At 48.6% G+C, this 144179-nt stretch overlaps 3 protein-coding genes and 1 long non-coding RNA gene across 4 annotated transcripts; 2 read left to right on the top strand and 2 right to left on the bottom strand.

The window, feature by feature from the left end:
• Positions 1-26130: 26130 nt before the first annotated feature.
• LOC142930566 (uncharacterized) lies at positions 26131-34140 on the bottom strand. Its single transcript, XR_012946530.1, has 2 exons — positions 31518-34140; positions 26131-30555 (listed from the first exon to the last, which is right to left on the bottom strand). It is a non-coding gene; the product is annotated as an uncharacterized LOC142930566 (long non-coding RNA).
• A 1246-nt stretch (positions 34141-35386) lies between these two features.
• Positions 35387-74434, top strand: LOC116937780 (uncharacterized). The gene is made up of 6 exons (XM_032944877.2): positions 35387-35527; positions 43237-43336; positions 66947-67047; positions 68090-68174; positions 71866-72034; positions 74072-74434. The coding sequence occupies exons 1-6, from the start codon at positions 35387-35389 to the stop codon at positions 74322-74324; spliced, it is 849 nt and encodes a 282-aa protein (XP_032800768.1). The 3' UTR covers positions 74325-74434.
• Positions 74435-76516: 2082 nt separating this feature from the next.
• On the top strand, positions 76517-113993 carry CPED1 (cadherin like and PC-esterase domain containing 1). The gene is made up of 16 exons (XM_032944876.2): positions 76517-76929; positions 77699-77771; positions 78515-78751; positions 79746-79850; positions 81288-81460; positions 82608-82777; positions 90299-90328; positions 94687-94876; positions 95500-95662; positions 102291-102399; positions 103286-103422; positions 106304-106524; positions 108530-108631; positions 108784-108871; positions 110827-110973; positions 111742-113993. The coding sequence occupies exons 1-16, from the start codon at positions 76760-76762 to the stop codon at positions 111865-111867; spliced, it is 2241 nt and encodes a 746-aa protein (XP_032800767.1). The 5' UTR covers positions 76517-76759; the 3' UTR covers positions 111868-113993.
• Positions 113994-114791: 798 nt separating this feature from the next.
• Positions 114792-139211, bottom strand: LOC116937778 (uncharacterized). The gene is made up of 5 exons (XM_032944875.2): positions 139137-139211; positions 137039-137445; positions 127924-128250; positions 123451-123609; positions 114792-121846 (listed from the first exon to the last, which is right to left on the bottom strand). Exons 2-5 carry the CDS (start codon positions 137412-137414, stop codon positions 121461-121463), a joined length of 1248 nt encoding a protein of 415 aa, XP_032800766.1. The 5' UTR covers positions 137415-137445; positions 139137-139211; the 3' UTR covers positions 114792-121460.
• Positions 139212-144179: the final 4968 nt, after the last annotated feature.

The following is a 144179-nucleotide window of genomic DNA, read 5'->3' as shown; positions in this document are numbered from 1 at the left end:
CACCTGCAGATCCCAACACATTCATCACACCTGCAGATCGCAACTCACTCACCACACCTGCAGATCGCAACTCACTCACCACACCTGCAGATCGCAACTCACTCACCACACCTGCAGATCGCAACTCACTCACCACACCTGCAGATCGCAACTCAATCACCACACCTGCAGATCGCAACTCACTCACCACACCTGCAGATCGCAATTCACTAACCACACCTGCAGATCCCAACTCACTCACCACACCTGCAGATCCCAACTCATTCATCACATCTGCAGATCGCACCTAACTCACCACACCTGCAGATTGCAACTCACTCACCACACCTGCAGATCCCAACTCACTCACCACACCTGCAGATCGCAACTCACTAACCACACCTGCAGATCCCAACACATTCATCACACCTGCAGATCGCAACTCACTCACCACACCTGCAGATCGCAACTCACTCACCACACCTGCAGATCGCAACTCACTCACCACACCTCCAGATCGCAACTCACTCACCACACCTGCAGATCGCAACTCACTAACTACACCTGCAGATCCCAACTCACTCACCACACCTGCAGATCCCAACTCATTCATCACACCTGCCGATTGCACCTAACTCACCACACCTGCAAATCGCAACTCACTAACCACACCTGCAGATCCCAACACATTCATCACACCTGCAGATCGCAACTCACTAACCACACCTGCAGATCGCAACTCACTCACCACATCTGCAAATGCCACCTCACTCACCACACCTGCAGATCCCAACTCACTAAACACACCTGCAGATACCAACTCATTCACCACACCTGCAGATACCAACTCACTCACCACACCTGCAGATACCAACTCACTCACCACACCTGCAGATACCAACTCACTCACCACACCTGCAGATCCCAACTCACTAACCAAACCTGCAGATCCCAACTCATTAACCACACCTGCAGATCGCAACTCACTCACCACACCTGCAGATCCCAACTCACTCACCTCATCTGCAGATCGCAACTCACTTACCACACCTGCAGATCGCAACTCACTAACCACACCTGCAGATCCCAACTCACTCACCACACCTGCAGATCCCAACTCATTCATCACACCTGCAGATCGCATCTAACTCACCACACCTGCAGATCGCAATTCACTCACCACACCTGCAGATCCCAACTCATTCATCACACCTGCAGATCGCAACTCACTAACCACACCTGCAGATCCCAACACATTCATCACACCTGCAGATCGCAACTCACTCACCACACCTGCAGATCGCAACTCACTCACCACACCTGCAGATCGCAACTCACTCACCACACCTGCAGATCGCAACTCACTCACCACACCTGCAGATCGCAACTCACTAACCACACCTGCAGATCCCAACTCACTCACCACACCTGCAGATCCCAACTCATTCATCACACCTGCAGATCGCACCTAACTCACCACACCTGCAGATCGCAACTCACTCAGCACACCTGCAGATCCCAACTCACTCACCACACCTGCAGATCGCAACTCACTAACCACACCTGCAGATCCCAACACATTCATCACACCTGCAGATCGCAACTCACTCACCACACCTGCAGATCGCAACTCACTCACCACACCTGCAGATCGCAACTCACTCACCACACCTGCAGATCGCAACTCACTCACCACACCTGCAGATCGCAACTCACTAACTACACCTGCAGATCCCAACTCACTCACCACACCTGCAGATCCCAACTCATTCATCACACCTGCAGATTGCACCTAACTCACCACACCTGCAGATCGCAACTCACTAACCACACCTGCAGATCCCAACACATTCATCACACCTGCAGATCGCAACTCACTAACCACACCTGCAGATCGCAACTCACTCACCACATCTGCAGATGCCACCTCACTCACCACACCTGCAGATCCCAACTCACTAAAAACACCTGCAGATACCAACTCATTCACCACACCTACAGATACCAACTCACTCACCACACCTGCAGATACCAACTCACTCACCACACCTGCAGATACCAACTCACTCACCACACCTGCAGATCCCAACTCACTAACCAAACCTGCAGATCCCAACTCATTAACCACACCTGCAGATCGCAACTCACTCACCACACCTGCAGATCGCAAATCACTCACCACACCTGCAGATCCCAACTCACTCACCTCATCTGCAGATCGCAACTCACTCACCACACCTGCAGATCGCAACTCACTAACCACACCTGCAGATCCCAACTCACTCACCACACCTGCAGATCCCAACTCATTCATCACACCTGCAGATCGCACCTAACTCACCACACCTGCAGATCGCAATTCACTCACCACACCTGCAGATCCCAACTCATTCATCACACCTGCAGATTGCAACTCACTAACCACACCTGCAGATCCCAACACATTCATCACACCTGCAGATCGCAACTCACTCACCACACCTGCAGATCGCAACTCACTCACCACACCTGCAGATCGCAACTCACTCACCACACCTGCAGATCGCAACTCACTCACCACACCTGCAGATCGCAACTCACTAACCACACCTGCAGATCCCAACTCACTCACCACACCTGCAGATCCCAACTCACTCACCACACCTGCAGATCCCAACTCACTCACCACACCTGCAGATCGCAACTCACTAACCACACCTGCAGATCCCAACACATTCATCACACCTGCAGATCGCAACTCACTCACCACACCTGCAGATCGCAACTCACTCACCACACCTGCAGATCGCAACTCACTCACCACACCTGCAGATCGCAACTCACTAACTACACCTGCAGATCCCAACTCACTCACCACACCTGCAGATCCCAACTCATTCATCACACCTGCAGATTGCACCTAACTCACCACACCTGCAGATCGCAACTCACTAACCACACCTGCAGATCCCAACACATTCATCACACCTGCAGATCGCAACTCACTCACCACACCTGCAGATCGCAACTCACTAACCACACCTGCAGATCCCAACACATTCATCACACCTGCAGATCGCAACTCACTCACCACACCTGCAGATCGCAACTCACTCACCACACCTGCAGATCGCAACTCACTCACCACACCTGCAGATCGCAACTCACTCACCACACCTGCAGATCGCAACTCACTAACCACACCTGCAGATCCCAACTCACTCACCACACCTGCAGATCCCAACTCATTCATCACACCTGCAGATCGCACCTAACTCACCACACCTGCAGATCGCAACTCACTCACCACACCTGCAGATCCCAACTCACTCACCACACCTGCAGATCGCAACTCACTAACCACACCTGCAGATCCCAACACATTCATCACACCTGCAGATCGCAACTCACTCACCACACCTGCAGATCGCAACTCACTCACCACACCTGCAGATCGCAACTCACTCACCACACCTGCAGATCGCAACTCACTAACTACACCTGCAGATCCCAACTCACTCACCACACCTGCAGATCCCAACTCATTCATCACACCTGCAGATTGCACCTAACTCACCACACCTGCAGATCGCAACTCACTAACCACACCTGCAGATCCCAACACATTCATCACACCTGCAGATCGCAACTCACTCACCACACCTGCAGATCGCAACTCACTCACCACACCTGCAGATTGCAACTCACTCACCACACCTGCAGATCGCAACTCACTCACCACACCTGCAGATCGCAACTCACTAACCACACCTGCAGATCCCAACTCACTCACCACACCTGCAGATCCCAACTCATTCATCACACCTGCAGATTGCACCTAACTCACCACACCTGCAGATCGCAACTCACTAAAAACACCTGCAGATCCCAACACATTCATCACACCTGCAGATCGCAACTCACTCACCACACCTGCAGATCGCAACTCACTCACCACACCTGCAGATCGCAACTCACTCACCACACCTGCAGATCGCAACTCACTCACCACACCTGCAGATCGCAACTCACTAACCACACCTGCAGATCCCAACTCACTCACCACACCTGCAGATCCCAACTCATTCATCACACCTGCAGATCGCACCTAACTCACCACACCTGCAGATCGCAACTCACTCAGCACACCTGCAGATCCCAACTCACTCACCACACCTGCAGATCGCAACTCACTAACCACACCTGCAGATCCCAACACATTCATCACACCTGCAGATCGCAACTCACTCACCACACCTGCAGATCGCAACTCACTCACCACACCTGCAGATCGCAACTCACTCACCACACCTGCAGATCGCAACTCACTCACCACACCTGCAGATCGCAACTCACTAACTACACCTGCAGATCCCAACTCACTCACCACACCTGCAGATCCCAACTCATTCATCACACCTGCAGATTGCACCTAACTCACCACACCTGCAGATCGCAACTCACTAACCACACCTGCAGATCCCAACACATTCATCACACCTGCAGATCGCAACTCACTAACCACACCTGCAGATCGCAACTCAGTCACCACATCTGCAGATGCCACCTCACTCACCACACCTGCAGATCCCAACTCACTAAAGACACCTGCAGATACCAACTCATTCACCACACCTGCAGATACCAACTCACTCACCACACCTGCAGATACCAACTCACTCACCACACCTGCAGATCCCAACTCACTAACCAAACCTGCAGATCCCAACTCATTAACCACACCTGCAGATCGCAACTCACTCACCACACCTGCAGAACGCAAATCACTCACCACACCTGCAGATCCCAACTCACTCACCTCATCTGCAGATCGCAACTCACTCACCACACCTGCAGATCGCAATTCACTAACCACACCTGCAGATCCCAACTCACTCACCACACCTGCAGATCCCAACTCATTCATCACACCTGCAGATCGCACCTAACTCACCACACCTGCAGATCGCAATTCACTCACCACACCTGCAGATCCCAACTCATTCATCACACCTGCAGATCGCAACTCACTAACCACACCTGCAGACCCCAACACATTCATCACACCTGCAGATCGCAACTCACTCACCACACCTGCAGATCGCAACTCACTCACCACACCTGCAGATCGCAACTCACTCACCACACCTGCAGATCGCAACTCACTCACCACACCTGCAGATCGCAACTCACTAACCACACCTGCAGATCCCAACTCACTCACCACACCTGCAGATCCCAACTCATTCATCACACCTGCAGATCGCACCTAACTCACCACACCTGCAGATCGCAACTCACTCACCACACCTGCAGATCCCAACTCACTCACCACACCTGCAGATCGCAACTCACTAACCACACCTGCAGATCCCAACACATTCATCACACCTGCAGATCGCAACTCACTCACCACACCTGCAGATCGCAACTCACTCACCACACCTGCAGATCGCAACTCACTCACCACACCTGCAGATCGCAACTCACTAACTACACCTGCAGATCCCAACTCACTCACCACACCTGCAGATCCCAACTCATTCATCACACCTGCAGATTGCACCTAACTCACCACACCTGCAGATCGCAACTCACTAACCACACCTGCAGATCCCAACACATTCATCACACCTGCAGATCGCAACTCACTCACCACACCTGCAGATCGCAACTCACTCACCACACCTGCAGATCGCAACTCACTCACCACACCTGCAGATCGCAACTCACTCACCACACCTGCAGATCGCAACTCACTAACCACACCTGCAGATCCCAACTCACTCACCACACCTGCAGATCCCAACTCATTCGTCACACCTGCAGATCGCACCTAACTCACCACACCTGCAGATCGCAACTCACTCACCACACCTGCAGATCCCAACTCACTCACCACACCTGCAGATCGCAACTCACTAACCACACCTGCAGATCCCAACACATTCATCACACCTGCAGATCGCAACTCACTCACCACACCTGCAGATCGCAACTCACTCACCACACCTGCAGATCGCAACTCACTCACCACACCTGCAGATCGCAACTCACTCACCACACCTGCAGATCGCAACTCACTAACTACACCTGCAGATCCCAACTCACTCACCACACCTGCAGATCCCAACTCATTCATCACACCTGCAGATTGCACCTAACTCACCACACCTGCAGATCGCAACTCACTAACCACACCTGCAGATCCCAACACATTCATCACACCTGCAGATCGCAACTCACTAACCACACCTGCAGATCGCAACTCACTCACCACATCTGCAGATGCCACCTCACTCACCACACCTGCATATCCCCACTCACTAAACACACCTGCAGATACCAACTCATTCACCACACCTGCAGATACCAACTCCCTCACCACACCTGCAGATACCAACTCACTCACCACACCTGCAGATCCCAACTCACTAACCAAACCTGCAGATCCCAACTCATTAACCACACCTGCAGATCGCAACTCACTCACCACACCTGCAGATCGCAAATCACTCACCACACCTGCAGATCCCAACTCACTCACCTCATCTGCAGATCGCAACTCACTCACCACACCTGCAGATCGCAACTCACTAACCACACCTGCAGATCCCAACTCACTCACCACACCTGCAGATCCCAACTCATTCATCACACCTGCAGATCGCACCTAACTCACCACACCTGCAGATCGCAATTCACTCACCACACCTGCAGATCCCAACTCATTCATCACACCTGCAGATCGCAACTCACTAACCACACCTGCAGATCCCAACACATTCATCACACCTGCAGATCGCAACTCACTCACCACACCTGCAGATCGCAACTCACTCACCACACCTGCAGATCGCAACTCACTCACCACACCTGCAGATCGCAACTCACTCACCACACCTGCAGATCGCAACTCACTCACCACACCTGCAGATCCCAACTCACTCACCACACCTGCAGATCCCAACTCATTCATCACACCTGCAGATCGCACCTAACTCACCACACCTGCAGATCGCAACTCACTCACCACACCTGCAGATCCCAACTCACTCACCACACCTGCAGATCGCAACTCACTAACCACACCTGCAGATCCCAACACATTCATCACACCTGCAGATCGCAACTCACTCACCACACCTGCAGATCGCAACTCACTCACCACACCTGTAGATTGCAACTCACTCACCACACCTGCAGATCGCAACTCACTCACCACACCTGCAGATCGCAACTCACTAACTACACCTGCAGATCCCAACTCACTCACCACACCTGCAGATCCCAACTCATTCATCACACCTGCAGATTGCACCTAACTCACCACACCTGCAGATCGCAACTCACTAACCACACCTGCAGATCCCAACACATTCATCACACCTGCAGATCGCAACTCACTCACCACACCTGCAGATCGCAACTCACTCACCACACCTGCAGATCGCAACTCACTCACCACACCTGCAGATCGCAACTCACTCACCACACCTGCAGATCGCAACTCACTAACCACACCTGCAGATCCCAACTCACTCACCACACCTGCAGATCCCAACTCATTCATCACACCTGCAGATCGCACCTAACTCACTACACCTGTAGATCGCAACTCACTCACCACACCTGCAGATCCCAACTCACTCACCACACCTGCAGATCGCAACTCACTAACCACACCTGCAGATCCCAACACATTCATCACACCTGCAGATCGCAACTCACTCACCACACCTGCAGATCGCAACTCACTCACCACACCTGTAGATCGCAACTCACTCACCACACCTGCAGATCGCAACTCACTCACCACACCTGCAGATCGCAACTCACTAACCACACCTGCAGATCACAACACATTCATCACACCTGCAGATCGCAACTCACTCACCACACCTGCAGATCGCAACTCACTCACCACACCTGTAGATCGCAACTCACTCACCACACCTGCAGATCGCAACTCACTCACCACACCTGCAGATCGCAACTCACTAACTACACCTGCAGATCCCAACTCACTCACCACACCTGCAGATCCCAACTCATTCATCACACCTGCAGATTGCACCTAACTCACCACACCTGCAGATCGCAACTCACTAACCACACCTGCAGATCCCAACACATTCATCACACCTGCAGATCGCAACTCACTCACCACACCTGCAGATCGCAACTCACTAACCACACCTGCAGATCGCAACTCACTCACCACACCTGCAGATCGCAACTCACTCACCACACCTGCAGATCGCAACTCACTAACCACACCTGCAGATCCCAACTCACTCACCACACCTGCAGATCCCAACTCATTCATCACACCTGCAGATCGCACCTAACTCACCACACCTGCAGATCGCAACTCACTCACCACACCTGCAGATCCCAACTCACTCACCACACATGCAGATCGCAACTCACTCACCACACCTGCAGATCACAACTCCCTCATCACACCTGCAGATGCCAACTCACTCACCACACCTACAGATACCAAATCATTCATCACACCTGCAGATCACAACTCACTAACTACACCTGCAAATCGCAACTCACTAACCACACCTGCAGATACCAACTCACAAAAAACACCTGCAGATCCCAACTCACTCAAAACTCCTGCAGATCGCAACTCACAAAAAACACCTGCAGATCGCAACTCACCACACCTGCAGTTCCCAACTTACTCAGCACACCTGCAGATCGCAACTCACTCGCCACACCTGCAGATCGCAACTCTCTGACCACACCTGGCAGATCCCAACTTACTCACCAGACCTGCAGATCGCAACTCACGGCATTTTCAGATCCCAAGTCACTCACCACACCTGCAAATTCCAACTCACCACACCTGCAGATACCAACTCACTCACCACACCTGCAGATGCCAACTCACTCACAATACCTACAGATCTCAACTCACTCACCACGCCTGCAGATCGCAACTCACTCAAAACACGTTCAGATCGCAACTCACTCACCACACCTGCAGATACCAACTCACTCACCACACCTGCAGATCCCAACTCACTCACCACACCTCCAGATCCCAACTCATTAACCACACCTGCAGATCGCAACTCACTCACCACACCTGCAGATCGCAAATCACTCACCACACCTGCAGATCCCAACTCACTCACCTCATCTGCAGATCGCAACTCACTCACCACACCTGCAGATCGCAACTCACTAACCACACCTGCAGATCCCAACTCACTCACCACACCTGCAGATCCCAACTCATTCATCACACCTGCAGATCGCACCTAACTCACCACACCTGCAGATCGCAATTCACTCACCACACCTGCAGATCCCAACTCATTCATCACACCTGCAGATCGCAACTCACTAACCACACCTGCAGATCCCAACACATTCATCACACCTGCAGATCGCAACTCACTCACCACACCTGTAGATCGCAACTCACTCACCACACCTGCAGATCGCAAATCACTCACCACACCTGCAGATCGCAACTCACTCACCACACCTGCAGATCGCAACTCACTAACCACACCTGCAGATCCCAACTCACTCACCACACCTGCAGATCCCAACTCATTCATCACACCTGCAGATCGCACCTAACTCACCACACCTGCAGATCGCAACTCACTCACCACACCTGCAGATCCCAACTCACTCACCACACCTGCAGATCGCAACTCACTAACCACACCTGCAGATCCCAACACATTCATCACACCTGCAGATTCCAACTCACTCAACACACCTGCAGATCGCAACTCACTCACCACACCTGCAGATCGCAACTCACTAACCACACCTGCAGATCCCAACACATTCATCACATCTGCAGATCGCAACTCACTAACCACACCTGCAGATCGCAACTCACTCACCACATCTGCAGATGCCACCTCACTCACCACACCTGCAGATCCCAACTCAGTAAACACACCTGCAGATACCAACTCATTCACCACACCTGCAGATACCAACTCACTCACCACACCTGCAGATACCAACTCACTCACCACACCTGCAGATACCAACTCACTCACCACACCTGCAGATCGCAACTCACTCACCACACCTGCAGATCCCAACTCATTCATCACACCTGCAGATCGCACCTAACTCACCACACCTGCAGATCGCAATTCACTCACCACACCTGCAGATCCCAACTCATTCATCACACCTGCAGATCGCAACTCACTAACCACACCTGCAGATCCCAACACATTCATTACACCTGCAGATCGCAACTCACTCACCACACCTGCAGATCGCAACTCACTCACCACACCTGCAGATCGCAACTCGCTCACCACACCTGCAGATCGCAACTCACTCACCACACCTGCAGATCGCAACTCACTAACCACACCTGCAGATCCCAACTCACTCACCACACCTGCAGATCCCAACTCATTCAGCACACCTGCAGATCGCACCTAACTCACCACACCTGCAGATCGCAACTCACTCACCACACCTGCAGATCCCAACTCACTCACACACCTGCAGATCGCAACTCACTAACCACACCTGCAGATCCCAACACATTCATCACACCTGCAGATCGCAACTCACTCACCACACCTGCAGATCGCAACTCACTCACCACACCTGCAGATCGCAACTCACTCACCACACCTGCAGATCGCAACTCACTCACCACACCTGCAGATCGCAACTCACTAACTACACCTGCAGATCCCAACTCACTCACCACACCTGCAGATCCCAACTCATTCATCACACCTGCAGATTGCACCTAACTCACCATACCTGCAGATCGCAACTCACTAACCACACCTGCAGATCCCAACACATTCATCACACCTGCAGATCGCAACTCACTCACCACACCTGCAGATCGCAACTCACTCACCACACCTGCAGATCGCAACTCACTCACCACACCTGCAGATCGCAACTCACTCACCACACCTGCAGATCGCAACTCACTAACCACACCTGCAGATCCCAACTCACTCACCACACCTGCAGATCCCAACTCATTCATCACACCTGCAGATCGCACCTAACTAACCACACCTGCAGATCGCAACTCACTCACCACACCTGCAGATCCCAACTCACTAACCACACATACAGATCGCAACTCACTCACCACACCTGCAGATACCAACTCACTCACCACACCTGCAGATCACAACTCCCTCACCACACCTGCAGATGCCAACTCACTCACCACACCTACAGATACCAAATCATTCATCACACCTGCAGATCACAACTCACTAACTACGCCTGCAAATCGCAACTCACTAACCACACCTGCAGATACCAACTCACAAAAAACACCTGCAGATCCCAACTCACTCAAAACTCCTGCAGATCGCAACTCACAAAAAACACCTGCAGATCGCAACTCACCACACCTGCAGTTCCCAACTTACTCAGCACACCTGCAGATCGCAACTCACTCGCCACACCTGCAGATCGCAACTCTCTGACCACACCTGGCAGATCCCAACTTACTCACCAGACCTGCAGATCGCAACTCACGGCATCTTCAGATCCCAAGTCACGCACCACACCTGCAAATTCCAACTCACCACACCTGCAGATACCAACTCACTCACCACACCTGCAGATACCAACTCACTCACCACACCTGCAGATCCCAACTCACTCACCACACCTGCAGATCCCAACTCATTCATCACACCTGCAGATCGCACCTAACTCACCACACCTGCAGATCGCAATTCACTCACCACACCTGCAGATCCCAACTCATTCATCACACCTGCAGATCGCAACTCACTAACCACACCTGCAGATCCCAACACATTCATTACACCTGCAGATCGCAACTCACTCACCACACCTGCAGATCGCAACTCACTCACCACACCTGCAGATCGCAACTCGCTCACCACACCTGCAGATCGCAACTCACTCACCACACCTGCAGATCGCAACTCACTAACCACACCTGCAGATCCCAACTCACTCACCACACCTGCAGATCCCAACTCATTCAGCACACCTGCAGATCGCACCTAACTCACCACACCTGCAGATCGCAACTCACTCACCACACCTGCAGATCCCAACTCACTCACACACCTGCAGATCGCAACTCACTAACCACACCTGCAGATCCCAACACATTCATCACACCTGCAGATCGCAACTCACTCACCACACCTGCAGATCGCAACTCACTCACCACACCTGCAGATCGCAACTCACTCACCACACCTGCAGATCGCAACTCACTCACCACACCTGCAGATCGCAACTCACTAACTACACCTGCAGATCCCAACTCACTCACCACACCTGCAGATCCCAACTCATTCATCACACCTGCAGATTGCACCTAACTCACCATACCTGCAGATCGCAACTCACTAACCACACCTGCAGATCCCAACACATTCATCACACCTGCAGATCGCAACTCACTCACCACACCTGCAGATCGCAACTCACTCACCACACCTGCAGATCGCAACTCACTCACCACACCTGCAGATCGCAACTCACTCACCACACCTGCAGATCGCAACTCACTAACCACACCTGCAGATCCCAACTCACTCACCACACCTGCAGATCCCAACTCATTCATCACACCTGCAGATCGCACCTAACTAACCACACCTGCAGATCGCAACTCACTCACCACACCTGCAGATCCCAACTCACTAACCACACATACAGATCGCAACTCACTCACCACACCTGCAGATACCAACTCACTCACCACACCTGCAGATCACAACTCCCTCACCACACCTGCAGATGCCAACTCACTCACCACACCTACAGATACCAAATCATTCATCACACCTGCAGATCACAACTCACTAACTACGCCTGCAAATCGCAACTCACTAACCACACCTGCAGATACCAACTCACAAAAAACACCTGCAGATCCCAACTCACTCAAAACTCCTGCAGATCGCAACTCACAAAAAACACCTGCAGATCGCAACTCACCACACCTGCAGTTCCCAACTTACTCAGCACACCTGCAGATCGCAACTCACTCGCCACACCTGCAGATCGCAACTCTCTGACCACACCTGGCAGATCCCAACTTACTCACCAGACCTGCAGATCGCAACTCACGGCATCTTCAGATCCCAAGTCACTCACCACACCTGCAAATTCCAACTCACCACACCTGCAGATCGCAACTCACTCACCACACCTGCAGATCGCAACTCACTAACCACACCTGCAGATCCCAACTCACTCACCACACCTGCAGATCCCAACTCATTCATCACACCTGCAGATCGCACCTAACTCACCACACCTGCAGATCGCAACTCACTCACCACACCTGCAGATCCCAACTCACTCACCACACCTGCAGATCGCAACTCACTAACCACACCTGCAGATCCCAACACATTCATCACACCTGCAGATCGCAACTCACTCACCACACCTGCAGATCGCAACTCACTTACCACACCTGTAGATTGCAACTCACTCACCACACCTGCAGATCGCAACTCACTCACCACACCTGCAGATCGCAACTCACTAACTACACCTGCAGATCCCAACTCACTCACCACACCTGCAGATCCCAACTCATTCATCACACCTGCAGATTGCACCTAACTCACCACACCTGCAGATCGCAACTCACTAACCACACCTGCAGATCCCAACACATTCATCACACCTGCAGATCGCAACTCACTCACCACACCTGCAGATCCCAACTCACTCACACACCTGCAGATCGCAACTCACTAACCACACCTGCAGATCCCAACACATTCATCACACCTGCAGATCGCAACTCACTCACCACACCTGCAGATCGCAACTCACTCACCACACCTGCAGATCGCAACTCACTCACCACACCTGCAGATCGCAACTCACTCACTACACCTGTAGATCGCAACTCACTCACCACACCTGCAGATCCCAACTCACTCACCACACCTGCAGATCGCAACTCACTAACCACACCTGCAGATCCCAACACATTCATCACACCTGCAGATCGCAACTCACTCACCACACCTGCAGATCGCAACTCACTCACCACACCTGTAGATCGCAACTCACTCACCACACCTGCAGATCGCAACTCACTCACCACACCTGCAGATCGCAACTCACTAACTACACCTGCAGATCCCAACTCACTCACCACACCTGCAGATCCCAACTCATTCATCACACCTGCAGATTGCACCTAACTCACCACACCTGCAGATCGCAACTCACTAACCACACCTGCAGATCCCAACACATTCATCACACCTGCAGATCGCAACTCACTCACCACACCTGCAGATCGCAACTCACTCACCACACCTGCAGATCGCAACTCACTCACCACACCTGCAGATCGCAACTCACTCACCACACCTGCAGATCGCAACTCACTAACCACACCTGCAGATCCCAACTCACTCACCACACCTGCAGATCCCAACTCATTCATCACACCTGCAGATACCAACTCACTCACCACACCTGCAGATCGCAACTCACTCACCACACCTGCAGATCCCAACTCATTCATTACACCTGCAGATCGCACCTAACTCACCACACCTGCAGATCGCAATTCACTCACCACACCTGCAGATCCCAACTCACTCACCACACCTGCAGATCGCAACTCACTCACCACACCTGTAGATCGCAACTCACTCACCACACCTGCAGATCGCAACTCACTCACCACACCTGCAGATCGCAACTCACTAACTACACCTGCAGATCCCAACTCACTCACCACACCTGCAGATCCCAACTCATTCATCACACCTGCAGATCGCAACTCACTAACCACACCTGCAGATCCCAACTCACTCACCACACCTGCAGATCCCAACTCACTAAACACACCTGCAGATACCAACTCATTCACCACACCTGCAGATACCAACTCACTCACCACACCTGCAGATACCAACTCACTCACCACACCTGCAGATACCAACTCACTCACCACACCTGCAGATCGCAACTCACTCACCACACCTGCAGATCCCAACTCATTCATCACACCTGCAGATCGCACCTAACTCACCACACCTGCAGATCGCAATTCACTCACCACACCTGCAGATCCCAACTCATTCATCACACCTGCAGATCGCAACTCACTAACCACACCTGCAGATCCCAACACATTCATTACACCTGCAGATCGCAACTCACTCACCACACCTGCAGATCGCAACTCACTCACCACACCTGCAGATCGCAACTCGCTCACCACACCTGCAGATCGCAACTCACTCACCACACCTGCAGATCGCAACTCACTAACCACACCTGCAGATCCCAACTCACTCACCACACCTGCAGATCCCAACTCATTCAGCACACCTGCAGATCGCACCTAACTCACCACACCTGCAGATCTCAACTCACTCACCACACCTGCAGATCCCAACTCACTCACACACCTGCAGATCGCAACTCACTAACCACACCTGCAGATCCCAACACATTCATCACACCTGCAGATCGCAACTCACTCACCACACCTGCAGATCGCAACTCACTCACCACACCTGCAGATCGCAACTCACTCACCACACCTGCAGATCGCAACTCACTCACCACACCTGCAGATCGCAACTCACTAACTACACCTGCAGATCCCAACTCACTCACCACACCTGCAGATCCCAACTCATTCATCACACCTGCAGATTGCACCTAACTCACCATACCTGCAGATCGCAACTCACTAACCACACCTGCAGATCCCAACACATTCATCACACCTGCAGATCGCAACTCACTCACCACACCTGCAGATCGCAACTCACTCACCACACCTGCAGATCGCAACTCACTCACCACACCTGCAGATCGCAACTCACTCACCACACCTGCAGATCGCAACTCACTAACCACACCTGCAGATCCCAACTCACTCACCACACCTGCAGATCCCAACTCATTCATCACACCTGCAGATCGCACCTAACTAACCACACCTGCAGATCGCAACTCACTCACCACACCTGCAGATCCCAACTCACTCACCACACATACAGATCGCAACTCACTCACCACACCTGCAGATACCAACTCACTCACCACACCTGCAGATCACAACTCCCTCACCACACCTGCAGATGCCAACTCACTCACCACACCTACAGATACCAAATCATTCATCACACCTGCAGATCACAACTCACTAACTACGCCTGCAAATCGCAACTCACTAACCACACCTGCAGATACCAACTCACAAAAAACACCTGCAGATCCCAACTCACTCAAAACTCCTGCAGATCGCAACTCACAAAAAACACCTGCATATGCAACTCACCACACCTGCAGTTCCCAACTTACTCAGAACACCTGCAGATCGCAACTCACTCGCCACACCTGCAGATCGCAACTCTCTGACCACACCTGGCAGATCCCAACTTACTCACCAGACCTGCAGATCGCAACTCACGGCATCTTCAGATCCCAAGTCACTCACCACACCTGCAAATTCCAACTCACCACACCTGCAGATACCAACTCACTCACCACACCTGCAGATGCCAACTCACTCACAATACCTACAGATCTCAACTCACTCACCACGCCTGCAGATCGCAACTCACTCAAAACACGTTCAGATCGCAACTCACTCACCACACCTGCAGATACCAACTCACTCACCACACCTGCAGATCCCAACTCACTCACCACAGCTGCAGATCCCAACTCATTCAATACACCTGCAGATCCCAACTCACTCACCACACCTGCAGATCCCAAATCACTCACCACACCTGCAGATCCCAACTCATTAACCACACCTGCAGATCGTAACTCCCTCACCACACCTGCAGATCGCAAATCACTCACCACACCTGCAGATCCCAACTCACTCACCTCATCTGCAGATCGCAACTCACTCACCACACCTGCAGATCGCAACTCACTAACCACACCTGCAGATCCCAACTCACTCACCACACCTGCAGATCCCAACTCATTCATCACACCTGCAGATCGCACCTAACTCACCACACCTGCAGATCGCAATTCACTCACCACACCTGCAGATCCCAACTCATTCATCACACCTGCAGATCGCAACTCACTAACCACACCTGCAGATCCCAACACATTCATCACACCTGCAGATCGCAACTCACTCACCACACCTGTAGATCGCAACTCACTCACCACACCTGCAGATCGCAACTCACTCACCACACCTGCAGATCGCAACTCACTCACCACACCTGCAGATCGCAACTCACTAACCACACCTGCAGATCCCAACTCACTCACCACACCTGCAGATCCCAACTCATTCATCACACCTGCAGATCGCACCTAACTCACCACACCTGCAGATCGCAATTCACTCACCACACCTGCAGATCCCAACTCACTCATCACACCTGCAGATCGCAACTCACTAACCACACCTGCAGATCCCAACACATTCATCACACCTGCAGATCGCAACTCACTCACCACACCTGTAGATCGCAACTCACTCACCACACCTGCAGATCGCAACTCACTCACCACACCTGCAGATCGCAACTCACTCACCACACCTGCAGATCGCAACTCACTAACCACACCTGCAGATCCCAACTCACTCACCACACCTGCAGATCCCAACTCATTCATCACACCTGCAGATCGCACCTAACTCACCACACCTGCAGATCGCAACTCACTAACCACACCTGCAGATCCCAACACATTCATCACACCTGCAGATTCCAACTCACTCAACACACCTGCAGATCGCAACTCACTCACCACACCTGCAGATCGCAACTCACTAACCACACCTGCAGATCCCAACACATTCATCACACCTGCAGATCGCAACTCACTAACCACACCTGCAGATCGCAACTCACTCACCACATCTGCAGATGCCACCTCACTCACCACACCTGCAGATCCCAACTCACTAAACACACCTGCAGATACCAACTCATTCACCACACCTGCAGATACCAACTCACTCACCACACCTGCAGATACCAACTCACTCACCACACCTGCAGATACCAACTCACTCACCACACCTGCAGATCGCAACTCACTCACCACACCTGCAGATCCCAACTCATTCATCACACCTGCAGATCGCACCTAACTCACCACACCTGCAGATCGCAATTCACTCACCACACCTGCAGATCCCAACTCATTCATCACACCTGCAGATCGCAACTCACTAACCACACCTGCAGATCCCAACAAATTCATCACACCTGCAGATCGCAACTCACTCACCACACCTGTAGATCGCAACTCACTCACCACACCTGCAGATCGCAACTCACTCACCACACCTGCAGATCGCAACTCACTCACCACACCTGCAGATCGCAACTCACTAACCACACCTGCAGATCCCAACTCACTCACCACACCTGCAGATCCCAACTCATTCATCACACCTGCAGATCGCACCTAACTCACCACACCTGCAGATCGCAATTCACTCACCACACCTGCAGATCCCAACTCACTCATCACACCTGCAGATCGCAACTCACTAACCACACCTGCAGATCCCAACACATTCATCACACCTGCAGATCGCAACTCACTCACCACACCTGTAGATCGCAACTCACTCACCACACCTGCAGATCGCAACTCACTCACCACACCTGCAGATCGCAACTCACTCACCACACCTGCAGATCGCAACTCACTAACCACACCTGCAGATCCCAACTCACTCACCACACCTGCAGATCCCAACTCATTCATCACACCTGCAGATCGCACCTAACTCACCACACCTGCAGATCGCAACTCACTAACCACACCTGCAGATCCCAACACATTCATCACACCTGCAGATTCCAACTCACTCAACACACCTGCAGATCGCAACTCACTCACCACACCTGCAGATCGCAACTCACTAACCACACCTGCAGATCCCAACACATTCATCACACCTGCAGATCGCAACTCACTAACCACACCTGCAGATCGCAACTCACTCACCACATCTGCAGATGCCACCTCACTCACCACACCTGCAGATCCCAACTCACTAAACACACCTGCAGATACCAACTCATTCACCACACCTGCAGATACCAACTCACTCACCACACCTGCAGATACCAACTCACTCACCACACCTGCAGATACCAACTCACTCACCACACCTGCAGATCGCAACTCACTCACCACACCTGCAGATCCCAACTCATTCATCACACCTGCAGATCGCACCTAACTCACCACACCTGCAGATCGCAATTCACTCACCACACCTGCAGATCCCAACTCATTCATCACACCTGTAGATCGCAACTCACTAACCACACCTGCAGATCCCAACACATTCATTACACCTGCAGATCGCAACTCACTCACCACACCTGCAGATCGCAACTCACTCACCACACCTGCAGATCGCAACTCGCTCACCACACCTGCAGATCGCAACTCACTCACCACACCTGCAGATCCCAACTCACTCACCACACCTGCAGATCCCAACTCATTCAGCACACCTGCAGATCGCACCTAACTCACCACACCTGCAGATCGCAACTCACTCACCACACCTGCAGATCCCAACTCACTCACACACCTGTAGATCGCAACTCACTAACCACACCTGCAGATCCCAACACATTCATCACACCTGCAGATCGCAACTCACTCACCACACCTGCAGATCGCAACTCACTCACCACACCTGCAGATCGCAACTCACTCACCACACCTGCAGATCGCAACTCACTCACCACACCTGCAGATCGCAACTCACTAACTACACCTGCAGATCCCAACTCACTCACCACACCTGCAGATCCCAACTCATTCATCACACCTGCAGATTGCACCTAACTCACCATACCTGCAGATCGCAACTCACTAACCACACCTGCAGATCCCAACACATTCATCACACCTGCAGATCGCAACTCACTCACCACACCTGCAGATCGCAACTCACTCACCACACCTGCAGATCGCAACTCACTCACCACACCTGCAGATCGCAACTCACTCACCACACCTGCAGATCGCAACTCACTAACCACACCTGCAGATCCCAACTCACTCACCACACCTGCAGATCCCAACTCATTCATCACACCTGCAGATCGCACCTAACTAACCACACCTGCAGATCGCAACTCACTCACCACACCTGCAGATCCCAACTCACTCACCACACATACAGATCGCAACTCACTCACCACACCTGCAGATACCAACTCACTCACCACACCTGCAGATCACAACTCGCTCACCACACCTGCAGATGCCAACTCACTCACCACACCTACAGATACCAAATCATTCATCACACCTGCAGATCACAACTCACTAACTACGCCTGCAAATCGCAACTCACTAACCACACCTGCAGATACCAACTCACAAAAAACACCTGCAGATCCCAACTCACTCAAAACTCCTGCAGATCGCAACTCACAAAAAACACCTGCAGATCGCAACTCACCACACCTGCAGTTCCCAACTTACTCAGCACACCTGCAGATCGCAACTCACTCGCCACACCTGCAGATCGCAACTCTCTGACCACACCTGGCAGATCCCAACTTACTCACCAGACTAGCAGATCGCAACTCACGGCATCTTCAGATCCCAAGTCACTCACCACACCTGCAAATTCCAACTCACCACACCTGCAGATACCAACTCACTCACCACACCTGCAGATGCCAACTCACTCACAATACCTACAGATCTCAACTCACTCACCACGCCTGCAGATCGCAACTCACTCAAAACACGTTCAGATCGCAACTCACTCACCACACCTGCAGATACCAACTCACTCACCACACCTGCAGATCCCAACTCACTCACCACAGCTGCAGATCCCAACTCATTCAATACACCTGCAGATCCCAACTCACTCACCACACCTGCAGATCCCAAATCACTCACCACACCTGCAGATCCCAACTCATTAACCACACCTGCAGATCGTAACTCCCTCACCACACCTGCAGATCGCAAATCACTCACCACACCTGCAGATCCCAACTCACTCACCTCATCTGCAGATCGCAACTCACTCACCACACCTGCAGATAGCAACTCACTAACCACACCTGCAGATCCCAACTCACTCACCACACCTGCAGATCCCAACTCATTCATCACACCTGCAGATCGCACCTAACTCACCACACCTGCAGATCGCAATTCACTCACCACACGTGCAGATCCCAACTCACTAACCACACCTGCAGATCGCAACTCACTCACCACATCTGCAGATGCCACCTCACTCACCACACCTGCAGATCCCAACTCACTAAACACACCTGCAGATACCAACTCATTCACCACACCTGCAGATACCAACTCACTCACCACACCTGTAGATACCAACTCACTCACCACACCTGCAGATACCAACTCACTCACCACACCTGCAGATCGCAACTCACTCACCACACCTGCAGATCCCAACTCACTCACCACACCTGCAGATCCCAACTCATTCAGCACACCTGCAGATCGCACCTAACTCACCACACCTGCAGATCGCAACTCACTCACCACACCTGCAGATCCCAACTCACTCACACACCTGCAGATCGCAACTCACTAACCACACCTGCAGATCCCAACACATTCATCACACCTGCAGATCGCAACTCACTCACCACACCTGCAGATCGCAACTCACTCACCACACCTGCAGATCGCAACTCACTCACCACACCTGCAGATCGCAACTCACTCACCACACCTGCAGATCGCAACTCACTAACTACACCTGCAGATCCCAACTCACTCACCACACCTGCAGATCCCAACTCATTCATCACACCTGCAGATTGCACCTAACTCACCATACCTGCAGATCGCAACTCACTAACCACACCTGCAGATCCCAACACATTCATCACACCTGCAGATCGCAACTCACTCACCACACCTGCAGATCGCAACTCACTCACCACACCTGCAGATCGCAACTCACTCACCACACCTGCAGATCGCAACTCACTCACCACACCTGCAGATCGCAACTCACTAACCACACCTGCAGATCCCAACTCACTCACCACACCTGCAGATCCCAACTCATTCATCACACCTGCAGATCGCACCTAACTAACCACACCTGCAGATCGCAACTCACTCACCACACCTGCAGATCCCAACTCACTCACCACACATACAGATCGCAACTCACTCACCACACCTGCAGATACCAACTCACTCACCACACCTGCAGATCACAACTCCCTCACCACACCTGCAGATGCCAACTCACTCACCACACCTACAGATACCAAATCATTCATCACACCTGCAGATCACAACTCACTAACTACGCCTGCAAATCGCAACTCACTAACCACACCTGCAGATACCAACTCACAAAAAACACCTGCAGATCCCAACTCACTCAAAACTCCTGCAGATCGCAACTCACAAAAAACACCTGCAGATCGCAACTCACCACACCTGCAGTTCCCAACTTACTCAGCACACCTGCAGATCGCAACTCACTCTCCACACCTGCAGATCGCAACTCTCTGACCACACCTGGCAGATCCCAACTTACTCACCAGACTAGCAGATCGCAACTCACGGCATCTTCAGATCCCAAGTCACTCACCACACCTGCAAATTCCAACTCACCACACCTGCAGATACCAACTCACTCACCACACCTGCAGATGCCAACTCACTCACAATACCTACAGATCTCAACTCACTCACCACGCCTGCAGATCGCAACTCACTCAAAACACGTTCAGATCGCAACTCACTCACCACACCTGCAGATACCAACTCACTCACCACACCTGCAGATCCCAACTCACTCACCACAGCTGCAGATCCCAACTCATTCAATACACCTGCAGATCCCAACTCACTCACCACACCTGCAGATCCCAAATCACTCACCACACCTGCAGATCCCAACTCATTAACCACACCTGCAGATCGTAACTCCCTCACCACACCTGCAGATCCCAACTCACTCACCTCATCTGCAGATCGCAACTCACTCACCACACCTGCAGATAGCAACTCACTAACCACACCTGCAGATCCCAACTCACTCACCACACCTGCAGATCCCAACTCATTCATCACACCTGCAGATCGCACCTAACTCACCACACCTGCAGATCGCAATTCACTCACCACACCTGCAGATCCCAACTCACTAACCACACCTGCAGATCGCAACTCACTCACCACATCTGCAGATGCCACCTCACTCACCACACCTGCAGATCCCAACTCACTAAACACACCTGCAGATACCAACTCATTCACCACACCTGCAGATACCAACTCACTCACCACACCTGTAGATACCAACTCACTCACCACACCTGCAGATACCAACTCACTCACCACACCTGCAGATCGCAACTCACTCACCACACCTGCAGATCCCAACTCACTCACCACACCTGCAGATCGCAACTCACTAACCACACCTGCAGATCCCAACACATTCATCACACCTGCAGATCGCAACTCACTCACCACACCTGCAGATCGCAACTCACTCACCACACCTGCAGATCGCAACTCACTCACCACACCTGCAGATCGCAACTCACTCACCACACCTGCAGATCGCAACTCACTAACTACACCTGCAGATCGCAACTCACTAACCACACCTGCAGATCCCAACACATTCATCACACCTGCAGATCGCAACTCACTAACCACACCTGCAGATCGCAACTCACTCACCACATCTGCAGATGCCACCTCACTCACCACACCTGCAGATCCCAACTCACTAAACACAACTGCAGATACCAACTCATTCACCACACCTGCAGATACCAACTCACTCACCACACCTGCAGATACCAACTCACTCACCACACCTGCAGATACCAACTCACTCACCACACCTGCAGATCCCAACTCACTAACCGAACCTGCAGATCCCAACTCATTAACCACACCTGCAGATCGCAACTCACTCACCACACCTGCAGATCCCAACTCACTCACCACACCTGCAGATCGCAACTCACTAACCACACCTGCAGATCCCAACACATTCATCACACCTGCAGATCGCAACTCACTCACCACACCTACAGATCGCAACTCACTCACCACACCTGCAGATCGCAACTCACTCACCACACCTGCAGATCGCAACTCACTAACTACACCTGCAGATCCCAACTCACTCACCACACCTGCAGATCCCAACTCATTCATCACACCTGCAGATTGCACCTAACTCACCACACCTGCAGATCGCAACTCACTAACCATACCTGCAGATCCCAACACATTCATCACACCTGCAGATCGCAACTCACTAACCACACCTGCAGATCGCAACTCACTCACCACATCTGCAGATGCCACCTCACTCACCACACCTGCAGATCCCAACTCACTAAACACACCTGCAGATACCAACTCATTCACCACACCTGCAGATACCAACTCACTCACCACACCTGCAGATACCAACTCACTCACCACACCTGCAGATACCAACTCACTCACCACACCTGCAGATCCCAACTCACTAACCAAACCTGCAGATCCCAACTCATTAACCACACCTGCAGATCGCAACTCACTCACCACACCTGCAGATCGCAAATCACTCATCACACCTGCAGATCGCAACTCACTCACCACACCTGCAGATCGCAACTCACTCACCACACCTGCAGATCGCAACTCACTCACCACACCTGCAGATCGCAACTCACTCACCACACCTGCAGATCGCAACTCACTAACTACACCTGCAGATCGCAACTCACTAACCACACCTGCAGATCCCAACACATTCATCACACCTGCAGATCGCAACTCACTAACCACACCTGCAGATCGCAACTCACTCACCACATCTGCAGATGCCACCTCACTCACCACACCTGCAGATCCCAACTCACTAAACACAACTGCAGATACCAACTCATTCACCACACCTGCAGATACCAACTCACTCACCACACCTGCAGATACCAACTCACTCACCACACCTGCAGATACCAACTCACTCACCACACCTGCAGATCCCAACTCACTAACCAAACCTGCAGATCCCAACTCATTAACCACACCTGCAGATCGCAACTCACTCACCACACCTGCAGATCGCAACTCACTCACCACACCTGCAGATCCCAACTCACTCACCACACCTGCAGATCGCAACTCACTCACCACACCTGCAGATCCCAACTCACTCACCACACCTGCAGATCGCAACTCACTAACCACACCTGCAGATCCCAACACATTCATCACACCTGCAGATCGCAACTCACTCACCACACCTACAGATCGCAACTCACTCACCACACCTGCAGATCGCAACTCACTCACCACACCTGCAGATCGCAACTCACTAACTACACCTGCAGATCCCAACTCACTCACCACACCTGCAGATCCCAACTCATTCATCACACCTGCAGATTGCACCTAACTCACCACACCTGCAGATCGCAACTCACTAACCACACCTGCAGATCCCAACACATTCATCACACCTGCAGATCGCAACTCACTAACCACACCTGCAGATCGCAACTCACTCACCACATCTGCAGATGCCACCTCACTCACCACACCTGCAGATCCCAACTCACTAAACACACCTGCAGATACCAACTCATTCACCACACCTGCAGATACCAACTCACTCACCACACCTGCAGATACCAACTCACTCACCACACCTGCAGATACCAACTCACTCACCACACCTGCAGATCCCAACTCACTAACCAAACCTGCAGATCCCAACTCATTAACCACACCTGCAGATCGCAACTCACTCACCACACCTGCAGATCGCAAATCACTCACCACACCTGCAGATCCCAACTCACTCACCACACCTGCAGATCCCAACTCACTCACCACACCTGCAGATCCCAACTCACTAACCACACCTGCAGATCCCAACTCACTCACCACAACCTGCAGATCGCAACTGTTATCTTAACCGGTCATGTGTCCTCCCGGGTTAACCAGAGTACCATGGCCTCACATGGCCTTCCCCTTAGGTCAGCACCCACACACCGGCCCCTCTAGGGCCGGTACTGCACCCACAACATGTTGACATTCAGTGATGTCATTACACATAGACGAACACTACCCATAAACTAACACTACCCATAGACTAACACTACCCATAGACTAACACTGCTCATAGACCAAGGGTCGACAACCTTTGAAAGGAGAAGATACTTTATTTCTTGTCTTTGTCCAAAAGTAGCAAAGCCACTTGTACACAAACACAGAAACAGGTATTCCGCAGACGACAACCACATTCTGACTTAAACAATATAGGTGATGGAATAAACTGTGTTAATTTCGTTTACCCCCCTTAGTTATCCTTTAACAATCCAGCACGACTGCACTTTTTGTCATTACCAAGGCATTCCGTAGTGACTCCATCCCCTGCCATCTTTAATCAATTATCTATACGTCAAATTAGGTTTAAGATTTTTAAAAAATGTAAACGGCTTCCCGCAAAGGGAGCAGCCAAACAGCCCCAAAGGGGTGAAGACAATGAGCCACCGCACGCGGTTCCGGAACGACGAACCCCCTGGTCTAGTAGAAGGAAGATATTGAGCCGGAGTATAAGGTTGCACGAGACGGCTGCAGCGGCGATGGCTTCCTGCAACGGCAACGGCGAAGGGCCACGGTGGCGTTTTGAAGCTGACGAATGATTGTTGCCAGGGTAGGGTGAAAAAGTTTTGCCTGACTGTGAACAGAGACAAGCGCCTTTTTCACGATTACGCATTTATTTGCAATTCAAGAGAATGCGCATCTCAAGCTACACGAATGACCCCCGGTCGATGTTTACGCACTGATCATTGCGATCTCGTCACCAAAAGCCATGAGATCAAAAGGGAGTCATTGGAGGAGGACGCACGCGGCGCGGGCTTTCCAGCGTTGTCTGGCATTGGTTGCCAAAAAAGGCTGAAAGAGAACGAGCGCAGGCTTTGTGACCGACAACGACTGAATGCTGTGCCAACGATGCCACGCGTCCGCTCCAGCCTCTTATTGCGCGCGCTAAAGGCAAAGATCGCCCATATAGCCTTAACAGACTGTTGGGGCAAGTTCTGTTAGCGAGCACCTATGAAGGCCGGCACGACACACGAGGTGGGTGGCCAACACCACGCCCGGCCGCCTTTGTCTCCCTAGTAGTGATGCTCAAACATCACACCAGGTACTCATTTGAGGCTGAGTCGACCTAGGGGGAGGCCCTGACCGGTTCAGATAATCTTCACCGGTTATGCCTGTGAGCGGGAAATCGAACCCGGTCGCCTGGTTCTTAGCGCAGCGCGCTAACCACTACACTGCCGCACTAAACACACACGCGCACAGACAACTGCTGACGTTCACCTGCTGCCGCGTTGCGACTCCCCCCACCCCCACACATAGCAGGAGCCTGCAGCCTCCGCGGCGGTCTGGAAGTGGCACTGTCGGCTCGAAGGTCCGCCCGGCCGTGACCACCACGGCGGCGGCTTGTTAGTTTTTTTGACAGCAGACCCAAAAATATTTGTTCTCCTTCCACTCCTCACGTTCAGTTTGAATTCGCCTCGGCGACCCCATCCGCACTGCCTTGCGAAGCCTTCGCCGTTGCCGTCGAATCGGGCACGTTGCAGATATTGTATTTGCTCGATTGGAAACTAGGACTGAACGATTAATCGAAACGTCGTGATTTTTGTTGTTTTATTTTTTACCTACGTGACTTTACCGAATAGAACCAAAGAGTATGGATCCTTGCAGTCACGAAAGCTTCAAATCTAGAATTGAAACAATGCGTTTAGCAAATCGCAAAGGCTGTTTTATTTTTTATTCTTATAACTTTATTTATTTAACTTATCAATTTTTCTATATTTGATTGTTATATTTCAATTTTTTTTAATAAATATATGTTGTAAGCAATTCATATATTTTAAGTTCTCATCGTTACATTAGAATATATAGAGCAGTTAATATTTTGATATAATGTGGTAATGCTCCATCACATGTTTTAAATCTATTACACAGTGAATATTGAATTGAAGCTTGACTTAAAAAAATTTAATCGCAAATCAAATCGCAATGTCAGAAAAATCGCAATTAGATATTTTTCCCAAATCGTTCAGCCAAGGTAAGTCACACCGATATAGGCGGAGTTTGACTTCTAGATTTGGGGGGGGGGGCAATGGTTCGCTTTGTCCCTCACAGGAATCGCGGGTGCATATAATTAATTACTTATAAATCTTAGGTGCCCCGCAAACTCCACCTACGCTTTTACGGTAGGGGAAGGCAGGGGAGGGCTCTGTCCTCAACGGCATGCTGCGTCAGAAGCACCCCACAAAAACATCGAGACGAGTCACATCGCTGGGACGATTCCGCCTGCAGACCCCCCCCCCCCCCGGCACACACGACGGCGTCTACAGTGTCCCCTGCACGGTCGTAGTAACTCAGGCGCTCGACTGTTGATGCCTGCAGAGCGGGCGAGCGAGTGGCCGAGCGCCAAGTATGGAGCTGCTCACAAACAGCAAGCCAGCAGCGCCTGTTATGGACACGGCGGAGGGGAGCGAATAAGCCACGCGCGCGGCGAAGCCACTCGGCGTGGCGAGGAGAGTCGCTTCCGAGACGGATATAAACACACGCGTGCAGTTTCGTACCCCGCAATTTTGCGGAAACACCAACGAGGCGCTTGACATATGAACCTTATGGCGGGACCCCGGGGTCCCATAAGCCCCCCGGCTCTCGCATGAACTGCGTTGCGATGTCATTTTATGTCTGTTGAAGGCGAACGACACGACAATATATTCCTCTCGACGAGCTCTACACGATGCGCAAATCAAAGTTTTGTTTCTTCTGCGCATTCGTCCTCGCTGCGCTTGGACGACACGACAACAGAATGATCCGCGCCAGGTGGGTCGCGGCGTTTATGTGCGCGGTGGGACCGAGTCGCCAAAAATAATTAATTAAGATTTTGACTTCCGTTTATTCGGGACCTCGGAGTCCCGCCATAAGGTTCATATATGGAGACCATCCCTCCTGGAGTCTGGCGTTGCCCTGACTCTCACCCCCGTTGGCCCATGTGGTGTGCTTGCTCCAGCAGCAGCAAGTCACGTTAGTCACAAAACTTTCCCATTTTTTCCATTAGCCCCCTCCTTCCTGCCCCCTCTGATCATTAATGAAGAACGCCGAGCTACTCCAGAGCATGTGGTGGCGCTGCTGGCAGCGGGGCACAAACAGAAACCGTGGCCAGTGATGTTGAGAAACTGGGATCACAACAGGAGCCCACCGCACAGTGTCACCTGCAGACCTGCTACCTGCAATGACATCAACGATTAGACGAAGTGGTGTGTTTGCGCAGACCAGGAGAGAATCCCCACAAAAGACAAAGATCGCCCGTGTAGCCTTAAAGGAGTCTAGACTAAAGGGGTTTTTTTGGGTTAGAACGCGAAAATGTATCGTTAAAACTTAAGACTGTTGGGACAAGTGTTGCAAGCGAGAACCTTTGAAAGTCTGCACGGCACACCAGGGGGTTGGTGGGTATGTATAAACACCGTACTAGGCACTCATTTAAGGCCAAGTCGACCTAGGGGAGGCCCAGAACTGCTTCGGATAATCGTCACTGGTGTTGGTGGCCGTGAACGGGAATGGAACTTGGATCACGAGGAATCGTAGTGTATCGCTCTAACCGCTACGCTCCTCTCCCTGCAAGGTCGCGAGCGCACACAACGCATTCACCGTCTGGGGAAGGCGGGAGTCGACATTTCAGCCGCCAGAACGGCGGGTGTTAGGAAAGCGGTAGCTTTTTACTTTGTCTAAGACTGACCACTGCTTTATTTTGTGAAAACGAATCATTGTACTTGGCACGATTGTGCGCCTGCGTCGCAGTGTGGTGCAGCGGTAATGCCGCAATGTTATCTTGGCAGCTCCCACTAGCCTGAGACAAATTCAGCCACGACTTATACTAATGTGCAGTAGTTATTTATCCAGACGAGCCACACACTGAGTCTTAGGACAACGTAGCATGAGGGCCCTGCTACATTGGGTTTTATTTTAAGATGTTTTCAGCCAATGTATGATGCGTTGTGTTTATTTTACAAGTAGGGAGAAAACCGGAGCACCCAGAGAAAATCCACGCCTTGCGTGAAGGGGCAACGCTCTATCCCCGTGCAAATGAAACAAACAGTGGCGAATAGTCAACTTGCTGTACTGCATTCTCCTGGCGAGTCAGGGCATGGGGGAAGGACGTTTCGCAACATCTGCGTGTGTGGTGATCCACCAGCCCTCGCTGATTTGAGGGTTGGTGGGCTGACTGAGAAATCGTCCCGAGTTTGTTCTGCGGCAAAGGTGGCGCGCGACCCCTACGACAACTTTTTTTTATTCCTCAAATGTTCTTCAACCAACAACAAAAATCACTCGACATGAGGTTTGACCCCCCCCCTCTACGCTACGCCGACTTAACATCAAAGTAAAAGTTGACGCAGGGCGGCACCGGACGGCCTCGTCCCCAGCCCTGCGGTACCCCCCACCCCCCCCCCCCCGGGGAGAGATGAAAGCGGAGCCATGCGCCATCGCTGACGGGGCCGCAGCCTCCTCCGTGCGTGCCGGATCATTCGCGGTCTCAGCCTTGGGTGGGGGGGGGGGGGAGATTCAGCAGAGTAGGAGGAGGGGAGAGCTCGTGCCACCCGCGGAATACGTTGAGCGGACATTGACAATATTGCAAAACATTTTTTTTATTTTTTAATCAAGGAGATCCACACCGAGTCGTATGACTCTGCAGGGTCTTGCATTGGGATTTTTATTTTAAGATGTGCTTGACCTAATTTATGAGTGTTTATACAAGTGGGAGGAAACCGGAGCACTCGGACAAAACCCACGTGCGCAAGGGGGCAACGCTGTATCCCTCTACAGATGGAAACAGATGGCGATTAGTCCGCACTTTGCTGTACTGCCTTTTCCTGGCGAGCCATAGAATATATGTACCATATCTATGTCGAACTTCGTTCGCACCATACGTAGCCAAGCGTACTAATCGGAGTGTGCGGGGAAAGGAAGAGGGTGGGGTGCCACCCGCTCCCACCAAGCAGGGCCCAGATAAAAGGGACATTAACGTGCGTGCTTAACTCTGTGGGCATTGCATGCTTAATGTCAAACTCCAGTTGATCATCGATTGTCCACCACCGCGCGATTATCCGGCAGCTTCCGACATTAACTCCAGCGGTCCCGGACCGATTCGGCGAAACCGGCAAAACCGTTCCGAAGGCTGTAACCAGTCCAGCGATCGTCAAACACACATCGTGGTTGTGTTGAAACAAGAGCAGAGTACGTACGGTACATCACCCCATGCAGAGTCTTCGAGATTGGAGTGGTAAGTACGCTACAGTAAATACGGTAACTCTTTGCAGCAGGATATTTATTTTTGTCTATTTGTATGTTGACGTTTGCCAATTTCGTAGAGTAAACCGAATTTAATACACTCAAATTGTTCCTTGTACTGTTGCTTATTCAGCTTGTACAGTCGTGATGGCCACGGGAAGGGAGTTTCACAACACGTTGTGATTCTTTTCCTTTGATCCACCAACCCTCACCCGTTGGATGTTGTTGCACGTGGCTCGAACATGAATGTTGGCCTTCCTCTCACGTGTGAGAGGGTGGATGACAAGGGCTGGTCCATGGATCTGTGGGGGCCGACGTCCTCTTCCCCGCTCCCTGTGAGCCTTCGGGGCGCGACGTCCACCCCCTCCGCTCCCCCGTCCTCCTCTTCGGCCGCCTCTCGCCGGACCCCCGCCGATCGTGTGATCCCGCCCCCCGCCAGCGCCCTCTCTGAGGGACATCGTTACTCGGCTGGCTCACTACCCCCACGCACACGTACCCCAACACACAAAAACGAACACGGAGGCGTGCACGCGCGCGCCCCTGCAGGCGCGTGCACCTCCGGGGGTTAAACCCTAATCCGCTTGCACACAAAGGATAATGCTAAAGGACTGTATGAATATGCATGCCCCACCCCCCCAGTGGTTAAACCCTAATCCGCCGTGTAAACAAAGGCTAATGCTAAAGGACAGTATGAATATGCATGCCCCACCCCTCTCAGTGGTTAAACCTTAATCCGCCGTGTAAACAAAGGATAATGCTAAAGGCCTGTATGAATATGCATGCCCCACCCCCCCAGTGGTTAAACCCTAATCCGCCGTGTAAACAAAGGATAAATGCTAAAGGAAAAGGAGCGGCGGCGGGTGAACGCCTCACCGTGAATGCTATTTTTATTTTACACGCTTTTATTTAACTCAATCTGTCTGTTGTCGTATCCTCAAATCTTGTAACTCAATTTTAACCCACTTCCCAATGTGGTATCGACTGCAAACTTGGTATACTTATGTCATACTGATGACAATACTATAATCTGTCATAACATATTTTTTTAAACATTATTTTTTATGTTATATTTCGGCTTGGGTTTAATTGTCCACGGTCAACTGACGTTGGCTGTAATTGTCCACGGTCCCTTACGTTGTGGCAAGCTTAGGGGCCACTTCCTGGAGTCGTGGAGTTCTTCCATTACTAATACGGTACAATGAAAGCGTGTTTTAAAAAAAGTTTTTTTTATATTACTTATTACTGTGTAAACATGCTGTGTAAACGCGCAGTGTAAACACGCGCGGGTGTATCGCACCTCGCCTCCGCCCCACTCACGCGGCACTGCAGGCTCGCGTTTTCCACACACACGCGCATAACACGCGCAACCAACGGCGGCCGTATATCACACTACACCAATATTCTGAACTAAAGTTAATTAATGGCGCCAATACGCACAGCCTGGAGGAGGAATATTTCGCGAGGAGAGCCTAGCGTAACTCACCCTATGAACAAAGTCACTCAAGCGTTCTACCAAGTACCTTGTAGCTGTACTCCCGGCGTCGCACGGACAGTGAGAGTCGGAGGGAGAGGGATGAGCGAAAACCTCACCTATCACTGCCTCGTAGCAGCACTCGCTGGCATCACACGGATGCTGCACGATAGCAGGGAGTCGGTCTGGACGGCCCGGAGGTTGTAGACAACTGACCCAATCTTCCCGGGGCTCCGACCTCGATACTCTAAACTTCGAAGGCCCGGGGGGTGGGGGGGCGTCACGTCACGCAGCCAATCACGCGCCTACCTTTCGATTTACAACTGATGCCCTGCCCTCACCTGGAGCGTCCGTTACGCCTACACCCATCGTTTTCTTAGTTCGTGCCTTCGGTTTTTTTGCTCTTTTCGCTCCTTACCCATTGTTCTCCTGTGCCCAGTAGTTTCAGCCTTCGGTTTTGCTCTTCACACCTAATATTCCACCCTCCGTCCTCCCCCCAATGTTGTGAGTGACTCATTGCGGTTGGCCCAGGGAACCTTTTCTTTTTGCGCCCATACAATTTTAAGCAAATTTAGGGGCACCGCAATGGAACCTGTCCTGTGGGGGTCGGCCAATCTCCTGGCACCGGGAAACCGTGGGACTCTCCCCCTAGGGGCCCTTCGGATTAAAACCCGATGTGCCAGGCAACCCCCCACCAGGACACTACGTGGGTGTGCTGTGTGCGGGTGTGTGTTTAGTGCGGGGGGCGGGAGGGAGTCGCGGCGCTTACGGAGTTGCTCTGCGGTCGTGGCACCACAGATCACATGAAACACTCCAAGATCGGCCGAACCTCGTGGCTAATACGGTGAATAATAGGATGGATAATACGTGGATAACACGTGGATAACACGTGGATAACACGTGGATAACACGATGGATAAACACGATGGATAAACACAATGGATAACACGTGGATAAAACGATGGATAACACGATGGATAATACGATGGGTAAAACGATGGATAACACGTGGAAAATACGATGGATAACATGATGGATAAGACGTGGATAACACAATGGATAACACGTGGATAAAACGATGGATAACACGTGGATAACACGATGGATAACACGATGGATAACACGTGGATAAAACGATGGATAACACATGGATAACACGATGGATAACACGTGGATAATACGTGGATAAACACGAGTTGCGAGTAAAAGGAGGCATTTCCACCGTTTACGACGAGTACAGCCTGCGCATAGCTGCAATTCTGTACTATATTTTAAAAAAACAGTTGCCCTTTTTATATGTTCACTCCTCTGCGCATCCAGAGTCAGTCATCAGAGCATTGAGCCCCGTGCCGTAGAGGTCTAGTTGTTTTACTCGAGCTGTAATCCTGTATAGCCGTTAATGGATTGATTGAGAGCCATGGTGCACATGTTAAAATCAACATTCGCACCGCTCCAAAAGCCTCGGGATCCAAATTCCTCCCCCATCCCAACTCTGCCCAACTCTCCCCACTTCCCCCTTCGGGGCCCCTACCCCCCACCCACTCCTCATCCTGCTCTGACCAGACGCTCCACTTACAGCCTCTCCGCCCCGCAGCTTCACATAAGAAAGGGGTGCATGCTCACGTACAGCGGTGACAGCTCACTCCACCATCACACATACACAGCGCACGGGCACAGCAGCAGCAGCATCACCATCACACACAGAGCGTACGGGTACAGCAGCAGCATCACCATCACACACACACAGAGCGCACGGGTACAGCAGCAGCATCACCATCACACACATACAGAGCGCACGGGTACAGCAGCAGCATCACCATCACACACACACAGAGCGCACGAGCACAGCAGCAGCATCACCATCACACACACAGAGTGCACGGGTACAGCAGCAGCATCACCATCACACACACAGAGTGCACGGGTACAGCAGCAGCATCACCATCACACACACACAGAGCGCACGGGTACAGCAGCAGCATCACCATCACACACACACAGAGTGCACGAGCACAGCAGCAGCAGCATCACCATCACACACAGAACGCACGGGCACAGCTGCAGCATCACCATCGCACGCACATAAAGCGCACCGCATCGCCATCCACGCACGCAGTGCACATTAAATTACATAAACACTCACAAAACACAACTCTACAGCACTCTACGGATAACACGACACGAACCAAAGACACACACACGCCGCGCCTAAAGCGCAGTGGAACCTCGAAGGTGAATTCGTGACCCCTGGAGCTGCATTCCCGACCCCTCCTCGCCTGTGCGTCTACCGCGGAGCGGGGCAGGATGTGCGCCGCTCCCATGGTCGGGACCACACTAGCGCTGCCGACCGCCGGGCCGAGCGTGTGCCTCTGACCCCTTGGACCTGCGCCCCCTGAGCCCTCTTTACCCATGAAGCGCCATGGCTAGGGGGGGGGGTTCTCTCCCGAGGCTCGTCTTGTTCGAGTGGCTAGAGATTGAATCGCCATAACCTGTCTTCGGGTGGCAGCAGGAATTGATGTGCATCCGAAATCTGGCACCGGCATTGCACCGTTGAACTGTATAGCGGGTTAACTGCCCGGTTTGGATAGAGCTGGTCCGGACGTGAGAAGCATGTCCCAGATTGGCCGGTGGACCCGGCCGCTTTATCCACCAACCAAGCCCGCGTTTGCGCTCTGCTGCCTCCTCCTCCTGCTGCTGCTCCTCGCCGCGAACCGCACGCCGCTCGACCTGTCAACGCCGATCCACGCACAGGTGAGGCACAGAAGAGGGTAGGGGAGGGAGCGGGGGTGCAGGGCCCAGCTAAAAGGGACATGAACGTATTCACTTAACTCTGTGGGCATTACATGTTCACTTAATGTCATTATATTAGAACAAAACAAGTTTTGCTGGCTGGAGAGTGTGTGGTGATACAGACAGATGGTCACGTCCAGAGGACGTGCGAGCTCCTAGTTTGGTCCAAATATATCTTTACTATATTTTCACTTGTGTTACAAACTCGCAAAAGACCAATATGCAAGCATCATCAGCACCTATGCACCAACACTGGACTCTGAAGAAGACACCAATGAGACCTACTACAGCCAACTCAACCAAATCCTTCAGAGTATACCAAAAACTGACAAGCTGATTCTCCTCGGCGACTTCAATGCTAGAGTTGGAAGAGACCATCAAATGTGGAACGGTGTAATTGGTAAAGAGGGAGTTGGAAAGTCCAACTTCAATGGTCACCTTCTTCTTACAACCTGTTCTGAGTACGACCTGACAATCACCAACACCTTATTCAGGCAGAATAATAGCCTTAAGACCTCCTGGTGCCACCCTCGATCACATCAATGGCATTTACTGGACTACGTGATTGTCAGGAAACTTGACAGCACAAAACGTCTGCATCACTCGTGCCATGACCAATGCAGACGATTGCTGGAATGACCACAGACTAATTCGATCACTGATGACTATCCAAATAAACCACAAACACATCAACCGACCAAAACTACAGAGGAAAAAACTCAATGTAACCAGACTAAAAGACCCAGCAGTACAGGCCCGACTGAAAGAACAACTAGCTCAAAGACTCAGCACCAACGAGGCTTCAGGAAATGTTCATGAGTACTGGACACAACTGAAGATGGCAGTTATAACCAGCTGTGAAAACACCATTGGCTACATAAGAAGGAAACTGTGACTGGTTTGATGACAACGACCAGGAAATCACATGCCTCATTGACAAGAAGCGGAAAGCATTCATCGTCTGGCAACAAAACAAACAGTCTAAACAGAAAAAAAATAAAAGGAGGCCAAATCGGAAGTACAGAAAAAAATCCAGGAACTGAAGAACTGGTTCAGAAACAAAGCATAAGAAATACATCTTGCAGATTATAATAACCCACGTGAATTATTTTAAAGCAACCAAAGTCTTATATGGACCATCAAAACAGGGCCTTGCACCACTTCAGTCTAAGAACGGGACAGAAATCTTCAAAGAGATGAATGCAATCATCTACCGCTGGCAGGAACACTTCAGCACTCTTTTCAACTGCAACAACGTTGTAGACACCTCTATATTCAGTGAGATTCCGCAACACTCTACCACTGAGGATTTAACTGGAGAACCAACGATGCTTGAAGTGCCTAAAGCTGTCAAGCAGATGAAAGAGAACAAAGCTAGTGGGCTAGACCAGATTCCTGCTGAGATTTACAAACATGGAGGACAAGGCATACTATAACACCTGCACTCCCTCGTGGCCAGGATCGGGAATGATGACCTTCCCAACGAACTGAAAGATGCCATCATTTTCACCGTCTTCAGAAAAGGTAACAAGTCAGACTGTGACAACTACAGAGGAATCTCTCTTCTTGCCACTGCTGGAAAAATACTGGCAAGAATCCTACTAAACAGACTTCTACCATATTCTACCACTTGCTGAAAAACTCCTTCCTGAATCGCAGAGTGTCTTTCGACCTGGCAGGGGAACCTCAGACATGCTCTTCTAAGCCCGTCAACTCCAAGAGAAGTGCCAGGAGCAGAGACTACCATTGTACAAGGCCTTCTTTGATTTGACTAAAGCATTTGATTCTGTTCATCGTGATGCACTATGGAGAATCCTTCTGAGATATGGTTGCCCAACAAAATTTGTTAACGTTCTCCGTCTGTTGCATGACGGTATGAAGGCTGTCATCCTCTCTGATGGTGAAACCTCAGATCCAATCGAAGTAAGGACCGGTGTGAAGCAAGGCTGTGTTATTGCACAAACTCTTTTATCAATCTTTCTGGTGGTAATGCTTCATCTCACATATAGGACAGACGGGAACATTTTCAACATCAACTGTATCAAAGCCAAGTCGAAAACACCAATCACATCCGTTATTGAATTCCAATATGCTGATAATGCCCAAGTCAGTGCCTGCTCAGAAGCTGACATTCAGGACATCGTCAACATATTTACAACATTGAATACTAGCAAAACAAAGATCCTTTTTCAACAAGCTCCGGTAGGACACCTACCACCCCCTACAATCATTACCAACAATGCAATGCTAGAGATATTACAGAGGGCGCATGCTGATGTTACATCTGCGATGAATTGAAACTGGGAAAATGGGGTGGATGTTTTTTATTCTAATCAGCGAAATGTGTAACAATGTATTTACCAATATACGGGTACACAGGTCTCTCCATACAGTTGATTATCGATTAACCGTGCGATTATCCGACTGCTTATAAAGTTATCCGGCAGTGCCGGGCAGATCCGGCGTACCGAGCAAACCGCTCCAAAGGCTGTAGCTGTGCTTATTTTCAGTGTTAAATATTACATAAGGTACATTATACACTACATACAATTTAACAATTAAAATACATACAATGTAACAATTAAGATACCCCACTCAGAGTCTTCGAGATTGGAGTGGTTAGTAAGGTACAGTAAATAGGTAACCTTTTAAAGTTGGATTTTAGTTGTCTATTTGTATATTTATTTATGCCCATTTCACATATTAAACAGATTTAAAACACTAAACAAATATATAACACGTAAAAACGTAACGTTATATCAAAATGTGCGAGAACATTTTTTTAAATAATGATTTAGTGATTATCCGGCGTTTTTGAAAATCCGGCACCCCCAAGGCGCAGGGTAATCGATCGACTGTAAATAGCTAAACATATATTTAGCTATAGATCTCCATACACATATGTTACATGTTCAGACAATTTGAATAGCATGCAGCAGACATCCTATTTTTTTTACAAATGTAATCGGATGGTTTTTAGAACGAGGAATTCCACTCGCGCTCATCCAAGGGCGTTTCGCCTCTGATTATGGCATGGAGGTTGTTTCACCATTCACTGTCTTCCAGAGGAGTTATTCATCTCTCGCGGGTGGAGGCCCTCACGACATGAAAGAAGACTCTTCCACGTGTAGACGTTGTTGTATGATAGATGGACTGCCACTTGGGAAGTGTCTTGACAGAGTGACATGCGGCGTTAGTAGTGGCACTGCGCTATTGTGAACCCGACAACCCGAGTTCAATTCCTGCTCACGGCCAACATCGGTAACAAATATCTGAACTAATCCTGGGCCTCGTCTAGGTCGATCTGGCCGTAAAATGAGTTACCTGGTGCGGTGTGCAAATATCAGCACTGGGGAGACAAAGGCGGTCAGGCGGGGTGCTGGCCGTCCACACCCCCGTGTGCCGTGTCGGCATTGAACAAACAACACTTTCCCCAATAGCCTGGTAAAGGCCACACATGTGGCCTTTGTGGTATGTGCGTGTATGTGTGAACACAGCCCCATCAATCAACTCCTCCAGCAGGCTGGGTCATAGCCTGGGTTGCGTAGCCTGGGTCACGTAGCCGGCATGCCTAGCCACCGCGTGCTACGCGTAGTGGAGTGGATGAGTGCCAAATGCTGGCTCCTATCTCGCCAATTTGCTCAAGTTGTATATACAACTGCGACAACTTAGATCAGCTGATGCTGGCCCGCTTATCATTCCAAAGACAATAAGACTGCGGTGGTATTGAGGTTCTAGGGGAGACACGGGGCCTTCTGCAGCCAGGCTGCGCAGTTGTGGAATCCCCTTCGTCAGTCTCACTTTTTCAATCATCATCTTTAAAACTCACCAGGCTTTCCCTGTAACTTAAGATAAAAAAATCGTTGTCTGATTGGATTACTCTGAAATTATTATTATTATCTTTTATCATAGTTCATCATTTGATTGGAATGTCGAGTCATCATTAACATTTTTATTGTCAGCTTTGTATTTCGCTTATGTAGTGTTCGACTTTACGTGGACAACTTCTGTCTTTCTTCGAACACCGCTTTATTTACAACATTCAACATGTCCTCCACACTCCACAGTATCCTGGTCACCACGGCTCGCTCGCCGTGCTCCGCTCGTCTCGCTCACCACCTTTGTCTCCCCACTATCACTTCACTTGCTTTGCACTCAGCGACTCCGCGTTCAGCAACTCCGCACACAGCGTCTTTCCACACAGCGACTTCGCACACCCCGCACACAGCGTCTTCAGCTCCGCTATCGCTACGCTCTCTCCACTGCTGGCTATTCTCCTCAGCTCCTCCGCACACAGCGTCTTCGCACACAGCGACTTAGCACACTCCGCACACAGCGTCTTCAGCTCCGCTATCGCTACGCTCACTCCACTGCTAACTACTTCGTCTTGCTTTAGCTTCGCTATCGCTACGCTCACTCCACTGATAATTACTTCGTCTTGCTTCAGCTTCGCTATCGCTACGCTCACTCCACTGCTAACTACTTCGTCTTGCTTCACACTTTGTTCCAACTCCGTTCCCCACTCTTGTCTGCAAACTCTGTTTCCAAACTCTGTTTCTACTCTGTTTCCAAACTCCACGTCTTCCTCGTCCAGCTCCCAACTCCAACTCTTCACTCCAGCTCCCCTAAGCGCTTCAATTTCAACCCATCTCAAAGCTCTTCACCATTCAATAACCTCCCTCTGTTGACTCCGACTCCCGCTCTTATACCCGCTCTGATTACACCCCCAATTAATTAACCCGCGTCTCAACCGGCGCTCCGCGTGACCATCGCACCTGTTTCTCGCCAGACTTCTCGACGCCTCTCCAGCCCCGGCAACAGTACCAACCAATCACAGCTGTTGCTGATCTTCTGGCTTAATTGGCCCGACCGTTACCTCACCATCCCAGCCTTTGCACCTGGCTGTCCTAACACGACCCACACTGTTTTCGCCTTCTCCACAGGCTGACCCAAGATAACCCACACTGTCCGTGTGATCATGCAATCACGCAGTTTCCACAACACACCTTCATACTCCACTACACTTATATTGTATCTCTACTTGTGAGTGTAGTTTTATTTTTTACGTCTAGCGCTTTGAGGTACTTCAATATTACAGGTGGTTCATAAAGTAAAGGTTATTATTATAAAGTAGAGGTTATTATTATTATAAAGCAGAGGTCATTATTATGAATGCTCATTCTCCTTCAGGAATAGGAGCATCCCCGAACGTGTTCCATTTCTCGTGCACCGGTTGACTGTTTGACATTTGATTCTGGCAGTGATGCCACAGCGAGACCTGTTCTCTGCCATCACTGTGTGCACGATACTTTATACCTTTACAGTGTGCGCTGTTCACTCGCCTATGGGCATGGCAAGGCGTGCTTTATTTCTATAGGGTTTTTTTATGACGTCACGTCATTCATACAAAATGTGGAGGAAACATTTGCAGCTAGCAGCTGCTGCTAACGGGGACCAGGCCAGTGTGATGGACTGCTTTGGGCACTTTCTGCAATGCCGGTTCTTCGCGCTGTCACATCTGTTTCATGTTAAAGCCTCATCTCTCACAGAGCTGCTGGAAAGCCGCATCCTAGAAGCAGAGACATTAATCAATTGCAAACAAATACATATTCATGTATCTATCAGGAAAGCCTCACTGAGTAGTAAGATTCATTCAGGATGATCCTGCCAAGTTTTTCGGAGTAGGGGGCGATGTTGCTGCTGCTGCTGTGTAATCCCAATTGAGTAATTTGCAGGTATTTATTCAGCATTGGGATGTCTTGACCAATACGGGTTATACTTGTAGGAGAAGCGGCCTGTATATCAGCAACAATCCCAACGTGATGTGCACGGTGGCGCAACCAGCGCTGGCACTGGGTAACCTGGCATGAAAAGGACGACACGGTGGCAATATATTAACAACCTCGCCTGGTATACACGAGATCGTGGGTTCAAATCCTGACCCTGACGCCTGTATATTTGGAGTTTGCGTGTTCTCCTCGTGGTCGGTGGGATTTGTCTCCGGATCCTCTGGTTTTCCCCTCCACATTTAGAAACATGCGTTTAGAGAATTTGGTTGCTTCAAACATTTTTACATGATAAGCCACTTCGTTGAGATATCATTTGTGGCCATATCGCTTCTGAAAAAGATATTTAGCTCAGTGGGCCTTACCTGGTAAAATAAAAACATTTTAGTTTACAGAGTCCATGTTCATCATTTCTCTCTTCAGTAACTCGCCATTGCAATGACACATTAATCAAACAAGCAACATAATACACGCAACATAAGGGAGACCTACTGGAAAATATAACACTCAGCACGCGAGTGCTGCTCACGTGCTGAGAACTCCCCTGAGAGGTGCACATCTCTCGTGCTGGAGGGGGAGAGAGGGACAAGGCGGCCCATGGACGCGCGCCGCTGAACGATCCGGGGGACTTGAGGAACGCAGATCCTGACCCACACGCGGACACCCACAGCGCTCCCAGTGTGGTAATAATTGACCCCATGAACCCAAGGTCAATCCGGCTGTGGCCGATTCCCCACCAAGCTCACTGGCGCCAAACAACTCCCACGGTCACCCTAACTACCATGATTTGGTAGTTAGGGTGATGGTCATTGCACGGTGTGCAATGACCATCATTTGTACTCAAATCCAAATTGGGCAAATTATTGGCACTTTCTTGCAGACTCCTCCATAAACTGTGGGCTGCCCGAGTTAAGACTCCAAGCAAACACTCTCAAGCCTTACTAACGCCGCTCTCCGCCAATTGCGGTGCAATGTTTTTGCGATCAACTGCACATTGCACATGGTTCTCGTTCTGAATGCATTAGTCTCCTGTCTCTGTCACATAGCTCTCGCCACAATACATCCCTCTCCCTACTTCTCTCACCTCTTTGCTCGTTGTACGTCCTTGTTCCACGCCTTGAAAACTGTGCCCAGGAGCCCGGGAGCCCGGGCGCCAGGCTCTATGGAGTCAGAGCGGCCTGGCAGGGCTCACAAAATCAGCCCAGGCTGGACTCCAGCTCTTCTCAAATAGGGGGGAGCAGGAAGAGAGCTGTTGCGTGGGGAGCCACCGTGACGATGATTCTCCGCTAAGGGAGAGTGAACCTGGCTGGGCCAAGGAGGCACGGTTGGATATGTACGGTGCGAAAGATGTTCAACATATATACAAAAAGTACAAAGATCCCCCGAATAGCCTTAACCTACTGTTAGGCAAGTGCTGTTAGCGAGCACCTATGAAGGTCAGAACGGTACACAAGGGGGTGGGTGGCCAGCACCACACCCGGCCGCCTTTATCTCCCTCCTGGCAATGTTTGTACACGTAGCATTAGGTACTCAATTGAGGCTGAGTCTACCTAGGGGGAGCCCAGGACCGGTTCAGATAAATGTCACTGATGTTGGCCGTGAGCGGGAATCCAACTCGAGTCGTCGGGTTTCGTAGCGCGGGACACACTAACCGCTACACCACCGTTCCCTGTATACATCATCACACACCCGCCGAGCACAGTCTCTCAGCCAAGCCGCCTGCATCACTGAGGCGGCACGCTCCCCGGCGGCCATGGAAGCACGTGGCACAGGCCGGCAGTAGCGATGCTACTCAATTTCGCAGTGTTGCCCATTGCGTGAACTCAACCCCATGCGTGTTGCCCCTGTGTGTTCTCTGGTGGTGGTGGTGGTGGAGGAGTACAGGTGCAGCAGCAGGGAGGTCAAGCCCTGGCAGGTGACGGTGCAGTGAGGCTGGACCATGGTTCTCCGGAGTCGGCGTGGTCCGATCTGCACGTGGAGAATGGTATACGCCACTACCTTACTGGGGCCGATCCATTAGCTAGCTCAGGGGTCAATCATTGACCCACAAAGTCAGCAAACACTTTGCCTTGCCAGTGGTCGAGCTCAATAATTGATTGCCACCAAATATACAGAGCAGGCGTCATGGTCGGGATCGAACCCACGACCTCCTGTATATCACGTGAGGTAGTTAACATCTCCTGGCCACCGTGGCGCCAGAAGGAATCAGTGAATGAGGGAGTGGGTGGAGCAGCTGAGTGCAGAAGAGGCACGAGATTCTCGTGACCGGGGAGGGTATTCTGATGAATAGGGGCTTGATAAAAACAAAGTCCTGCTTCGAACAGTATTTCGTCTGTGCTTGGGTAGAATTGACCAGACGTTCTCTACCTGGCAGGACGCACAGAGTAAAATCTTGACTTAAAGCTTTTGTGACTGCAGGAATTCATATTCTTTGGGTCTTTCGGTAAAGTCACGTAAATAGGTTCAAATTAATTAAAAATATAAAAACAAAACTATGACGTTTCGATCACAACACAAGCGATCGTCATCAAGAGGATGACGATCATCAGGAGGATGACGATCGCTTGTGTTGTGATCGAAACGTCGTAATTTTTTTTTTTAATTTGAACATATTTACGTGACTTTACCGAAAGGCCCAAAGAAGACGCACAGAGTTGCCCGGCAGCCTGTGGCCTGCGGAGCCGCATTCAGTCGCTCGTTGGCTTCCTCGTTGCGAGCAGCCGGGGTTTTTTTAAACGTGAATCTTCAACGTAATTTAACGTCAAGATCATTCATTAAATATGGCAGGGAATGGGTCACTGGTGACAAGAAAATGTACGACAGTCAAACTGGGAACTAAATAGACGCAGTTTATTCCATCATCTATTTTGTTAGTCCGAATGTGCTGTTGTTGCCATCTGCTGTGTTTGTGTACAAGTGGCTCTGCATGTGATGCGGCTCTCGAACTACTTTGGTCACAGACAAAAACAAGGTATCCACAGGTGAGCATTGGTACTGGCTTTGCTGTGAAGCCAGGCGACATTCTTTTCACCATAAGTGAACTGTGGCCTACGGATTGTGTCAACTTTAAATTAAACATTAGAAGGCGACCCTGAGGTAAACATCATATCACACATTTTAATAAACAGTCACTTATATATTTTTTTAAAGGTTCAAGTCGTGTGAGTACAATGCCAGTGTGTGTTGCCATACGCCCCTCCGGCCACCAGAAACAGGCGAATACGCAGTCGCATGAACGCACCGGTTGTCTGTTGTGTCTGGCACACCGCGGCGCTGCAGGGCGATGCTTTACTGGTGGCTTCGTTCACGCCCGCGACTTTCATTTGTTCGACCGTGAGCCGCGCAAGGCGGGCGGGCGACGACGACACCCTCGGGCATTGCAACTCGTGCGAGCTGGCGCAGACGATACCATTCGTGGAGGATAGGACCGGACGCGAAAGGCTGCGCGCCAAATCGTTGTGCTCGGTTCGGATTGCGACGGTCGCCTTCAGTGGAGTCGACATCTCAACGGGAGGCGTTAGGGAGGCAAGCGGCGCGAGGATCAAGGAGAGAAGCTGAGTTGGAGACGTTACTTGTACTTATTGCGCGAGACTTTGTCGCCTGGTGAGCGGCAAATGTCCATTTGACCCTTCGCTGCCAGGACGCTTTCGCTATCAGGGGTCGGCGCAGGTACGCCAAGCGGCGAGTGGCTGGGAGATGTTAACTACCTCGCCTGGTATGCAGGAGGTCGTGTGTTCCATCGTGACCCCTTGACGCCTGCTGCTGTGTATTTAGAGTTTGTGTCTCTCTCTCACTCTCTCATCATCATCATCATCACGGTATCTAGGAGATGTTAACTCCCTCGCCAGGTATGCAGGAGGTCGTGGGTTCCATCCCGACCCTTGACGCCTGCTGCTGCTGTATATTTGGAGTTTGCGTGTCTCTCTCTCTCTCATCATCATCATCACGGTGGCTAGGAGATGTTAACTCCCTCGCCTGGTATCAAGGAGGTCGTGGGTTCCATCCCAACCCCTTGATGCCTGCTGCTGCTGTATATTTGGAGTTTGCGTGTCTCTCTCTCATCATCACAGTGTCTAGGAGATGTTAACTACCTCGCCTGATATGGAGGTCGTGGGTTCCATCCCGACCCCTTGACGCCTGCTGCTGCTGTATATTTGGAGTTTGCGTGTCTCTCTCTCTCCCCGTGGTCACGTGGATTTTTCTCCAGGCCCACCGGTTCCCCCCACCCCCCACATTTAGAATAAACATCACCACGCGTTTAGAGTATTTGGCTACTGCTATAAATTTCCACACGATACGCCATACTTCGTTGAGCTCATCATTTGCGGCCAGGTCCGTTCCTGAAAAAACAGCTATATACTGTAGCACCTCAGTGGGGCTTGACCTGGTTAAAATGTAAAACAAAATATCGTTTAGTTTTAAATAGTTTTTTTTGTATTATTGTGCGAATGTAACATCGCGCAAGTGAGCATGAAGTCTCTCTTTGTTGACCCCGCACAAACTCAAAGGGACTTTTTCGGCGTTCGTCGTGAGCGCTCCCTCACGACGCGCACGGCGACGGCTCCGGTGATGGCCGGGTTGTACTGCCCACCGCGATGTCTCTACGACCCCGGGGGGATTTTGGAAAGTCAACGTACGAAGAGATTTACGCTGCGACACATTCGTACGTTTCCACGAGTCCACGCACACACAAAAAGCCACAGGCACCCTCTTCTCATTCTACGTGACTTTACCGAAAGAGCCTAAGAAGATGAATCCTTACAGTCACGAAAGCTTTAAATCGAAATTTAAATCGAAACCCTCTGGGAGGTTGTTGCATCGTCCCGATGGCCCCAGTGTCGTCGTTTATTATCTGCACCCTCTGGATGTTTCCCCGAGTGGAAACAACGAGAAGAGTGGTTTATTTAATTATTATTGTTGCAAGTCCTTGTAAATTGCAAGTACATCTTAAACTTTTTTTGTTTTGCCAAGAATGTCTGCGTCTCCTAGGGCGGGCGGGCGGGCGGGGAGGATGTGAGTTGTTTTTTTCCGTGGGAACATCACGAACGTTAGCGGAAGGGTTACCAGGGGTATGGCCTGGGTGGGGTGGGAGGCATGGGGCTTGGCAAAGGGAAGTAGTAGTATGTAGTAGTACTCAGTAGTACGCATTATGTAGCAGTATTATGTAGTAGTACGTAATAATAGTATGTAGTAGTACGTAGTAATAGTATGTAGTATTATGTATGTAGTAGTACGTAATAGTATGTAGTAGTATGTAGCAGTACGTAGTAATAGTATGTAGTAGTAGGTAGTAATACTCAGTAGTATGTAGTAGTATGTATGTAGTAGTACATAGTAGTATGTAGTAGTACTCAGTAGTACGTAATATGTAGTAGTATGTAGTAGTATGTAGTAGTTCGTAGTATGTAGTAGTAGTACGTAGTAGTATGTAGTAGTACGTAGTAGTAGTATGTAGTAGTATGTAGATGTAGTATGTAGTAGATGTAGTATGTAGTAGTACGTAGTAGTATGCAGCAGCATGTAGTAGATGTATGTAGTAGTATGTACGTAGTAGTATGTAGTAGTATGTAGTAGATGTAGTAGTATGTAGTAGATGTAGTAGTACGTAGTAGTAGTATGTAGCCGTACATAGTAATAGTATGTAGTATTATGTATGTAGTAGTACGTAATAGTATGTAGTAGTACGTAGTAATAGTATGTAGTAGTATGTATGTAGTATATAATAGAATGTAGTAGTAGTATGTAGTAGTACGTAGTAATAGTATGTAGTAGTAGGTAGTAGTACTCAGTAGTATGTAGTAGTATGTATGTAGTAGTACATAGTAGTATGTAGTAGTACTCAGTAGTACGTAATATGTAGTAGTATGTAGTAGTATGTAGTAGTCGTACGTAGTAGTGCATAGTATGTAGTAGTAGTACGTAGTAGTATGTAGTAGTACGTAGTAGTATGTAGTAGTAGTATGTAGTAGTCGTATGTAGTAGTAAGTAGTAGTAGTACGTAGTTGTATGTAGATGTAGTATGTTGTAGATGTAGTATGTAGTAGTATGTAGTAGTAGTATGTAGTAGATGTAGTATGTGGTAGTATGTAGTAGATGTAGTATGTAGTAGATGTAGCATGTAGTACTAGTATGTAGTAGATGTAGTATGTAGTAGTACCTAGTAGATGTAGTATGTAGTAGATGTAGTAGTACGTAGTAGTATGTAGTAGATGTAGTATGTAGTAGCAGTATTTAGTTGTGTTTACATAGTAGTATGTAGTTTTACATACTAGTAATATGTAATAGTATGTAGTAGTAGTATGTAGTAGTACATTGTAGTCATGTAGTACGTAGTATGTAGTAGTAGTACGTTGTAGTAGTGTGTAGTAGTAGTGTTGTGGTGCAACTTACGACGCAGAGGCAGGTCTTTTAGGGGCTCACGCCAAGTTTATTATTCTTATTCTTTGTTCTTTCGGTAAAGTCATATAGAAGGGAAACAATTACGTAGAAGGTAAACAATAAAATAAAAAATAATAAAATTATTATTTTATTGTTTCCCTTCTACGTGACTTTACCGAAAGAACCAAGAATATGAATCCTTGCAGTCACGAAAGCTTTAAATCAAAAGCCAAGTTTATTTTTGGCTTACGCCTAACTGGTTTACACCGGCCGAGGGCTTACCCAACTTCGGCCGGTTGGGTGAAGTAGCCACTCTTAGCCTCGTGTGAGGATAACCTACCCCGGGTCCCAACTTCCCACTCTCTCCCGTTCCCGGCTCCCACGATGACCCCGCTTACGTCACAGGCCTCTCCTTAAATACCACCTTGGGACATGACGTCACCGTCCCCCAAGGTCTGCCTGACGTCACGCCCTGCGACGTCATTCCCTCTAAGGACAAGCATGACGTGACGTCACCCACTGCTCCTCTACAGTAGTATGTAGCAGTAGTATGTAGTTGTACGTAGTATGTAGTAGTAGTACGTAGTATTCATATGTAGTAGTAGTAGTACGTAGTAGTAGTAGTATGTAGTAGTGGTATGTAGTAGTATGCAGTAGTAGTATGTAGTAGTACGTAGTATGTAGTGGTAGTATGTAGTAGTATGCATGTATGTAGTAGTATGTAGTAGTAGTATGTACGTAGTAGTATGTACGTAGTAGTATGTAGTAGTACGTTGTAGTAGTATGTAGTAGTATGTATGTAGTAGTATGTAGTAGTATCTAGTATATGTACGTAGTAGTAGTATGTAGTAGTAGTATGTAGTATCATGGGACCTCCTTTGCGAGTACCAAAATATGAGAACAGGTTTTCCCGTTTTTTTTCTGGCAACAAACAGGTGTTAAGATGTTAAAACACCAAACTGACACCTTTTTACAAGGAATCATGTCTGCATTAACCACAATGCTTGTGGTCAGAATGCGAACAAAAACATACTCTGATCATATATGCATTGTCTTTGAAACTGATTGGTCCATACCAGAAACAGCTTTATTTTGAGCCTAGTCTCAAAAGGGTGTTAGACCAGGACAACAAAAGGCGACAAGGCATCCTCTGGTCTAACACAGTTTTGAGATACTACTACGTACTATGTAGTACGTAGTAGTACTATGTAGTAGTACTAACTACGTAGTAGTACGTAGTTAGTATGTAGTGGTAGCATGTAGTATGTAGTGGTAGTATGTAGTAGTACGTAGTAGTAGTACGTAGTAGTATGTAGTACGTAGTAGTATGTAGTACGTAGTAGTATGTAGTAGTACTTCGCTCAAAGTAAACTTGATACAGCCCACAGGCGGGGAGGAAGAGGCGCCTTGAGAGGGATCGCTCTATGGCGAGGCCTCTGAGTGAGCGAGGCTGCCCACTCGTCGGTGCGTTTGCACACAAACGCTGGCCTTAGCTTATATTGTCAAGCTGACCACGTGCTGCCCCTACCTGACACCTGTGGACAAAGAGCTTCATAGCTCATCGGAATCCTCCTGCTGCGGTCTAAATACATAATTCTGATTCGAATATTCCGTGTCAGGAATTTTGGGTCAGGATGTTTTTGTTATTGTAATAAGACATGCTTTATTTCACGTAGGTTTTGTGAACCGAAGGGGGATTTTAGTCTGAGGTGAAGAAGACGCACATTGTATCAGCCCATCGACGCGGCTTCCACAATGACCCACGTGGCGTTCCTTCTCACTCCGCTTCACAAACATTGAGAAACTATTCACGTGTTCCGAAGAGAGGAGTCGTTCACCTCTCAATTTTTCCCCCTCGAGTAAAACTGAAATCTCCAAGGAGATTTCCGGCATCATCTCTGCCACTGATGAGCGATGTTTGGTGAGTGGTGCGAGTTAAGATCGGATTGTGCTACATTTTTGTGTTGCGTCACCTCTGGACTACTCAAGGACCTTAAACTATATTCTTAGTTCTTTCGAAAGAACTAAGAATATGAATTACTGCAGTCACGAAAGCTTTAAATCAAGACCTTAAACTAAGTAACATAAAATGTTTACGACACTACTAACCACACATTTTTCAGTTGTACTATTCGTCGTCAACCACGATCAATCCACTGCTGGATGAATGCCCCCTAAGACATTATCCATCCCTCCTGCAAGACAATAATCCACGTAGTGCCCTCGCATGATCTAATCACTCCTCCATTATTCGTCTTGCCTAAGGCCACTTATTTTTATATTGACGGTTAGAAAGTGTGTTGTTGTTGATGTTCGGAAATAAATTTAAGGAACAGAAAAGAGAGGAAGAGCTAACCGAGACTGGCTTGAGGAAGATATCATAAGAGATTGGTGCTAGAAAGAAGTTGCACGACTTGAGCCATATTGGCACAAGACAGAGGAAAGTGGAAACAACAAATAACGACATGTGCAGTGGATACCTACGGGCTATCTGCCCATGGATCATGATGATGATAACATGACGACTCCAACCTACATTATGTGCTCCGATCCACATATATCCAAACCTCTTAACTTGCTAATCTTTCATGAAATTCCATTATACACATTTTTATATGCATCTATAGCAAGTTAACTTTATACAAATAATTTCTTCTTCGACCATTCGTGATTTGTCAATATCTCATCGAGTGGGGGGGGGGGGGCGTCTGTATCTGCGAGGTACAGCAGCGGATTGTGGCACGTGTTCTGCCATCCACGGGGCTGAATGAAGATGCTTTTACACTTTTCTGTGTGCGTGGGATTGGGCCTAAAGCGTTAAGTGGCGTGGAGGGACGTGAGAGCAAGTTGCTTAACAGGTGGAGAGGTCCATAATAGAGGTTTTTTGGGTTAGATCGCGTAAATATATAAATGTGTCGTTAAATTTTGACTTAAAACTTATGTGACTGCAGGAATTAATATTCTTTGTTTCTTTTAGTAAGTCAAATAGATAGAGACAAGCGGTCATCATCAGGAAAAGGGGCTTAGCTTCTCAAGGCAAGCTGTTTATAAAAGTTTAAAATGGGCATAGCCTATTTGTTAAAACACGGTGACCCAGCAGCATGTAGGGCAGTGCCGGTGGTGGGTTTCCACCAATTGAAGGGCTGCCAGGTAATTATTGCACCTCACTTTCAGTAGCATGGGTGGGGTAGCTGTCAAATAAATGTAAAGATAACCTGATTTCCAAGTTCAACCTCCTTTCCAAGAAGAAACCAGATCCACACATTAAAAAGTTAGACATTGACAAGGTTAAATTTTGATTTAAAGCTTTCGTGACTGCAGTAATTCATATTCTTAGTGTTTTCGGTAAAGTCACGTTAAAGGGAAACAACAAAATAATAAAATATATATAAAACAATAAAAAATTCTCACGACGTTTCGACCATAACTCAAACGGTCGTCTTCAGGTGTGTTGGTTTGCATAATTTTTTTTTTAAACGGCGCATTTATTTATTTATAAAAACGTTAGCGCCACGCGCAACGATTTGGCAGTTTATTTAGGACTAGTCCATCTATATTCTGAAAAGAGGAGGGGGGAGACGAAATTTTTTATAATGTATGCTGTCTGAAAGCCACTGTAAGCGTGAACAATCAATTAAGACCTGAAATGGTTTATCAAATCTTTCCAATGATTGCTAAGATAGAATCCATCTTCTCGGTTAAAATTGTCTCTGTGCTTGTATATGTGGATAGCCTCATGAACGAATCTCTCATGGTAGCCAGATGGCTTACAAAGAACCTCTGTCTTGGAAAAGTCAATGTCATGTGAGCCTACTGAATTAGAACAATGATCTGCCACGGCCGAGGTGTTGGTCCTACCGTGTTTAAGGTCTGCTTTGTGTTCACAAATGCGGTCCGAGACATGGCGTTTGGTTTCTCCAATGTAACTACTACCACAGAGGCAACTCAGTTTGTAGACACCAGGGTATTGTATGTCCGGAATCACATCCTTTACAGACGGAACCAGATCACGGATTTTATGTAATGTGTTGAAACGGACCTGGATCTTGTGTTTATTCAAGATTCTGGAGATCTTTTTTGTGATCCCCGCAATGTAGGGTAAAGTGATGGTTTTGAAAGGCTCCTCAAGAGGGTTCTTCTTCATGGTTTGAGTGATAGCTTTGCGGATTGTATAGTCGGAGTAACCATTAGCCCTAAGAGCTTGGTGTACGTGCTTGAGTTCACTGCTTATGTGTTCCTGGTCGGATATGCATTGGGCTCTCGGATACAGAGTCTTGATGAGAGAATTCTTCTGTGATGGATGGTGGTGGGAATCCGGTTTCAGATAAGCATCCGTATGGGTAGCTTTCCTGTAGACAGAGTGGCTCATTGAACCATCAGGTCTCTTTTTAATTAGGACATCCAAAAAAGGTATCTTGCCATCTATTTCGACTTCCATGGTAAATCTGATGGCTGGGTGTATGGAATTGATGTGGTAGAAGAATTGGTCTAGAGCAGGCCGGCCATGTGGCCAGATGACAAAAGTGTCATCCACGTACCTCTTCCATAAGGTTGGGCGCAGAGTGGCAGTCTGGATGGCGTCAGTCTCAAATTTCTCCATGAAAATGTTAGCTATAACCGGAGATAGGGGGGAGCCCATTGGGGTGCCCTCAGTTTGTTTGTAGAAAGTTCCATTCCAAGTGAAGTATGTATTGGTTAAACAGTGTCTCACCAGGGGGGGTACCTTAGTGTTTAGTCCTTGATGAACCAAGTCTTCAATGATTGCAATGGTGTCAGGTACAGGAACCTTGGGGAATAAGGAAACTACATCAAAACTGACAAGCAGGTCGTCTGGGGACAGGGAAATACCCTTGATTGTCGATACCAGGTGAGTAGAATTTTGTACCGCAGAGGTGGTCTTTCCAGTGAAAGGACGCAGGATTTCAGACAAAAAACGAGCTAGTTTGTAGGTGGGGAGCCGATAGTAGAGACTATGGGACGAAGGGGTGTATCTACTTTATGTATTTTTGGTAAGCCGTATAATCTTGGTGGCCTGGCAGCAGAAGGTTTCAACGAAAACTGTTTAGATTGATCAATTAATGCGGTTGAATCAGAAATTATTTTGTTGGTTTGTGTGACGAGGCTGTTGGTGGGATCTCTTTTTATTTTTGTATAACTACCATCGTCGAGTAATTCTTTAATTTTGTTGTTGTATTCTATTTTATCCATGATGACAGTAGCATTGCCTTTGTCAGCTGAGAGGACTACAATATCATTCCTCTTTTTTTATTTATATAATTCAAAACGCTCATCTTTGCTGAGGTTGCTAGCTGGCATCTTAGCGTTTTTGAGGGTTGCAGCGATTTCAGATCTTGCTACGTCTGCAGCGATGTGACCCAGGCCCCTGAGAGCAACGTCTACTTGGGCGATTATATCATTAACTGGTATGTGTTTAGGTGTGACTGCAAAGTTTAGACCTTTAGCTAAAACGGATTTCAGACCATCGGAAATAGAACTGTTACTGCGATTAATTACGACTTTGTTAACGTCTAACTTTTTGGTGTGTGGGTCCGGTCTTTTGTTGAAGAGGAGGTTAAATTTGGAAATCAGGTTTTCCTTACATTTGGTCGACATAGTAGCAGCTGAAGAGGCAGTCATATTGTCTACATGTTCCCAATCCGATGTGGACATTGTTGCCATCAATGATAAGTGTGATTTGTAGAGTGTCTTGTCTAACTGATCTAGTTCGGTGCGTATAAGTCTGATTTTTTTCTGAGATAAGAGCTAAGCTAGTTTTAAAAAGAATTCGTTTCGCATTAGAAGAAGTTACAGCAGCAGAGGTCAGTGTAAATGCGATTGGTATTACCCCAGAGTCGCGGCATCTCTTCAGGAAGGTGAGAGACTCGATCAGCTGAGCTTTCTTATCCCGGAGTTTGTTGAAGGATCTTAAAGTTATGTGAAAACCCTCCCCGTAGAGGCGATTCAATTTTGATTTAAAGCTTTCGTGACTGCAGTAATTCATATTCTTAGTTTTTTTGGTAAAGTCACGTTGAAGGGAAACAACAAAATAATAAAAAAATATATAAAACAATAAAAAATTCTCACGACGTTTCGACCATAACTCAAACGGTCGTCTTCAGGTGTGTTGGTTTGCATAAAATTATTTTTAAACGGCGCATTTATTTATAAAAACGTTAGCGCCACGCGCAACGATTTTGCAGTTATTTAGGACTAGTCCATCTATATTCTGAAAAGAGGAGGGGGGAGACGAAAATTTTTATAATGTATGCTGTCTGAAAGCCACTGTAAGCGTGAACAATCAATTAAGACCTGAAATGGTTTATCAAATCTTTCCAATGATTGCTAAGATAGAATCCATCTTCTCGGTTAAAATTGTCTCTGTGCTTGTATATGTGGATAGCCTCATGAACGAATCTCTCATGGTAGCCATTTAATCGCCTCTACGGAGAGGGTTTTCACGTAACTTTAAGATCCTTCAACAAACTCCGGGATAAGAAAGCACAGCTGATCGAGTCTCTCACCTTCCTGAAGAGATGCCGTGACTCTGGGGTGATACCAATCGCATTTACACTGACCTCTGCTGCTGTAACTTCTTCTAATGCGAAACGAATTCTTTTCAAAACTAGCTTAGCTCTTATCTCAGAAAAAATCAGACTTATACGCACCGAACTAGATCAGTTAGACAAGACACTCTACAAATCACACTTATCATTGACGGCAACAATGTCCACATCGGATTGGGAACATGTAGACAATATGACTGCCTCTTCAGCTGCTACTATGTCGACAAAATGTAAGGAAAACCTGATTTCCAAATTTAACCTCCTCTTCAACAAAAGACCGGACCCACACACCAAAAAGTTAGACGTTAACAAAGTCGTAATTAATCGCAGTAACAGATCTATTTCCGATGGTCTGAAATCCGTTTTAGCTAAAGGTCTAAACTTTGCAGTCACACCTAAACACATACCAGTTAATGATATAATCGCCCAAGTAGACGTTGCTCTCAGGGGCCTGGGTCACATCGCTGCAGACGTAGCAAGATCTGAAATCGCTGCAACCCTCAAAAACGCTAAGATGCCAGCTAGCAACCTCAGCAAAGATGAGCGTTTTGAATTATATAAATTAAAAAAGAGGAATGATATTGTAGTCCTCTCAGCTGACAAAGGCAATGCTACTGTCATCATGGATAAAATAGAATACAACAACAAAATTAAAGAATTACTCGACTATGGTAGTTATACAAAAATAAAAAGAGATCCCACCAACAGCCTCGTCACACAAACCAACAAAATGATTTCTGATTCAACCGCATTAATTGATCAATCTAAACAGTTTTCGTTGAAACCTTCTGCTGCCAGGCCACCAAGATTATACGGCTTACCAAAAATACATAAAGTAGATACACCCCTTCGTCCCATAGTCTCTACTATCAGCTCCCCCACCTACAAACTAGCTCGTTTTTTGTCTGAAATCCTGCGTCCTTTCACTGGAAAGACCACCTCTGCGGTACAAAATTCTACTCACCTGGTATCGACAATCAAGGGTATTTCCCTGTCCCCAGACAACCTGCTTGTCAGTTTTGATGTAGTTTCCTTATTCACCAAGGTTCCTGTACCTGACACCATTGCAATCATTGAAGACTTGGTTCATCAAGGACTAAACACTGACGTACCCCCCCTGGTGAGACACTGTTTAACCAATACATACTTCACTTGGAATGGAACTTTCTACAAACAAACTGAGGGCACCCCAATGGGCTCCCCCCTATCTCCGGTTATAGCTAACATTTTCATGGAGAAATTTGAGACTGACACCATCCAGACTGCCACTCTGCGCCCAACCTTATGGAAGAGGTACGTGGATGACACTTTTGTCATCTGGCCACATGGCCGGCCTGCTCTAGACCAATTCTTCGACCACATCAATTCCATACACCCAGCCATCAGATTTACCATGGAAGTCAAAATAGATGGCAAGATACCTTTTTTGGATGTCCTAATTAAAAAGAGACCTGATGGTTCAATGAGCCACTCTGTCTACAGGAAAGCTACCCATACGGATGCTTATCTGAAACCGGATTCCCACCACCATCCATCACAGAAGAATTCTCTCATCAAGACTCTGTATCATAGAGCCCAATGCATATCCGACCAGGAACACATAAGCAGTGAACTCAAGCACGTACACCAAGCTCTTAGGGCTAATGGTTAATCCGACTATACAATCCGCAAAGCTATCACTCAAACCATGAAGAAGAACCCTCATGAGGAGCCTTTCAAAACCATCACTTTACCCTACATTGCGGGGATCACAAAAAAGATCTCCAGAATCTTGAATAAACACAAGATCCAGGTCCGTTTCAACACATTACATAAAATCCGTGATCTGGTTCCGTCTGTAAAGGATGTGATTCCGGACATACAATACCCTGGTGTCTACAAACTGAGTTGCCTCTGTGGTAGTAGTTACATTGGAGAAACCAAACGCCATGTCTCGGACCGCATTCGTGAACACAAAGCAGACCTTAAACATGGTTGGACCAACACCTCAGCCGTGGCAGATCATTGTTCTAATTCAGTAGGCTCACATGACATTGACTTTTCCAAGACAGAGGTTCATTGTAAGCCATCTGGCTACCATGAGAGATTCGTTCATGAGGCTATCCACATATACAAGCACAGAGACAATATTAACCGAGAAGATGGATTCTATCTTAGCAATCATTGGAAAGATTTGATAAACCATTTCAGGTCTTAATTGATTGTTCACGCTTACAGTGGCTTTCAGACAGCATACATTATAAAAAAATTTCGTCTCCCCCCTCCTCTTTTCAGAATATAGATGGACTAGTCCTAAATAAACTGCCAAATCGTTGCGCGTGGCGCTAACGTTTTTATAAATAAATAAATGCGCCGTTTAAAAATAAATTGATGCAAACCAACACACCTGAAGACGACCGTTTGAGTTATGGTCGAAACGTCGTGAGAATTTTTTTATTGTTTTATATATATATTTTATTATTTTGTTGTTTCCCTTCAACGTGACTTTACCGAAAAAACTAAGAATATTGACAAGGTTGTTATTAATCTGAGTAATAGTCCAATTTCCGATGGTCTAAAATCGGTTCTGGCTAAAGGGTTGAACTTTGCAGTCACCCCCAAACACATACCAGTGGATGACATTATTGGCCAGGTCGATGTAGCCCTTAAGGGTTTGGGACACATCGCTGCTGACGTGACAAGATAGCTGCAACCCTAAAAAGGGCTAAGATACCAGTTAGCAACATCAGTAAGGATGAGCGTTTTGAATTGAAAAAAAAGGGATGATATTGTCATCCTCTCAGCCGACAAGGGCAATGCCACTGTCATCATGGACAAAACCGTGTATAATAACAAAATTCAGGACCTACTTAATGATGGTAGCTACACAAAAATTAAAAGAGATCCCACCAACAGCCTCGTTACAAAAATGAACAGTATCATCACTGATTCAGCTTCATTAATTGAACAGACCAAACGGTTTCCCTTAAAACCTTCTGCTGCTAGACCACCCAGATTATATGGCTTACCAAAAATCCATAAAGAAGGTACACCCCTTCGTCCTATCATCTCCACCATTGACTCACCCACCTACAAACTGGCCCGATTTCTGTCTGAGACCTTATAGCCATTCACTGGCAAGACCACCTCTTCTGTACTTAGCTCACCTGGTATCGTCAATTAAGGACATATCACTGTCCCCAGGTGATTTTCTTGTTCGTTTAGATGTAGTTTCTTTGTTCACCAAAGTTCCCGTGCCTGATACCATTGCAATCATTGAATATTTGGTCCTACAAGGATTGAATGCTGATGTACCGGCCCTCGTGAGACACTGCCTCACCAACACATACTTCACATGGAATTGAACGTTCTACAAACTGAAGGCACCCCAAAGGGGTCTCTCCTTATCTCCGGTTGTAGCCAATGTTTTCATGGAAAATTTTGAGACGCACGCACATACAGGCATCCACTCTACGCCCATCCTTGTGGAACAGGTATGTGGATGACACGTTTGTCATCTGGCCACATGGCCAACCAGCTCTGAACCAATTCCTCAACCACATCAATTCCATACACCCAGCCATCAAATTCACCATGGAGGTTGAAAAGGATGGCAAGCTACCCTTCTTGGATGCCCTAATCGAAAAGAGACCAGATGGCTCAATGAGCCATTCTGTTTACAAGAAAGCAACCCATACTGATGCCTACCTAAAACCGGATTCCCACTACTATCCATCCCAGAAGAAGTCCTTAATCAAAACTCTACACCATAGAGCTCAATGTATCTCCGACCATGAACACTTAACCAGTGAACATAGACACGTACACCAAGCTCTCAAGGCGAATGGATATTTTGACTACACAATCCGCAAAGCCATCACCCCAACTGTGAGGAAGGAGACATCTGATGATCAAATCAAAACCATCACCTTGCCATACATAACAGGGGTAACCAAATAGATTTCCAAAATCATGAACAAACACATAAACAGAACTTGCCAATTCGTCACTAGTACAGCACACCGGTGTGTTGGAAAGCCAAGCCACAACATTTACAACTAGCCTTTTGCCCATCCAAGGATGGGTGTATTGCAGTAAATCTGAAACTTGCAAGTGAAAAGCAGACCACGACGTGATATTCATTGCATCTATTCGTGTGCAATTGGTAAGGCCACGGTGACACAGACATTTAAGATGAAGGTGATAATCCCTTGTTCATCAAGAAGTATTTTTTACTTCAATGTCTCAATAGCATTACGGAGATCGCGTGACGTGAGGGTTCTGCCTTTGTAGTGAGGGTTATAAGTTGATGCTGAGGAGGGGGAGGAGGCACATAGCTCCCCCATGTGGAGTGACGTCACCTGCTAATTATTATTAATGGAGGGGAGGTGTCCATTTGGAGGACATGACCTGTTCATGATTATTAATAAGGGGGGAAGTCAAATGTGGAGTGACGTCACCTAATCATTATTAATGAGGGGGGGTTCTCCATGCGGAGTGACGTCACCTGCTCATGATTATTAAGGAGAGGCGGGTCCATGTGGAGGACGTAACCTGTTTATTATTAATGAGGGGGGCTGGTCGACGTAGAGTGACGTCACGAGCGTTTAGGACATTCCTGGGTGATTATAGTAGGTATCTGAGTACGACGTTTCACCAGTAATTACAACTAGCTTCATAACCCCAAAAAACTATTATGGATCATGTTGGTGACGAAAGCCTATGTGTTAAACAAGTGGAGAGGTGTTGGACGGACCTGTGCCGGTGGTGATAGCGGGTCTGCTGTTGCCCCCTGTCTCGGCCTCGCTGTGCGCTGCATTGCACCACTCTCCAAGTAGATAACCTCCCATTCAATAAACCTTCAGAGCCAGGGTGAACATCTGATGGAAAAACACAACACACAATACAGCATCTGTTAATACTTGGAAATATCAATACAATGAATGAACACTATAGCATCATAACATTGTCTTAGATAACATAAAACTCAGCAATAGATCCTGGATGGACCAGGCACCTACATTAGTACTGCCTAGCTATACAAGAGAATACGCTACTGTGTTAAATAAAAATGTACAGCACTGCACATAACACTGAACTGTGGATGAGATATTTGGTCATCTTTGCTCTCAAGGTCGCAATAAGGTTACATGGGTACAAGTCTGACTCGACTTATTCAATTTCAAGTAACATTCACAATAACGCAAGTGGCAGGCTTCGTTGTTAACTAGGCTTCATATTTATCATAACAATTTAACAGCATTATAAAGGCATTTACAGCATCATAACGGCCATCCCAACATTATAACAGCATTCCCAGTATTATAAGAACATAAACGAACTTACAGACAATGCTTCTTAAAGTCCCACAATGAACAGAGACGCTATTTGTGCCTCCATTTTGTCCTCTGTGTAATGGCTGACACCTTGCTGCATGGCTTAGAGAATGTCAAATCGTAACTTTTTGGTCACGTGACCAAACTCAACATCTATATAGGAAATTCCTGTGTACGAACACCCCCACACCTGCTGTGAGGCAGAACACTCCTCGTCTGGTATCTAGGAGATACCACCATTTATTTTCTATCTCATTAACAAATGTATAACAAACTTCAATAGGTCAACTTTATTTGTCCATATCTTTGCGAAAGGGAAGTAGTACTGTCTCAGCTATAGGCCTGACGAAAGTTCTTGCGACACCTTGCTTCGCGATCATAACCTCAACCTTTCAAACTTTTCCATCGGCACTGGGAATCGTCTTGAGGATGCGGCCCATTGGCCACTCATTCCGTTTGACTTGGTTGTCATTCAGTAGGACGAGGTCACCTTCTTGGATGTCTGGTCTGTTCAACTGCCACTTGCTGCGCACTTGAAGTGTCGTAAGGTACTCGTTTTTACAGCGATGCCAGAACGTGTTGGCGAAGCTCTGCACTTGTCTCCATTGACGTCTGTAGAGGTCTGCAGTGCTGACCTCCTCGGTGGGTGCTGTGAGCACGTCTGTCTTCTGGGTAAGAGGTGTAGCAGGAGACAATGCTTCTTAAAGTCCCACAATGAAAAGATGCACCTGTCTTCACTGAGACGCTATTTGTGCCTCCATTTTGTACTCTGTATAATTGCTGACACCCTGCCGCATGGCTTAGAGAATGTCAAATCGTAACTTCCTGGTCACGTGACCAAACTCAACATCAATTCAGGAAATTCCTGTGTACACACACCCCCACACCTGATGTGAGGCAGAACACCCCCCCCCCTCCCCACCATTACATTGCGAGACGAGTCCAAGAGTCGGGTGGAGAGAAAAACGCGAGAAGGCGCATTTGGAAAAAGTGTGGTGGCAAGGGCACCGATGACCGCCATCGTGTAGTCTGTTATCCTGTAACGTGGCGCTTGTGGTTGCGTTCCTGAAGGAACACCGCATCATGGCAAGATCGCGTTATAATAAACTAGCTTTACTACCCCGCTTCGCCCAACTTGGACTCACCACACGCCTTTGTCCCCTCAGTGACGATGTTCACACACCACACGAGTTACTCGTTTGAGGCTGAGTCAACCTAGGCGAGGCCCAGGACCGGTTCAAATAATCGTCACCTGTGGTAGCCGTGAGCGAGAATCAAACTCGGGTCGCCGGGTTTGTAGAGCAGCGCGCTAACCACTACACTACCGCTCCCCCCACACACACGCGCACACGTCCATAGGTACACATACACGCGCTTGCTGCAGACACACAACTTTCAGGGTGCGTACGGTAGTAAACGACTGAAAAAATAAAGCAATGCTGCGTGAAGATCGCCTTAGACCTACAACACATTTGTATGGAACTTTACTCGCGGAGGGTTGGGGGGGGGGTATGCGTGACATGAGCAGGCACACTGCGTTACACTTCCGCATGCGCGGGTGACATGGCAGATGTGACGTCACAGCTCACTTGCCGTGCAAAATATATGCATTATTGCGCCCCCCCCCAAAAAAAATACAAAAGTCTATTTTTATAATTTTTGCATGGTGTACAGTCTGGAAAGTACCCACATGGCAAATTTCAAGTTTGTTGCATGTCGGGAAGTATGCTAAACATTTTGAACAGACACACATTTTCACAAATTTCCCTTGTATATATAGACGAGCTTTACTACCCGGCTTCGCCCGGGACTTGGATTCACGACGCCCGGCCGCCTTTGTCTCCCCAGTGGCGATGGTCACACCACACCAGTTACTGCGACGACCGAGGGGAGGCCCAGGACCGGTTCAAATAATCGTCACTGGTGGTGGCCGTGAGCAGGAATGGAACTCGGGTCGCTGGGTTCGAAGCGCGGCGCGCAAAGCACTACACTACCGCTCCAAAGACAAAGATCCCCCATATAGCTTTAACAGACTATAGGGGTAAGTGCTGGTAGCGAGTACCTATGAAGGCCGGAACGGTACACGAGCTGGAGGGTGGCCAGCACCACTCCCGACCGCCTTTGTCTCCTCGGTGATGTTGACACACCACACCAGTTACTCGTTTGAGGCTGAGTCGACCTAGGGAAGGCCCAGGACCGGTTCAAATAATCGTCACCGGTGGTGGTCGTGAGCGGGAATCGAACTTTGGGTCGCCGGGTTCGTGTGCAGCGTGCTAACCACTACACTACAATGCGTTACGCTTCCACATGCGCGGGTCACATGACAGATGTGACGTCACAGCTCACTTGCCGTGCAAAAAATATATGCATATTGAGCTCCCCCCGAAAAAAAATAAGTCTTTTTTTATAATTTTTGCATGGTGTACAGTCTGGAAAGTACCCACATGGAAAATTTCTAATTTGTTGCATGTCGCGAAGTACACTAAACATTTTGAACAGACACACATACTCACAAGTTTGCCTTCTATATATATGGAGATGTATCATATTCGTAATGAAAGCTTTTCTCTCTCTTTGGGTTGAGATCGCTTAAGTATAAATGTGTCGTTAACCCCGCCACCACCCGACACAGCCAGTTAGTAAGGTTTGTCACGTAAACAAAACATGTCAATTAGTTGTAAATGTTGTGGATTTACTCCGACACACTGAAGTAGTAACCCGTGGCGTTATAGCAGAACTATCATCACACCACGATCAGCCATGCAAAATCCAACTTCCACATTTACAGGATAATTTATTCACGTGTTTTGTATTATTCGTGTTATTTATTTGTATCCTTGTACAATTTAACTAAGTACATGGATGGTATTTATGTATACAGTACAGGATTACCGTATTTTCCCGCATATAACCCGCGGGGTATACCACTTTTTACAAACAAAACAAGACTCTGCGGGGTATATGGAGGTGCGGGCTATCCCAAAAAATATTTAACACGTGTGAAATGTCATAACTCGTTTATTTTTTTCATGGTAGAACTATCCACTATGCAACACACCTTTGACTAAAGCACTGTTGAATAAACCACTCACACTAAAACTGCACATGTTATCACGTTTTTAATTATTTAATTGTTTGTACAATTAAACGACAATGTTTGAAGTGGGCGCACTTTGTTTACCAGCGACGGGAGAGCTGGGGGGAGAGAGAGGTGGGGGGTTGGGGACGAGGCAACGGCCTTACCGTAGTGCCACTATTATCTGCGCAGTTCGCAATCTACCAGTGCTAAAACTGTACTTACTTATCTACCAGTTATATGTTACTTATTTATTGGATATTTCCTTTTGTTACTTATTTACTGTTTTAAGTTTACTCATTTCCGGTTAGTTTGTTTTCTTTGTTCACGTTATGATTTTAATGTTAACAATTTATAGTGGAATGTATTACAAATGTAAACTTCGTATTAATATGATGGACTTAAGCTGCGGTAACGACGTTAAAGGTATGAATGCATGCGGGGTATATGGAGGTGCGGGCTATCTGAAATCATTTTTACACAAAACGCTATTTTTGCGGGGTATATGCGTCTGCGGGTTATATGCGTATGCGGGCTAATGTGATGAAACATCATTTTCTCCCGTATGTGTTCAGTCGAACACGGGAACCTACCCCGCCTCCTCCCCCCAAATATAAACATAGTACAACAGTACAGTACTGTATCAACAGTCGCAAATTCTAAATTCACAGACGTTCAAGAACCCAACCCTCGCAGATGTCGAGCCTTTACCATATCCCACCGTCTCTCAATGCGATCCGAAGCCTACGTTTCTCCACGCTCTGTGCTTCTCGGATGTTGTGCTGTCAACACATTGAGTTCAAGACCGTTTGTGAACCACATGTCATAAGCAAGTCGCACAGACAAAGACACTCCCTATTATATGCCTTAGACTGATTTTGGCATCATCAGGGTAGAGACATCATCATCACATTGACCTTTTGATCAAAGGGGGACTTATGAGAGTTATCGTGACCCCGTGTTCCAGACAGACAGACACGCCGACACACACACACACAGACAGATGGACAGATAGAGACACTGACAAGCAGACATAGACAAAGACAATGATAAAGATCCCCTGTATAGTCTTAACATACTTTTAGCGAGCATCTATGAAGGCTGGTAGGGGCACACGAGGGGGTGGGGTGACCAGCACCACGCCCAGTGACGGTGTTTACACACCGCACTAGGTACTCATTTGAGGCCGAGTCGACCTTGGAGAGACCCAGTACTGGTTCAGATAATCGTCACCGGTGTTGGCCGTAAGCGGGACTCGAACTCGGGCGGCCGGGTTCGTAGCGCTAACCGCTACACCACCGCTCCCCCCCTATAGCAGGTAGCAACACCTCAAGGAACACTCGGCGCTCCGACCCGTTCCAGTGTGCCTCTTTATATAATCGCGTTTATTCAATCGCTGCTCTCCATACACCACAGCTTACGATATTTTCCAGATATCCCTGATGGTCTAGCGAACGAGTCAGACGTGATTTTTGTTGTATTTATCCCGAGCCTAACTTTGCAGTCTTCTCGATGACGTTCGAACGTTTCCTGTCGCTCAAATATTCCCACGCTGCGGCTGAAGTTAATTGGACGGTGAACATTTGCCACGAGTTAAGTCCAGTAGAGCTTTACTTTTTGTATTATTCCGCTTGTTTACCCACGAAAGCCCCAGTCTCATGACTTTCCAGAAGGCTCCTGCCAAGTTTCACAGGAGGGGGCCAACGGTTCCAATTGAACTGCAATTTTCGATATTGGGCCTCAAAAATATACAGCAATGTACAGTAATGTAGGGGTAAAATAGCAACTGCTGTATAGTACTGCATCGGTAATCCTCTATGTCACTCGGCGGAAGTGTAAAAGTGACGACACAAAACATAATGAAACATGTGTAGATTTTTAATGTGGAGATAGTTAAAACATTTGTTGAACATCAAACGGTAATTGAATAAAGAAGCATGACACAGTGAGTTAAACACAGCCCTCCCTGCAATATAAACTATTCAAAGTATATTCTTTGGGTCTTTCGGTAAAGCCGCGTAGATATAAAAAAAAATTAGAAATAATAATATCACGACGTTTCGATCGCAACACAAGCAATCGTCATCAGGTGAAAGAGCAGCTCTCCCGCTACATTTTTTCACCTGATGACGATTGCTTGTGTTGTGATCGAAACGTCGTGATATTGCTGTTATTTTTTTATTTTTTCTATCTACATGGCTTTACCGATAGACCAAAAAAATATGAATTCCTGCAGTCACAAAAGCTTTAAGTTAAGATGTATTTAAACTATATTTTATTTTACCAGGTAAGCCCCATTGGGCTATACAGCTCTTTTTCAGAAGCGACTTGACCACAAATGATAGCTCAACGAAGTGGTTTATCACGTGAAAATTTATAGCAGCCAAATGTGGAGGGAAAAAACCGGAGGACTCGGAGAAAAATCCATGAGAACATGAGGAGAAACATGCAAACTCCAAATATACAGGCGCCGTCAGGGTCAGGCTCAAACCCACAACCTCCTGTATATCAGACGAGGTAGTTCCATCTCACCACTGCGATGATCCTTTTACAATGGCAAAACCGACGTCAGGTCCTGCATCGGCACATTGGGTTTGTACCGTGAGGCTGCGTTGCGACGGGCGAGAGCGACGCTCCACGGAGGCGCGGACGCTCCGTGGGGGGGACCCGGGGATTCTCGCCGCAGTGGCTTCCCGCTGGGTTGCAGGGGCTATTCGTTTCATTATAACTCGCAAGCGAGCACGTCCAAAGGATGTGGCCGTCCGTCCCTCTCTCCAGCCGGCAGCACTTGTTTGGAATATACAGTGGTCCCTCGGTGAATGATATTAATTGGTTCCACGAAAAACATCGTCAATTGAAACTACCGTTAATCAAATATGGAGAATGCATTTTAAAGGGCTTAATGTGTTCGGAAGTTGTCCTTTTTGACTCTAAATAAATCGTTAGTAATATTTAAACACGCAATTTTAATGAATAAACGTTCTAAGAACATTGAGTATTCAAGAAAACTGTTTCCATAAGCAACACACATCACAACATTAAAAAGCGAGCAGCCAGTTGCCCTCAAAACGCTCACAAAAGGGCGGGACGCTGTTTGGCTGAGGTCTGCCGAGTCCACTTAGGGAGCGCTCTGATTGGCCGAAATTGGCGGCCGCGTGACATCGTAAATAAATCATTTATCGAAAACGTATCGTAAATAGAAGCAATGGGACCCTATGGGCGGCGGATAGTTAATCAAAATATCGCAAGACGATGGCATCGTGAACCGAGGGATCACTGTAGTATGAAAATCTCGTGCAAACTTCGGAGAAAATAAAAACGACAACGTAACTGACTGAAGGATTTTATTCAATCCAGAAAAGTAGAAATTGCAAAAATACCCTTCAGTAATTATTCTTACTGTGGCACCACAGCTTATTTTCTTCTTGTTGTCGTTAATTTGCCTGTATGTTCGTTTCTCAGTCCCCTTGTCCTGGTGAGGGTCGCGTCAGCAGCATTTTGAGTAAGGCGGTCCAAACCTCCCCTTCTCTGGCGACAGACTGCAGCTGTGGGGGCAACCGTCCCCCGCTATCACCGAATTGCCCCCTGACTCCCCCATACCATTCGTCCCACTACCCCCCGGCTGTTCTGTGGGGTCCGGACTACCGGCCTCCACTTCCTCGCCCCCCTGTGCCCCTGACTGTGTTGTTGACCGCGTGAGCATGACTCAATGAGTGGCTCGTACGCTTTGCGCTTGCGGCGCGCTACGCGAGATCGGCGGCGTGCTGCGGTGAGCGAGGATAAGATAAGAATGGGGAAATGCTTAGATTGGAGAATAAAGGAGCGTCTGAGGCAACAACTGAACGTGTTGGCAGTACACCAGTGGTGCGCGGTATAAAAAACGCGAATATTTCGCAAAAATCATGTATTTTGCTGCGATTCGCAACTCCGGTCAAAGTTCTTGCAGGATGGTGGTGGTGCCTCAAAATCAGTTATCGTGATGTCGAAGCAGTCAGAAGACGAATGTCAGCTGAAATGTTGATTTTTAGACCTGTTTCATGAGGACCGGTGTGTTATGCTGCATCGTACCGCCAACATGTACACATACAGGCGAACTTGGACAAGACAACATCGCTGCTGCACACCCAAACCAAGTGACGTGGGGCATCGTACTCGACCCGGAGCGAGCACCCGTAATGTGCGCCGAGAAAGCAGAATGGGTGCGTGAGCCCGTGCCACCTGACGGGCCCCTGCTCTGTGCCACTCATCGCCCCTCCCCACAGGCCCCGTGCCAGGCTCCCCGGGGGCGGCATGGACCCTCGTCCTGTGTGCGGAGCGCGGCTGCCTTCCTCCATGTCTGCCGCACATCCCTCAACGCCACAAGGTGCTGGCGATGGCTAGGAGATGTTAACAACTACCTCGCCTGGTATACAGGAGGTTCGTGGGTTCGATCCAAACCCTTGACCCCTCTTTATATATTAGGTGGCGCAGGTAACGGTGGGTTTGTGCAGTTCCCCAGCGTCGCGTTAGTGCTGATGTGTAAATGTATGCCTCTGCATCTCCGTGCACGGAACATCATAGAGTTTGTGGAAAGCTTGAATGCGGGTTGGGTGAGCGATGTGTAAATGTACTGGGCAGCCAGGGCCCTGGGCGAGGACCGTGTCTCCGTGGCGTTTTATCTCAGCACGGGCAGCAAAGGCAGCAACCAATTGGGCTTTCTTACCCCTGATCACACTCACACTGGAGGCCGCTGATTGCTCAACTGCCTTGATCTGATCGTTCAAGTGTACAACAATTAGACATTTGTCGGAAGTACACAAGAGGAAAAACACAGCGGAATGGGTGCACCTTTGGGAGGCTATTTGGAGTGGACCATAGTCAAGATGGTGAAAACAGAGAGGTGGAAGAGAGCTGTTTGTGGAATGCTTTTGGAAAGTGGAACTCTGTAATGAGAAGCCACACGGTGATGGGCCTCAAGCTGAATTATTTCTAATCAATGCGTAACGTGTGCCCATGCCGATAATTATTAACGGAGACACAAACTGAAACGTGTGCTGGTGTGCACAACGGGCACGGAGAGGATGCACGTTTGGATTTACATTTTAGAGACGGAAAGAGAGATACGTGGATTGGAGAACACGCGCAGGGTTAAATAAATCATTCAAAAATTGTTCAAAGAAAGCGAAGTGGGCTTGGTTGGAACGCGATGCCAAGGAACGGAACTCACCCAAGGTGCTCGTTGTATAGTGCAGGCACGACCTGGATTCTGGCATCGCAGGATCGTGAGATATTGCTTTTGTCTTGGGGTGGCCTTCATCCAGCAGTGGATTGATCATCGCCCATAATGATTACGCCCCGCTACTACGAACCACGCGTTGGTTGGCAATGAACAATCGCCGTCGTCCTTGTGTGCGCCATTTTTGAAGGTGAACGAGGCTCCGGGATTGAGCGACTCGCTGTTGAAGCCCGATGCCTTCTGCTGGTTGATGCAGCACGTCGGCAATCTGTCCGGTGAGGCGCAGCGTGCACGCCCCCTCCCCACGCCTTGCGTGCCGTGCCTCGTGCGTCCTGGGCCGGCGGCGTGCCCACACGGCCGCCACCCCAACGGTGAAACCCAAAATTCACGCGGACGTGATGTTATCGATCACGTCACAGCACTTCCACCCGATTAGCATGGTTGGCTACGTACACTGCAAAATAAGTTCGACATACATACACATAATTCGTGCATTCTTTGCTTCCAAGAACGTTGGCAGAGACCACATTCCGTAACGTCAGGGAAAATGTGTAGCTATATTATGCCTCAAATATTAATGTTTAGTGGTGAATTTAACCAGAATGGTTTATATTATTGGTTCTTTTGGTAAAGTCACGTAGAAGGGAAATAATAAAATAATAAAAATAAAACAGTTAAATTATCACGACGTTTCGATTGCAACACAAGCAATCATCATCAGGTGTGGAAACCACAGCAAGAAATTTTGAAAAAAGTGGCGTTTTTTTCTTAACGTTAGCACCACGGACAGCAACTGGCGATTGTTCAGACGTTAAGAAAAAAAACCGCCTCTTTTTTCAAAAATTCTTGCTGTGGTTTTCACACCTGTTGATGATTGCTTGTGTTGCAATCGAACTGTCGTGAGAATTGTATTGTTTTATTGTATTATTTTATTATTTCCCTTATATGTGACTTTACCGAAAGAACCAAGAATATGAATCCCTGCAGTCATGAAAGCTTTAAATCGAAATTCAGAATGGTTTATTTTAAATTTAGATGTTTTTTCAAACAGCAATAATTTACAGAAACATAAATAATAAATAAAAACATTGTGCGCATTCCATCATAGGATCCCAATGTGCAATGCATTAAAAGCAGGAAACAAAAACAGAACCCGGGCAACCGACCAAACTAAAGAGGGAAGGCCACTTTCAAGAGATGGGGTTTCAAACCAGGCTTGAGTATATCTACTGACTCCGATTGCCTGATTTCAAGTGGCAAGGTGCTCCATAGCTAGGTTCCACGCTAACAAAAGCCCGATCGCCAAAAGAGCTCAACCTAGACCTGGGAGTGCTGAGCAGTTGGAGATCAGAAGATCTTAAGGACCTTGATGGAATATATAAATGTATTAATTCCTACAAGTAACGTGGGTTGAGTCATTTTAGAGCCGTATAGGCTACTCGGAATTTGACTGGTAGCCAATGAAGAGATAAGGGGACTGGTGTAATGTGCTCACGGAATGGTGTACGGGGTGTAAGCACTCGAGCAGCTGCATTCTGAAAAAGCTGGAGTCTGCACAGTACTTTGCTTGGTATCCCAACAAGTAAGGCGTTGAAGCAGTCGAGTCAGGATTACACAAAAGAATGGACCAGTCTCTCCAAGTCAGCAGGTAAGAGGAAGCGATGCCTTCTGGAAATATTTCTGAGATGTCAAACTGGACACCAAGGTTTCTGCCCTCACGTGTGGGACTGACATAATAACTATCAATCAACAAGTGCCAACAATTCCTAATTATTTAATGTTTGTGCATTCACTTCGGATCAGATGGCCACCAGAATGCAGATGCTGAACCAGGAACAAAATCCTAATTCGAGCCATGGGCTCAGAAAGGCCTGGACCCTACTCCCGAGAGGGTGATGTCTGCTTGGGGCACACACAGCCTTCTGATCCGGAGCTAGTGGGAGATTTAAATCGGCAGTGTTGGCCAGCAAGTGCCCACTCTGACCCTGCACAGCCAACGCAGCAGCATGCTGTCTGAGAGCCTTGCCTTCCTCCACACACCACTGCACATGTTTTTATTTGTGTAAATCGCAACAACAAAAAACTAGCCCAAAATATATCTGAAACCAACTCCAACTGCATCGCACCCTCTCACAATCTACCGATGTCCGCTACTATAACGGAGAAACATTTTGTGGCGGTAATTAAATCATTGGCTTGCGGTCCACAACAGCCTGTTTAACCGTGGTCGGCTGGCACATTCACTGCCAGTGTGTCGGCGGTGCGGGCCAGCGCTCTAACAAAGCTATTCGCTATTCGCCCTCAGAGGTACCTGGTTTGTCCTCTTTAGGGGTTTTTGGTTAAAAAAAATCCGTGTCGTGTCTTTATTATTTCCAGCAGGCACGAAAAGAGTGATGTGACCGTTGTGCCTATTTTATATGGAATTGCAGACTTGGTCATAATTAGTTTTATCAGTGATATTGATAAACTGTTTGCGCGGTTGTTTGTGAGGTTGGTGACACGGTGGGTGACGTGGCGTTAGCATGCAGATACGGCGACACACCATACGTGCAAATAATTACACGTCAGCTGGTGTGTAATGTTCCACACGCTTGAAGCGAACTTGTTGACTCAGCAAGTGACATGTAAGCCACGACTGTGCTCTATGACTTCCTTCAATTCCAGCCATATCCTGCACAGGATCAACATCATAATCATAACAATAATTATCTTTGTTTTATTGAGGCGAATTTCATCATGAATTATCTCTTAAATGCTGCACATTAAAAACAAAACGACACTCTGTTTAACACGTAGGTTTTCGCGACCAATATTATCCATAATAGAGGTATTTTGGGCTAGATCGCGTAAAATAACGACACTCCCAAGATAAACATGGCAACTGCACTGGCAACAGAGATAACGTGAAGAACACGCGACGATGAAAGCCAATAATCAACTTCGGTGGCACTCGGGTTCCCATACCATTAGTCGCACAAACCAGCCCATCGATACCCCGAAGTCAACTCAACCGTGGTCAAGCCGACCTGGCATTTTTACAGATGCCCCGCCTCCAACCTCGCTAATAGCAAATGCAGCCGTGACCGTCCGGCGCCGAGTCCCACCTTCCCGGGTGCCGAGGAGGAACCTCTTCCCAACCCTGGTTACGTCGTACATGAGGGACTCGGACCGCAGAATCGGTGTGGCGTCTACGAGACTCGGACCATGGAATCGGTGTGGCGACTACGAGACTCGGATTACGGAATCGATGTGAAGTCTACGAGACTCGGACCACGGAAGCGGTGTGGCATCTACGGGGCTCGGACCACGGAATCGGTGTGGCACTTACGGGACTCGGACCACGGAATCGGTGTGGCACTTACGGGACTTGGACCACGGAATCAGTGTGGCATCTACAGGGCTCGGACCACGGAATCGGTGTGGCTACTACGGGGCTTGCGACTGCCCAAGCAGAAACCCATCGCTCGGCTCGCTCCGACGGTTCAAGCCCGCCGCCCGACCGCACTCCTCAAGCCCGCCCCCCTTCATGGCCACGTTCCATCCCCACAAAATGGTGTGCACCGGGAATGGCGTTGATTGGGCAGCCCCCTTCTTGGCTCGGGTGAATTAGCGCACAGCCAGGCCCATCCCCAGCGTTCGCCGCCCACTCCACATTAATTCACGCACACCCGCGGTGGAAACGCATCGCATCGTTGGTCGTACTCGGGATCGCTTGAACGAGTTGCAGAGAAAAGTAATCGAGAAAACGCAGATTTCTCGCGTTCTTGCAAGTTCGAGTGAGCAACGTTTCAGCTGAACGCGTCGGGGAGGCATCCGCCCCCTTGTGTTAAACCCGCACGCAAAGCCCATCCATGTCGCACGGACATGTGCCGGGCCCCGATGGTGGACCGCACAGAAAGGCGTGCATTGTGGTGACGACGGCAGACTGAGAGTGATGCCCCCCCCTCTCTCTGCCCGCGCCCTCAGCCTGGCTTTCCCCTCGGTGCTGGCTGCTGCCCCTACAACGAGCGACATGGCAGAGGGCGGCGGCCGCGCTGCCTCCCCGTGGCGATTGGGCCGTGAGCACCACGGAGCTGGGCGCCTCGCCTCTCTGGCTGGACACGGAGGCCCTGCAGAGGACGGAGTCCCGGGCCGAGTAAGAACGACGGCGCGTGCCGCTGGGTACCCGCGGCCATGGTTGGTTTGTTTGCAGCGCGAGGCAGCAATGCGTGCTCGACGTTGCTCTTCTGGTGCTAAGAACGTTCGGTCGCCGTTTTTTTGTGCGACATTCATTGTGGGGAGGGGGGCGGGGTTTGTCAACTTCACGGGGTAGCCTACGAAAGGTGAGCTCCAAAACGTGCAACATGTATAGCAGTGACGTGCGGTGAGGTCAATGGCTGGGGAGGCACTGGCTGGTATCAGTGCCAGATTTACACACTGAGGGGGGCGTGGCCTCACTGAGGGGGCGTGTCTGACGCCCCCTGAGTGAGGCAGATGTGATAGCTGCCTCCCCTGGTGCTTTTTTATTGCAATTTCATGACGAGACCAGCGAGCCTAAATATCTTTATACACACACGTGAAATAAGTTACCTAGAGTATGGAAGGCGAGGACATGAAATTAAGGGGTCTAGATACATTACATTGGTAACACACAGAGATTGTAACAGGCACGCGCTTATTGCCCGCGCTCCATCCAGTTTATGAGGGGTTGCGCAATCAGAGGGGAGGCTGAGCTCGTCGCTGCCTCACCTCTTGTCTTTTCCTGTATTTGCAGCAGAGCTCCGCAAATTTGGCGATTTTGACTCTAAAAATGATTGGAATTGTACAGAAATTACATTTATAACACAGATTAGTGGAAAAATCGAAATTTTTAGTTTATTATGTTTTACTTTTCGTAACAGCTATTTTCATTGGAGTATGACAGATGAGGCTGTGCTTCCCCTGCTTCCCCTGACCGCACGTCCCTGATGTATAGCCGTGCACTGTCGGGAATGTACATTTGCGCATGCACCCACCTGGTGCAGGTACACACCTGGTGGTGCGTATCTGCACTTCAACCAATTGAACGGCTAAATCACTCACCACTGAATCTCTCATTGTTGCTCTTCTTCCTCCCTCTCACCCAAGCCACTTAGAAAATTGAGCCAAAACGGTGCAACCGTGCCCATGCAATCCAAACTATGGACCTCTGTCGTATGCGCCCCTTCAGCGGAGGAATCGCAAAACTACACGAACTTTTTGCGAAAGCCCTCTCGTCATGGCCAGCAGACCTCCGCATTGGCATTGAGCTCCTGGACATATTTCCGCCATTGTGCGCAAGAATAGAAGACCCCACTTAGACACCCTGACCCAAAACATCAGCTGAAACCAAGCAGCAGGTCTGGGCAGGTTAAAAAAAAAGACGCACGGGGAATGCTTGCTAGTCAAAACATAAGTTGTGTCCGATGTATTCGTATCTGCTTCTGAGTTGTGACTGCGCATGTGCAAGGTTAGGGGTCTCACGCGGTTTATCTCTGCCCGTCTGCACGAGTTTAGGATTATTGTGTTTCAGGCACAGGGCTAACCTCTGTGTTTGTTAAAACTTGTATTTCCCCGATTATAAGGATACATCCTGGAATCCATTGTGTGTGAGTTTGTGATGACGAGTTTTAGGGAGCGGTGGCGCAATCTTGGGTCTCCCCCTGTCAACTTAGCCAATAATGAGTACCTTGATGTTGTGTGTAAAACATCAGCATTGGGGAGGCAAACGCGTGGTGCTGGCCACCCATCCCCTCGTGTTCCGTGCCGGCCTTCATAGGTGCCGCTCGCGAACCGCACTTACCCCAACAGTCTGTTAAGACAATGGGTGGAGTTTGCGGGGTGGGGGCGCACGGGGTGGGGGGGGCAACGTCCCCTCCCAAACTGGGCACCTTTATACATTTATTTTTAGTAATTTACAATTAAGATTTGAAAGTAATTATATGCACCCGCGATTCCTAATGTAAGGGACAAAGTGAACCCCTGCCCCTCCCCCCCAATATAGAAGTCAAACTGTGCCTATACCGGTAAAAGTAGAATGGCTCCTGTTGTGGCTCATCTTGCTTTCCAATCGAGCAAATGCAAGATCTGTAACGCGCCCTATTCGACGACAACGGCTGAGAAAGCAAGGAAGCGCGATGGTTAAGGCGACATGGGCGCACCTTTGCCTTTGCAGGGCACGCGTTGTGGTGTGGGCACGTGACTGGCGCCCCCTGTTGGTGCTAGGCCTGCGCGTCGAGGTGGAGGCGTTTGTGCTGCTCAGCTCCGCACGGCCCCTGCACGCGTTCCTGCACGGGGACTGGGTCGTGCGCCTCCGCCACGCGCCGCGTTCACAGCAGGCACGTGCCCGGCCTCGCGCCTCGCTCATTCGCGCAATCGCTTACTCGTGTCTCGCTCACTCGCACACTCACTCACCCGCGTCTCACTAACCCGTGCACTCGCTCACTCGCGTCTCGCTCACTCGCGCACTTGAATGTCCTCACATATAGAGTTCCCGTTCATCCTCATCAATTGTTGCCCACTTGGTTAAACTGCTTAGGCTGCTAGTTGTAAGACTTGTGCCTAATTTCTGGCATGGAAATGTATGTTTTCCCCCTCTTCTGCATTAGTTTCCTCCAGGTTCCTCGTTGTCCACGCATAGCTAAAAAACAACGTGCGTTGTAACTGATATTGGCCAAATATTCCATTGCTCAGAGAGAAAATGAACCTGTAAATTACTCAATTGGGATTACACGCAGCGGTAACCTAGCACCCTACTGTGAAAACTTGGCTGGATCTTGATGAAAAAGAGTCCTGACACTTAAAGAGGCGTTCATGGGTACACAAGTGTCATGGTTGTGAAATAATAATTATTATTATAGAGTACTACGTGCATTTCGCAGACAGCGCATTGCGATGCACTGTTGTGAGCCATGCGTTGTGCGTGGAGATGGGGAGGTGCCACGGTGGCGAGATGTTAACTACCTCACCTTGTACTCAGGAGATCGTGGGTTCGATCCCGACCATGACGGATGTATATTTAAAGTTTGCACGTTCTCCCCGTGGTCGCATGGATTTTTCTCTGGATCCTCCGGTTTTCCCCTCCACAACATCATGCGTTTATATTATGTGGCTGCTATAAATTTCCACATAAGCGGCTTCGTTGAGCTGTCATTTGTGATAGCCAGATCGCGTCTGAAAAAGAGCTATAGAGCTCAGTGGACTTTACCTGGTAAATTAAAACATAGATTATAGTTTCTCTCTTCACTGAAACCAGTACTGTTCCAACGCCAGTTCACTTTGTCCGGCCTACACTACAACAAAAGTATAACTCAATTGCATTGGAGACAATGACACATCACTCACTCAGTTATCAATAAATAGTCGGCGTCAACTTGCCTTATGGCGTCATCTGGTCGAGCACCAATTGGGTCGAGGCTCAAAAGAAAGCCGTCCCTTGGTGTGGACCAATCAGTTTCAAGGACAATGCACATATTATCATAGTATGTTTTTTGTTTGCATTTTGACTGCAGGTATTGTGGTTAATGCAGGTGTAGTGTTTGATTTCACTCGGACAACTTTTGTCTTCCTTCGAACACCGCTTTATTTAGAGCTCTCAGCATGTCCTCAATATTTTACAGTATCCATGTCGCCACGGCTCGCTCGCCGTGCTTCACTCGACTCACTCGCCACCTTTGTCTCTCCACTCCCCCACGATTACTTCGCTTACTCAGCCGCTAACTTCTTCATCTCTGTTCTCCGCTATCACCGTCGCTATGCTCTCTCCACCGCTAACTACTTCGTCTCTGCTCTCCGCTATCACCGTCGCTATGCTCTCTCCACCGCTAACTGCTTCGTCTCTATTCAGCTCCGCTATCGCTACGCTCTCTCACCGCTGGCTAATTCTCTTCTTCAGCTCCGCTATTGCTATGCTCTCTCCACTGCTGGCTGCTTCTCTTCTTCAGCTCCGCTATCGCTACGCTGTTTCCAAGCTCCATCTCCAACTCCGTCTCTCAAACTCTGTCCCTCCAACTCTGTCTCCAAGCTCTCCACACTTCAATTCCCCGCTGTTGACTCCAACTTCAATTCCCCCCTGTTCACTCCAAGCTCTCCAACTTCAACAACCTCGCTCCAATTGCCGACCCTCCAATTTATCCCCGCTCTCATTACTCCCCAATGAATTAACCCGCGTCCCAACGGCACTCCGCGTGACCGTACACCTGTTCCTCACCAGACTTCAAGACGCCCCTTCAGCCCTGGCAACAGCACCAACTAATCACAGCCGTTCTTAGCTCTCCCAGCTTAATTACCCTAACATAACCTGTACTGTATTTGCCTTCGCTACAGGCTGACCAAACATAACCCGTACTGTCTGTGTTATCATGTAATCACGCTGTTTCCACTACGCACGTTCCTACTCCACTACACATGCATGAATCCTTGGAAAAAGGTTTCAGTTTTGTTGCCAAAAAAAAGAGGAAAACCCTATTATTATATTTTGATATTGGCAAAAGAGGTCTAATGATGTAGATGCTCACCCCGGGCCCTAATTACTTTGATAGTGCATTGTCTTTGAGCTGTACACCTTTTGGCGTCATCTGGTCGAGCACCAATTGGGTCGAGGCTCAAAAGAAAGCCGTCCCTTGGTATGGACCAATCAGTTTCAAGGACAATGCATTTATTATCATAGTCTGTTTTTTGTTTGCATTTTGACTGCAGGTATTGTGGTTAATGCAGACATGAATCCTTGTAAAAAGGTTTCAGTTTTGTTGCCAGAAAAAAAAGGGGAAAAACGCTATTATTATATTTTGGTACTGGCAAAAGAGGTCTAATTAAATAGTTTAATAGTTTTTGGTTTCGTGTGTGGCTGCTTGGCCGCACTTGCATGCGTGCGCAGCAGGCGGAGCAGGAGCGCCTGTGGAGCACCGAGCGACTGCTGCGGCACCTGCAGCAGGCGGTGGGGCACGACGTGGCGGCGCTGGCGCTGCGGCGAGTGGAGGGCGCGGTGGCGCGCACGCTGCTGGCCGCTGAGGCCCGGGCCAGCGACGCGTGGCGGTGAGTGGGAGGCCCCTGGAGGGGCTTCTGGCAGGAGCCCCATCATCATCGTCGTCCTTGTCGTCACTACCTTCTGCTATTCAGCGATCGTTACGCCTGCTCACCCAGAACAGCCTCACTGAGTTTCAAACTTGTATTGGCTCACGGCGGTGACGATGTCAACTTGCTCTGGTTAAGACACCAGAAGCGGGTAGTTTATCTCCACAATTCTGGCAAAATTGTCTGATGCTGCTGGTTGATGTGATGACCGGTGGGACGTCATGGTACTCAAATTGTAAATGTTTTGGATTTACTCTGCAACGTACCTGTGGGCTGAAGCAGTAAGTAATTGGCAAAGTTTTGTTTACGTGACAAACCTTACTAATTGTCTGTGGGTTAACGACACATTAATATTTACGTGATCTAACCCAAAAAACCTTTATTATGAATGTTTCAAGACTCTACTTTAAGGAGGGTACTGCCCAGTTTTATGTGGGAATAAGGAAGCAATGTTGATAGATTTAGGCCGAGTTTGTTAGTATTTTTAGTATTTGGATGCTTGGCAAATGCCAGTTAATTTGCTCATTTTGTCGCTGTCTATGCGTATTGCTCTGGGAAGGCCATGTAGATGTTTAATGGCTCTACAAGCAACTCTGTCTCACACCGCTGCTAATGGATGAAGGACTCGAATGATGATGGGTGTTTGTCTCGGGGAAACGTGTGTGATCATTCAGTCCAATGTGCATTGCTCTCAGGTCTGCCCTTGCATCTGACCCCGTGTATGCTGCAGGTGTGCCTCGTGTTTTCAACTTCTGAAGTTCATTCTCACATTCAACGCCTCACTCCACCCGCTTGTCCTGCAGGTATTTTGACCATGACTCGGCACGTGGGAACACCGCTGCATCGCACAACGTGCTCGCTACACGCCTGTGACTTCTTGACAATTGTCCCCGCCTGCCTGTCTCACAGTCACCTTGTCACCAGCGTTCACTTCCTTGAGATTGCGGCATTTCTAAGCGCAGTGCTGCTGTGAAGTCTCTCACCTTGGTATCCCGGTCTCTCCTCGTGACACTCCGCCTCTGTTGTTTATACTCCAAAATACTTAGAAACCCTTAACCATCTTCCCTGCTCGTCCTGGTTACCACTGACCGGGCTTCTGATCAAATTATATAATGAGGTGGAATCAGTTTTTAGTTGTAACTTTCTGCAGGAGCCATGCTGCGGAAAGTCTTTAGTGCAACTCTACTTTTGCAAATCAAAACCAATCCCAGGTTAGGGTGGCGATATTCTGCCTTGGTGTTAAGATGCCATGGACTAATAAACCCCCCCACCCCTCCCCCGCCCATGAATTGAGTTGATCACAGGCCCCAGTCTGATGAACAGATGTACGTCTGTATGTGTGTACGTGTGTATGTACATTTCCCAACAACTCCACAAAAAAGCATTCATGGTATTAGAATCTTCATCATGCTCTCTCCGATGCCACACGAATGCCGCATTCTCTAATCCTGGTCTCCCTCTCTCTGTCTCCCGGCGCACTCCCAAGCGTTGCTCCTCCTTATGTTGGATATCCGTGCTGGCGTCTGTCGCGTCATGCGTTGTGCAGGTGAACGGCCACCCAAGCCTTCACGTAGCTCGGAGGCCACGCGCCGCGAGCTCCCCGCCAGGACCGGGTGATGCGCCAGGGCGTGGGGCCGCTCGCTCAGAGGAGACCCCAGCCTATAAGGCTGTCCTGCGGGACTCTGCCTCGCTGCTGTGCGCCGCCACCGCCGGTGTAGGCGAGGCCTTGGCGGGCAACGTGCGCGAGATCCTGGAGCGCCACGGGGTGGACGCTGAGCCTCAGGTGAAACGACGGCTCGCCTCCGCCGCCTCCCAGCGCGCAAGTGAATCGCTGTGCCCAGGCTAAGCCGGGTAGAGGTGCCGGCGCCTTCCTTGCCCCCCCGTCCCGTCGAGTCACCGGGCAGCGCTGCCTCGCTTCGTTCACAACGACTGGGCTACAGGCTTGTGTGTCCCACGCTCCCCACCCTCAGCCCCACCCCACCCAACCCACCCATGCTGCAGAGCTGTGGTGGGCTCAATCTCATTGAGGTAGTCAATCCAGCCACATTGTCTTTGGGCAACAATCGCACGAGTAGCAACCTCTTTGGTTGTTCGTGGTGGTTATCCAGCAGAGAGTACGATGCTCTCCATGAGGGTATGGAATCCCGCCACTGGCTCGTGATCTGCCACTCGCGTTGAGCACTGCCCAATGCTTGTTTGGGGGGAAGGGGGGTGCACTGAATGCAGTGCTCTTGACAACAATTTGGACCGGTCGACATCCGGCAAATGAGTCCTTCGGCGACAGCAAGGAGATTGTCGTCATCGCAAAGTCGAAATGCCCCCAGTGTTCAAACGGGATTGAAACTTTGTTCATAACTCATCCAGGAGAGCAGGGTCACGAGGCTGCGAATACGACGAATAATTTGTGACACTGCGTGCACAAAGCAAAAACAGCAGCAACTCAACGGAATTGAGTGTTTCCCTAGGGTCTCTTCGGTCCCTCGGGTTCTGAATAAGCCGAGCTTCGACAATTGTTGGCACCAGCTCGTCACGTGGCTACCTTCTGGCCCCTAAGTCGGTCTCTCTACGAGCGAATACACTGCAGTGTTACAAGTTGACATTATTATTTTAAATTTGCATGCGCTGCTGTTTGACATTGATCTTCTTACTGTCGTGAATACATCTCGCTTGTTGGTGATATTTCCCCACCGTGTTGTCGAGAGCAGATGCCAAGTTTACCAACGTCTGTCCATTGGTTTCGTTTTTATTTGCCGTTGTGACGAACCCCCACGGTGCAGAGCAAGTCTTGCAACGCGGAGCAGAGTGCATGCCTAACGGGAGACGACCTCCGCTTTCTTGTGGACACGCACAGCGAGAGCCAACACTCGGGACGCTTCAAACTGGTGAGAGCACTCACGACACCAACAACAACCGCCATTCGCCACTAAGTGGCAGTGACGTCACCACGACGCTTGTGCCAGGCTATGTGCACCTTGAGGCCACATGAATTGTCGAACGCCTGCTGGCAGGAGGTCACGGGGCAGACCCAGGTGCCACGGGTTGACTGACTGAGATGACTGGCTGATGAACCACCTGTGCCCCCCACTGTGCCAACTTGCTATGCTTTAGCCACCCGGCGCTACGCTCGTTTTTGTGAGCGTCGCTCCTCCGCCCTCTGTTGTTGTTGGAGGGCGACTACCTCCAACTGCCCAGTAGCGTCCTTCACGAGCCTCCTCCACAGAGGCCGATCTTGACACCGCTGGTACCAGTCATCGGCAAGTCCACTCAGCTCCACGTCCTCCTGTACCAAATCACTCCATCTCTTCTCTAGCCCTTGCCATGCCCATTTAGCCCCCTCGATCCGGCCGAACAAAAGCTGTTTAGGCATGCGGTGACCGGGCATGCACACACACACACACGCAGACACACACGCACGCATCACTCATCACACAGTTGTAGCCACGTGCAGACGCGTCGCTTACACACGCAGCACTCATCACACACCACTCATCACGCACCTGTCACCCGCACACGGTCTAATTCCATCGGTCCATCTCCCCCTTGGCTGGCGTTCCATCGCGACTCTTCTCGGCCACTGTATCCCCAGCAAGCCGTGACGTGTTCTACCCAAGACCCGCTTTTCATGACAGTTTGAAGGATCTTACGAACGTACGTGTGTGTGCGCGTCCTCCAATGCATGGTTTACTCTTTCCCGATGTCACTTCCAGCACGCTGTAATACTGTGTTTATTGGTGCGCCCTTATATGTGCAAACGGCATGCACCGCTGTGCCGTGATCTTGGTGACCTTCATTAATTTCCTTGCCGTGCACACCGTGGCCGATTGGTATCTGAGCGTAGCCTGGCATTTCGCCTCCATCCGCTGTCTAAAGTGAGCGTCGGTGCATCAGCGTTGGGACGGTGTATCAGCGTCAATGGTCGTAATAATAATATACATTTGTAAGGCGCATTTCATCCCAGGATCCCAATGCGCCACCATGTATGGAAAGCAGGGAAATAAGACAAAGCCAGCGGTAAACGACCAAAACTATGGGGGGAAAGGCAATTTTCAAGAGGTGATTTATCAGGGGCAGATTTAAATAGTGCTAAAGATTCTAATTGTCTTATTTTCAGAGGCCAACGCTTTCCATAGTCTTGGAGTGGAGCTGCACTGGCAAAAGTTCCAGTAAGTAATGTATGGCTAACACATTGATAGCCTTGTTAGGGGAATAAAAGGTGGTAAGGGTGTGTGATGTAGACCTTAATAGGCTCTTTCCGATCGTCTCATCAGCCTAAAGGAAGGACCTCTGCCTTTTTTACTTTTACTGTCGTGTCCCCCCAGCTCTTCCCATCGTCTCTGCCGGAGTTGAACGCCTTTCGCTCCACCCTCCAGCACCGTTCTCACGAACCGCCCTTCCCACCGTCGTACGCCACTGACCGGCTGCCTGCCCAGCTGTGGGAGGACCTGCAAGCGAAGCTCTCCGCCCCGACAGCCCCTTCGCTTGGCGCTCGCAGGCAACGTGCACCCCCACAACGGCCTGCCCGGAGACGGCTCTCGTGTGCAGTGCTCTGGCCAAGCGTGCTCACACATCAAGGGTGCCGTCGTGGCGCAAAGCTGATGATGCCAACCGCACCTCGCCAATACTTCCTACTGCCATGGCGAGATGTTAACTACCTCGCCTGGTATATAGGAGGTCTTTTTCATCAGGCAGGATCCTGATGAAAAAGAGTCCTGAGACTGAAATAGGTCTTAATGGATCCCCACCTGTCATGGTTGTGTAATAATAATGATCATAGAGCACTACGTGTATTTCACAGACAGCGCATAGAGGTGCACGGTTGCGATCCGTGCGTTGTGTGTGGAAATAGGGAGGCACATGCGGTGGCGAGATGTTAATTACCTCGCCTGGTGTGCAGGAGGCCATGGGTTCGACACCGACCCTGACACCTGCTGTATATATGGATTTTACGTGTCTCTCCCCATGGGTCACATGGATATTTCTCCGGGTCCTCCGCTTTTTCCCTCCATATTTGGCTGCTATACATTTCCACATGATGATAAGCCACTTCGTCATTTGTGTTAAAATAAAATTGTTTAGTTTAATAGTTTTACCCTCCCGTCAGACAACGCAGCTGCCGCTCAGTAGACATGTTATCGTCTGGGCACGAGTATTCCCCATGGTCGCCGGACTCGTGGAGACCATTTCTGTCTCAGCAATCACACCCCCCCTCCCCCCCATCAAATGCGCTTATCTCCTGATCACAAATCGCATTCCACATTCCTATGGCGCAGGTGAGCATATAAACGGAATGAGTGGGTGAAGGAGCGAGTGAGTGAGTGAGCGGGTGGGCAGGTGAGCGAGCGGGTGGGCGGGTGAGTGAGTGGGTGGGTAAATGAGTGGGTGAGCACAACCACTGTCGACTTCCCTGCAAAAGTGGTTTTAATCTTTATTGATTCCGGAGGGACGATGGGCTGATTCAACACCCAACCGCGAATTTGAACTCGTAACCTCTCACTTTACGAGCCGCTTGCTCCAGCACTGAGCCATCTGTACATCCATTGAGACTTCAGACTTATTTTGTGTGTTAAGTTCTGCTCGCAACTGAGCAACTGTGAATCTCGTCACTGATGATGACATCACTCACGCTCGTCCTGTTCCAGGGGCAGTGCGATGCAGACGCAGCATGGCTCCAAGCGAGCAGATGCCAGTCCAGCAGAGCCAGGAACACCTGATGCAGCCACTGGCAAGGCAGATGCCAGTCCAGCTGGGCCGAGAAATCCCGACGCAGCCACCGGCAAGGCAGCACAACGTGCAACCACCTACACAGCGAGTACGTTATTTACACCGACACATTTCATCATCGCCATCAGCAGTAGCTACAGCAGCAGCTACAGTAGCTACAGGAGCAGCTACAGCAACAGCTACTTCTACAGCAACAGCAGCAGCAGCAGCTACAGCAGCAGTAGCAGCTACAGCAGCTACAGCAGTAGCAGCTACAGCTTCAGGGGCAGCTAGAGCTACAGCAACAGCTACAACAGCATCTACTACCTCGTTGCCGTTGCATTGATTGGAAGAAAAAAACTTAGCATTCAACTTTTGCATGTTTCAAAAGGGTTTCTTTTTTCTCCTGCCATACGAAATTAATAAATAAAGTTGATACATATGAAGAGGAGTCGGAGACGAGTTTACGCACTGGTTTATTCTTCATTCCACAGCCACACTCGTTCCTAAAACCAACCCCGAACATGCGTCTCGCAGCCCCCATTTAAATACTCTATCCCCGCCCTCGTTCCCAATCTACATCCTCCTGGTCTCGCATGCCGGGTCCATGTGACTCAGTGCCCTTTAACCCTTGACCCCCGTCTAGTGTATTCCCGTGCGTGTGATTGGTGCGGAGATTTCATCTCTGCGTAGTTCGAGTGCTTGAGGATGGCTTGAAGATCCCTCACATCACCCCCCCCCCCCCCTTCCTTGAGACAGAGCCGTCCACGGCTCAACAATTGTGTGCCTCGGCCGGTCAAAGCCAACTGCGGCCGGGCGCCTGTAATTTCAACAACAGCAAAAAGTGCAATGAAGGCAAAGTAACACAACAAAATGTGCAATAAAGGCAAAAGTAACACAACACAATTACTTCTCTCTCCTCTTGTTAACAAGTGCGCCGCCTCTGTCGCAGACTTCCCCCTCGATCCGATCCCTCGACCGAACACAACAGGGTTGCAGGGATGTCTGTGTCCACAGCTGCAACGAGGTGGCGTGAGCCTGAGCGGGTTAAGGATCCCCGTTCTGTGGCCAAGTCCTCGGCCGATGCTGCGGCTGCGTCTTCAGCCACGGACACCGATGGATCTGGTGCTGGCGTCCTGGTCACCTGTAGTTCTGCAGCATGGACAGTGGCTGCATTGTCAGTCGGACGCGTAGCGGGCCGCGAGTGTGACAACCTCCTCCCACCCAGCCAAACTGACGATGAAGGTGGTGAAGGTGACGATGCTTGTAGGGGCAGCTCGGCCACGACGTAACGTTTTAGCATCGAGGGGTGAACGTACCACCTACGTTTTCCCAACTGAATGCGAACACGTTGAGGTCGCAATACCTGCACCACTGTGACCGGGCCCTGCCAGGGCCGGTGCAGTTTCGCTGACGTACGTAACGGTACCTGCGGGCAGTGCAGCCAAGCCAAGTCACCTACTGCAAAGGGATCCACGACCCGCGGCTTAGCCTGCAAGCGCTCGTTCGTAGCTTGCACAGACTCGGATGCTGCCAAGGCCGCATTGTGAGCTTCGTGCAAATGCTTGAGCGAGTGGCGGAACGCAGTTGGCCAATCTTCCGAACGCGACGGGACAGGGCGCAACTGTGCCTCAATCGGAGGGCTCGGCTCGCGTCCATACATCAAGAAAAAGGGTGAGTATCCCGTTGATACATGTGGCGCCGAGCTTTAGGCCGTCAAAACCCCAGGGATGTGCAAATCCCAGTCCGTCTGCTGGTCATTGAACAAGTGATACAGCATCCCTGAGATGGTGCAGTTAAAGCGTTCTACCATCCCGTCCATTTGTGGGTGGTAAGGGGACATCCACACCTTCTTGACACCCAGCATGTCTCACACCTCCTGCAAAAGCTTGGAGGAAAATGTTCTGCCCTGGTCCATCAGCAGCCGCTCAGGAGCCCCCTTGTCAGCGACATACCCATTTACAAAGGCGTCCGCTATGGACGCTGCAGTCTGGTCGGCCAACAGGTGGGCAAAGGGCCAGCGTGTAAGTACTCCATCCCCACCAGTAGGTATCTACTTCCTCGAGGAGTGGCGGGGAAGGGGCCCAATATATCGAGGGCCACGAGCTCATGGACTGTAGGGGGGCGCTCCGCACGACCGGCGGGGGCTTCCTGCGCGCACAGTCAGCGCACACCGATACCCCACGGCAGATATTGGCGAACATGTCTGGCCAAAAATAGCGAAGGCATACCGCAGCCTCGGTCTTATGGCTACCGAGATGGAGCAACTGTCGGGCATGAACATCGGAGCATAGCTTACTCCGCAGAGAAGATGGCACCACCAGGACTTTACGGTTCACAGTCGTGTCCCAGTGCATCAACAAGCCTTCCCACATGAGGAAAAACTTCCGTGACGTGGGGAGATCGTCAGTGCGTGCCGTCTCCGCCAGCCGGCGAGGCGGTGCTAAAGCCACGTCTGCCTGCTACCGTTCCCTCCATTCCTGCAGGGTGAGCCCCCTCGCTATCAAGCGATACCGGCGGCCCCGCCCGGTCCATGTCCCCAGCGGAAACCGGCGCCACGATCTCGGGTTGCACCACGGCCGGCGGTCTACAGCGCGTGGATCCGTCGCCGCAGGCATACTTAATAGGGGCTGCCATTCTGGACAATGCATCGGCGTTCGTACGCCTGATTCCTTTCCAATGCACCACTTGATACGTGTACTCTTGCAGCCGCTCCAACTATCGGACCATCTGACCGGTCGCTTGGTCAATGCGGAGTGAGTACTGCAATGCCGCATGATCCGTCCGAACAGTGAAGTCGCGGCCGTACAGGTAGAGCCGAAACTGCTGAACAAAGTGGACGACGGCAAGCATCTCGCGGCGCGTAACACCATACCACTACTCGCCCTGCGACAAAACACAACTTCCGTAGGCAATGACAACCTCTCTCCCCTCCTGTATCTGGGAGAGAACGGTCCCAATGCCCACGTCGCTCGCATCCGTATCCAGCAGGAAAATAATCGAAAAATCGGGTTATGCTAGGGGCGGCACTTCTGTAAAACGCTGGCGCAGTGTCAAGAACGTGTCGGTCTCTGCCTGGCCCCAACGAAACGACTGTCCCTTCGCCGTGAGCGCATGCAAGGGCTTAGCGATGGTAGCAAAGTTCTCGCAAAACGGCGGTAATAGGATACAAACCCCATGAATCTGCGGACTTCAGGCACGGACGTGTGTGTTGGCCAATCACGGACGCAAGCCATTTTGTCGAGATCTGTCGCGACTTCCGACGCATTAACGACATGACCCAAGTATTTTTTTTACGGAGGAGCGAACCAGATGGCACTTGGAGGGTTTTAACTTGAGCTTTGCATAACGAATTTTCGAAAATACCTGTCGCAACCGGGTTAAGTGCTCCTCGAATGTGCGAGCAAATACGATTACATCGTCCAGACTCCCTCGGCAATCCCACAAGTACCAGCTCCATCAATTGCTGGAAAGTGGTGGGAGCCGTCTGTAAACCCATCGACAAACAGCTGAATGAAAGAGACTTTGAGGCGTTCTGAAAGCCATTTTGGTCTGGATTTGGTATCTAGTGGTAGCTGCCAGAATCCCCCAAAAAGGTCCAGTGTGGAGAAAATGTTAACTCCTGCGAGTGCATCCAATGAGTCATCTATGCGTGGGAGTGGGTAGGCGTCCGCCAAGGTAACTTTGTTCAGCCACCTGAAGTCTACACAAAACCGCAAAGATCCATCCGATTTCTTAACCAATACAACCGGCGCCCCCCACGGACTCGTAGATGGTGATATGATGTCAGACGCCATCATCTCCTGCACTGCCCGCTGCACATGCTCCTTCTCGCTAGGACCCATCCTATAGGCATTCTGCCGAATGGGTGGCGCATCGCCCGTATCAATGTGGTGTTCCAACAGCATCGTGCGACCAACATCGTAGGGATGCAAAGTCACACAACAAAGTCTTGAGCTCCCCCAATTCTATTGCCGACAGATTGGTGTTCTGTGCCAGGAGCACGTCTATCCATGACATATCCTCTGTGCCAACCGATGGACTGTCCAAATGCACATTGTTGACGGTCTGCGCCTCAGGGTTCGAATGAATGGGACTGACATTTCCAAACAAGGTCCCTTCCTGAACTGTAATGGGTTTGTCAGCCATGTTAAGGACCTGCAGGATGAGTGGCTGATTCCTGCGCACGAGCGTGTTAGCTGCTGCTAGGCAATGGTGACCCACCACTGATGGTTCTGTGGAGATGATGAGCAACGCATCCGACCGGCAAGTGACGAGCAGGGTGCGATATCGAAGCAGCACCAAGGCCTGCGCACCAGGTGGGATCGAGACCGTAGTCCCAACCAGCGCCTAAACTCGCTGGTCGGGACTACGGTCTCGATCCCACCTGGTGCGCAGGCCTTGGTGCTGCTTCGATATCGCACCCTGCTCGTCACGGGGTTTCGACGCAGCCTTCGTCCGTCAGAATGCGAAGGGGCATGTGACTCAATAGGTCAGTTCCCAGCAAGCAGGGAACCGTGAACACGCTGGAGACCAGTACCGGAGCATGTACCTCCAGCTCTCCGATACGGACCGGCACTACCACTTGGCCTATTATCCCCATACTTCCCCCATTTGTGGCTATGTACCTGGCCTGAACTGACACGAGACGACGCTGTCCCTCCGGTAACAAGTCAAAGACGCGCAGGGATATGATGCTGGCCAACGCACCCGTGTCAACCAACACGCGGACCCTAATCCATGCCACTGAGCCACCACCCTTCTGGCCAACCGACGCCACTTATTAACCGTGTCCGGCCACGGGCCCGGAGCGAAAGCTGGAATCCTAGCCGCCGCCCCCGAGGAACCTGGGGTGGATGGTTCTGGCCGGGTGTCCAAGGTGTCAGCACTCGCCTGAGTTGGAACGGACGCGGACCGAGGCTGACTATCCCGGCTGGTCGTCCCCGGTGCACTCATCCTGCTATGGCATCCGCGGGCGATGTGTCCCTCACGACCGCAGTGATGGCAGATAACTTCTTTGGTGACCCGAGGATGCTCTCCTGCCTCGCGAGGTGCCCAGCGCCGGGGTCGGCGCTCCGCTTCCCGCGGGATCCTCGGATACTGCCACAGGGCCGCCACCGTCTCTCCCTCGTCCTCCGCCGGCGGCGCGTGTCTGGTTGGGGGCCGTGGCAGCCCCTCGACGTCACCGCGATCCCATGCGATGTGTGCCACACTTCGCGTGGGTCCCGCCATCTCTTCATAAGCGCAGAGATATTGTGCAACCCATAGCGAGGTGCGGGCTTCCTCCTCCACCACTCCCACCTTCTGTGCCATGGCAAGGAGCCGCTCCGCCACCAGCGAGTCCAGGCCCGGCTCGTTGAGCTGCGGGAATGCGGCTTCTGCCAGCGTCAACAATTCCATCCTGAAGACCAGGAGCGTTTTGGATGCTTCCTGCTGGCGGTTTTTAAACTTCTGGCACGCCCTGAATGGAGGGTCGAACACCTCCACCATCTCCTTGTAGACGCCCTGCAGGAATCCTCTTTTATCTAGCAGAATCGTCCCCAATTCTGTCCTGAAGACCAGGAGCGTTTTGGATGCTTCCCGCTGGTGGTTTTTAAACTTCTGGCACACCCCGGATGGAGGGTCGAACACCTCCGCCATCTCCTTGTAGACGCCCTGCAGGAATCCTCTTTTTTCAGGCAGAATCCGGTCGAACACTGCCAGTGCGGGGTCGTCCAGCACAGTGGGCAGCATTGTCAGGGCTTGTTCTTCCGTCCACGTCATTGCCCGGGCGGCCGTCTCAAACCAGCGAATGAAAGCGCGCCATTCTCCCGATCTGGACGTGAACCTCTGTATCATGCCCAGCTGGCAGCTCCATCTTGGTCCTCCCTCCGCGGTCTGCCTCGGCTGAGTTTTGGGCTGAATCTCGCTCCCGACCTGTGTCTTTGCCCCTTGCCCGGTCAGCTGCTCTCCACTGCGTTCCAGTTGTTCATTTCCCCCAGTTGCCGCTACTGTCGGAGGATATCGGGAGGATAGACCAAAGTTTTCTCCCAGGTCCCACGCGGGACGCATAGTCGGCGGCATCGCTGATGCTGCTCCATCCCGATAGATGCTGCGGAGTGCCTGGTCGGGAAGGCTGGCCGTGGCTCCCGTCCCCTTGCTGGGAAGGCGGTGTGGCTGAAGTTCCCCCCGCTCGTTCGACCTCAGGACCCAGCCGGCGAAGCAGCACAGTGACTGCCTCCAGCAGCTGATCCATCCTCCGATCCCTAGAGGATGATCTGCGGCGGCGGCGCTGGGTCTGCACCGCCGGGTTGGTGGAGGAAGGTGCCCACATAGGGACGAGCAGCTGCTACGGATTCCGTTGATGAGCCGGGGGACGAATCCCGATTCGTCGGTTCCGTTTCTGAGAAAATCTTGTCACAGGCACCTAGAGCATGTTCTGGCTGAGTCTCCCCCCTTGGGATCTTGCGTCGGCTGAGGCGAGACATCCCACCGCTGCCACCACATGAATAGGAGTCGGAGACTGGTTTATGCACTGGTTTATTCTTCAACCCACAGCCACACTCGTTCCTAAAACCAACCCCGAACATCCGTCTCACAGCCCCTTTTAAACCACCTATTCCCGCCCTCGTTCCCAATCTACATCCTCCTGGTCTCGTTCACCGGGTCCGTATGACGTCAGTGCCCTTTAATCCTTGATCCCCGTCTAGTGTATTCCCGCGCGTGTGATTGGTACGTGCTATGCTGAGTGCGGAGATTTCATGTCTGCGTGGTGCGAGTGCGTGAGGATGGCTCGCAGATCCGTTACACATACCTAGTGGGTTCCCAGTACACGGAGACGGTAGAGTAGAGGCAGTACTATTTATTGAACAAGGGGTCACACTGGAAGGGGTAGCGGCCCCTTCACCCGTATACACTCAGGGGTAACCCCAGGCTATTTAGCCTAAGCCCTAGGCTCCCGATTCCTCCAGCTATAGGCGCTAGAGGAGGCTATCTGATCTGGCCCTGGTCAGACACAGATCTCGGCACCCCACCAACCAGACCGGCCCTTAAAAGGACTTCGGCTCTGGGGCTCTGGGGCCGCACCACTGGCTTGCCGTGCCGGCCCTGAAAAGGACAGCGGTCAAAGGAGTCCCAGGGTCTATCCTAGCCGGCCTTCCTTCTTCCCTGGCTCTTCATTCTTGGCCCCAACACACTGCCCCGAGCTCTCTGGCTCTCCGCCCTTTATACCCATACTCCACTGAGGGTGGAGCCATAGCGGACGTGGTTGTAGCCACCAAGGTGTGGTTGTGCCTCACCTTCCCACACCGTGTGTTTCTTCCCCATAACACCCCTACACATAAATGAAATGATTTGCTGTATGAAGGCCTTGTTAGCATTCAACTTCATCATCCTGCCGACTACGCACATTTTTGCATCTCTGATTAACAATGGTTGGCTATGTATGGTGCGAAAGAAGTTCAACATACCTTAGGCTGACTCCATCGCCTCCAGGCCTATGTCACCAATGCAGGTTACACAATGCTATGAAAGATTATTTAACGTTGCCAACATTACAGTTGCGCTCAAGTGTATTTTACGTATTTGCATTTTTTTGGTAAACTTTCTTTCAAACAACGGTAACCAATGCTGTGCTTGTATTGTGTTACAGATGAACAGCTGAGAAGCAACTGCAGTAATGGTAGGTGTTTGATGTGAAGTGATCGATGGAAAAACGTCCAAATATTTAAACCGCAATCGTAAATGTAAGGAGCTGTGGACCAACAATGTTTCTGTCGATGTGTTACTTTTAGACAAACGTTTTCGGCATGATGCGGTGATGATCTTCAGTGTAACTGTGCTGTCCCCTAAGGTGCATTTAATATCAGTAAAAACCTTGCAATGGCATTCCTACCACAAAAACGGTGGTCATTACTGATATATAATGCAGTCAGAATTACGGAATACAGTTCTTGACCCCAGCAGCTTGCGGGAACAGCAGCGCGTCTGACCGCATACGGAAACGCCGATGGCATGCGGTCGAGGACAAAGCAGCCACCGCAAGTCCGACGAGTGATCGCTGCGCACATGCTGTTGACAAGAGCTGTGCGCACACACAAAAGCAAACCTTAATTTCCACGTTACAAACGGCATCCCCGAAACCGTGGAGGCTCGCCCGCCCGACAGCCCAGCTCGACGTTGAACCCCCGGCCCATCCTGTGAACATGACACGGGGGGCATCACGGGGAAGTGAACGCAACTACGAACGTGGGTGACGCATTCCCGCTGCGTTTCATCGTTCACTCCTTGCGAAGGCCGAACGCAACTCTGTTAATCTCTGCCATACCGTCGCCCAGTGTTCAACGTGTCAGAGTTATGCTGTGTCTCCTTGACGCACGCTCGCACAGAATGTGCGTAAATTTCATCATGAACCAATTAAAACTGATGGTGTGTGGTCTAAGAGCTCTCGCAAACCGAGACATTGATAAAAAACCGACATGGAAATCAGAATCAGAATCTTTATTTAGATTGGAGGAAGCCAATCAGCTATGAAGCTCATAGCTTCATAGCTAGATGTTCAGAATTCCGGTTTCCCCAGGTAATCTTATTGGCATTTCTCAATGTTAGCCCGATGACCATTCCGGTTTTCCTCCACGTTAGTCAACGGGCATTCGTTTCTCTGTCATTTGTTTTAGTTTTAGTCCCTCCATTTTGATAGTAAACGAAGTTTTATCGTTGAATTTGCTCTTGAAACCATTATGACGGAAACATCGGTTTTCACAGCCATCTCCAACAAAGCTGCGCCGTGTTCACCGCACTTTGCGATCGCTATCGTTGGTATCGCCCTGGCTTGGCCACTAAACCACTGCTTACACCTTCAAGGTTGAAACACGGCCTCATGAGTCGTTTATCTGGGTCAAATAAACTATTAGAATCGTGCAAAATAATTTGAAAAATGTCTCTCTCGTTCAAATTTTTACTTCCTGTCCATGCTCTCTTTACCGGTGTTCTGGTTCCTTCAACTCCCTCCCTCTACCCAAAAAAAGGTTTCTGAAGGTTCTCCATCTCCACCACGGGCTCTGTATCCTCACACCTCTGTTAACACACCTTGCCCTACTCATTGGTTTTTTCGGTAAAGTCACGTATGTAGAAATACCATAAAATTATATTAAAATAAATCAATCACGACGTTTCGACCGCAACACAAGCGATCTTCATCAGGTGTCAAAAACAAATAGCACATAGGGTGACATCAACGCAACACATAGAGAGCGTTAAACTGCACGGAGGTAAATACAACAAGAAGATGAGAAACGAGAATTCAACAAACCTAAGAAAAATTTTACGTGATGCACAACCAGTCGGCCAACGACACAGTTAGACACTTGCCTGGCAGACCACGAATTTCAGAAGAGTGCTAAATTCCGTGTTCATCCTCTGGGTTGAACATACCAGCATAGACAGAGTGAACAAATACGAGGTACATTTTCCTGCCCCTCCCCCCTCTTCTGCTGCTGCCGTGCCCCTTGCTTTCTTCGACCCCTCCCCCCACCTCTTCTGCTTATTTTAAGTCTCTGCCTGTTCATCCCTCCGGCCCCTTTTTCTTTCTTCTCTGTCCGTCTTTCCTCTTCTTACCTCTTGTGTCCCTGTATATGTATTTCTGCTATCTTGTACCTCGTATTTGTTCACTCTGTCTATGCTGGTATGTTCAACCCAGAGGATGAACACGAAATTTAGCGCTCTTCTGAAATTCGTGGTCTGCCAGGCAAGTGTCTAACTGTGTCGTTGGCCGACTAGTTTTGCATCACGTAAAATTTTTCTTAGGTTTGTTGAATTCTCGTCTCTCATCTTCTTGTTGTATTCACCTCCGTGCAGTTTAACGCTCTCTATGTGTTGCGTTGATGTCACCCTATGTGCTATTTGTTTTTTACACCTGATGAAGATCGCTTGAGTTGCGGTCGAAACGTCGTGATTGATTTATTTTAATATAATTTTATGGTATTTCTACATACGTGACTTTATCGAAAAAAACAATGAGTAATTTATGCAGTCACGAAAGCTTTAATTCTTTTTTAACACCTTGCCCTGTGTTGTCTCTGCCACGTGTCCAGTTTTTATCTGTCCGCTTGCCATTGCCGGGATGCAAACCTCACCCCCCTTTTTGACTCTGGGTTCACCTCACGGGCCTGAAGCCTCTGCACCACGCGCATGTGGCCACGCAAATATTGCTAAGTAATTGCGCAGAGGGTCCACTGCAGGACTTGCACCCAGTTTTGTCTGTTTCAGAGACAGCCAAACAACCCACAGCACCACGTCGCCTTGGTAAATGTTCTCGAACTGTGCCTCTCCCACAGATATATCCCAATTGTTTAGCGAACTTGGTAGGGGCAGAACCAGTACAGACTCGTCACCACAGGGTGCCTCGGTGGTGAGATGTTAACAACCTCGCCTAGTATGAAGGAGGTCGTATGCTCGATCTCGATACTGACGCCTGTATAGTTGGAGTTTTCATGTTCTTCCCATGTTCGCGTGGATTTTTCTCCGGGTCTTCCAATGTTTTCCTCCACATTAAGATACATGCATTTAGAGTATTTGGCTGCTATACATTTTTACATGATAAGTCACTTCGTTGAGCTAACATTTGTGGCTAGGTCGCATCTGAGAACCAGCTACATTGCTCAGTGGGCCTTTCCTTGTAAAATAAAACCAACGTAGATTCAGATATCGCTGCCCCCCTCCCAGCCCTAACCGCCCCTGCCTTTCTCCCCCCACTGCCCCACTAAATACTTAAACCATCGCATGGCAAAAACAGCTGCGCTGGATGGGGTCGTGCAGCAGGACGGGGAGGGCCCAATGCCTAGACAGACATTGTAACCCGTCTCCACGGGCCCTAGCTACCAAGGTGAAGACCTAAGGCCAGTCGGTAGGAGACTGTCAGGGCACATCTTGGGAGGTCGCGTTTGTTACCTCTACAGGGGCTGCGGGATATGGCGGAGGGGCAAGGTGCGGTGGCTTGAACAGCTTTGGCCACGACGACATTTTGATCTTGGATAACTTTAATTCGTCTTTCACAAGCTTCTGCGAAGGCCGTGTGTCCAGCTCTCCTAATCCCTCCGCAGCATGATTCACTGACGTAACCGTGGCGATTGCGGCGCTGCCGCCACAGCGAAGGTCTCAACGCTGCGGCATTGTTGTGCTTCTCTCCTTCCTAGATGCGCACTCGTGCTTGCCTGTCACTCCACTGGAACCTCAAGCCCTTTCTCTGCTTCCTGCTCTCGGGACGCTCACACTGCTGTGCCGTTCAGGGCCGTCTGCTCGCTCTTGAGAGGGTTGGTGCATGCGAGTTGCGGTGGCCCTCTCGCTGCCGTGTGCCCTTGCCCACGGGCAGCATGAACTCACAGGGAACATCGAGAGCGTTTTAACAAAACGTGAACGTGCACATGCGCACGCCGTGACGGTCTAACCGGCTGGGTGGCTTGCAGGTAGAGCGAGAGCGGCTCGTGATCGGAAGGTTGCGAGTTCAATTCCTGGTTGGGGGTTGACCCGGCCCAGCATCCCTCTGAGGGGTCAACAAAATGAGTGGCGTTTTGTGGGGAAGTCAAAAGTGGCGGTCATGTGAAAATGTGGAATCACATAGGAATGTGCAATTTCCACCACTCTTTCAGGACTACAGACAGGAGATGAGCACCGATGCTTCATTGCTCATTTTGGTAGGAAATCACCGACCTTTTTTCAAGCCAGTACCCCATGTTGCTGTGTTCGGGTCACCACTGGAAGACAAAGGCATACCTCGCATGGTGCTGGCCACAGTGCCCTGTCTACCTAGTCAACCTGTGCCTACTCTCTTAAACATTAATTGCTCGCAAACCCTTGGCATGATCACTTGGCGTTTCGCGCATGCTTGAGTTCACCTGCGTATTCGCAGTGCGTGCGATGCCGTATGTCGACGTGCGCGGTCACCAGCGAGTGGTCGTGTGGTCACGAGCACGTGCGTGTGTGCGTGTGGTCACGAGCTCGTGATCACCAGCACGCGCGTGCATGTGCATGTGGCGCCATCAGACGCGGAGGCGCGGGGCACGCTCGGCTCGCTGGCGCTGGAGCCGCCCCTCGAGCTGTGGCCGCCGTTCGAGCCGCGCGTGCGCCGCTACGAGGCCAGGGCGGCGTTCCCCGTGCTGCTCCTGCGCCTGGTCGCAAGCCCCCGGCACTGCGAGGAGCATGTGCGCATCGGGGAGAGCACAGGGCGCAGAGGGTGAGCAGGGGGTGAGTGTGTGCGTTTGTGTCAGAGGCAGTATGAGGAGCGGTAGTGTAGCGGTTAGCACACCACGCTACGAACCTCAGAGAGCCGAGTTCGATTCCCGCTCACGGCCAACACTAGTGACGATTATTTGAACCGATCATGGGCCTCCCCTAGGTTGACTCAGCCTCAAATGAGTACTTGGTGTGTAAACATCGTCACTGGGGAGACAAAGGCGGTCGGTCGGGCGTGGTGTTGGCCACCCTCCCCTTCGTGTGCCGTGCTGACCTTCATAGGTGCTCACTAACAGCACTTGCCCCAACAGTCTATTCAGGCTATACAGGGGGTCTTTGTCAGAGGCAGTGGGTGCTCTGAAATGCCAATCCGTTTGTACCGTCAATTCGCCAGTTGTTACCAGAGTAATCTTGCGATACCTAGAGAAGTGTCAGTCTATGACAGATCATAGCGATGTAAATCTGGATATTATTTAGCACGCCATGCTATGATGGCAGTCAAAATTACGTTTTCTGAGAACGGGTTATATTCAAAATGTTTCTTTTTTACTCAGCGGTCGCTGAGACCCTCGTCATCGTCGTCGTGCGCGGTTCGAGGCCCCGACCGTGCGCTTTGCCTTGCAGCGCTGCGCACTGGCCGCTCGGCGTGGGGCTGACGCAGGTCAACGTGTTCGTGATGGCAGTGGGCGGCGTCGCGAGGGTCTACACTCTCCGCGTTTTTCGTGACCCGCGGCCCAGCTCCAGCCTCACTCGGCCCTGGAACGGCACGGTCTGCGGCCTGCAGCAGGTGCCCGAGCTCAGCGCGACACCATCACTTTGCCATCGCGATGCAAAGGGGCCGTCCATAAATGACGTCACGCACCTGGGGGGGTCATATATTTGTGACGATGTGAGACGAGGGGGGGAGGGGTTAGAAATATGACGTCACATCAAAATGCGCAACTTTAAATAAATATAGACAACACGTTCTACTTAATTAAATAGACTTTTTAATAAATGTTTTCTCCCACAACATCAGAGTGCAACGCCACATTAAATACGCACTACAATGGCAATAGTTTAAAGCGATTTGAAGCATGTTTTTTTTGGGGGGGGGAGCAGAGCTTTGTGACGTCATATTTGAGGGGGGGTCTGACTTTTTGTGACGCCGTGTGATGAGGGGGGGTGTCAAAAATCATAAAAAATCGCGTGACATCATTTATGGACGGCCCCAAAGAGCACGGGAAACGATGCCAACGTTAAAATGGCACACAGGCTTCCTGTACGATGAGTGGCAGCGTGGCAGCGCAGTTGTAACACTTGTGCCTCATAGGAAGAAATAAACTAAGCTATTTTATTTAAATTAAAGCCCACTTCGCTATAAAGCACTTTTTCAGAAGCCACTTGGCGTCAAATGATATCTCTACATAGTAGATTATCACGTAGAAATGTATAGCGGCCAAATACTCTAATCACATGTTGATTCTAAATGTGAAGGGAAAAACCAGAGGACCCGGAGAAAAATCCACACGACCACGGGGAGAGAGATACCACAAACTCCAAATATACAGCAGGCGTCAGGGCCGTGATTGAACCCATGTTCTCCTGCATACCAGGTGAGGTAGTCAACATCTCGCCACCGCGGCGCCCCAAGTGTAAGGGTTCAATTCCCGACTTAGTCGTTTTTTACGTGGAGTTTATACGTTCTCCCCCTGTTTTGCAAGCGGTTCCTCTTCAGGTTCTCCAGTTTGTAACTGGTATTGGCCAAACAAATCTCAATGCTGAAAGATCACTTGCAAATTAATTAATTGTGGTCACACACAAGCAGCAACATCGCCCACTACTGCAAAACCCTGGTAGGACTCTTCAGCAAAAGACTCGTTCAGGCTTCCCTGGGTAAACAAGCTGAATGCCACTAATAATAATGTTGCCAGCCACCGTATTGCTTGAATTGCTCTATTCATTGTGGGGTACAACACTGGGCAAGTAAATTTGCACGCGGCTCTGCAACGTGCACACGACGTCATCGTTCAATCAAACAGCCATTGACGATTGTGCGACGCGCGCCCTCCCATTGGCTCGATAGGGCCGTGTGGTCATGGTCGACAGCATGGTCCTTACGTGGTGTGATTTTTCGTGATTTTGATGGCGTGGAGGTGTTTGGTTATGGGAACTCGATTAATCTTGCCTTTGTCAACGTAAGCAGAGGAACATACTCGCCGCAGTAATTTTTTTAATCACGTTCCTATTATTCCCCTTGAAAGCCTGCACATGTATTTTAATATACTTATAGATAGGGGAGCATGTGCATTTCCTTACCTGGTTCCCTTACCTAGTCAACTTCGTGACCTGGAGCTGACCGCCACCACAAACTCAAGCACACGGGCGAGAAGCCGTACATGTGCGACGAGTGCGGCAAGACATTACTCGCGCTCGGCCTACCTGTACGTTTTTCACTTGTGTGTTTAACTGTTGTGGATCTTTGTTATATTAAAGATGGCAATTCTCCTGCTGTGTATCATACTACTGTCGTTCCCGGCCATATCTAGTGCCACACTCAACTCTGCAAACGGCTACCCTCGTTACTTTGCGTCCATACTTGTTGCTCGATTTGCCACTACACCTGCAAATGAAACAGCTCATAGACACTTCTACACTCCATCATTGTATCCTTTTAAACCCTATTTTTGTCCCATTACTTCACCAGCACTCCTTCCAAACTTCATTCTGCTCTTAAAAATAACACCATCTGCGAGCTGCTGCTATTCATCCAAGGTTAACCGCTCTTCATCCTTTCACAGAAAATACTTGTGCAAACAATTAATTCTACTTTTCTTATTTCTCGGTGGTATTGAGCTTCATCCTGGCTCAAATATAAAGAACTCCTATAATTCTGTAGATTTTTCTGGCAGGAAAGGTGTTGGTGTTCTACATGTCAACATCAGAGGGCTTGTGATTAAATTAAGTCAACTAAAATTAGAAGTGGCAAATCTTGACCCAGACATTTTTTGCCTAACAGAAACATTTCTCACTCCTGCCGTCAATGACTTGCAAATTACGATTGACAACTACACGCTTTTTCAGCTTGACCGAGGATCTAAAGGAGGTGGAATTGCCATCTATGTTCGTAATACATAGATGGCAATTCACCAGCTCACTCCTTGTTTAGAAAATGTTGCTTTGAAGGTTTGGCTCTCAGAATAACTCTTCCAAAAAATCAACAGATATTGGTAGTGTGCTGCTATAGACCACCTAGTGGGAAGGATGTTGAAGCTGCATCTGCACTGAGAGAGCTTTTTGGGGGCCTCCCTAAAGGTGAAATAGTTTTAGTGGGTGATCTAAATTGGAATTGGCTAAACCCGCCGGCCGTGGCCACATTTTTTTACGATGAATTTAACCTGTTTCAATTAATAAATGTCCCCAGAAGACCCAATCTAAAAAATACGGGACAGTCCTCTCTGCTTGACGTCCTATTGACAAATGCCCCTCACAATTTCACACTGACTGGTATTCTGGGTAATAACCTTAGTGATCACTCCTTCATTTTTGGTGTGAGATCATCAGCCAGACCCAAAGCCCCCCTAAATTGGTTGAGAAGCACTCTATGAGACACTTCAGCACTCAGGCATTTACTAATGATGTGCTTCACTTGGATATTGACAAGGTCTGTGATATCCCCAACCTGACTACGGCTTGGGAGACCTTCAGGTACACGTTTCTCCAAATTCTTAACAAACATGCTCCATTGGTTAGATTTAAAACTAAAGACAACCGCCCACCATGGTATGATCCTTTGATTACAAAGCTCATGAAAACTAGGGACAAGGCTTGGGCATGTGCTCAGAAAAGTAATTTGGTCAATGATGGCTAGAATACAGGATTTTAAGGAATAGATGCGTAAAAAAAATACGGCATGCAAAAAATGCCTACTTTTCCTCCACTCTCCTGGAATCACATGGAAATGCCAGTATTTTCTGGAAAACAATCAAATGTATCGAAAAGGCATCCAAAACAGACAATCTGCCCGTTGAGCTTAACCGAAATGGGGAATATTTTTCAGATCCCCAAAAAATAGTTGACAATTTTAACCTTCATTTTCTGAAGCTGGTAATCTTTTTGATAATGTATTGGGAGTCACCCCTGCTCATGCAAATTCCGAAACCCCTGTCCAAATATTAAACGAATTTAGTTTCCAGCCAATCCACGAAAGTAATGTTCTGAAACAACTGTCCTACCATAAAGGGTCCTCCTCTACCGGAGCAGATAGTATTCCTGTCTTTGCTCTACTAACTGTTGGTCACCTAATATACAAACCTATAGCCCATATTTTCAACCTGTCCATCAAAGAAGCATCAATTCCTCTAGAATGGAAACATTCCTATGTCCGTCCACTTCACAAAGGGGGCCCTAAAGATGATCCAAATAACTACCGACCTATCTCAATTTTGTCCCCGTTGATGAAAATTTTTGAAAAATTATTGACCTACCAAATTATCAGTTTCCTGTCCACCAACAATCTACTACATCTAAAAAATCTGGGTTCCGAAAAAAATACAGCACCACATCTGCTGCATTAGACTCTCTGAATCACATTTACAGTAGCCTTGATAATAAGCAGTACTGTGCCTGTCTTTTTCTAGACCTGTCCAAAGCTTTTGATACAGTAGACCACAACACCCTGCTTAGTAAACTAAGTTGCCTCGGTTTTTCCGAAAACGCAGTAAAATGGTTACAAAATTACCTCTTTTCTCACATCCAAACTGTATTTACAGATGGTTGGAGGTCAAACAGTGTTAAGATAACAAAAGGGGTTCCACAGGGTTCCATCCTCGGCCCCATTTTGTTCTCTCTTTATGTCAATGACTTGGACACTGACCTGGATCATTCCAGGGTAAATCTTTTTGCAGATGACACGATACTGATTACTGTTGGCCGCTCTCCAGATGACGTGATTGCTAAGCTACAGGGTGATTTCAACAAACTACAACATCAGCTAGTTGCTCTTAAACTAGTCCTGAATACCTCCAAAACCAAGGTGCTATGCTTCTCACCAGGACTAAAGCAGGAAGTAATTTTTCCCCAATTACATTCCTTAAATAATTGTCAAATAGAGCAAGTCAAGATCTATAAGTATCTTGGGGTCATCCTGGATTCAAAACTGAATTTTGAAGATCACATTGATTATATTGGTAAAAAGACAAAAATAAAAATTGGTTTTCTGTATCGACACAAGCACTGCTTCCCCCCAATGTTCCGTTTGGAATTGATAAAAGCTACCATACTGCCTCTACTTGACTACTGTGACATCGTGTATAAATCAGCCCCAAGTACTGTACTGAAAAAGCTTGATTCCATCTATCACTCGGCCTTAAGATTTACATTGAACTGCCCATATAGGACTCACCACTGTGATCTCTACATTGGATCAAACTTAACATCTCTTAATGTTCGACGGCTTGTGCTCCAGATCTTATTTATTCACGATGTACTTACAAAAAAATCCGCAGACTACCTGTTGGATCTCCTCTCTGTTTCAAAGAACAAATTTGACCTCAGGTCTTTGCTCATTTACCAGCTTCACATTCCCTATTGCCATACAAAAACTGGAGGAAGGGCCTTTGCTATTTATGCCCCCAGAGTCTGGAATGCTATTGCCAATAAACTGCAACTTAAATCGCTACCAATGAAATCTTCTCTCAAAACTGCTCTAGAGTTGTACACCCCTAGCTGCCACTGCTATTCATTGGCGTAAAATAAAATAAAATGTTTCGCTCCGGATGACGCTGCAAAGTATTATCTGTATTTTGATTTAGCGTGCTGATCTTAAAGGTGCATTGAAAAATTTGATACTCCGACTGATGCTTCTGTTGTTGTGGAGTAACTCATGCAGCCAGCTATGGCTCTAGGATTTGGTGTTACATGTTATTTATGTAGTTTATTGTAAAAATTCGGTCACAGTCCTTGTGCTCACTGTTACATTGCAATTATGGCTTTATTTTTTGGTGATATGGAAAACGTTTTTTGGTATGGATATGTTTGTTTTGTTGTAGTACGGAGTTAGACTGATGGCCTTAATATAAGTTTTTGTGGTTGTTGTTGTTGTTTGACTTGCATCCCACTGGGATTTTTGCACACAGCGTTGGTGTACGGTGCTTTTTTCAGGAATATTTTTGCTGGTTTTTTTCCATGGATTTTCTGTTTGCACAGTCACATAGTCACTTTAAGATGTTTTTCTTGTTCGTGTTTTTGTTTTTTTGTTTGTTGTTGTTGCACCCGATTCAAGAGCCGAATGGCTCACAGGGCTATACCAAAATAAACTGAACTGAACTTACCACGCTTTCTGGACTGATTGGGCCTCCCTGCCCATACTCTATTAAGCATAGACATGGGCCATGGTTGTACTGCATGGAAAAAGCAACTAAGGAGCAGCGTTTATCCAAGGAGTTTAACAATGATAATAATTTACATTTCAGTTTTCGCGCCATTGTTATAAGCGCAAGGCGATCGTGGCAAAGGAAGCTCGCTGCTGTTTCACCACGTACATGGAGGGGGCAATGTTGCCACGCGTGATCCCAAATTCAGCAATTTGTCGTGTGACTTTTTAGACTTTGAAAATTTGGACCGTGAACGGAACACACAACGGCCTCCTCGTTTCGCATGAGATCACGGGATCTACGTCGTCCACTGTCGAGCCAACGGGGCACTTTAATACATCCGCGGTATTCATCAGGGCAGCCCTTCCGTAATTTGAACCGTGAAATCGCTGGAATGAACAGCGGCTGCACAACAGCCGGGCCATGTCACTGCCCCTACTTTGCTCACCATGTTGAGAATGCGACAGAAAAAAAACAAAATCCACCGTTTCTCTCAAACCTGACTGTTACGTACAAAGACCCAGCACTCGGCGCAGCTCCGTGACGCGACAGCGTGAATTTCAGTACCCCTTTGGCACGGTTCAAGGCGGTGCTCCGAAGAAACGTGAGCCTGTTAAAGAAGCTTCAAATTGGAGTGACACAATCCGCAACACGTAGACTGTCCGCGTAGCTACAAGGTAAATGCTGTTTGCTGTTGGGTCGCGTTCTCACCTCTGTGTTACTTTGGGGGATGTGGGGGGGGGGGTGCTCGTTTAACCACGCTCACCTATTGGGGGTGCTCACACTGCACCGGTGCCACCTTGGCCCTGTTGCTACCTGCTGATAAACTCCTGAGTTCGATTCCTGCTCACGACCAACACCAGTGACGATTATCTGAATGGGTTTTGGGTCTCCCCAAGGTCGACTCAAGTTAGTACCTGATGCTATGTGTAAACATTGCCGCGAGGGAGACAAAGGCAGCCGGGTGTGGTGCTGGCCACCCACCCCAATCCGCTATCAGCACTTCCATCCAAGTCTGATAAAGACTATACGGGGGATCTTTGTCTTTTGGTGCCATTGCAGGACTGTGCATTTGCGCTGTGGGACAGGCAGCCATGTGGCTTGAGGCCACTTCCCCGGGGCTCCGCACAGCTCGATGAGCAGAGGCCCCCCTGCCAGGGACACGAACAAGGTACGGCTACCATCTCGTTTGACAAGGTACTACGACTACTATACCTTTTTATAAGGTACAGCTACCGTCTCGATTTGCAAGGTACTACAAATGCCCTCTCGTTTTACGTAACTCGAAATCGCATAAATTTAAAGTAATTTTCCCATAATAGGTAAATTAAATGGTTGGTGGTTAGAAGTGTGCATGTTTTCGAACCTCATTCTTACATCTACATATTTTACTGGTTATGTTATGTATGGTATTTGCAATACTACCATACGTGTATTCAAGATAGTAACAGCCTATTTAAAGGAAAAAGAAATATATATAAAGTACAACAAAAAGTTTTTTTAACACGATTACCAGACATTGGTAGGCAAACGTGTGCACAAGACAAAGTTCATGCGGACAAGATCTTCAAAATGGGACGCGAGAAGGAGATGCTGACTGATGCTGCTGCCCGCGCATATGGTCGTCATACTGCTGCTACACCTCAAGCAGCACTGCTACTGAACTTTGCCGCTTGATGAAGGATCAGCTCGCAGCACGTTCCCTACATCACGGCCAATGCGCCACAGCGCGTTAATTCAACAACAGTGCGCAAATAACAAAACTAAGTGTCAACTCATCCAACACGCTATTCAAAATCGCGTTACGTAAACGGGCGTATGAACGCGAGGCGACTGTACTGCCCAGGAATGGAGGCTGAGAGGCCACCTCCAATTTGCGCCAGGTGTGATGTCCCCACCATCACTGAGGACGAGAAGCATGTCTGGGAGAGAGGCAGCACGACTGTCTCTGGACGTGCAGGCCACCGCACGATTCATATCGACGGGAATTTGACCGTTGATTTCCCCCATGCTGCCTGTGAGCTCAGAGACCGTGTTTTCCCGGTGGGCGCGTGCAGGCTCGTGGGTTTTGCCGTGCCTGAGCTGTGCCGACAGCAGCTCGTGTGACTGGAGCCAGGCGGCCTGGGAGGTCTCCGGCTGTCGCCACCCTCGGTTTAGTCAGCAACAGCTGCAGCAGTGCATGCTGGGAGTGAAGGTAAGTGTATCGTGATGTCTTTCTGGCACACAGCGAGCATCGCTTCTCACAAAGCCCCGCACCTTCCGATTAGCACGGTTGGCTTTAACACGTAGGCTTTCGCGACCACTATTATTCATAATAAAGGTTTTTGGGTTAGATCACGTTATTTATAAATGTGTCATAACCCTCGACCACCCGACATGGCCAATCAGCAAAAAAAAGTGTCACGTTGACAAAAGACAAATAGTTCACTACTTTAGCCCACCGGTGTGTTCAAGAGTGAATCCACAACATTTACAGTTTGAGTACAACATTTCGCTGGTAATTACATCCAGCATCATCGGGCAATTCGCCAGAATGGTAAAGCCCTCACTTGCTCCCGGTCTTAAATAGAGCAGCAGGGTGACGTCATAATTTAACTCATTCAGGTGCAGTGATTTGAGGCGGAGGGGGGGGGTATTGTAATTATTATAATCGATTGGTAATCAGTCAATCCGTTAATTAGTATGTGTTTCCCCTATAAGGAATTGTAATATGTTTTATTTAATAATACGCTTCCAAGCCGCACTAAGCCTGTAGCTGTCGGAGCGATTAAAGTTATTTCTATTTCTCTCAATTTCAATGGATTATCTAATTAGTCTTTGCCAGTAATAATTCGTTTTACACAACACTGCAACGTTATCAAAATCAATTGAGTGTCCTTGTTGACAAGCATGTTCTGCCACTGGCGACAGTTGTGTTTGAGATAATTTAATATTTCTTTGGTGTTCTTTTATGTCCCGTCTGTCCAATATAGCATCTGCCACATAAACAATCAATCCGATATACACCTTCTGTTGATAATTTAGGTAATTCGTCTTTAGTGCAAGGTGCTAGTTTTTGAATTTTGTGTACTGTACCAAATCTTACTGTAATGTTTTGCTTTTGCAAAACAAGGGCTAATTTGTCAGTTACTCCTGAGATATATGGAATTTTTATTGTTTTAACAATCTGATCGCTTTCAGCAGTGTTGCTTTGCGATCGTGATTTGGCATTCAGTGCTCTGTTAATTTGAGTATTATTGTAGCCATTCTGTCGTAATGCTTCTTAAACGTGTTTGATCTCTCTCACTAGAATTCCACCATCTGACACTGTTTTAGCCCAATGCATGAGTGTCTTGATAAGAGAGGATTTCTGAGCTGGATGATGATGCGAATCTGCATGCAGATAGGCATCAGTGTGCGTTTGCTTTCTGTAAACGCTGTGTGTTATTTTACCATTTAGGCCATGTCCAAGCAAAATATCTAGGAACGGGAGTGTGTTATTCACCTCCATTTCCATGGTGAAGTGGATGGCCGGGTTTTGTGCATTGAGATGATTTAGAAAATCATTAACTGTATATTTACCATGTGGCCAGACAACCAAAGTGTCATCCACATACCTAAACCAAAAAGATGGTTTTAATGTGCTCGAGGCAAGTGCTCTTATTTCAAAGTTTTCCATGTACAGATTTACAATAGCAGGAGATAAAGGAGAGCCCATTGCTGCTCCTTCCTTTTGTTTAAAGAAATCCCCTCTCCATAAGAAGTAAGTGTTTTTTTTTTAAACCACCAGTTCTCTTTTTTATTAGGACATCCAAAAAGGTACCTGACACCATCCCAATCATTGAAGACTTGGTTCATCAAGGACTAAACACTGAGGTACCCCCCCTGGTGAGACACTGCTTATCCAATACATACTTCACTTAGAATGGAACTTTCTACAAACAAACTGAGGGCACCCCAATGGGCTCCCCCCTATCTCCGGTTGTAGCCAAAATTTTCATGGAGAAATTTGAGACTGACGCCATCCAGACTGCCACTCTGCGCCCAACCTTACGGAAGAGGTACATGGATGACACTTTTGTCATCTGGCCACATGGCCGGCCTGCGTAGACCAATTCCTCGACCACATCAATTCCATACACCCAGCCATCAGATTTACCATGGAAGTCGAAAAAGATGGCAAGCTTATTTAAGGGGTGCCACAGTGGTGTTATGTTATCTTCCTCATGTGATATGTAGGAGGTAGGGGGTTCAATCCCAACCCTGACGCCTGCTGTATATTTGGAGTTTGCGTTGTCTCTCTCTTCATGGTTGTGTGGATTTTTTCTCCGGGTCCTCCGGTTTTTCCCTCCACATTTAGAAACATGCATTGAGATGATTTAGATTATTTTGCTGCTATAAATATCCAAATTATAAGCCACTTTGTTGAGCTATTATTTGTGGCCAGGTCGCTTCTGAAAAATAAGTTAATAACTCAGTGGGCTTTGTTTGGTAGGATGGGGATGGTTTAGTGTTGTATTTCTATGTGTTTGGGTGATTTGTTTACCTTTCTTGTACTTTGCACTACGATCGTGTGTTTGTATTATTTGTTGTTGTAACGTTCTTACCCACCCCTATTGGACATCTGTGAAAAAGAGCTTCATAGCTCATCGGATTCATCCAGTATAAATAAATATTCTGATTTTGGCTTAACTAGCCGAGGAAATTGGAGTTCGTGCGACTGATTGTGAAGCAGACTGCCCAGATAATGTGAGTGACGTGCACACTTTTGTGCACAGAGTTAAATGGGCATTGTTCACTGCATTGCATGCAGCATTAACTTAGGGTGTTATGAGTACATAATAATATGTTACATACTGAATTAACTGAGTATATGCAACTGAACTGGTTAAAATATGTATTTCAGACAGTTAAATGGAACTGAGCATTCAAAGCCCTTTTTGAACTGACTGAACTGCAACTGCCCAAACGGGTTTTGGGTTAACCCGAACTGAACCGGATAATCAATCGGGTTGACTCTTCCTAGAGCACAAAGTGGGTTCCGCCGAACTCTAGGTCAGGGATCGTTGCGTTTTTCCCACTCTCTCACCCGGCAGCTGCTGGTGGTGGGAGACTCGACGGCGCGCGGGATGATGTTCTACCTGATGGAACGCCTTAACGGCACGCTGGCCCATTGGGAGCAGATTCACGGCTCAAAGCACTACCGCTTCCTGAATCGCGGACTCACACACGCCGCCTTCGCCTACTTCCCGCAGTTCTGGGTGGTGCCACAGCACCAGCGGACCTTCGAGGAGACGGTGATGCTGCTCATCGCCAGGTCCGCAGCGGTCCCGCAGCGCATAGCCTTCTTGTCCTCGACCGTCCGCTGTCGAGTTGGCCATGCGGTGGATAGATGTTGACTACCTCGCCTGGTATTCACAAGGTCATGGGTTAGATCCCGACCCTGACACTTGCTGTATATTTGGAGTTTGCATGTTCTCCCCGTGGTCACGTGGATTTTTCTCCAAGTCCTCCGGATTTTCTCTCCACATTTAGAATCAGCGTGTGTTTAGTGTATTTCGCTGCTATAAATTTCCACGTGATGATAAGCCTTCTCCGTTAAGCGATCATTTATCTCCAGGTCGCTGTGTAGCTCAGTGCCCCTGGTAAAATTAAAAAATTTAAGTTTTTTTATGCCCCGGTTTAATGATGGGTGGCTGCTTCTGTGGATCGCGACCGTGCCAGCTCGGCTACCAACGGTACCGTCGGTGCAACATTTAGACTCTTTGAGAGTCATTAAACTTTTGATTTGAAGCTTTTGTGACTGCAGTAATTCATATTCTTAGCTCTTTCGGTAATGTCACGTTGAAGGGAAACAATAAAATAATAAAATATATATAAAACAATAAAAATTCTCACGACGTTTCGGCCATAATACAAACGGTCGTCATCAGGTGTGTCGGTTTGCATTTATTTATTTTTAAAGGTGTATTTATTTATTTATAAAAAACGTCAGTGCCACGCGCAGCGATTTGGCAGTTTATTTAGAAGGACTAGTCCATCTATGTTCTGAAAAGAGGAGGGAGGAGACGAAAAATTAATGTATGCTGTCTGAAAGCCACTGTAAGCGTGAACAATCAATTAAGACCTGAAATGGTTTATCAAATCTTTCCAATGATTGCTAAGCCAGAATCCATCTTCTCGGTTGAAATTGTCTCTGTGCTTGTATATGTGGATAGCCTCATGAACGAATCTCTCATGGTAGCCAGATGGCTTACAAAGAACCTCTGTCTTGGAAAAGTCAATGTCATGTGAGCCTACTGAATTATAACAATGATCTGCCACGGTCGAGGTGTTGGTCCTACCGTGTTTAAGCTCTGCTTTGTGTTCACGAATGCAGTCCGAGACATGGCGTTTGGTTTCTCCGATGTAACTACTACCACAGAGGCAACTTAGTTTGTAGACACCAGGGTACTGTATGTCCGGAATCACATCTTTTACAGACGGAACCAGATCACGGATTTTATGTAATGCGTCTCACCTGGTGAGCCTCTCAACCGGCCAGACGGGTCACAGCGGTACATCGAGCCGCTTACATTCGGAAAAGGTTTGCGAGTTCAGTTCCTGGTTTGGGGGGTTGATGCAGCCTCTCAATCCCCCCGGGGTCAATAAAATTAGTACCGCTTTGTGTGGAGATCAACAGCGGTTGACCTATGGATATACTTGCCCTCTGCCAGAGGAATGTGGAATTTCCGTCACTGGCTCAGCTCTGTTAAGAGGAGATGAGCACCGTTGCAATGTTCGTTCCAGCAGGGCTTGTAAACCTCTGACCATTGTGAGGGTTTCCACTGTAATAGGGGTAACTGGTGCGACGTAAGTGGAGCGGGGTAACTGGTGTGACGTAAGCGGAGCGGGGTAACTGGTGCGACGTAAGCGGAGCGGGGTAACTGGCGCGACGTAAGCGGTGCGACGTAAGCAGAGTGACTTAAGATCCTTCCCCATATCGTCTCTGTGCCCCAAGCAGCGGCTACTGCCACTGCGATGTTCTTCGGTCAATGCACGCTCCCGCCAGTTACAGCACAACCCATGCTGTGCACAAACGTGCACCCTCGGCACCGCGTGTCCCCATCACTCATCGTCGTACGCAGAGCAGCAGCAACAACAGCCGGCTGCTCCACGTCCTCTCGGTTCGTTCAGGAGGAGCCTCACGGTGTGCTTGCTTGCAGTGTGTGCGTGTGGTGTGTGTGTGCGTGCGGTGTGGACGTGCATTGTGTGCGATTTGTACGTGCGTGCGGTGTGCACGTGCTTTGTGTGTGCGGTCTGTGCGTGCGTGCGGTGTGCAGCTCGCGACCGCTTATCGACGGGTGGCGCACTGTGCTGCTGTTGGGTGGCGTGCACTGGCTGTGGCCCCACCACCTGCGCTCACTGAACCTCCTGCTGCGGCGGTATCTACGAAATTTTGTTGCCATGAGCTACATCTTTGATTTTTCGGCTATGTATATATTTTTAAAAATAAATGTACATACCCCCAGTTGTGAGCGGAATGTTGATGCGGGCTGCTTGCCCGATGTTCGCTGCCGAATGCCTGTGGCCGCAGGGAGGGCTTGTCCAGGGCACGGGTGCTGGTGAAGACGCTGAGCATGGGCTTTGGCCTGCCAGTGGAGAGCACGCGCTCCCTGTCTCTGGTGAGTGCGTCCGGCATGAGGGGCGCTTGCCACGCGCGAGTCCTCAGCTATCCCTAGGCCCACACACAACTCTCAAGGCGACGGCGGCCCCGAGACTGAATGAAACACCGCTTCAGCGGCACAGACGGCAGCCAAAAAGAGAAAGACCGGGAGTCTGAGAGAGACTTAGAATGGGCATGTGTTTGCATTTTGACCTCTCTTTAACATCCCAAGTAGTTCGTGCCCGTCCACCGGGCACGTGACCGTGGCTAGGGGAAGGGAGCTGAGCGTGCGTGGCTGCTTGAAGGAAGCTCCAGATGCTATTGGCAGCAGAGGAGGAGTGACTTTCCCACAGAGGAAAGGTTCTCTCAGGCCTTCAATGGAAGGCCTTCGTAGCTGGGCGTTTGGGTCTATCAACGTGGCCTGTAATCCAACACTGGAGGCGAGGGTTGGTGGATTGCATCCAGAATGTTGTGAAAGTCCCTTCCCGTGGGCATCGAAGAGTTGTATTCTGTCACGCCAGAAGGCAGTACAGCAGCATTTGGACTCCACTTGGTATGTCTCTATGGGATAAGAGTGTTTCCCCCTTTGCGCACGTGGGGGTTCTCCTAGTGCTCCAGTTTCCTTCCACTCATTCATTTGCCAATAACGCTCCCTAATATATAGAGGACTGCAGAGCTTGGGGAAATTGTTGGTGTTGGGCATCGCATGGCTGCCTTCCCACTTGTCCTGTGGTTCCTCCTTGCGCCTATTTCAGAGTGAGTGAATACCATGCGTCTTATAAGTTTCAATTATGATATATATATTAATTATTGTTGCTGTAGCAGTGAGCACTGCCAGTGATACGAGAAGGGATAGGAAAGCGTTGGAAAGAGATGTCGAGAGATGGGAGAGGTAGGCAGAGTGCGCGGAGAGGAGTCAGATGGGCCAGTACAATGTAGGACGTGGAAGATGTTGAGGATGATGTTGTCCAGGACTGGAATTGAAGCCAGAGGAGGGATTCAAGAGTTATGGTATGTACGTACGTGGAACTTCTTTCCCACTGTAAGTAGCCAACCGTGCTAATCGGAAGGTGCGTGGGAAGGACAGCTCCTGCACAAATGCCGTTGGCCACAGTAGCACAGATTCACCAACACAGATGCCTTGGCTCGCCCTCCGGCCACCGAGAGTTCCAACCCGTAGCCTGCTCCATCCACCTGAAATCCGCATTTGACTTCCGTGGAGAGAAGCCCACCATATGGTTGAAGGGATTTTGGGTCTCAGCACCCCCTCAGGGACCTCCACACTAACATGGGGAAACAGGTCCATGGGTGAGCGAGAAGTTTGCCAGATGGCACGTGGATCATCTGAGGTTTGGAGGTGAGGCCACTGGGGAGGCCATGATATTGAGAGGTGGTCCAGACATCGATGAGAATCGCAGCATCAGTTGGGGCGAAGCAGGTGACAGGTTGTGGGAGATGGTTGTGCAAAGGAGGAGCCAGGAGGCCCTGCAGAATTAAGCTGTGTGGGATGAGGCCGAGAGCTCGGAATCAGCGATGATTCTCTGATGACGTCCTCTACCCACACTTTTCTGGGACATTGTCATGTCCTGAGGGTGTGCATTGCATACGTAAGTGTGATACCAGGTTGGGCGCGTGCGTGTTTGCGCGTCTGTTTGGGAACGTTTAGCGCGCCGCGCCATGAACCATGCGACTCGAGTTCAATTCCCACTCGCCGCCCACACCAGTGATGATTATAATCGTCACAATTATCTGAACCGATCTTAGGCCTCCCCTAGGTTGATTCAGCTTCAAATGAGTACAAATGCGGTGTGTAAAAGGTATAACTGCTGGGGAAACAAAGGCAGCCGGGTGTGTTAACCACCCGCCCCCTCGTGCACGATGCTGGCCTTCATGGGTTTCTCGTTCACAGCACTTTCCTCAAGAGTCTATTCCAGGCTATACGGGGGATCTTTGTATTTGTGTGTGCCCCTGCAGAGTGAGCAGAGGGCCGTGTGGCAGCGCAATGTGGGCATCATGCAGGAAGCACACACGCTCGGATTCTCCATCGTGGACACGTGGAACGTGACTGTGGCTCGGCATGCAGAGTTCCTGCACGGCAAGTGCAGCTGCCACTTCCACGAGGTGCGCTCGCCCGCTTCACCCACGCTCACTTCACCCCTCGCTCGCTTCACCCACTTCACCCCTCCCTCGCTTGACCCACGCTCACTTCACCCCTCGCTCGCTTCACCCACTTCACCCCTCCCTCGCTTCACCTATGCTCGCTTAACCCCTCGCTCGCTTCACCCGCGTGCTCCCTTCGCCCGCGCTCGCTTCATCCGCGTTCGCTTCACCCGGGCCTCCCATAGGTCGACTCAGCCTCAAATGAGTACCTTATGCGGTGTGTAAACATCGATACTGGGGAGACGAAGGCGGCCGGATGTGGTGCTTGGTTACCCACCCCCTCGTGTACCGTTGTAGCCTTCATAGGTGCTCACTAATAGCACTTTCCCCAAAAGTCTCTCAAAGCTATACGGGGGATATTTGTCTTTGTAGCGGGGTGTGGGTAGTGGGGTATGTACAGCGGTAGTGTTGCGGTTAGTGTGCTGAGCTACGAACCCAGTGACCGAGTTCGATTCCCGCTCGCGGCCAACACCAGTGACTATTATCTAAACTGGTCCCGGGCCTCCCTTCATACTCAAATGAGTACCTGGTGCGGCGTGTAAACATCACCACTGGGGAGACAAAGGCGGTCGGGCGTGGTGCTGGCCACCCACCCCCTCGTGTACGTTCCTGCCTTCATAGGTGCTCGCTAACAGCACTTGCCCCTACAGTCTAAGGCTACACGCGGGATCTTTGTTCTTTGTATCACGGTGTGTTCAACACGTGACGTGTACCCTCTCTGCGCGTCAGGTAATCCCGAGGTCCCGTGGGGCTGGGGGAAGCGCTCTCCCGGTCACCACCTTCCACGTGCAGGGAGCGATCAATGCTGCCTATTCCGAGATCCTCCTAGCGCTTCTCTGCTCTGACCAGCTGTGACACCGATTGGAACGGCCCCACCGGTGCCCAGTGCCCGTATCCTCTGTGAGGTTTGAAGTGGCCAACTGGCATCATGCTGGAGAGAGGGCACGCGTCACACGGACAGGGCGGGCCAACAAGGCACATTTGGAAGATTATGCCATACAGCATATTAACTCTTCAGGTAATTCAGGAGTTATGGGGGAAACTGCCTGGCACCGGCAGTGTCCTTCGTTTCTCATGGCTCCAGCGTCTCTCCACACTAAAGTGCCCTTGCTGTGAGCTCAGTCGGGCTCACAGCGAGGCCCCTTTCCTCCTCAAATACATCACCAGCGACGTGTTTCTCGGCTCCCTAGTCCACTGTGCTCTGCACATGAATGAACGTGAAGGTGGGAATGCGGTGTCCTGCGTGTGTATCGCCAAAGTGGGGTCACGCTTTGTCTGCTGAACAGCGATCTTTGCCGGATCAGTTAAGGGCAGTGGTGCTCATCCGAACATGGCGAGTCCCTGAAAAGGTTTCAACTTCAACACGGTGTCATCAGTTACTTTGTAGCCCGTCAACCCAACGACGATGGTTTTGAGCAAGAAGCAGTCCACCAACAGTGGGGTCTGGCATCGCGTGCCGGAAAATTTGTAGCAAAATCTGCACCTGACAACACGGCAGAATGTGTATACCTCGACCTGCGGTTGAAGGTGAACTGAATTCAAAGAGGTGAAACATGTGGAGGAGAGAGGCAGGATGGAGTTGTTTGGGAATGCTGGACTTGAAGAGCAACGTACGAATGTGGCTCCCGGAGGAAGTTTCTAATGGGTGCGTACTACTGCTACGTGCCACGATGCACGGTTCAAGGACACGCTCGTTACGAAACGGAGAACAACACTTTAAGGCCACAGAAGAGCCGTGGAGAGATGCACGCTTGGATTTGCATTGAGACACAGGGAAAGGAACACGTGGATGACAGAACATATGCAGGTTAATAAAAGTGGGCTTGGGCAGGACAAGTGACAGCCAAGGAATGGAACGCGCCCACTAAAGAGATGGAGTGACGAAAACGGTTTGTGTGCAGGTGAATTATTACATCGTAGGAATGTGGAGGCAGCAGATTGGGATCGCCTCCATCGAGCAGTGGATTGATCATGGCTGATGATGAGTTTAAAAGGCACGACCTTCGGAAACCTTAATCCAAGTGGCCTGCTGTTTTATGGAAGCAGATTATTATTTACTTTTCTTATCCAGTCTGTGAGCATTGTTAGCGAGTAACCTTGCTGCTACGGAACCACTCAGCCAATCTGGATGCATCCATAAAATAGGCCCAGGCAGCAGAGCGAGGCTGCCGTTTGATGGATTCGGTGTTAATTTTCACGATTAATCCCCATTTATATCCCCCCGTCTGCGTACTGGGGCATTTTTTTACATTCATAAAACACATGTACTGTATATACAATTATTTGAGCGTATATATCCCTGTACATAGCACATATACATTTGTATATAGACATATTTTATATGTATAAATGCACGTTCCGTTTTCGATGTTTAATATATTCTGTGTAGAGTCAAATCCATACTCTATCTCAAAACATCTATCCAACCTCTTGTCTCAACATACCTAAAGCCTACGTGTCGAACTGATATCAATCCAAAATGCCACACTATACCATCTGGCGAGCTCTTGTGTAACGATTAAACAGCTCTGCCTCCCTGGAGCACTGCTCTCTATTTAAGACACCATTCACATTTGGAATAGAACGACGTCAATGTCTCCAATGATGCCTGGGCCGATTCATGCTTTTTTTCCTGTACGTCATTTGCTACTGGTCCACGTCCATGATCGGTATGTTATTGCTCAGTATTCTATCTTTTATAAATAATCTCTACAACGTAGTGGTGTCGGTGACAGTATGCTTGCCTTGCACCTTTTGTCGTAAAGCGACTGCCCCTGAACAACGCCATGACGTTGATGTCTCTTAAAGCATCGCCATCGGAGATCAGAAGTGCCGTCGCATATTGAAATCGGCTCAACATCAAATTAAAACCTGGTGGGACTGAAAAACGAAATGTAATATATCCAAGAGGATAGCACTTTGAAACATATACTGGTAACTTTACTGTCAAATTAAACAATATAAACTGTAATGGTCATGAATATCCACTGGAATTCTCCAGCAATCGTGCTAAATTAAACCACACTTTTACATTCTAGAATGGGAATTATCAACCAGAATGCACAGCTATCAATCGGGCTCGTGCATCAATCAAGCAATGTTGCACCCATGAGACCAGAAGCCACTCGCGGTGGACTCACTCCCACGCAAAGTGCACAGCATTCCACTTACACGGGAGTATTTTTTGTATCTATTCTGTTTCCAACCACGAGCAATTGACGGGAGGAAAGAATAACACTTTAATCATTTCTGGAGACAGCAGCCAGTATCCGGGTGTGTTCACGAGCTGTGTATACATTGACGAAGTATCCTGTGCCATCTCGGCTGCCTGCCATCTCGGCAGCCGAACCCGCTCGAGTGTCTGAAATCCGCTCTGCCCAGCGACGGGCGATTCGCGAGCGCCGGGGGATTTACCAGCAGCATGGCACACCGGCACGCGTTCGTGGGCAGCTGTTTGTGAATGCAAACTGATGAGCATCTGCAATCGACTGCTTCGTCATCTGACCTTTACACACCCCGTCGTCTCATCCTTTACGCTTAACGAATGCAAGCCGGTTGCAGAAATTAACTTGAGGAAACCTAAGGGGGGCAACGGAGGGATATGGCGAATGTTTTTTTTTTAAACTCGGGTGTGTTTCCATCGAGCCACTTTAGAGAAAAGCAGGAAGACCTAACTGATCTTCAGGCAGAAATGATTGCTGTTCGATGTCCTGTAAGCCAGGCTATAGTCCACAGATACTGTATATTGGAACATAGAAGAAGTCTACAGTAGGCACAGATGGATACAAATACACAACACGGTTTTATTATTAAGCTTGTTTACTGCAGAAAAGCCTCAGTGTCAAATTTGGTCAATTAGGACCATGACCGCTGGCACAATGGCCTAGCTACTCTTTGCATGACGTTATGGGATCTTTAATGTCAACTCTGAAGCACTGTATGGTTCATACAATGGCTTGATTAGTGTTTAAATACACCAAATAACTAGCAATTATTACACGAGAGTATACGATTTTTAAAATTATGAAAATAACATTCAATGTTCATGAGCTATTAATTACATTTTAAATAATAGAAATGTTACAATATTGCAATATTACCAAACATTATGCAGGAGCAAATATCCACTGTATATCCGAAAGCGTTTATTCTCAGCTTCTATAAACACGATATGTGAATTTTATTTTTGTGTAAGCATTATGGGCCACGTGTGAGTTTCACGTTGCTTTAATGATTTATTTAATTTAGTTACTTGTAACTTCCACAACATGCTCGACTCGTTTAATATCTAATTAAAAGCCATTACATATGTCACTCAGCTCATTTCCTCATCCTATTTCCAACCGTTACCCAGAAATAATTGCGTGTTATTTTAGGTAAATATAATCAGTCTCCAGGTGAAAACTCACAAATACCAACTTTCAATAAAAGTATGCAGTGCCGGTTGAGAGCACATACTTAGACCTGCATAAAGTCACAGGGAAAGCAAGTCTACGTACGTGAGCACATTTCATGTGGGGTGTGAATAACACGAGGTTGTATAAGGTCGCCTTATTGTGTAGTCTGTGCAATATATCAGCAACAACTTTGTCATGAAATGTTTATATATGTTCCCCCATGGACGTCCACATGAACCATGTGTTTTTTTTGGTTAGATCGCCTAAGTATTTATCGTTAACCCGCCACCACCCGATACAGCCAATTAGTAAGGTTTGTCACGTAAACAAAACATGCCAATTCGTTATGAGTTCAGCACACCGGTGTGTTAGTAAATCCACAACATTTACAATTTGAGTACCGTGATGTTTCACTGGTAATTACATACAGCATCATCGGGAAAATTTGCCAGAATTGTACCAGAAATGTGACAGTACTCAAATTGTAACTGTTGTGGATTTACTCTCCAACACACCGGTGGGCTGAAGTAGTAACTAATTGGCACGTTTTGTTTCCGTGACAAACCTTACTAATTGGCTGTGTCGGGTGGTAGCAGGTTAAGGACACATTTATACTTACACTATCTAATCCAAAAAAGCTTTACTATAAATAATATTGGTCGCGAAAGCCTATATGTCAAACTCACATGAACCAGTTACCCTTGAGTGATGTCACGAGATAACTATATCTGAGCTCAATGGGATGCCACCCGACCAAGACATTCAATGTTAGGTGTGTCTAGGAAATGTGCGCCACGTTTTGGTTTTAGGGCATATCATTTTCCTTTTCTCACATATAGTTCAGTGGTGTAACTGAATGTCCTTTATTTGGTCAGTTGAGAGTCCATTTATTTTTTATTTTATCATCCCACTTGTTTACCCAGGAAAGCTTGGCAGGACCCTCCTGAAAAAGGAGTCTTGAGGCTCAGGCTTTCCTTTCCAGGACCCACCTTCTTTCAGGAGGGTCCTGCCAAGCTTTCAGTCAGGGGAGATGTTGCTGCTGTGTCAAAATTTGCAGATATTTTCTTTTGTGCAATGATATGTGTGGCCAATGGCAGTTACTTCGTATGATTTGTTTTTCTATGGGAAGAACCAGAGAACCTGGAGGAAACCCATACAGAACAGTCAAATAACACACTAGCACCACACAGCAAGGCACCCGGGTCAGCAATCAAACCCAGGTACTTCTTGCTGCGAGGCACAAGTATTGCCACTGTGCCACAACCTGCCACCCATTAAGATTAATAACCGCTTTTGCATTGGATTGATTAGAGGCATGAACATAGAAACAGGATTAATTGTATCATAATTGTTGATTAAATGGTAAATATAACCAATGAAAGCGAACTGTAAGAAATTATGGTAAAACATTCAAACAGGTTTGCAAAATTTAGATTTAAAGCTTCGTGACTGCAGGGATTCATATTCTTGGTTCTTTTGGTAAAGTCACGTAGAAGGGAAACAATAAAATAATAAAAATATAAAACAATAACATTCTCACGACGTTTCGACTGCAACACAAGCAAACATCATCAGGTGTGAAAACCACAGCAAGAAAATTTTAAAAAAGTGGCATCCGTGAACACAAAGCAGACCTAAAACACGGTAGGACCAACACCTCGGCCATGGCTGATCACTGTTATAATTCAGTAGGCTCACATGACATTGACTTCTCCTAGACAGAAGTTATCTGCAAGCCATCTGGCTACCATGAGAGATTCGTTCATGAGGCTATCCACATATACAAACACAGAGACAATTTCAACCGAGAAGATGGATTCTGGCTTAGCAGTCATTGGAAGGATTTGATAAACGATTTCAGGTCTTAATTGGTTGTTCACGCTTACGGTGGCTTTCAGACCACATCCATTACTTTCGTCTCCCCCCTCCTCTTTTCCGAACATAGATGGACTCGTCCATCTGAATAACTGCCAAATCGCTCTCCGTGGTGCTAACGTTAAAAAAACGCCACTTTTTTCAAAATTTATTGCTGTGGTTATCACACCTGATGATGATTGCTTGTGTTGCAGTCGAAACGTCGTGATAATGTTATTGTTTTATATTTTTATTATTTTGTTTCCCTTCTACGTGACTTTACCGAAAGAACCAAGAATAGGTTTGCAAAAGTTGGGCCGATGTGAATTATGGGCAAAACAATAATCTTTTTCAATCAAAACCATCACCTTGCCATACATAGCAGGGGTAACCAAAAAGATTTCCAAAATCATGAACAAACACAAGATCTAGGTCCCATTTAACACAGTACATAAAAATCGTGATCTGATCCCATCTGAGAAGAACAAGATCCCCGACATGCAATATCCCAGCATCTACAAACTAAGCTGTATCTGCGGCAGCAGTTACATTGGTTAAACTAAGCAACACGTCTCGGACCGTGTTCGTTAGCATAAGGCAGATTTGAAACACGGAAGGACCAACAATTCTGCCGAGGCTGATCGTTATTTTAATGCGGCTGGCGCACACAAAATTGATTTCTCTAAGACGATGGTACTTTTCAAGCCCACTGGCTATCAAAGATTCGTTCATAAAGCCATCCATATATACAGACACAATGTCAACCGATGATTTGATTTGCGTTCTCTTGTCAAGGGAGCACAGGTCAAGTCATGACTTGATTTGTGTTTTGTTACCTTTCCCCAGGGCACATATGCCCCGCCCACTTCATTCTGCCACCAGGACGTTTGGTTGGCACTGCATGTTCCATGCTTCCACCACCGTAGCATTTGTGCCATGCCCACTTTTTTGAAACCTTTAAAAAACGGTTGCCGTCGGTGACCTCCCCCTCATTCCTCCTGAAGACGATCGCTTGTGTTGTGATTGAAACGTCGTGGTTTTTTTATTTTACCGAAAGAACCAAAGAATAAGTCTACATTATTGACTGCCAGTACACTCACCCAGCTTAATAACCATTGCTACAGTCTACATTAGACAGCCAGTACACTCACCAAACTTAATAACCAGGCTACAGTCTACATTATAGACTGCCAGTACACTCACTCAGATTAAGAAGCAGGCTACAGTCTACATTAGTGTTTTATTTTATTTTATTTTTTATTCACTTTATTTTGATTATATTTCTATCTACGTGACTTTACCGAAAGAACCAAAGAATATGAATTCCTGCAGTAACGAAAGTTTTAAGTCAGAATCTTTTTCAAGTCTGATCATTGTTGGAAGGAAACTGGAGAAAGCAGTGTAAAGTGTACACAATTCTTCAATGAGGATTGGGTCTGAAATGAATAAGAGGCCAGCGAGTGCAGGATGGACTGATTTTTGGAAGACTGAATTTTATCATGAATTGCAAATTGCCACTGTGGCAAAACTCAGTGACTCTTAATCTTAGCCCTGTACAATAGGCTCAAGTGGTTAAGATTTCAGAGATTGGTCCTGGCGTGGAAACATAATTACTGTGATTGGTTCAGCCACGGCAATGAACAGCCTAAAAACTCAATACAGCATTGTTAAATGTTTTTTAAGTTGAAACTCGGTTATTAACACGTGTCACATTCATAAAAATATAAAAATCATGGATGTTCTATTCATACCTCATGATGGTTAAACTGCAATGGACACAGTACAGTACATCTATTCACATGTCCTGAATGTCTTACATTATAGTGGCAAGATTCTCCATTCTTTGCGAGGACCTCTGTGTTTAGTTCAGCATCGGCCTCCGCAGAGAAGGCTTGTATATCGCGAGTGCCCAGCAGTCGGCTGCCACCTGTCCTCCAGAATCGACAGCAGCAAGGCTTACAGAGAACCAAAGACACAGCACAGTGGAACTGTATCATACAGTCGCTAGAACACACCACATCCGCTGATGAAGAGTAAGGCCTAAACACTCACGTTTCATTTTCTCGCGTCTCATCTCCGTGACCACCCACCAGCATCGTTCGATTCACTGCACCCGGGTGCCTGTCTCGTGACGTTCCCCTCTGCACTAAGGATTGAACCATGACCCTACTCATTTCTTTGCACAATGCAATTTAACATTTTAGGTCCAGCGAGATATTTTACAAACTATATTTGTGCTCTCAGGTAAGCAGGATTTAAGATAATAAATTCACAACACACCACCGCACCCCGTGTTTAAAAATTGATTCTTAAACTTCTTTATAGCTCTCTCAAAACGTTCTGTACAAAATTTTAAGAGAAACGTGCGTTTTCTAAAGTGGTTATTCTTAACGCTAAAAACATTACGAATCTTGCTCAAGGCTCCCTTAAACAGCTATACAGAGCACTCTAAGAGCACAATTAAAAGCACAGTGATTTTCTAACTTCAAACACATTCTTCCGATAAAGCATGTTCGAAAAACACAATTCGGATTTTAAAGGATGAAGAGTTCTGGCAGCATCAAATAGCTCGGCATAAGCTTGTTAAAACGGACACAAAGACTCAATGTGAAATAATGCCAGTTGTGAAAAAGCAGTGGAAATGCACAGTATCTTGGGAGGGTATCGTCTGTACCCGGCAAGCAGACAAATTTAGCAGAGGCACGTTATCTGGGGCTAACCTCCAGCTGCAGAGGTATTTTTTTAAACTCCTGTTATCCACAATTTATATTTAAAAAATCACGTGGATAATAACGCAAGGCACAGAAGACACTATAAAAGTGCTTGCCACAATGTGTAAGCCCCAACGCCACCTTCACTGGAATCGTTACCCACAGCAAACACCACCACGGATAAAACTTTTGCGATTTGTAAAACAAAAACAACTGCAGGAAGAGTGTCCGATTGCTCAAAACAACCATGGGAGAGCTTCCTGTACATGCAGAGTAACTGGGCCATTACATATCTGCAGCACGGATAAATCTTGCAATTGGTTGCCATCTCCTCGGAGAGTCTTTAAGCGAGCTTCCCCCCTCTATGCCATGGATCACAGGAAAAAAGTAGCAATGCCTGGGTAAGTGGGATTCACAGATCGCCTTCGCGATGGATAATAACTCGGACAAAGGGGCCATGGATAAGAGACGTGGTACTCTTGTGGAGCACTCGTAAGTATAAATAGCCTTTTTTTTTAAATACTCAAACCATTAAACAATTTTAGTTTTATCAGGTAAGGTCCACTAAGTTATATGACTCTTTTTCAGAAGCGACCTGACCACAAATGATAGCTCAACGAAGTGGCTTATCATGTGGAAAATTATAGCAGCCAAATACTCTAAATGCATGTTGATTCAAAATGTGGAGGGAAAAACCGGAGGACCCGGAGAAAAATCCACACGACCACGGGGAGAGGATGCAAATTACAAATATACAGGCGTCAGGGTCGGGATCGAACCCATGACATCCCGTATACCAGGCAAGATAGTTAACTTCTCACCACCGTGGCGCACCTTTTTTTAAATATCCCCAAGCTCTGGCCAAAAAATGTTCGATGATTGAAGAAATTAGTATTTTAGCCTTTTATCATGTAATATTAAAAAAACGCTCCATGGTATTTAGAGCACAACGAACACAGTATTGTAATATTTACATTACATATACCTTCCGGGAATTAGGGGAACGCTAAGCATTACCGTAGCGTGGTTACTCGTACACAGCAGATAGAAAAAGCAATTAAAACAAGGTCCAAGTATCGTTACATGACCTTTTGAGTACAACAGTCAGCAAATGTCAAATTCCAGTGCTCCTGCCTCAGTGGTCTACGCACAGTTGGGAACACAAAAACAAAACAACTGCAGTTTTAAGAAGACCCAAAATAGAGCAAAGCACACCAAACAGACACCAACCACCCTTCCCAAAATTCCAAAACATACATTACGTTCCAATTTTTAGCCCAACACTTTCCTGCTTTTGGAGTAAACGCCTCATCACTGCAAAGTAACATTTTCACTTTTGAATGAACTGTGACAGAATTGCAGTGCAATGCAAAAATGTCAGATTTTCTTTTTTTAATTAAAAAAAACGCGTCGGAGCTACGGAACTCCCCTTCCACCTGCACCTTCGCTGAGCCGCCGGCACAAGCAGGGCCGTGGGCGTCGGCGCCTACTTCACGGCCAGGCCCAGGGCGGCCTTCGCCTCCTTGTCGCGGTGGGTCTTTTGGTGGATCTTGAGCGTGGACGCCTGCGAGAAGCCCCTTTCGCACTCGCCGCACTTGTAGGGCCGCTCGCCCGTATGCGTGCGCACGTGCTTTTTGAGGTTGGACGTGTCCGAGAAGCCCCTGCCGCACTCATTGCATATGTGCGGCCGCTCGCCCGTGTGCGTTCGCTGGTGGGCCTTGAGGGAGGACAGGTGTAGGAAGTCCTTGCCGCATGCCGTGCACACGTGCGGCCGCTCGCCCCTGTGTGTCCGTTGGTGGTCCTTGAGGCCTCCAACGTTGGCGAACCTTTTGTCGCACACCGTGCACATGTACGGCTTCTCGTTTACCCCACCTGGGTGCAGACACAATGGAGCGAGCGTGGCTTAGCGGCCGTATTACAGTCAGCGAGGCAGTCACAAGCAGAAATCCAAACATCCGCAATCGAATAACACGTGAATCTTTAATTTGCGGATTATTGGTGGTTTGCAAAGTTAAATGTCAGAGCACTGAACCAGCGTTGCGTAGATCCTCGGTTACAATCCTGGCAGCCACCTATGATGATTCATACATTTTTGCAAATATAGTACATCGATATCTATGGGAACTTTTTGCCAGAATCCAAATAATGAAAAAATAATAGCCTTTACCCTTTCTGGCAATAAAACAGGTGTTAAAATCTTAAAACACCAACTAGATACCTATTTCGAGGCATCAAGTCTGCATTAACCACACATACTTGTAGCAAAATATGCAAACAAATATGCTTTGATAATTATATATGCATTGCCTTTTAAACTGAATGGCCTACACCAGAGACAGCCTTCTTGCTGTGAGGCACAAGTGTTGCCACTACATCATGCAATTACACCACATTTTAGCTTTTAGCTAAAGCCTTACTAAATCTCTAGTTAAATTAAACTTTTGTAACTTATCACCACCCCCTGACCTCAACCTAGATTCCTGTCCAGTGAGAGATCGGTACATGGTGACAGGCGGTAGGTGTGTGACAAACAAAGGGCTGTGGAGAGTGGGATGGGCCGGTATGAGGCCACTTGGTTCAGGGGAATTGTAATTCGGCCACACTCATCTCGGTTCAAGCATTTACATCTTTTTTCCAGGACAGCCACATTGAGTCACTGCACTCTTTTTCAGCAGGGTCCTGGATTGGGTTGTTTTTTTATTTTAAGATGTCAACCAATTAATGAGTGTTCATACAAATGGGAGGAAATCGGAGCGCCCGGAGCAAACCCACGCCTTGGACAAGGGGACAATGCTCTATATCCCCCACGTATAGATGCAAACAAACAGATAGCAATTATTCAACTTGCTGTGCCGCCTTCTCGCGAACCAAGGTATGGCACCTCGACGCCCACGGGGAAGGGCGTTTCACAACATTTGTGCCATCCATCCTCACCTCCAGAGTGCTGGATTACAGGCCATGTGCCCAGTCACCACCAAGTAAGGTTCAAGCACCAGGATGGCCCAAAGACAACCGATGGTGGAAACGAGCTCCAGATCAGCTTAGTTTTGATATGGCTTGCAGTGGATGTAAAAACTAAGGTACTGCAAGGATGCAGAGGATGGCCGAGTAATGGTGCCACATAATAAGCTCTTTTTCAGTGACTTGGCCACAGAAAAAATAGCTTAACCACGTGGTGTATCACGTGGATATTTAAAGCAGCCAAATACTTTAAACGCGTGTTTATAAACGTGGAGGGAAAAACTGGAGGACTCGGAGAAAAATCCATGGGGAGAGAGACACGCAAATACAAAATACAGGCATCAGGGTCGGCATTGAAACCACAACCTCCTGTATACCCTGTGAAGTAGTTTACGTCTCGCCACCGTGGCATGCAGCTAACTAAAGTGTGCTCGTACAAGTGTACTCTGCGTGAGGCTCATGCATTTATTTTACTTTGTGAGAGGTGAGTAATGGTGTCGCGAGCCGGGACCCACCGTCACTGAACATGTCACATTCACTTTCCACATCCCGGTCTCCCAATGCGTCCTCCTCCCCGTCCACCCAGCCAAGGGGCACGGGTCCATCTCCTGGGGGGCCCATCTCATCTGGCAGCTCGTAGCTCCCAGCCTCCACCTGCACCTCCTCTCCCGGGACTGACAGAGGGGGTGGGTGGGAGGCTGATTGATGCCTGGGTGGTCAGTGTTAGAATTAGACATGGCAAATAGGAGCATAATTGACACGAGGCACGGGTAAATTATGAAGTGACAAAAGTTATATTTCGGCATAGGAAATGGACAAGCATGTCTGGGTAGGACATGAGGAATAGGTGGCCGGGACAGGATTAGACAAGGGGAATGGTGACTGGGGGAAGGGACAGGGCTAGACACAACGAATGAATTAATAACAGGGTGAGAAGCAATGTGGATTTCCATATAGGTGGCTGATATTGCTTGTAGCATCAGGTTAACCAGCAGATTGTGTTTTATGATGCAAAATCTTGCTGTTAAAACTCATATAAACAGGTCCAAAAGTTGATAAGTTAAACAATATCTCAACTAGATGTAAGCCTATATTCCAACCAACTAAATGTTAATTATTTTCAAGAAAATTACCATGAATTATACGTGTACAGTTAAGGGGTGCAGCGAATATTTTCTTCACCTTCAAATTTCGCTGAGCACCATGTGTTTTTTAGTCCTGGTATTTTGCTGAATGTAGCATAGAATAATTCCAAGTAGAATTTTTAATTAAATTGCATTATATGTTTGGGTCACATGGTGTGTATGAAGTGGTGTGGGTCAAGAGGTGTGTATCTAGTGGTGTATATGGTGTTTGTGATGTGTGGTGTGTTTGACGTAGTGTGTGTGGTGTAGTTGTATGTGTGACGGTGTGAGGGAGGGTGGCATGTGTGTGCAGACTGCCCTATATGACATCATTACCACAGTCTGGATGGGTTCCGCAGGATTGAAAGGATGACCTGGTGGTCTCCCTATTTAATAAGGGGGACCGCACAGATTGTAATAACTACTGGGGTTATCTCCCTCCTCATTCTGCCGGGAAAGGTCCTAGCAAGGATAATTCAGCATCGCCTTGCCAGGCAGCATGCTGAGGAGAGGCTTGCAGAGCCCCAATGTTGTTTCAGGCCAGGAAGGCCATATTCTCTGTCCGTCTGCTACGGCAGAGCTGCAGGGAATTCCAACAGGACCTACAGTGAGGGAAAAAAGTATTTGATCCCCTGCTGATTTTGTACGTTTGCCCACTGACAAAGAAATGATCAGTCTATAATTTTAATGGTAGGTTTATTTGAACAATGAGACAGAATAACAACAAAATCCAGAAAAACGCATATCAAAAATGTTATAAATTAATTTGCATTTTAATCAGGGAAATAAGTATTTGACCCCTCTGCAAAACATGACTTAGTACTTGGTGGCAAAACCCTTGTTGGCAATCACAGAGGTCAGACGTTTCTTTTAGTTGGCCACCAGGTTTGCACACATCTCAGGAGGGATTTTGTCCCACTCCTCTTCGCAGATCTTCTCCAAGTCATTAAGGTTTCGAGGCTGACATTTGGCAACTCGAACCTTCAGCTCCCTCCACAGATTTTCTATGGGATTAAGGTCTGGAGACTGGCTTCTTCTTGAGCCACTCCTTTGTTGCCTTGGCCGTGTGTTTTGGGTCATTGTCATGCTGGAATACCCATCCACGACCCATTTTCAATGCCCTGGCTGAGGGAAGGAAGTTCTCACCCAAGGTTTGACGGTACATGGCCCCGTCCATCGTCCCTTTGATGCGGTGAAGTTGTCCTGTCCCCTTAGCAGAAAAACACCCCCAAAGCATGTTTCCACCTCCATGTTTGACGGTGGGGATGGTGTTCTTGGGGTCATAGGCAGCATTCCTCCTCCAAACACGGCGAGTTGAGTTGATTCCAAAGAGCTCCATTTGGGTCTCATCTGACCACAACGCTTTCACCCAGTTGTCCTCTGAATCATTCAGATGTTCATTGACAAACTTCAGACGGGCATGTATATGTGCTTTCTTGAGCAGGGGGACCTTGCGGGCGCTGCAGGATATCAGTCCTTCACGGTATAGTGTGTTACCAATTGTTTTATTGGTGACTATGGTCCCAGCTGCCATGAGATCATTGACAAGATCCTCCCGTGTAGTTCTGGGCTGATTCCTCACCGTTCTCATGATCATTGCAACTCCACGAGGTGAGATAATGCATGGAGCCCCAGGCTGAGGGAGATTAACAGTTATTTTGTGTTTCTTCCATTTGCGAATAATCGCACCAACTGTTGTCACCTTCTCACCAAGCTGCTTGGCAATGGTCTTGGAGCCCATTCCAGCCTTGTGTAGGTTTACAATCTTGTCCCTGACATCCTTGGAGAGCTCTCTGGTCTTGGCCATGGTGGAGAGTTTGGAATCTGATTGATTGATTGCTTCTGTGGACAGGTGTTTCTTATACAGGTAACAAGCTGAGATTAGGAGCACTCCCTTTAAGAGTGTGCTCCTAATCTCAGCTCATTACCTGTATAAAAGACACATGGGAGCCAGAAATCTTTCTGATTGAGAGGGGGTCAAATACTTATTTCCCTCATTAAAATGCAAATCAATTTATAACATTTTTGACATGCGTTTTTCCGGATTTTCTTGTTATTCTGTTTCTCACTGTTCAAATAAACCTACCATTAAAATTATAGACTGATCATTTCTTTGTCAGTGGGCAAACGTACAAAATCAGCAGGGGATCAAATACTTTTTTCCCTCACTGTACATCTGTGCTATATTGACGTGGTCAAGGCCTATGATACCATCAATAGGCCAGAGCTCTGGGTTCTTCGTGCTTTCGGAGTCCCTGACTCTGCTCACAATCGTAAGGACTTTCATGATGGTGGGCAGGCCCAGGTAAATACTGCATGGCCAGGAGTCACCTTGGGATGCGACAGGGATGTCCTCTGGCTCCTACACTATTTAACATCTCTTTCGACCACGTAGTTCGAAAAGCTTTCCATGGCTGTACTTCCCATTGTACAGATACAATGGGAGGCTGATTGATGCCTGGGTGCGGTCGAGGGATAGCTCCCTATTGGTTAACCATGTTATATATGTTCATGATCTGGTGATTGCTGCGCACTCAATGAAGTTAGATACACTGCTGTTGAACCTGGATCATGCTACTAAGAGGTGGGACCTTACCATCAGCCCCACCAAAACTAAGTACCTGACTGGGTAATTTGTGTCATCAAACACACCACCCCCTCAACTCCCTGTTACTTATGGGGCAGTTGTGGAGAGAGTAGAGAGGTTTCTGTAACTGGGCAATATGCTGTTAATCAGCTCCGATTTGACAGCAGAGGTCTCATTCCGAATCAGTCGGGTGGTATTATTTTTTCATTAGATGCGTGACACTGTGGAAGCTACCTGGTCTGTCAATCCGCATGAAACTTCCGGTCTTCTTGGCCAGTCATGTCCTCCCTTCTCTATGCTTGCGAAATGTGGGACCCTCTAATTGAACATCTGTGCCTACAATCCATCCTGAGTTTAACCAGACTGGATTGTGTGAGCTCACAAATCTTTGAAAGCTCTGGACACAATCCCATCAGTGAGCTTCTCCAGCAGGCAATGGTGCATTGCCTGGGATATTTAGGCCGCATGTCCAGCCACAGCATGCACAAACAGTTTTTGTTTGGCCGGATAGAGGGGGCTATTCGGGTATGGCAACCCATGGCACCTGGGTTTGTCCTGTTACCTCCTGCCAGCGAGCCTTTGCCACTGCACATGGCCTCAAAGTGCAGCTAGCTTGGCAGAAGTGCCGTGGTAATATTACCACTATTTAGTGGCGAATGACGGTTCTTTTTGTGACAGGTGTTGATATGGTGTACGATGTGGTGTGTCTGTGTCCCCGTGTGTATGTCGCCTCCTTTTTGTGTCTCCATCTGTCTGCTTGTCTGTATCCGTGTTTGTGTATGTCTGTCTTTGTAAGGGTCTGTGTGTGTGTGTAGATGTTTTCGTGATAAAATCAAATGGCTCTCATGCAGTTCCTTTGTTCACACTGCATTGTTGTTTTACGATATTGAGGCTAACCAGGGATAATATAAAGAAACATGACCATGGATAACGGGTGTTTCCAAGAATCATACAGCTGTCGCAGTTAATAGGAGTCTCGGGTAATAGGGCCATGGATAAGAGTTCCCATTTAAGTGCTATTCGAGGAACCCCTAGTACAGGGATCGGCAGTCTGTGGCTCCGGAGCCGCATGCGGCTCTTTAAGGACTGCTTCGTGGCGTTATTCACATGCGTTGTGGCTCTTGAAATATTGAGTTCTTTACCGAATTCGAAAAAGAATGGCTATTCTTGTTATTTTCTTTATAGACCCCTGTCCTAGCAAACATTACGTGTAAACGAGATGAGTAACACTCGCCTACACTGTGCAGTGCATCGAGGGTAGAGGGATAAACACGAACCCGGCGTCTCCAGGGAATGCATCTTTTGATGAATCCTCATGGTGGATGCTTGCGAGAAGCCCTTGGCGCACACGCCACACTTGTAGGGCCGCTCGCCCGTGTGCGTGCGCACGTGTTTCTTCAGGTTGGACGTGTCTGAGAAGCCCTTGCCGCACTCGTCGCACACGTGCAGCCGCTCGCCCGTGTGGATGGTCCGGTGGACCTTGAGGGACGACAGGTGCTTGAAGACTTTCCCGCACGCCGTGCACATGTGCGGCTGTTGGCCCTTGCCCCTCTGCCGCCTCTTGGGGGTTTTGGTGTCGACGGCGGACGCCTTCTCGATAGCCTCTGCACAATAAAAATATAAGCGCTTTTTATAAATAGTTTTTACTATTATGTTCATTTACTCGGGTGACCTGTAACATCCACTGGACAGTCGTGGATTTGAAGAGACATGTAGAGAGAAAGACGGAAAGTGCAATTGAAAAAAAACGAGATTTGGAAAGGGACATCGAGAGAGATAAGAAGAAAGACAGAGAAACGTTAAAATTAATGTCGAGTCATAGAAAATGAGAAATAGGTGAACAAAAACGTGGACACAGAGACGCAGAGAGAATTGGTGACAAAGTAACAGATTGAGGAATATGGAGATGGCCACAAGAAGGGACCGACAGAGTGAGTCATGGAACAAGGAAAATGAGACAAACACAGAGATGGGAGAAACTGGCAAGGGGATTTACAGCAGTGCTCAGATCACACATGCCCGCTGCCAGGGACACAACTATGGGGGGGTATGCAGTGTCATGTGATGCATAGGGGCATAGGGGCCCAGTCGGCCACAAGGGGGCCCCGAATCAACAGATGATAAACAAGGAAAAAAATGTTAAGAAAAAAGCATTTTTACAATTGAAAAATATTTCCGAAAATCCACAGCGTCAAATATAGTAGTGCTGCTGCTGGTGTTTTGCTACTGAACACCACCAGGATTTTTTGCAGAGATGCACATGAAAGCAAAACGGATGATAACTTAATTGTGAGTATTGTTACCTTAAAATCCTCTTATTAATACTGTCACCGTGAGACTGTCTTCCTCTAAACCCAATACACGATTAAAATGTAATATTTAGTTATAGCCATAACAGAGGTTTTTGGTACTCTTTGATTCTTTCGGTAAAGTCACGTAGGTAGAAGAAATAATAGATCACGACGTTTCAATCGCAACGCAAGCAATCGTCATCAGGCGATTGCTTGCGTTGCGATCGAAACGTCGTGATCTATTATTTCTTCTACCTACGTGACTTTGTCGAAAGAACCAAAGAGTATTAATACCTAGTCACAAAAGCTTCAAATCAAGAGAGGTTTTTGGGTTAGATCACGTAAATGTTTCGTTAAAACCCGCCACAACCCGACACAGCCAACTAGTAAGGGTTGTCACGTAAAAAGAACATGCCAATTCGTCACTCGTGCAGCACACCGGTGTGTTGAAGAGCCAAGCCACAACATTTACAATCTGAGTACGACGTTTCGCCAGTAATTACAACTAGCTTCATCAGGCGACAGTCAGATTTGTGGAGAAGTCTAACTGTTTCGTTCCTTAAATAGAGGCATAGATGTGTTGACCACGCTTCTGCGCGCTTGCACAATGAGGGGGCTGTGTCGGGTCATGGCGGGTTTTAACGACACATTTATATATTTACGCGATCTAACCCAAAATCCTCTGTTATGGATATTGGTCGCGAAACCCCACGTGTTAAACTAGTTATAGCCTACATATTGTATACGGGTTAGAAACATCCATAGCTATTTCAGTAAAGGTGAGTCGGGAGAAAGGAGGGGGGCCCACTTCCACAGCTACCACTCAAGATATTGTCAAGTATATTTTTTAAACCAAGTTTCTCAGGCTCACACGACGGTTTAAAATATTGTAAATAGCGCTCTATACACCGGAACATCTATTGGCCTAGATCGACAAATCAATTCTTTCTCATCAAAACGTCACCGATACTGCGGTGGGACTCACCAGCAGACTCGGCCCAGCATCCACCGTGCAGAAGGAAGTGTTGATCGGTCAACTTTCCAGTTCAAACTACTCGAGTTCCGCACCCACTATGCTATGATCTTCTGTGGAAATGGCGACCCCCTACCCGACTGTGTTAGTCACTTGTTGCGATGCCTCGCAAATAGTTGTGCTGCAGATCTGGTCAGTTCATCTTTCGCCCTACATCCACACGATCACAGAAGAGTGCCTTCGTCGCCATACTGCTGCTGTCGGATATCGAGTCAAAGCCTGGACCAGGGATTGAACGCACGCTCCATAGTAAAACAAGATGGTGCTGATCCAAGATCTGATCAACGATTGTGGACTCGACATATTGGCCATTACCGAAACCTAGGTATATGAGAACTCACCGGACGTAATTAAGCGTGAGGCTACACCTAACGGATAGGCGATTGTACATCAGCTCCGTCGCGGGAAGCCTGGCGCACCGATTCACAGCGTGAAAGTCCTGAGAGACTCGTGAAAATACCAAACAGCATGCGGAGGCTTACAATCGCTGTCATCTATCGACCGCCATCTTCACCGCTGTTGGAATTCCTTTCCGAGCTTTGCGGTCTGCTAGATGGTGGGTCACTTGGCTCTCGCTACATCATCTGCGGTGACCTGAACTGTCCCGGACAGTGATCTCTCCAAGATTATCGATGGTCACAGCAGTGCAACATGTCGCTTGGGAAACATACTGGATCACATCCACTGATGTCGTAACTGTGACCAATGTTGTTATCGAAAACGTGGGTATTTCAGATCAAAGTCTTGTGAGGTGCAAAGTGGTATTACCGACTATTCGCCCACCCATCACGATATCCGAGACTGGAAACGACTGGACCAAGACCCTTTCCGTCAGAAGATCCGGTCATCTAAATCCTGCATCGACGGCCAATTCATTTGCAGCTTAATTAGAAAATGACATGACTGCTGTTCTTGATGTACTCGTGCCCATGTGAACAAGCACAAAGAGAATGGGGAAAGCGTGCAGTCACTGATTGTCACTGGAGGCGATCGCTGCGGAGCAGACGCAAAGGAGGCCAGAGGATCTTTGGAAGAAAACTTGTTTTGACACTGTCCGACTCGCTTACAGAGCAGCCTGCAGATCTGCCAACTGACTCATTGCAAACTAGATTCGAAGCTTTCGTGACTGCAGGAATTACTCTTTGGTTCTTTCGGTAAAATCACGTAGAAAAGAAAATCAAATAATAATATAATACGACGTTTTGATTGCAACACAAGCAACCGTCATCAGGTAAGAATGAATGAGAAGCGTGGTCTGCCTCCGGCCACTGTGGTCCAGAATTCCACACAACTCTCTCACTGTCCTCTGCCCCAACCCCTCCCACCCTCTCTCTATTTAAAGCCTCGACACAGTGGCGCTGTCTTTCTTTTTGTCATTCTTTGGAGGATTGTGGTCAGCCAGGTGGGGTGTTGGCTGTTGTGTTGTCCTGCTCTATGTGTTGTGTTGCATTGTGTTTCTAAGTTTACTATGTTTTTCTCATTCATTCTTACCTGATGACGGTTGCTTGTATGGCAATTGAAACGTCGTATTCTATTATTATTAGATTTTATTTTAAAATTTTATTTTCTATGTGACTTTTTCCGAAAGAACCAAAGAGTGACTCATTGCAACGCATTCTCCCAGTCTGCCATCTGAGTTTCATCAACCTGCAACCAATGCAAAACTCGAGACCCTGGCACCAACATCGGTGGCAGAAGTGTCGATGTTCATAGCACGGCTGCCAAAATATGACATCGCGTTTGACTACATCCACATGTTGATTCTCAAATCATGCTCGGACGTTCTTGGACCGCTGATTGTCCACCTGCCAAATCTTTTGTTTAGCGAGGGCTGTTTCTCAGACTGGTTCAAAATGGCGCAAGTAACACTACTCCTGAAAAAAGTTGGCTTGAGCCATAGTGACCCCACAAACTATCACCCAACCTCAAATCTGAGTACGATTTCAAAGGTCATACCGCACCGGTGTCTTAAGCAGTTACTTCCCCACGTCACTGCGATGAGCAGATTCAACCCGTTGCAGTCGGTATACCGGAAGTTCCACAAAGATCACTGATGATCTCGACAAGACCATAGATGACCGGTGTGCCACAGCGTTGGTTGGCCTCAATCTCTCAGCCGCCTTCGACACCAGTGACCATGAGACACATATCGGCCGGCGAAGGTCAAGGTTTGGTGTATCAGGTATGGAACTTGGCTAGATTGAGTCATACCTACATGGTCGATCACAGTTCGTCAAGGTGAGCAACGAACAGTAATCGCCTATGCCGTACCAAGTCGGCGTACCACAGGGTAGACCGCGGCAAGGTAAGGTAAAAGGTAAAACTAACGAGCCTACCTTTACCCTACCGTTTACCTTACCACAATACAATCACTCTACCCTTACCTTTTACCCTTTAGCAAGGTAAGGTAAAAGTTAAAAAGCAACGAGCCTACCTTTACCCTATCTTTTACCCTTAACCCATACAAATTACCCAATTACAGGGTAATTACAGGGTAATTACTGGAGTAATACACATGAAAAAGGTTTATAACAGGTAAATGCTAGGTAGACCGCTTTATTCATATAGAATACTCTCGAATCGGGCGTTGAGGCTGTCGACGACACCGTCCCCCATAACCTCGTCCCAGTCGTCTTGGTCGATGACGATCTCATCAACAACCTGATCAAGTTCGTCATTGCCGTCGAGAGGCGATAAGATCCTGCGCCGCTTCGGCCCATTTAGATGGGACCTTCAGGCAGCCGGCCGCGATCCAAGAGCGCAAGCACATGGACTGGATGAAGAGCGTCAACGACAGCGACTGACGGACGCATGTGAACTCCCACCCGGATCCGCTATTCGCGCGTTCGCAGACGGGGAGATCACCACTGCATTACATGAATGAAGGCGCTGGCGGTCGTGACGCCCATGCTCAGAAATCGATCGACTTCATCGCCGTCATCGATGGAGCTGCCCACGTTGCTGAATAGGGTGCTGAACAGCGAGTCCTCCTCCATATGGGCAGCAACTGTCGTCGTCGGGATCGCGAGCATGTCCGAGTAGCAATGCTGCAGGACAGAGCGGACCGTGGCCTTCAGTGTAGTCAGCTCGTCTTGGTCTGTCGTTTTCGGCAGCTGTGGATTCAAGTAGGATGCCACAATGGCGGGTTCCTGAACTAGGAAGTCGCGTTACCGCACCAGCTCGGCCTTCATCCCCGTCGCGGTCAAGGACTCATCGATCGCTCTAAGAGCGGGTTCACCGCGATCACAATTACGGATCAGGTGCTCCATCGTCACCGGCACGAGATCCAATGTCGACTTGCAGTCCTCCGCCAACGAGGTCATGACCTGGCGCGGCATTCACAGGAATGCTGTCACACCCTCGATGTTTGCCCACTGCAGTTCAGAGAAAGCACCGATGCCGATCAGATCCTGGAAGCGCACCATGATAATGTCCAATGGAATACGCTTTTTCATGGCGTCGTCGCCCACGTCAAACGTCGAATTCCACCTGGTCGGCGAGTCCTGGTGCGTCGGCTCCATGCTGGCGAGCTTGGCAATCCCGGCCTTGCGACGGTACGACTGCCGGGCGATCTTGCTGCGCATGATATTGACGAGCACCTTGCGCAGTTCGGCGTTGGTCGACTTGATCAGTTTGCGAACTTAGACGACGCCGATCTGGACCGAATGATCCACGCAGCGAATAGGGTAGCAAGCCCCCAACTACTCATATCCGGTGTCCTCGCTGACCATGGCGAACAGTGCCTTGACAGCACTGATCACATCGGAGCCATTGTCGCTTGTGACAGCGAGCAGCCAGTTGAGACATTGTGCCCGAGGCTTTGGAGGTGCTCAAACAGAGTGGTGCCAATGCGCTTGCCGAAACCCCTTTCGGACTGCACATGAGTATCATCAGCAGCATGGACTTCAACGCACCAGATTTGGTGTCGATCCAATGCACCGTGACCATCCAAAAAAATCCCTTCATATTGCGGTTCGACCACCCGTTGATGGTGAGCGAGATGGCGACGTCCAGGTTGCAGAAGAACGCCCTGACGATGGGCAGCATGATGGCGTGATGCCCGACAATCCTGCGAATGATGGTGCGAGTTGACGGGCCCTCGTATCCCTGCGTCAATGTGTGGACCAAGGTCTTGAACTTGTTGCTAACGGCGGCTCGCAAAGAGATTGCACCTTGGATAACAAAATCAACCACCGCGTTCTCCAGGATTGCTGGCCGGCTCAGCGTTTGCTGCATTAGGCGGCTCGCCGACGCCGACGTCCCGACTTCGCTGCCTGGGGCGAGCATGTTGTGCTTCTTGAGGTGGGCTTTCCACCCCGACGCGTTCGTGTGGGAGGAAAACCACTTGCTGCACATGGGAATCACCCTCCATCCAATCGTGCGTGTGCTCCCATGGGAACACATGCCGCTGCCTCATTCGATTGCTGTTCGCAGCGACCACATCCTCTACCTCAAGAATGTGGTCCGTCTCCATCTGGTCCGACATCAATGATTCCAATTTAAAATGGAGGCCACGGACTGCGCCACAGAGCTTTTGCGAGCGGTAAACAGGGTATTTACCGGGTAATACTTCACGCTACCTTTACTCTACTAGGTAATTCTTCTGCGCTAACTTTACCCTACCCCTTGGCATGGTCGACACCTTTACCCTTTACCCCTGTAAAAAGGGTAAATTACCTTACCTTGCCGAGGCCTACATAGGGGTGCGTCCTCGGGCCCTTCCTATTTTAAACATATATCTAACCGATCTTATCTCATCGCATGACATCAAGTTCCATCAATATGCTGATGATGCAGAATTGTACACTGCAGTGAAGTAAAAGTTAGATATTGAGAGCATTGGCAACCTCGAAGATTTCACACTAGCGGTGCACGTGTGAAACAAAATGCTGCTTAATCCAGAAAAATCTGAGATTCTGCTGGTTGGCACCCAGGCGCAGGTGAAAAAAATTGTGGGAGGATCAGGTGTGGCAGTCGCGAACTCCAGGATTAAAGTTTTCTACTCATCTTAAGAGCCTTGGCACCATACTCGACCAGAATTTGTCGTTTGACCACGTGCAAAATGTAGTCAAGTCCTTTCATATCAGGGCTCTACGACACATTCGACCACTGTTTAGTCGTGACATAGCCAACACGGTGATGTGTAGCATAATATCGACAAGGCTCAATAATTATTGCAAATCACTACTTTACAAAACTTCTGGAAAAAAGATAAGCAAACTGCAGAGTGTAAAAAAAATGCTGGTACATGTCGTGATGGGTACTGCAAGATCCAACCGTGTCCGTCCAGGACTCACCGAGCTGCATTGGTTTTTGGTTGCCAACCAAATACATTATAAGGTGCCACTCATTACAAACAGAGTGCTTGCAACAAATGAACCACAATGCCTTGCTGATCTCGTCAAGGAGCATAAACCATCACGCAAACTCTGGTCATCCTCGCAGCGGCTTTTGGCTATCCATCAAACCAAGACAGTCACCGCATCGCACACTTTCAGATGCGCTTCTGCGGCTGTCTGGAATGCTCTTCCTTCCGATATTAGGAAACCACAGGAGCTATGCACTTTTAAATCTAGATTGAAAATGTATTTCTTAGGAACTGCTTTTTATGTATTAGTTTGTTGTCCTTCCCTGCATCTCTGATTAGCACTGTTGGCTACGTACCCTGCAAAAGAAGTTCAACATACATACATACACACAACCCAGATGGATGAATGGACGATGTTCATGAACAATGGAATTAGCCACTGAGCAGTGCTATGGTCAGAGTGGTCATGTAAAATTAGTTAACCGTCATCAGGTAGAACTAAATTTGAGAGAGAGACAAAACACAGACACAGAGACACAGACAGACACACAAGCAGAGAGAGACAACACAGACAAACAGAGAAACACACACCATAGACACAGAGAGACCCAATGCCTCTGTGTCGAGGCCTTAAATAGAGAGAGGGGAGGGGTTTGGCAGAGAGAGAGGTGGGTCTGCTGGGGCAGCTGCTGCAGCAGAGAAATTAGCATGTCAATTAATCCACCCCGAAGCGACCGATGGAAAGAAGATCGAATGGCCCTATGAGAGCCTGGTAAATTATAGAGAGAGAAATAGTTTGAGAAAACAAAATTTTGCAAATCTTTTAGAAATGTAATGTAATGCAACACAGAGAGTCGGCTAACACACAGTTAACGCATAGCCTGGTTAATTACGATCTCCAAAGATTGCTCAAGTTAAAAGTTAAGTGTGAAATTTGACAGAGACACACAGAGAGATGTGTGGAAATCCACCCCGAACCGGCCGAGGGAGAGAAAGAGCGAATGGACCTATGACAGCCTGGTAAATTTTAGAGAGAGAAATAGGCCATTTGAGAAAACTAACTTAGAATTTTTTTTGGAAATGTAATTCAATGCAATACAGATAGTCGGCTAACACACAGTTAACGCATAGCCTGGTTGATTACGATCTCCAAAAATGGCTAAATTTGAAGTTAAGTATGAAATTTGACAAACAGAAACACAGAGAGAGAAAACAGCTTATATCCTCCCCGTAGAGGTGGTTCAAACTTGATTTGAAGCTTTCGTGGCTGCAGGAATTACTCTTTGGTTATTTTGGTAAAGTCACGTAGAAATAAAATAAATTAAATAATAGAGTACGACGTTTCAAATGCAACATAAGCAAACGTGATCAGGTAGAACAAAATTTGAGATGACGGTTGCTTGCGTTGCAATCGAACGTCGTACTCCATTATTTATTTCTACGTGACTTTACCGAAAGAACCAAAGAGTAATTCCTGCAGTCGCGAAAGCTTCAAATCACATATATGATGACCGGGACAAAAATAATCAACAAAAATAATATGTAGCATGCAAAGTCTCCACCGCAAAACATTTTCTATTAGTGGGATTTTTAAGGACAGGTGTCCTCTTCCTTTACAAGCCTTCACGGTGTGCTAATTCCTATTCTGTTAAGGCCCTCAACAGCCACATTCCATATTACAGTTATTTTGCTGCTGCTGATGACGATGATACCAATGCATCATCATCACCAGAAAAAACCATGAGCAGTAAGTCACTCACCGCGGTGGGACCTCTGGTGAACCTTGAGTGTGGACGCCTGCGAGAAGCCCCTTCCACACTCATCGCACTTGTAGGGCCGCTCGCCCGTGTGCGTGCGCACGTGCTTCTTCAGGTTGGACGTGTCCGAGAAGCCCTTGCCGCACTCGTTGCACACATGCAGCCGCTCGCCTGTGTGCGTGCGGTGATGGGCCCGCAGCGAGGACAAGTGCAGGAAATCCTTGCCGCACTCCATGCACACGTGCGGCCGCTCGCCCGTGTGCATGCGCTGGTGGTCCTTGAGGTTTCCGATCTGCGTGAAGCTCATGTTGCACACTGTGCACACGTAGGGCTTCTCCTCGCCCTGCACCGCGCCGCGCTGAGCCTGGGGCCTTGGCATCTTCGTCGCTCGTGCAAGGAGACTCCCTGCACTGCCCAGGGGCCCCCATGGGAGAACGACCATTGACTTCATCGCCACGAACGAAAACGTAAACATTTCACCTGGATAAACCATCGAGATGGAATGTCTCGTTTGCAAAGGGTGCACTTCATCAGAGGGGCAAATTCAAACTTTACAACACACACAAGTACAAGTTATACAATGTCAAGTGCATTTCTTCAGTATCATGAACTGGACCAAACCGAACAAGGCAGTAAACGTAAACATACTGCAACCTAACTCATATTTTATAAGTGGTGCACGTAGCCGGGTCATGGAGAATATTCTGTCTCTCTCACAGTCGAAAATCTTGTGCAAATGCGATTCAATGCACGAGCGTGCGATTATATTGCGTGTAACGAATCGTCTCCAAGCACAGATCCGTGCCCCCAATTGGCAGCCGTCCATGCGCGGCCTAAGGTGACTCAACAACCTAATAAGGCATTAGTCTGCCACGAGGGGGCGATGATTGTTATGCAAATACTGCAGGATAATTTGTGGGCATTCTTTTATTCATTTTCCGAATTTTAACTGACGTTGAGGTTTGTTTTTATGGCGGAAACCTGGGGGAACCCGGAGAAATCCAATGCAGACGAAGTAGAGAACAGACAAATCTTCGCACAGAAAGGCGCCCGATTCAGGAATCAAACGCAGTCACTTCTTGCTACATCACTCATCACCTTGACTATTCATCAATGCCGCCCCAAGATGTAATTGAAGCTGTAACGACTACTGACAAGTCTCGTGCAGAGGCAACCAAATTAATATATTGACTTAAAATAATTACCAGTGGGAGTGTGCTATAACGTCCATCAGCCGCCGAGTCTTACAAATTCATAAGCAGTAAAATGTGCGCGCAATGTATTGGGGGAAGCATTGGCTTAACGATCACTAGAGGGCTGACGAGAAACAGTGCAGTAAAATATATGAAGGTTTGAGTTTAAATGCTCCTGAGAAACAAATCCAGGTCCATAGACAGGACGGATTGAACATCGCTTTATTACGGCAATTAAATATCAATGTGCAAGATATACCCGGGCGCAGTGACGGTGATTGATATGAAATGGGTCAGACAGTGATGTTAAGTGATGCAGTGAAGTCAGTGATGTAGTAAAATTAGTGATGTAATGACGATTGCTGATATGATTATCTCACGACGCAGCGGTGTAATATTGCGATGGTGACATAGTGATGATGTATTGATGGTTAGTGATATAGTGATGGTGAGTGATGTAGCGATGGTGATATAGTGGTGATGTATTGATGGTTAGTGATATAGTAACGGTGAGTGAAGGTGATGTTATGGCGTGTGGTGATGGCAAGTGATGGTGATGTAGTTATGGCGAGTGATGTAGTGGATGGCGAGTAACGGTTATTGATGTAATAAAATAGTTATAGCTTATCGTGATGTTAGTGATTGTGAGCGATGTAGCGCAGGTGGTGTGATGCAGTAATGGTGAGTGATGGAGTGACGGTGAGCGATGTATGCAGTCACGGCGATGTCGCGATGGGTGAGCGACGGTGAGTTTACGTGGTGATGGTGTGGTTGGCTGTTTGGCACCGCTCCCAGGCCGCGCGGGGGGGGGGGGTCACGCGTTCTGCCACTTGAAGACCGAACGCGCGGGACGCCGGGGCCTCGTGGACTCCTCTGCGGGGACTCCTCAGCGGGAGCGGGAGTCGAACCTCGCGGCGGCGGCGGTGGCGGGAGACGCGAGCGCCGCGCGACGGTCCAGGCCCGAGCGACGAAAGAATCGCGATTGTCGATTCCATTCTGTACGTTGGTGCTGCGGGATGAAGAGGGAATCGAATCGCACCGTGAGTTTAAGGTACGCGATCATTTGGCGAGGATGCTGCCGCAGGGCTGCAACGGCGCCGCGGTCGTTTCGTTGAGGCTCAGTGGCGGTGGTGGTGGGGAAGGGGGTGGAATTTAGCCCCTTGGCACGCCCGAGGCAAGCAGCGCTGAGGAGACCGCAGACGAATCGATATTTTTCTAAATTGGAATCGCAATCCCTCGAAATCGCTCCGCGGCGGTAATCGACAGAGACCCGGATCGGCTCTGCTGTCGACGGGGGGGTGGTTGGCGCCTCGCGGTGGCAGTCCTCGGCCTCGGCATAGGAACGGCGCGTGGCGAGGGTGGGGTGCGGGGTTTACTGGCGCCTCGTAATGATGGCCGTGGCACAGCTGAGCTGGCACCGTGGTTTCCAGTGTAAAACTCACTCCTTTAAAACTGCTTCGTGTTTAGTGTTGTCCTTTCCCCCACGTCTCTGATTAGCGCGGTTGGCTACGTACGGTGCGAAAAAAGTCCAACGTACATATAAGTCCACATACACAACATCCATACAACACACACGTAGCGAGTACAATCAGCCATAGCCCCAAGCCGCCAATGACCGCGCTGCCAATCAGAACGAACCGCAGTGGAGTCCGCGCGGTTTCCAAAGTGACGAGCGAACCCCGTGGTGGGCATTCCTCTGCGTGGGTATGCGAGGGCAGTGCAGCCCTCTGCGCGGGTAGTGGGGGGCAGTGCAGCCCTCTGCGCGGGTAGTGAGGGGCAGTGCAGCCCTCTGCGTGGGTATGAGAAGGCAGTGCAGCCCTCTGCGTGGGTATGAGAAGGCAGTGCAGCCCTCTGCGTAGGTAGTGGGGGGCAATGCAGCCCTCTGCGTGGGTATGAGAAGGCAGTGCAGCCCTCTGCGTAGGTAGTGGGGGGCAGTGCAGCCCTCTGCGTGGGTATGAGAAGGCAGTGCAGCCCTCTGCGTAGGTAGTGGGGGGCAGTGCATTCCTCTGCGTGGATATGCGAGGGCAGTGCAGCCCTCTGCACGGGTAGTGGGGGGCAGTGCAGCCCTCTGCGTGGGTATGAGAAGGCAGTGCAGCCCTCTGCGTGGGTATGAGAAGGCAGTGCAGCCCTCTGCGTGGGTATGAGAAGGCAGTGCAGCCCTCTGCGTAGGTAGTGGGGGGCAGTGCAGCCCTCTGCGTGGGTATGAGAAGGCAGTGCAGCCCTCTGCGTAGGTAGTGGGGGGCAGTGCAGCCCTCTGCGTGGGTATGAGAAGGCAGTGCAGCCCTCTGCGTAGGTAGTGGGGGGCAGTGCAGCCCTCTGCGTGGGTATGAGAAGGCAGTGCAGCCCTCTGCGTAGGTAGTGGGGGGCAGTGCAGCCCTCTGCGTGGGTATGAGAAGGCAGTGCAGCCCTCTACGCGGGTAGTGGGGGGCAGTGCAGCCCTCTGCGTGGGTATGAGAAGGCAGTGCAGCCCTCTACGTGGGTATGAGAAGGCAGTGCAGCCCTCTGCGTAGGTAGTGGGGGGCAGTGCAGCCCTCTGCGTGGGTATGAGAAGGCAGTGCAGCCCTCTACGCGGTTAGTGGGGGGCAGTGCAGCCCTCTGCGTGGGTAGCGGGAGGCAGTGCAGCCCTCTACGTGGGTATGAGAAGGCAGTGCAGCCCTCTGCGTGGGTATGAGAAGGCAGTGCAGCCCTCTGCGTGGGTATGAGAAGGCAGTGCAGCCCTCTACGCGGGTAGTGGGGGGCAGTGCAGCCCACAATGGAGGCACGAAACGTTCACATCTAGCCGTGGGGACCGTTGTCGCAAACTCTTCCTCTCCTGTCGAAAGAGAGGTTCGTGGTGGTCACGGAGTAACGGAGACAGGCCGACGACCAATCAAGGGAGCACTGTTTTTAGGAAAGGTTTCTGAACCAGTGACCACACAAATTAACTGTTTCGCATACCTGTCAACCCCTTATCAGTGCCGACCTTATTACAGACCAGTTCAGACTGTATTGGTCACCCCATGCCCTTATAAATCTCAACGTTCATCCTACAAAGTCCTATCCTAATTTTGCCCATATTGAAACGGCGGTATGCCGTATGGACCTGAAAACTCAATTTCCCTGTACAGGAATGCGGGTACACGGTATGGGTTTACATGTATGGTTTCGGTAACTATAAATTGTGAAGAAGAAAAATACTGAATTTTCCAAACCGTAGTACCTCGGCTTAGTTAGACTCTGATGAGGGTTAGGGTTGGTTTAGCGACATACTTACGGTGTCCGGGTCATGATGACTATATCGTGTTACATGCACGCACAGTGCATCACACAGCCATGCATTGTATACCTTGAAATTATTTCTACGTCCAGTAGATATCACGCAACCGTGTGTCACTTGTACTGCATATTGGTTACGGTTAGGAGCTAGGGTTACACAAGGATTCGGGGTAGGAGCGAGGGTGATGCAGATGTAAGGGTTATAGACACTTGCACAGTGCATCGCGTAGCAATGTATTGTATAACTTGTAGCTCAGAATGATGTCCACCAGATGGTATCATATTATTAGTTTTTTCGGTAAAGTCACGTTGAAGAGAAACAACAAAATAATAAAATATATATAAAACAATAAAAAATTCTCACGACGTTTCGACCATTACTCAAACGGTCGTCTTCAGGTGTGTTGGTTCGCATAAATTTATTTTTAAACGGCGCATTTATTTATTTATAAAAAAACGTTAGCGCCACGCGCAGCGATTTGGCAGTTTACCCAGGACTAGTCCATCTATATTCTGAAAAGAGGAGGGGGGAGACGAAATTTTTTATAATGTATGCTGTCTGAAAGCCACTGTAAGCGTGAACAATCAATTAAGACCTGAAATGGTTTATCAAATCTTTCCAATGATTGCTAAGATAGAATCCATCTTCTCGGTTGAAATTGTCTCTGTGCTTGTATATGTGGATAGCCTCATGAACGAATCTCTCATGGAAGCCAGATGGCTTACAAAGAACCTCTGTCTTGGAAAAGTCAATGGCATGTGAGCCTACTGAATTAGAACAATGATCTGCCACGGCTGAGGTGTTGGTCCTACCGTGTTTAAGGTCTGCTTTGTGTTCACGAATGCGGTCCGAGACATGGCGTTTGGTTTCTCCAATGTAACTACTACCACAGAGGCAACTTAGTTTGTAGACACCAGGGTATTGTATGTCCGGAATCACATCTTTTACAGACGGAACCAGATCACGGATTTTATGTAATGTGTTGAAACGGACCTGGATCTTGTGTTTATTCAAGATTTTGGAGATCTTTTTTGTGATCCCAGCAATGTAGGGTAAAGTGATGGTTTTGAAAGGCTCCTCAAGAGGGTTCTTCTTCATGGTTTGAGTGATAGCTTTGCGGATTGTATAGTCGGAGTAACCATTAGCCCTAAGAGCTTGGTGTACGTGCTTGAGTTCACTGCTTATGTGTTCCTGGTCGGATATGCATTGGGCTCTATGATACAGAGTCTTGATGAGAGAATTCTTCTGTGATGGATGGTGGTGGGAATCCGGTTTCAGATAAGCATCCGTATGGGTAGCTTTCCTGTAGACAGAGTGGCTCATTGAACCATCAGGTCTCTTTTTAATTAGGACATCCAAAAAAGGTATCTTGCCATCTATTTCGACTTCCATGGTAAATCTGATGGCTGGGTGTATGGAATTGATGTGGTCGAAGAATTGGTCTAGAGCAGGCCGGCCATGTGGCCAGATGATAAAAGTGTCATCCACGTACCTCTTCCACATGGCCGGCCTGCTCTAGACCAATTCTTCGACCACATCAATTCCATACACCCAGCCATCAGATTTACCATGGAAGTCGAAATAGATGGCAAGATACCTTTTTTGGATGTCCTAATTAAAAAGAGACCTGATGGTTCAATGAGCCACTCTGTCTACAGGAAAGCTACCCATACGAATGCTTATCTGAAACCAGATTCCCACCACCATCCATCACAGAAGAATTCTTTCATCAAGACTCTGTATCATAGAGCCCAATGCATATCCGACCAGGAACACATAAGCAGTGAACTCAAGCACGTACACCAAGCTCTTAGGGCTAATGGTTACTCCGACTATACAATCCGCAAAGCTATCACTCAAACCATGAAGAAGAACCCTCTTGAGGAGCCTTTCAAAACCATCACTTTACCTTACATTGCTGGGATCACAAAAAAGATCTCCAAAATCTTGAATAAACACAAGATCCAGGTCCGTTTCAAGACATTACATAAAATCCGTGATCTGGTTCCGTCTGTAAAAGATGTGATTCCGGACATACAATACCCTGGTGTCTACAAACTAAGTTGCCTCTGTGGTAGTAGTTACATTGGAGAAACCAAACGCCATGTCTCGGACCGCATTCGTGAACACAAAGCAGACCTTAAACACGGTAGGACCAACACCTCGGCCGTGGCAGATCATTGTTCTAATTCAGTAGGCTCACATGCCATTGACTTTTCCAAGACAGAGGTTCTTTGTAAGCCATCTGGCTTCCATGAGAGATTCGTTCATGAGGCTATCCACATATACAAGCACAGAGACAATTTCAACCGAGAAGATGGATTCTATCTTAGCAATCATTGGAAAGATTTGATAAACCATTTCAGGTCTTAATTGATTGTTCACGCTTACAGTGGCTTTCAGACAGCATACATTATAAAAAATTTCGTCTCCCCCCTCCTCTTTTCAGAAAATAGATGGACTAGTCCTGGGTAAACTGCCAAATCGCTGCGCGTGGCGCTAACGTTTTTTATAAATAAATAAATGCGCCGTTTAAAAATAAATGTATGTGAACCAACACATCTGAAGACGACCGTTTGAGTTATGGTCGAAACGTCGTGAGAATTTTTTATTGTTTTATATATATTTTATTATTTTGTTGTTTCTCTTCAATGTGACTTTACCGAAAAAACTAAGAATATGAATTACTGCAGTC

The sequence above is a fragment of the Petromyzon marinus genome, chromosome 42 (assembly GCF_048934315.1).
Source record: "Petromyzon marinus isolate PM22_M1 ecotype Great Lakes invasive population chromosome 42, UKy_Petmar_22M1.pri1.0, whole genome shotgun sequence".
In the NCBI taxonomy this organism is placed as follows: domain Eukaryota; kingdom Metazoa; phylum Chordata; class Hyperoartia; order Petromyzontiformes; family Petromyzontidae; genus Petromyzon; species Petromyzon marinus.
The sequence above is the reverse complement of the archived record's forward strand: the minus strand, read 5'-3'. Positions and strand labels throughout refer to the sequence as shown.

Coding starts and splice junctions, on each gene's coding strand:
- LOC116937780 (XM_032944877.2), top strand. CDS start 35,387: ATGTCCCAGATTGGCCGGTGGACCCGGCCGCTTTATCCACCAACCAAG. Junction 35,528..43,236: donor CAACGCCGATCCACGCACAG/GTGAGGCACAGA, acceptor GGAGGAGTACAG/GTGCAGCAGCAGGGAGGTCA. Junction 68,175..71,865: donor GCACGTCGGCAATCTGTCCG/GTGAGGCGCAGC, acceptor CCGCGCCCTCAG/CCTGGCTTTCCCCTCGGTGC.
- CPED1 (XM_032944876.2), top strand. CDS start 76,760: ATGCGTGCGCAGCAGGCGGAGCAGGAGCGCCTGTGGAGCACCGAGCGA. Junction 77,772..78,514: donor TCCACCCGCTTGTCCTGCAG/GTATTTTGACCA, acceptor TGCGTTGTGCAG/GTGAACGGCCACCCAAGCCT. Junction 106,525..108,529: donor GTGATGCTGCTCATCGCCAG/GTCCGCAGCGGT, acceptor TGCGGTGTGCAG/CTCGCGACCGCTTATCGACG.
- LOC116937778 (XM_032944875.2), bottom strand. CDS start 137,414: ATGCCAAGGCCCCAGGCTCAGCGCGGCGCGGTGCAGGGCGAGGAGAAG. Junction 128,251..137,038: donor TCACCAGAGGTCCCACCGCG/GTGAGTGACTTA, acceptor TTTATTGTGCAG/AGGCTATCGAGAAGGCGTCC. Junction 121,847..123,450: donor ATGTGACATGTTCAGTGACG/GTGGGTCCCGGC, acceptor GTCTGCACCCAG/GTGGGGTAAACGAGAAGCCG.